We start from the raw sequence: 144,179 nt of genomic DNA, 5'->3' as shown, positions 1-144,179 counted from the left end.
CTCCCACATTGCAGTCGGATTCTTTACCATCATCATCTGAGCCACCAGGGAAGCCCAATATTACATGATGTCCTTAATTTTCCTACTATTCTCCAATGGATACAAGATGAATTCTTGTTTTTATTCCAGAAAAACCTGATATTTGTTTCTAGAGCAAAGGCACAGCAAAATCTATGTGCATGATTGACAAGTAGACCCTTTTACCCTGTGATTATAGTATAAAAATTTCATACAAAGATGGGTATTATAAAGGACAGAAACAGTATGAATCTAACAGAAGCAGACGATATTAAGAAAAGGTGGCAAGAATAAACAGAAGAAATATACAGAAAAGATCTTAATGACCCAGATAACCATGATGGTGTGATCACTCACCTAGAGCCAGACATCCTGGAGCACGAAGTCAATTGGGTCTTAGAAAGCACCACTATGAACAAAGCTAGTGGAGGTGATGAAATTTCAGCTGAGCTATAACAAATCCCAAAAGATGATGTTGTTAGTGTTGCATTCAATATGCCAGCAATTTGAAAAATTCAGCAGTGGCCACAAGACTGGAAAAGGTCAGTTTTCATTCCAACCCCAAAGAAAGGCAATGCCAAAAATGTTCAAACTACCACACAATTGCACTCATCTCACACACTAGCAAAGTAATTCTCAAAATTCTCCAAATAAGACTTCAACAGTACATAAACTGAGAAATTCCAGATGTTCAAGCCAGATTTAGAAACCACCAACATGCAATGGATCACAGAAAAAGCAAGAGAGTTCCAGAAAAACACCTACTTCTGCTTTATTGACTATGCCAAAGATTTTGACTGTGTGGGTCACAACAAACTGTGGAAAATTCTCACAGAGATGAGAATACCAGACACCTTATCTGCCTCCCGAGAAATCTGTAACAGGTCAAGAAGCAACAGTTAGAACCAGACATGAAACAATGGACCGGTTCCAAATCAAGAAAGGAGTACCTCAAGGCTGTATACTGTCACCCTGCTTATTTAACTTCTGTGCAGAGTACATCATGTGAAATGCCGGGCAGGATGAAGCACAAGCTGGAATCAAGATTGCTGGGAGAAATATCAATAACTTCATATACACAGATGACACCACTCTATGGAAGAAAGCAAAGAGGAATTGAGGAGCCTCTTGATGAAAGTGAAAGAGGAGAGTGAAAAAGCTGGCTTAAAACTCAACATTCAAAAAACTAAGATCATGGCATCTGGTCCCACCACTTCATGGCAAATAGACAGGGATACAACAAAAAGAGTGACAGATTTTATTTTCTTGGGCTCCAAAAGCACTGCAGATGTTGACTGTAGCCATGAAATTAAAAGAGACTTGCTCCTTGGAAGAAAAGCTATGACCAACCTAGACAGCATATTAAAAAGCAGAGATATTACTGTGCTGACAGAGTTCTGTCTAGTCAAAGCTATGGTTTTTTCAGTAGTCATGTATGGTTGTGAGAGTTGGACTATAAGGAAAGCCTGAGCACCAAAGAATTGATGCTTTAGAACTGTGGTGTTGGAGAAGACTCTTGAGAGTCCCCTGGACTCCAAGGAAATGCAACTAGTCAATTCTAAAAGAAATCAGTCCTGAATATTCATTGGAAGGACTGATGCTGAAGCTGAAGCTCCAATATTTTGGCCACCTGATACAAAGTACTGACTCATTTGAAATGACCCTGATATTGGGAAAGATTAAAGGCAAGAGGAGAAGGGAACTACAGAGGATGAGATGGTTGGATGGCATCACCAACTTGATGGACATGAGTTTGAGCAAGCTCCAGGAGTTGGTGATGGACAGGGAGGCCTGGCGTGCTGCAGTTCATGGGGTCACCAAGAGTCAGACACAACTGAGTGACTGAATTGACCTTGGAAGAAAAGCTATGACCAACCTAGACAGCATATTAAAAAGCAGAGACATTACTTTTCCAGCAAAGGTCCATCTAATCAAAGCTACGGTTTTTCCAGTAGTCAAGTATAGATGTGAGAGTTGAACCATAAAGAAAGCTGAGTGTTGAAGAATTGATACTTTTGAACTGTGGTGTTGGAGAAGACTTTCGAGAGTCCCTTGGACTGCAAGGAGATCAAATCAATAAAAAAAACAGTCAGGAAAGAAGTCCTGAACATTCATTGGAAGAACTGATGCTGAAGCTGAAGCTCCAATACTTTTGCTAACTTATGTGAAGAACTGACTCACTGGAAAAGACCCTGCTTCTGGGAAAGATTGAAGGCAGGAGGAGAAGGGGATGACAGAGGATGAGATGGTTGGATGGCATCACCAACTCTATGGACATGAATTTGAGCAAGTTTCGGAGTTGGTGATGGATAGGGAAACCTGGCGTGCTGCAGTCCATGGGGTCACCAAGAGTCAGACACAACTGAGTGACTGAACTGAATTGAACTACAGTATAAAAAGGTTTTTAAAAATACTTACATGTATTACAAGTATTTCATACATGCAGAGAAGTGGATATATTTGAGTACACAGTTCAGTAAATTGGCCTACATTTAACATATCCTTTATAACTCATGCACTGAACAGAAAATAGAATATTGTCAGTAACCTGCATGTTTCTTTTTCCAGGCATTGCCCTTCACCCAGGATTAAAGCTCCACCTTGATTGAGAAAAAAAATCATGATTTTGCATCAAGCTGAATCCTTCCTGCCCTCACTCAGAAACCATAGTTCCCAGAAAGATTTAGATGTCTTCAGGGTTTTAGCTCTTTTTTTTTTTTTTAAATATATATATATTTAATCATTTTGTTGTCCTTATCATCTCCAGTGTCTGCCCTCTTGTCAGCTCTCACATAATTTCCTCAGATTCTGGTTGGTCACATTGGCTCCCTCACTTCTCACTTGGAAGATATGAGCTAAATTTTGAGAATGATAAAACACTTTTGCAAAAGAAACTTAGTGACTCCAATCTTGGGCGTGGACCTCAAAGGTGCACCACGCACTTGAGTTCTCAACTGTTCAGTGGGAGAAACTTCTTTTCTAAACAGAATAAAATCTTTTCTTTTACCCGAGATAAGAATTTAAATCCTTTTGTCTTCTAATTGGCATTATTATTGGAACATTCTACATTTATTATTTCACTTAATCTTTCTAACTATTGAAATATAGGTACTATTTCCCCCATTTTTCAGATAAGGAAACTGCAGACGTAAAACCACTTGGTTCAAGTTAAAAATGTCAGTGGATTTAGAAGAAAAAAAATCAGACTTTGCTCTGCTCATGAGCAGAATTAGTACTGTTTTCCTCAACCTTAATTTATTTTTTCCTTGTTACTTGAGAACAATCCTGCTTAGTTTCTAAAGCCTCCAAAATTTATGCCAGCCTCCTTCCTTCCCAACCTAATTTATTTGATTGAATCTCTGTTTTTAAAAAAGCAATCTGTCTCTCAGCAAGTCTGACACCACACCTTTCTCTGAATAAATTATATTTACTTTCACCTTTGGACATATTTGCTTTATATCATCTTCCAGGAGTGCCCAGTTGGCCCTATAATTATCATAGACAGTTTTTCAAGACCCAGTTTAAGTCCTATCTCCTCCATGACTCTCTGTATTTTTGTACCTTGCTCTACCTTCATAGTTACAATTTTTTCTCTGCTCCTTTTGCCTGAAATATATACTATTAATAAAATACTGTCCAAATATCAAAGATCAAATCAAAGTCTGAGTGTTTGAGGACTGGGATCAATTTTTCCCTGGTGGAGTGATATCTAGAACCAATCTTCAAAGTGCTTATCAGCTGACTAATGAGTAGCAAGCTATTTAAGTTCTAAATTTGTGAATATATGACCAGTTATCAATCTTATAACAAAGTTAAAAATTAACCACCAATAGATTTCTATAAGGAGTTATAAGTGCCTACATAAGAAGAAAATAAGAAAGATCTCAAACAATCTAATTTTATACCTCAAGGAATTAAAACAAAAACAAAACAAAAACAAAAAACAACAACCCAGAAAAAGGAAAAAAAAAAAAACTGCTTTCTAAGTTGGCTAAAATATCAGAAGGGAAATATATCAAATATAGAAAAATGATGGGAAAAAAATCAACAACACTAAGAGTGTTTTTTAAGTAAAGATAAACAAAATCAGAAAAACCTTTGATGGACTACTGAGAAAAAAGGAAGATGACATAAATGAAATCAGAAATGAAAGAGAAGACATTATAATAAAAGCTTCAGAAATAAGAAGGATCCAGTGAATTATTATTAATGATTAAATGCCAAGAAATTGATAGCAAGAAGTAGATATATTTCTAGAAAAGTTTCAAGAAAAATATAGAATCATAAAGAGACCAATAAAATAAGTAATTGAAGCAGTAATCATAAACTTGGGCCAGATGGCTTCATGGGTGCATTCTACCAAACTTACACAAAGAATTCATACCAATTCTTCTTGAATTCTTTCCAAAAGCAGAAATAGCAAAACGTCTGAATTCATTTGATGAGGCCAAAATAAAGACATCATAAGAAAATAAAACAATAAGCCAATATCTCTAATAAACAGAGAATCAAATATCTTCAGTGAAATATTAGTAAATCAAATTTCCGCAGCACATTTAAAGGATAATAGACTATGCCGAGTACATAATGAGAAACGCTGGGCTGGATGAAGCACAAGCTGGAATCAAGATTGCTGGGAGAAATATCAATAACCTCAGATATGCAAATGACACCACCCTTATGGCAGAAAGTGAAGAGGAACTAAAAAGCCTCTTGATGAAAGTGAAAGAGGAGGGTGAAAAAGTTGGCTTAAAGCTCAACACTCAGAAAACTAAGATCATGGCATCTGGTCGCCATCACCTCATGAGAAATAGATGGGGAGACAGTGGAAACAGTGGCAGACTTTATTTTGGGGGGCTCCAAAATCACTGCAGGTGGTGATTGCAGGCATGAAATTAAAAGACGCTCACTCCTTGGAAGGAAAGTTATGACCAATCTAGATAGCATATTAAAAAGCAGAGACATTACCTTGCCAAAAAAGCTCCATCTGGTCAAGGCTATGGTCTTTCCAGTGGTCATGTATGGATGTGAGAGTTGGACTGTGAGGAAAGCTGAGTGCCAAAAAGTTGATGCTTTTGAACTGTGGTGTTGGGAAAGACTCTTGAGAGTCCCTTGGACTGCAAGGACAGCCAACAAGTCCATCCTAAAGGAGATCAGTCCTGGGTGTTCATTGTAAGTACTGATGAGGAGGCTGAAACTCCAATATTTTTGACACCTCATGCAAAGAGTTGACTCGTTGGAAAAGACCCTGATGCTGGGAGGGATTGGGGGTAGGAGGAGAAGGGGACGACAGAGAATGAGATGGCTGGATGGCATCACCGACTCGATGGGCATGAATTTGAATAACTCTGGGAGTTTGTGATGGACAGGGAGGCCTGGTGTGCTGCGATTCATGAGGTCACAAAGAGTTGGACACTGAGTGACTGAACTGAACTGAACTGAGACTATGACCAAGTGGGACTTATCCCCAGGTCACAAGAATGGTTCAACATAAACAAATCAATCAATGTGATTCATCTCATCAGTGGAATGAAGCATAAAGGCTACATGATCTTCTCAGTAAATGTATAAAAAGCATTTCACAAAATTAATAAACATCTAGTCATGATAAAAACTCTCAAAAAAATAGGTGTAGACGGAACTGACCTTAAAGACCTTATATTAAAAGCCTATAGGTAACAATCAGTGGGGGGAAACAGAAAGTTTTTCTTCTAAGAACTGGTACAAGACAAAGATGCCTATTCTTACCACTTCTATACAAAACAGTTGTGGAAATCCAAGCCAGAGCAATTAGAGAAATAAAAGAAATGAGGCATTCAGATTGGAAGAAAGAAGTAAAATTATATTGCTTTGCAGATTACATGGACATACATGTAGAAAACACCAAAGACTCAACCAAAAATTTTTGTTTAAAAATAGTTTGACCTAATAAACAAAGTCAGTAAAGTTGCAGGATAAAAATTGACATACAAAAATCAGAGAAGACCTAATACTTATCCTTTTGAAACTGTTTCCAACAAATGCAGAAGAAGGAAAACTACCAAATTCATTCTATGAGGCCACCATTACTTTGATTCCAAAGCCAGACCAAGATACTACAAAAAATTACAGGTAAGGATCACTGATGAACAAAGATGCAAGAGACCTCAACAAAACACTACCAGTCCAGATCTAACAATACATTAAAAGGATCATACACCATGATCAAGTGGGATTTAGCCCAGTTATACAAGTTTTTCAATATCTGCAAATCAATTGGTGTGATATACCATATTAACAAACTGAAGAATTAAAAATGATGTGATCATCTCAAAATATGCAGAAAAATCTTTCAACAAAATTCAACGTTCATTTATGGTAAAGACTCTCCCGAAAGTGGGCAGAGAGGGAACATATTTCAACAAAATAAAAGCCATGTACAACAAACCTAAAGCTGAAAGCATTTCATCTAAGGCCAGGAACAAGACAAGAATATCCACTCTCACCATTTTTATGCAACATTGTTTTGGAAATCCTAGCCACAGCAATCAGAGAAAAGCAAAGAAATAAAAGTAAATCAAATTGGAAAAGATGAAGTCAAACTGTCACTGTTTGCAGATAACATGATACTATACATAGAAAATCCTAAAGACACTACTAGAAAACCACTAGAGCTCATCAGTGAATTTAGTAAAGTTGCAGGCTACAAAATTAATGTTCAGAAATTTGTTGCATCTCTATACACTGACAATGAATGAAAGATCAGAAAGAGAAATTCAAGAAAAAATCCTATTTACCACTGCATCAGAAAGAATAAAATACTTAGGAATAAACCTGCTAAGGAGACCTCTAAGATGCTGATGAAAGAAATCAAAGACAACCCAAACAGATGGAAATATATACCATATTCAATCAATATTGAGAAAATGACTATACTGCCCAAGGCAATCTACAGATTGGGTATAATCCTTATCAAATTGTCAATGGTATTTTTCATAAAACTAGAACAAAATAACCTTAAAATTTGTATGGAGACACAAAAAACCCTGACTAGCCAAAGCAATCATTAAAAAGAAGAACAGAGCCAGAAAAATTGGGCTCTTTGCCTTCATACTATACTACAAAGCTATAGTCATCAAAACAGTATGTACTGGCACAAAAATAGAAATGTAGACCAATGCAACTGGATAGAAAGCCCAGAAATAAACCTATGCATCTATGGTCAATTAATCTATGACAAAGGAGGCAAGACTATACAATGGGGGAAAGACAATCTGTTTAATAATGCTGTTAGGAAATCTGGACAGCTATATATAAAAATCTAAATTAGAACATTATTTAGCATCATACATAAAAATAAGCTCAAAGTGGACTAAAGGCCTAAATGTGAAACTGGACAATATAAAACTCTTAGAGGAAAACATAGGCAGAAAAATCTCCAACATAAATCACAGCAATATAGTCTCTGATTTATCTCCCAGAACAATGGAACTGAAACAAAAATAAACAAATGGGACCTAATTAAACTCAAAAGCTTCAGCACAGCAAAGGAAACCATAAGCAAAATGAAAAGGTAATCCATTGATTGGAAGAAAATATTTGCAAATGATGTGCTCAATAAAGGATTAGTCTTCAAAATTTACAAACAGTTCATGTGGCGAACCACATCAAAAAATGGGTGAAATATCTAAATAAACATTTCTTCAGAGAAGTCATAGAGATGGCCAAGAGGTACATAAAAAGATGTTCAACACTGCTAAATATTAGAGTAAGGCAAATCAAAGCTACAATGAACTATCACTTCACACCACTCAAAATCTCTTTCATCAAAAAATCAACAATAAATGCTGTAGAAGGTGTGGAGAGAAGAGTCCTCCTATACTGTTGGTGAGAATGTAAATTGGTACTACCACTGTGGAGAACAGTACGGAGTTCCTTAAAAAACTAAAAACAGAGCTACCACATGTTCCTGTAGTCCCACTCCTGTGCATACACCTGGAGAAAAACATAGTCCAAAAGGATACATGCACCCCAATGTTCATTGCAGCACTGTTTACAATAGCCAAGACATGAAAGCAACCTAGATATCCATTGATAGAGGAATGGACAAAGAGAATATGGTAATCATATACAAGGGAATATTACTTGGTCATTAAAAAGAATGAAATAATGCCATTTGCAGCAATGCAGATGGACCTAGAAATTGTCAAACTGAGTGAAGTAAGTCAGACAGACAAAGAGAAATATTACAAGATTTCGCTTATATGTGGAATTTAATAAGAAATGATACAACTGAACTTATTTACAAAACAGAAACAGATTCGCAGACTCAGACAAAGAACTGTTGTTACTAGGGTAGAAGGGTCAGGGAAAGCGGTAATTAGGGAGTTTGGGATTGAGATGTACATGCTGCTATATTTAAAATTGATTATCCACAAGGACCTACTGTGGAGCATAGGGCAATCTGCTCGGTGTTGTGTGACAACCTAAATAGGAGGGAAATTTGATGGGGAATAGATCCATGTATGTGTGTGACTGGATTTCTTTGCTGTATGCCTGAAGCTATCACAGCATTATTGGTGAAACATATAACTTCAATATAAAATAAAATAAAATGTTTAGAAAAAAATCAGTGTTTATATACACTAACAATGGACTATCAACAAAGGAAAGTAAGAAAACAATCTCATTTAAAACAGCAACATAAAGACTGAAAATACTTATTAGTACAGTTAATCAAAGATGTAAAAGACTTGTACATTGAAATTTATAAAATATAGCAAATTAAAGAAGACCTGGATACATGGAAAGACTTCCCATTTTCATGGATTGAAAGAATTCATATTGTAAAAATACTACCTAAAGTTATCTATATTGAATTATCAAAATCCTAATGACATTCTTCTCAGAAATAGGAGAAACATATAAAATGTATATGCAAGCAGAAAAAAACCCTGAACAGCTAGAGTAATCTCGAACAAGAGGAATAAAGCTGTAAGCATCACAGTTTTTATTTCAAAATATGTTGCAAAGCTATAGTATTGCAAACAGACATATAGACCAATGGAACAGAATATTGAGCCCAGAAATAAACCCACACATTATGGTCAACTGCTCTTCAACCACAGATCTAAGAACACAAAATGGGAAAAGATAATATTTGGGAGAACTGGATGCTCACATGCAGAAGAATGAAACGGAAACCTTACCTCACATAATACACAAAAATCAACTTAAAATGGATTAAAGACCTAAAGGTAAGAGTCAAAATTCCAAAAACATAGGGGGAAAAGTTCTTGACATTGACTTTAATAACAATTTTTTGGTCACAATACTATATATATATATACACAACATATATAAATATATAAACAACATATATATATATATATACAACATATATCTATATATACAACATATATCTATATATACAACATATATCTATATCTATCTATCTATCTATCTATCTATCTATATATATATATATATATATATATTCAAGTCACTCAGTCGTGTCTGACTCCTTGTGACCCTATAGACTGTAGCCTGCTGGGCTCCTTTGCCCATGGGATTCTCTAGGCAAGAATACTGGAGTGGGTTGCCATTTCCTACTCCAGGGGATATATATATAAAATACACTATATTTGCAAATATATATATACACAGGCATTATACATATATTAGGTATTAACATACAGTATATATAAAGAACTCATAAAATTCAATAGCAAAAGAATCCAAATAACTCAAACAAAAACTTGAATAGACGTTTCTCAAAAGAAAGCATGCACATGGTCAGAAAAATAGTGCTCAACTTTACTTCAGTTCAGTTGCTCAGTCGTGTCCGACGCTTTGCAACCCCATGAATCACAGCACGTTAGGCTTCCCTGTCCATCACCAACTCGCGGAGCCTACTCAACTCAAGTCCATTGAGTCAGTGGTGCTATCCAACCATCTCATGCTCTATCATCCCCTTCTCTTCCTGCCCTCAATCTTTCCCAGCATCAGGGTCTTTTCTAATGAGTCAATTCTTCACATCAGGTGGCCAAAGTATTGGAGCTGCAGCTTCAGTATCAATACTTTCAATGACTGTTCAGGACTGATTTCCTTTAGGATGCACTGGTTGGATTTCCTTGCTGTCCAAGGGATGCTCTAGAGTCTTCTCCTACACCACAGTTCAAAAGCATCAATTCTTTGGTGCTCAGTTTTCTTTATAGTCCAACTCTCACATCCATACATGTCTACTGGAAAAACCATAGCTTTAACTAGACAGACCTTTGTTGGCAAAGTAATGTCTCTGATTTTTAATATGCTGTCTAGGTTGGTCATAACTTTTCTTCCAAGGAACAAGTGTCTTAATTTTATGGTTGCAGTCACCATCTGCAGTGATTTTGGAGCCCCCCAAAATAAAGTCAGCCACTGTTTCCCCATCTATTTGCCATGAAGTGATGGGACCAGATGCATGGTCTTAGTTTTCTGGATGTTGAGTTTTAAGCCAACTTTTTCACTCTCCTCTTTCTCTTTCATCAGGAGGCTATTTAGTTCTTCACTTTCTGCCATAAGGGTGGTGTCATCTGCGTATCGGAGGTTATTGATATTTCTCCCAGCTGTCTTGATTCCAGCTTGTGCTTCATACAGCCCAGTGTTTCTCATATATACTCTGCATGTAAGTTAAATAAGCAAGGTGACAATAACCAGCTTTGACGTACTCCTTTCCCTATTTGGAACCAGTCTGTTGTTCTGTGTCCAGTTCTAGTTGTTGCTTCCTGACCTGCATACAGATTTCTCAAGAGGCAGGTAAGGTGGTCAGATATTTCCATCTCTTTAAGAATTTTCCAGAGTTTGCTGTGATCCACACAATAAAAGACTTTGGCATATTCAACAAAGCAGAAGTAGATGTTTTTCTGGAACTCTCATCAGAACAAGACCCAGCTTCCCCCTCAGTCAGTCTCTCCCATCAGGAAGCTTCCATAAGTCTCTTATCCCTCGCCATCAGAGGACAGACAGACTTAAAATCACAATCACAGAAAACTAACCAATTTGATCACGTGGACCACAGTTTTCTAAGTCAACGAAGCTATGAACCATGCCATGCAGGGCCATCCAAGATGGACAGGTCATGGTGGAGAGTTCTGGCAAAACGTGGTCCACTGGAGAGGGGAATGGCAAACCACTTCATTATTCTTGACTTGAGAACCTCAAGAACAGTGTGAAAAGGCAGAAAGACAGGACACTGAGAGATGAACTTGAAAGGTTGTTGCTGAATCACGCAAAGATGCTGGGGTTCTTGGCCTCCGGAGAAGAAGAATTCAATCTGGGGCCAGAGGTGAGGCTGAATTGCTCAGAGCTTTTGTGCAATAAAATTTTATTAAAATGTAAGGGAGATAGTGAAAGCTTCTGACATAGACATCAGAAGGGGGTAGAAAGAGTACCCCCTTGCTAGCCTTAGCACTGGAATTATATACTCTCAAATTAGTTATTACAGTGAATCAAAAGAATGTCTAGAGGTTGTAAAGACCTCACCAGACCTACTCCCAGGATTTAACAGGATGAGCCAGAAGGTTTTTTCCAGAGACTGTCCTCAAGCAGGATACATTATTGTTGTATAATCCTAAGGGATGTAGAGGGGGAAAAATTTTGTCCTTTCTTCCTCCTTGAGAATTCCAGACCCTTCTCTCCATGGGGACCCCTAGACTTCTTATCAACTTGCCAAGGAATTGACTCTCTCAAACTCCCCAGGCTGGTAGGTGCCCAGTATGCTACTGGAGATTAGTAGAGCGATAACTCCAGAAAGAATGAAGAGATGAAGCTGAAGCAAAAACAACACCGAGTTGTGGATGTGACTGGTGATGGAAGTAAAGTCTGACACTGTAAAGAGCAATATTGCATAGAAGCCTGGAATGTTAGGTCCATGAATCAAGGCAAATTGGAAGTGGTCAAACAGGAGATGGCAAGAGTTAACATCAACATTTTGGGAATCAGCAAACTCAAAGGGACTGGAATGGGTGTATGCAACTCAGATGACCATTATATCTACTACTGTGGGCAAGAATCCCTTAAAAGAAATGAAGTAGCCATTATAGGCAACAAAAGAGTCTGAAATGCAGTACTTGGATGCAATCTCAAAAATGACAGAATGATCTCTGTTCACTTCCAAGGCAAGCCATTCAATATCACAGTAATCCAAGTCTATGCCCCGACCAGTAATGCTAAGAAGCTGAAGTTGAAAGGTTCTATGAAGTCCTACAAGACCTTCTAGAACTAACACACAAAAACACTTGTCTTTTTCATTATAGAGGACTGGAATGCAAAAGTAAGAATTCAAGTAACACCTAGAGTAACAGGCAAATTTGGCCTTGGAGTATAGAATGAAGCCAGGCAGAGGTTAATAGAGTTTTCCCAAGACAATATATTGGTCACAGTAAAGACCCTCTTCCAACAAAACAAGAGAAGTCTCTACACATGGACATCACCAGATGGTCAATATTGAAATCAGACTGATTATATTCTTTGCAGCCAAAGAGAGAGAAACTCTATACAGTCAGCAAAAACAAGGCTGGAACCTGACTGTGGCTCAGATCATGGACTCCTTATTGCAAAAGTCAGACTTAAATTGAAGAAAGTAGGGAAAACCACTAGACCATTCAGGTATGACCTAAATCAAATCCCTTACGATTATACAGTGGAAGTGACAAACAGATTCAAGATATTGGATCTGATAGTGTGCCTGAAGAACTATGGATGAGGTTCATGACATTGTATAAGAGGCAGTGATCAAGACCATTCTCAAGAAAAAGAAATGCAAAAAGGCAAAATGTATGTCTGAGGAGGCCTTACAAATAGCTGAGAAAACAAGAGGCTAAAGGCAAAGGAGAAAAGGAAAGATATACCCAATCTGAACGCAGAGTTCCAAAGAAGAGCCAGGAGAGATAAGAAAGCCTTCCTCAGTGATCAATGCAAAGAAATAGAGGAAAACAATAGAATGGGAAAGATTAGAGATCTGTTCAAGAAAATTAGAGATACCAAGGGAACATTTCATGCAAAGATGGGCACACAAAAAAAGACAGAAATTGTATGGACTTAACAGAAGCAGAAAATATTAAGAAGAGGTGGCAAGAATACACAGAAGAACTATACAAGAAAGATTTTCATGACCCAGATAATCATGATGGGGTGATCACTCACCTAGAGCTAGACATCCTGGAATGTGAATTCAAGCGGGTCTTAGGAAGCATCACTACGAACAAAGCTACTGGAGGTAATGGAATTCCAGTTGAGCTATTTCAAACCCTAAGAGATGATGCTGTGAAAGTGCTGCAACCAATATGCCAGCAAATTTGGAAAACTCAACAGTGGCCATAGGACTGGAAAAGGTCAGTTTTCATTCCAGTGCCAAAGAAAGGCAATGCTAAAGAATGCTCAAACTACCACACAATTGCACTCATCTCATGTGCTAGCAAATTAATGCTCAACATTCTCCAAGTCAGACTTTAACAGTACATGAACCATGAGGAACCAGAGGTCAAATTGCCAACATCTGTTGCATCACCAAAAAAGCCAGTGAGTTCCAGAAGAACATCTACTTCTACTTTATTAACTATGCCAAAGCCTTTGTTGTGTGGACCACAACAAACTCTGGAAAATTCTGAAAGAGATGGGAATCCCAGACCACCTGACCTGCCTCCTGAGAAATCTGTATGCAGATCAAGAAGCAACAGTTAGAACGGTACATTGAACAGCAGACTGGTTACAAATTGGGAAAGGAGTACATCAAGGCTGTATATTGTCACCTTACTTATTTAACTTATATGCAGAGTACATCATGAAAAATGCTGGGCTGGAGGAAGCACAGGCTGGAACCAATATTGCTAGGAGAAATATCAATAACCTCCAATATGCAGATGACACCACACTTATGGCAGAAAGCGAACTAAACAGTCTCTTGATAGAAGTGAAAGAGGAGAGTGACAAAGTTGGCTTAAAACTCAACATTCAGAAAACTAAGATCATGGCATCTGCTCCCATCACTTCATGGCAAATAGATGGGGAAACAGTGGAAACAGTGGCTGACTTTATTTTTGGGGGCTCCAAAGTCACTGCAGATGGTGACTGCAGTCATGAAATTAAAAGACACTTGCTCCTTGGATGAAAAGTTATGACCAACCTAGACAGCATGTTAAAAAGCAGAGACATTACTTTGCCAATGAAGTTCTGTCTAGTCAAACTATAGTTTTTCCAGTAGTCTTGTATGGATGTGAGATTTGGGTTATGAAGAAAGTTGAGCGCCAAAGAATTGATGTTTTAGAACTGTGGTGTTGGAGAAGACTCTTGAGCATCCCTTGGACAGCAAGGAGGTCCAACCAGTGCATCCTAAAGGAAATCAGTCCTGAATATTCATTGAAAGGCCTGATGTTGAAGCTGAAACTCCAATTCTTTGGCCACCTAACACAAAGAGCTGACTTATTCCTCAGTGTGTATGCCCAGAAGTGGTATTGCTGGGTCATATGGCAGTTCTATTTCCAGTTTTTTAAGAAATCTCCACACTGTTTTCCATAGTGGCTGTACTAGTTTGCATTCCCACCAACAGTATAAGAGGGTTCCCTTTTCTCCACACCCTCTCCAGCATTTATTGCTTGTAGACTTTTGGATAGCAGCCATCCTGACTGGCGTGTAATGGTACCTCATTGTGGTTTTGATTTGCATTTCTCTGATGATGAGTGATGTTGGGCATCTTTTCAGGTGTTTGTTAGCCATCTGTATGTCTTCTTTGGAGAAATGTCTGTTTAGTTCTTTGGCCCATTTTTTGATTGGGTCGTTTATTTTTCTGGAATTGAGCTTCAGGAGTTGCTTGTATATTTTTGAGATTAATCCTTTGTCTGTTTCCTCATTTGTTATTATTTTCTCCCAATCTGAGGGCTGTCTTTTCACCTTACTTATAGTTTCCTTTGTTGTGCAAAAGCTTTTAATTTTCATTAGGTCCCATTTGTTTATTTTTGCTTTTATTTCCAATATTCTGGGAGGTGGGTCATAGAAGATCTTGCTGTGATTTATGTCAGAGAGTGTTTTGCCTATGTTCTCCTCTAGGAGTTTTATAGTTTCTCGTCTTACATTTAGATCACGTGCACCCCAATGTTCATCGCAGCACTGTTTATAATAGCCAGGACATGGAAGCAACCCAGATGCCCATCAGCAGATGAATGGATAAGGAAGCTGTGGTACATATACACCATGGAATATTACTCAGCCGTTAAAAAGAATTCATTTGAATCAGTTCTAATGAGATGGATGAAACTGGAGCCCATTATACAGAGTGAAGTAAGCCAGAAAGATAAAGAACATTACAGTATACTAACACATATATATGGAATTTAGATAGATGGTAGCGATAACCCTATATGCAAAACAGAAAAAGAGACACAGAAGTACAGAACAGACTTTTGAACTCTGGGGGAGAACGTGACGGTGGGATGTTTTGAAAGAACAGCATGTATATTATCTATGGTGAAACAGATCACCAGCCCAGGTGGGATGCATGAATCAAGTGCTCGGGCCTGGTGCTCTGGGAGGACCCTGAGGAGTCGGGTGGAGAGGGAGGTGGGAGGGGGGATCGGGATGGGGAATACGTGTAACTATATGGCTGATTCATGTCAATGTATGAAAAAACCCACTGAAATGTTGTGAAGTGATTGGCCTCCAACTAATAAAATAATATTTAAAAAAAAAAGAGCTGACTTATTTGAAAAGACCCTGATGCCTGGAATGATTGAAGGCAGGAGAAAGGGATGACAGAGGATAAGACATTTGGATGGCATCTCTGACACAAGGGATATGAGTTTGGGTAAACTTCAGGTGTTGGTGATTGACAGGGAAGACTGCCATGTTGCAGTTCATTGGATTGCAAAGAGTAGGACATGACTGAGCAACTGAACTGAATTGAAGAAGTTTAACTTGATGTTTTTTATATGTTAAGTACATAAAATGAGAGATCACTGCAATCAAGCTACATTAACATAGGTCATCTCTGAAGCTACCCTTATTGGTGTGTTTGTGTAAAGTACTATGTATATACATATATGGGCTTCCCTGGTGGCTCAGATGGTAAAGAATCTTCCTGCAATGTGGAAGACCTGGGTTCAGTCCCTGGGTTGGGAAGATCCCCTGGAGAAGGGAATGGCCACCCACTCCAGTATTCAGGCCTGGAGAATCCCATGGAGTATGTGGTCCATGGGGTTGCAAAAAGTTGGACACAACTAAGTGACCTTCAGTTTACTTCATATACATATATATTTGTTTATATGTATTCTTTATATTTTTTATATTCACTGAATCCTTGAAAGAGACTTAGGATGTTTCCATGTCTTGGCCCCTGTGAATAATACTACAGTGGACATAGTAGTACGGATATCTCTTCTTTAAACTAATTCCTTTTCTTTAGATATTTAGCCAGAAGTAGGATTACTGGATCGTAAGGTTGATCTATTTTAAATTTTTGAGTAATGTCTATAATGTTTTCCATAATGGTTGTGCCAATTTACTTACTCACTGACAGAGTACAAGGGTTTGTTCATGTACTCGCCAAAGCTTGATATATTTTGTCTTTTGATAATAGCCATTCTGACAAGTATGAGGGGATAGCTTATTATCATTTTCATTTCCCTAATGATAAGTAATGTTGAGCACTCACTGGTAACCTATTTCATTACTATCACTGTTATAGTTAATTTTTTATAAGTCATATTTGAATATAGTTGACAAATGTCTTTGACTAAAAAAACCCAGGGTCTTATTTTGGCTGTGCCATTCATTCTGCCTTGGTGAGCTTTGGCAAAACACTTTACTCTTTTGGACTGTCTGTATAATGAGAATAATATTTTCACTTCATACAGAGAGCTGTAAGAATTAAATCAGATTAAGGCAAAAGTTCTGAGATATCTGATATCTACTAGGTTTTCAGTGAATTTGGGAATCTTATCCATTCTAATCAGTTTCCTCTGGATACAGTCCAGTAGAAATTCTCAACCACACTTATCTGAACAGCTACTATCTGAAAGAAATATGGCTAATTTTCAAAGTGCACTTTCAAATAAGTGTTAATTTTTTAAAAATTTTAATGAAGTCCAGCTTAATGTTTTGTTTCATAAAACATGTATTTGGTGTTGTATGGAAAATCACTGAGAAACTCTCAAGGTCATCTAGATAGCTTCCTTGTTATCTTCTAGGAGTTTAATAGTTTTGAGTTTTACATTTACATCTGTGATCCATTTTGAGTCAACTTTTGTGAGAAGTAAGATCTGTGTCCAGATTCATTTTTCTACAGGGATGTCCAGTTATTCCAGCAACACTTTCAGAAGATATTGCTTTTTTCTACATTGAATTGCATTTGCTCCTTTGTGAAAGGGCTGCATCTTTCTGAGTCTATCTCTGGGGTCTTTATTCTGTTCTACTGATCCATGTGTCTATTCTCCACCAATACCACACACCCTGATATGCAGCTTTATAGTACGTCTTGAAGTCTGCTGGTGTTAGTCCTCCAACTTTGCTCTTCTCCTTCAATTTTGTGTTTATTATTCTGGATCTTTTGCCTTTCCATAAAACCTTTAGGAACAGATCGTCAATTTTGTATTATGAATTTATATAAAAATGAGTGATAAGTAAAGAAAGTTCCCATATTTAGCTTGCATATGATACTGAGTTGTTAATTTCAAATTCCTATTGTTTTTTGCTGGTATTTAAGGAAATTAACTTTCCTGTGTTAATCTTTTTTTATTTAACACTTTTGTAGTATAATCCAATGTTTTATCCTAGAACCTTGCTATCATTGCTTACTAGTTCCAGAAGGCGTTTTGTTAATTTCTTGTGATTCTCTGTATAGACATTTTGTTTTTTCTTGGTAGTGTATATATATATATATATATATATATATATATATATATATATATATATATATATATATATCTTTTGTCTCATTTTCATATTTCATTAGCTAGGACTTCTGATACAATCTTGAATAAGATGGATACCCAAGTTTTTACTGATCTTCTGAAGAAAGCATCTAGCTTCTCTTCATTGACTGTGATGGTAGTTAGCCATGAGTTCTCTGTAGATATTTTTTTATCAAGTTGAGGAAGTCCTTCTCTATTCTTCATTTGCTAAGAGTTTTTATTACTACTGCATGTTGGAGTTTGTCAAATGCTCCTTCTGCATCTGTTGATGAAATCATATGAATATTCTTCTTTAGCCTGTTGATGTGATGGAGCCTCATTAACTAAATTTCAAATCCACTTTGCACCATAGAAAAAAATCCCACTTGATCATGCTGTATAACTCTTTGTGTAATCTCTGGATTTGATTTACTAATACTTGTTTGAAGATTTTTGCACTTATATTCAGAGAGCTTGATTTTTCCCTTTTTCTGATGTCTTTGTTTTTTTTTTTTTTTTTTTTTTTTTAATTAGTGCAGTGCTGGTCTCAAGGACTGAATTATTAAGTATTTTCTATGCTTTGATTTTCTGAAAGAGACTGTAGCAACTTGCTATAATTTTCTTCTTAAAGTTCAGTAGAATATATATTTGAAAGCTTCTGCATCTGGTGCTTTCACTTTTCAAAGTTTACTATTTATTTTATTTCTTCAATAGGTATAGGCTTATTGAGGTATCTGTTTCTCCTTGTGAGTTTTTCTAGACTGTGTTTCAATGAACTTGCCCATCTATCAAATTTGTGGGCACAGAGCTGTTCATAATATTCCTTTCATGTCCATGAAATGAGTAGTGATGTTGCATGTTCATCTATAATAGTAACTTATACCACCTCTCTCTTTGTCTTAGTTAACTTGGCTAGATGTTTGCCAATTTAAAAAAAGAAAATTAAAACTTTTCAGTTTGCTCATTTTCTCTATTTTGCTATCTTGTTCACTGATGCTTTCATTTTTATTATCTATTTTCTTATGCTTTCTTTGGATTTAATTGTTTCTTCCTTTTCTAGAACCATGAGGTAGAAGCATAGATAGTCTATTTTAAACCTTTCTTTATCCTATATAACTTGTCCTCAAAGCACTGATTTCACTGCATCTACACATTTTGATAGCTTATATTTTCTTTGTTTAAAGATATTTTTTTGAGATTTCTTCTTTGATCCATGTTTATTTATGTGTTGTTCAATATTCAAGTAGTTTTAAGTTTTTCATGTACTATTCTTTTATTGGTCTCTAGTTAATTCCATTTTGTTATGAAAGCATAATTTGTGTGATTTCCATATGATATTTGATAAAGTGTGTTTTATACTTAGAATGTGGCCTATTTGGTGAATGTTCAACACGAGTTTGAGAAGAATATGCATGCTGCTCTAGTTAGATTATGAATCTATTTAGAATTCTATATTTATTCTATATATATTCTACATTATGAATCTATTATGAACCTATTTAGATTCTATAAATGTCAATTGGATCCAAGTAATTGTAATATTGCATGGCTCAATTTTGCCTTTACTGGTTTTCTGACTCTTGGTTCTGTCCACTGATGGTAGAGGGATATTCAAGTGTCTAACTATAGTAAGAAATTCATCTATTTTCCCTTGCAGTTCCATCAGTTTGCAGGTGCATACACATTATAGAATTGCTATGTCTTTGTGGAGACCTGATCCTTTTGTTATGTACTTCCCTTTTAAAGTTTATGTTAATTTTCCTTGCTCTGATATCAGCACTTAGTACAGCTACTTCACTTTTCTTTCGATTGGTGTTAGGGTGGTATATGTGCAGAGGGCATGGCAATGCACTCCAGTATTCTTGCCTGGAGAATCCCATGCACAGAGAAATTTGGTGGGCTATAGTCCATGGGGTCACAAAGAGTCATACATGACTGAGACGTTAACACTTTCAACTTTCAATTTTCAGCATGGTATGTCTTCCTCCAACTCTTTAATTGCTTCTGTGTCTACATATCTAAAGTGGGCCTGTTTGAGACCCATGCAAGACAGGGGTGAAAGGAATATTCACAATCTAGGTGCTTTTCAGGAAAATCAGTGCTCATCCATGATGTCACAGAACATGTCATATGCTGGCATGCTATGTGTCAGACACAGACACAAAGGAATAAAGAGAGGGAAGCTTGAGCTTCCAATATAGATGAGGAATAAGAGAGTTATAAAAGACAGGAAAAAAAATTATTTTGTAATGCTTTTACAAATATAGAATTTATGTTTTACAGTCTCTCAATGAGCTTTGAGAAAAGAAGAGACGTTTTGCATGGGCAGAAAGTTCAACTATCCTCAGTCCTGTGTCCCCAGGTTTCTGGTTAATTGTGGTCACATGCTACTTGGGTCTGGGCCCCATTGCATCTATCAGGCCAGATGAGTGTCCAGGGGTTTTCCATTGATTTCATGGGAATAGGTAAATGCCTGCCCGTATAGTCATGGAAAATGCACAACAGAGTAGGAATGGACCTCAGAGATGACTATACAAAGCCCTATATTTTATAATTTAGGAGACTGAGCACAAAATGAAAAGTATTTTGGCCAATTCTTAGTTTCCAAAGAGGATGAACTGATTGGGGGAATAAAGAGTGGAAGGAAATGTCTCAGATGTTCGGGAAGTTCTAGGTCTGGTTTGATTCCTTTTATTCTGAAAATATAATTTACAGTGCTTTCCAGAGAGGCAGCTTTCCAAGAGGTTACAGGGAAAGTGCATTCGGGTGATGCAGCTGGGGCTCTCAGTTTACTGCTGTTGTTGCTCCGTCACTCAGTTGTGTCCAACTCTTTGTGACCCCATGGACTACAGCACGCTAGGCTTCCCTGTCCATCACCAACTCCCGGAGCTCACTCAAACTCAAGTCCATCACGTCGGTGATGCGATCCAACCATCTCATCCTCTGTTGCCCGCTTCTCCTCCTGCCCTCAACCTTTCCCAAAATCAGGATCTTTTCCAGTGAGTCAGCTCTTTGCATCATGTGGCCAAAGTATTGGAGCTTCAGCTTCAGCATCAGTCTTTCCAATGAATATTCAGGATTAATTTCCTTTAGGATTGACTAATTTGATTTCTTTGCTGTCCAAGGGACTCTCAAGAGTCTTCTCCAGCACCACAATTTGAAAGAATCAATTTTTCAGTGCTCAGCCTTCTTTATGGTTCAACTTTGACATCTGTACATGACCATTGGAAAGTCATAGCTTTGATTATACAGATCTTTATTGGCAAAGTGATGTCTTTGTTTTTTAATGCTGTTTAGTTTTGTCATAGCTTTTCTTTCAAGGAGCAAGCGTCTTAATTTCATGGCTGCAGTCACCATCTGTAGTGATCTTGGAGCCCAAGAAAATAAAGTCTGCTAATGTTTTCACTTTTTCCCTGTCTTTTTTCCATGAAGTGAGTTCTAGTTTAGCTCAAACCCTCCCCATGCACTTTAGGAAGCACAACCATTTCTGTTTGACTTCCAGTTGACTCTGACAGACTCAGGATAGATCCAGCCAGACTCCCTCCCTCACTCCCTCCCTCCCTATTTCTATTTTCCTTTCTAATGGTGCCCACTGATTTAGTTTTTCTCTGAATCCCAGCAACAGGATTGAAAAGCCCCATGTCTTCATGGCCCTTTTTGCTCTGAGCTGTTTAAATTCTAATAGCCTTAGGAAAAAAGATCTTCTATAAGGTTTAATGCAGTTTACCAGGTTTCATTGCTTGTCTGCATGCGGGTTGGCATCCCAACCCCATGGGCTCTCAGTGGGACCTGGCCTTCCAGTTGATGGCATTTTCTCTCCTTAGTATCCACACAGGAGGGCTGAGCAGGATTCCTGCATTTCTGTCTCCTTATATACTATACTCTATCAATGCTCATCAAGTGTGTTTAGGCTGGGGATACATGTCAATCACAGTCACAATCAATTTTTAAGAAAATACCACAACCACCATGTTTTTAAAAACAATAAAGGGGTTCAGAAATCATGCATGAGGGAGGTTTTAAGGTAAGAAGGCACCTTAAAGTCAGAAAATATTTCCACATTTACTTCCCCCCACTTGCTTTCCACGTGTGTTTAAATTTGGTGACATTCTATTTGGCTCTGGTGTCCAAGGTCAAGGTAGTGTTTTCTTAGGTAAACCAGAGAAACTGCTTTTCCATAGAACCGTGCTTATCAATCAGGAATCTACCTGTCCTGCTGACTTCCCAGGGGCTAGTCTGAGGGAGAAGCAGGATAAGCTTGCCCAGTGCTACCAAGTGTGAGGGCCTTTCTAGCCAACCTCCATGGCTGCTCCAGGGTCCAACGTCTAACTCTTATCCACCATTTGGCACAACTTTGACCCAGGCCATCTCAACAAGCCAGAAGCAAATTTCTAAGGAAGGACACAGAAGGTGGTAGATCACAACTATGAATTTTATGATGTGCTTTATGGTTTCCAAGCCATTTAAAGCCCTTTATTTCCTCTGATCTTTGCATTAGCTTTTCTTTTTAAGAAAAAATCATTGTCCACCTTATATTTCCCAGATGAAAATGAAATCACTCACAAGTGATTTGCCCGAGGCCCCACTGGAGACGGTAAAGCTGGGGTTTGGATCCAGTTTCCTCTGAGTCCAGTTCCTGGGACCTCTCCTAGAGGCACTGGATGCTGCTCCCTCACTCTGAGCAGGCGCCCTGCCTTGGGGTGGGGGACAGGCCTATTCGTCTTGCTTTCCTTCCCCTCCCCATCTTGACAACTTCAGGCCCGAGGAATAGCACAGAGGCGGTAGCTGACTGGGGAGTTGGTCAGACTTTCTCTGAACTTTAGGCTCAGCTTCTCATTCGCTGGAGGCCTGAAGGTAAATTTTTGCAGAAGCGAAGTAAAGAAAATAAACAACTCAGTCCTGGCCAGTTGTTCTCCAAGGCACATCCGCTTTCCTAAAATATAAAAATATGAGATGAGTTACCTGCTCAGATGGTGACTGTGTCTCACAAGGACTGAAATCTTCTACCACGTCTTAAAAAACCTGAGCAAAGTAAGAGCCTGATAGGCCCTGGGCCTTTATGTAGTTGACTTATTTCATGGCAACCACCTTGTAAACCTAAGCCCACTTAACCTAGTTAAGTGAATCTACAATCGTACAGCTCAGCACTTTAAGGGGTCAGGATGGTAAGGCACAGGGTGCAGATGCAGGCTGTGGGCAGAACAAGAGAGGGGCTCGGTTGACCTACAAATGGCGTCTAGCCTAAAGTCTTTCAAAAATCCGTTAGGAAATGATGATGACAAAAGCAGACAAAAAGCAAAATTCTGTTTTAATATTTTTCAATCATTATTAAAAAAAAAAACTGTTGAGAAGTATAAGAAAGTGAACATCAGATGAAGTCTTCTCAAGTATGAGGCATGTTCTCCCTACATCATGTTTCCCTCCATCGTGACTGGGAATCTCCCTGCCTGGGCTCCCCATGTGGGGCCCACCCTATCTCATCCCACCTCTGCACCATCTCTTCCAGGCTTCCCCCAGCCCCTCCCCTTCATGACGCCCTCCTCCCCACTTGGGTTACAACACCCTTCTCGGATCTCCATTATCTCTCTTGTGGGTGTTTTAATGACTCACTTTTTCACTAATTAATACATGTTCACTGCAAAAATGAAAAAAAAAAGTCTGAGAAGTATAAATATAAAAAAGATGTTTGTAATCCCATAATCCAGACAAAACCCTTGTTAACATTTGACATATTTCCTCACTGTCTTTGTAAAGATTCTCCTGCACACCCGTCACTGGGATTATTCTCTGTAGTTAATTCTGGGCATTGCTATTGTTACTTTGGTTTTCCCCCATGTCATGAAATATTCTTCAAAAATAGTTATTGTATGTATGCCTCAATTTTGTCCTCTGCCTGTAAGCAGTTGTTGAAAAATAAGATTAGAATGTCTGCAAATGTGTCTAATAAATCAAAATATGCTTCAGAATTATGTCCTTTTTACATAATTTTGTGCCTGTGTTTCCCACTAGCAGTTTCTAATCATCTCTGTTCCCCCATCTCTGCACTCTTTAGGTATCACTAATAGAACAGTACAGTGAGGACATCAGTTAAAAATGAAGCAAATAAAGAAATTTGTTCAAATGGTACCAAACCAGCTGTATTGTAAATACTGAAAATTCTCCTCGAGCAATCCAGATTTGTGACAACAATGGACCCACAGAGTCAGGGTCCAGGTTTACAGTGTTTGTTTCATCAGTAACCAGTTCTGGGCTATGAGTAAATATTCACACCAACTTACACTATTTTCAGTTGTCAAACTTGTAAAATAATCTCCTAACTACATTATGTGGCTGAACAAAGATATGAGTAATACAGGAGACATGAATTTGATTTTAAAATCATGAAAAGGAGAGCTACTTGATTCTACAACTTCATTCTGGACTATGGGAAATGTGGACTTTCTCCCTGGTGCTCCCACTAAATAACTAGATCAATCACCTCACTAGGAATGAGAGAATTGGTCTAGGGTTTCTGAAAAAAGGTCTTTCTCTTCTTGTCTCCTATGATCCAGTGATTATTTTGAAAAATGAGGATTCAGTCTCTTGTCTTTCATGAAGTTGTCTGTTGCTTTGCTGCATCAAGAGGGAGAAACTTAAATGAAGAAAAAAAAAATGTTTGCAATAGTACCTCTGCCATCTGCCTTGACTGTGTGTGTGTTCTAATTCCACACCATATCACCTCTCCAAGAGAAGGGAGGGAGCTCTCCACACCCCATTCTTCAAGGAAGCTCTCTTTACAAAGTGCTGGATCAAGAATGAGTCAAAGCAACTGTGCCCCAAATGGAGTTTGGTGGGAGAAAAACCTAATAATAGTGTTGACTTTTTGATTTAGAGCATTTTTCAGGTTTGTTTTTCCTACTCTATTTAAGTAGGCTGCATTCTGCCACAGCCGAGGAAAACCCCAAATTGCTTACCTTCTATGAATTTCATTCTTCTCAGGCAGAAAGAGTGATATTACCTGATTGCAACACTTGTTCCAATTCCCACCCCCACCCTGTACCCACATCATCTGCAATGGGATTTCATAGCCCTTCCCATTAAAAACTGTGCTGTTTTCCCTTTCCCTTGAACCGGGGCTCACAGTATGACCTGCTTGGACCCTGGAACGCAGTGGGAGTGATGGTTGCCAGTTCCCAGCCTGGCCCTCGGGAGGCACTGTGTGCTTTCCTCCCTCCTGGGTCTTGTCATCCGCATGTACCCGGTTGGGGTTAGCTTGCTGGAGGAGGAAACTTGGGAAAGAGCCCCACTGACCCAGCCGAGGTAGTCCTAGATCAGTCTTCAGGCATCTGACCTCCTACACAGGCAAGAGAGCCCAGCTAAGACCAGGCAAGCTCCCAGCTCAACTGTAGACTTCGTACAACAATGCGCACTTAGCGTTTTATGTCACTGAGTTTACCACCTTTGCAATACAGCAATATAACAATGGATATGTATGACGTGAACTTGGGGAATCTTAAAATGAAAGGACCTTTAAGTAAGTAAGTGTGTTACATTCTAATTGTGTTAGGGATCACGCTAGATTAGAACTTCACACATAACCAACGAGGACCTACTGTATAGCTCAGGGAAGTATACCAATATTTTGTAGTAACTTGTAAGGGAAAAAAAAAATTAAAAAAAAAAAAAAAAAGGTGTGTGTGTGTATACACACACACACACATATATTTATAAATATATATGTATAACTGAATCACTTTGCTCTGCTATTGAAAGTAACACAACATTGTAAATCAACTCTACTTTACAAAAAAAATTAAAAGAAACAACAAACGAGTCTTAGGCTATTTTCTGCCAATTCCTTGGGCACATGACCTTGGACAAGAAACAACTTTCTCTAAATCCTAATTTCTTTACATTGGGAAAGGAAATACTGACTTCTTTCCTGTCAAACTGTTAATAACTGGATTGCTGTACATATTAAATAAAATAATTTCCTTGCAAATAAAATCTGTAATTGGAAGAGTGTGTTACAACTCTCACAACAACAGCAACAACAAAAACTTAAGGAAGAATAATTATAACACTTAAAACAGCTAAAACTTTGTACTGTAATAGGAAATCTGAAGCTCTTGTAGACAGGAAGACTAGAAGGTTTTCTTACATCTCATTTCTGCTTTCACATTAGAATGTGACTTGCCCAGTGTGAGCAAAAGTGGCACAGAATTGGAGAAGAAAGACACAGAAGATCTAATTGAATGAGTTCAAATACACTCAGGACAGTGTCCTATAGCAGGAAAGCCTGGGCTCTGGATCATGCCTACATGGGGTCAAATTCCAGACCCTTCCTCTCTGTGCCTTTGTGGTATGATCAGCAAAATGATACTGTCACATAAAATTAATCTGTATTTAATTTAACTTAATGATAAGAAAGCTACTATGGATTTCAGAATGTCAACTCAGTGTAGCATTTAGTTATTGTTTTAGGAGACACTGTTAGAAAGAGACCCGGGCATTAGTATTGGATAAACCAGAATAACACTCAGTTCTAGGACTGCCCCCCATGACTTTTATGACTGTATATTCCATAGCTAACCCTGCTGAACTTCAGTTACCTTCCTTATACCCAAAGTGGTGATTCAAATTTTAACCTTGTAAGGTTACAGGGGAACAAATGGTTCATGAGAGTTGCATGGTCTGTTTGTCTACTGAATCATTTTTCATATCTTTAGGAATGAATACTTTACACATAACAGGTGCTCAGGAAACATTTATAGAATTAAGGATTTGGGAAATTATTTGAAATGATTTCTACAAAATACATAACTCATTATCTGGTACATATGAAGAATTTTGTTACTCATTTCACAGTTATGAGTTAAAACATTTGGAGATTTTGGAACTTTTGGAACTGGCTGCCTTGGAAATATGAGAGAGAGTTTCCCTGCATTCTCTTTCATACATTTCAGGTTGTGCACTGTGTGAATGATGTAACTATATTTGTAAAGGGTTATTAGAATTTAAAAAGGCAAAATTTAAAAAGATCTCTTCAGGAAGATCTTAAAGAGTAGAATCTCATCTATGTAAGTCCATGGCACTGAGTCCCTTGTGATGCCCATAATGACAATTAGCCCCTTTACTGGCAGCTCCCCCATCCCTTTCTTAGTTATTCATTTTACATTTTTGTGAGTGGGAGGTCCTAAAACGATCTTGGAACACGTAAAACTCTACTCAGATGGTAAGGTTTAAACCTTTTTTGAGGGTAACAGGAGGAGGCTAATCTTTTGTCCCCATGTTGGCAGGGACATAACAATGTGAAGCTGAAATCTCCATCAGAGTCAAGCCAGGGCTTGAGTCCTGGGGATGCTCAGCCCAGGGACTCTTGAGGTGCAACCACAACAAGAGTGAGTCATGCTGGGCAGGGCTATCTGGAGATGTTCCAACTAAAGCAAAGCATCACAAGGAGAAGATTATGCAATGGCAGACAGACAGAAGAGTCCTGGATTCCCATAGTCCTCTTTCTTACTACTCACCTATTGAGAAAGGCAGAAAGGATTCCCTTTTCTTAAACTGTCCATTCTCCAGAAAATGCTCTGGATTGAACGTGTCGGGCGTGGCCCACTCTGCGGGGTCTCTGTGCAGTGCAGTCAGGTTGGTCAGGACCATGGATCCCTGGAGAAAGCAGAAGAGACCCAGGCAAGACTTGACCCACACAACATACATGTACAGAGGGGCGGCAGTCCTCCGGCACTTCCACACCTGGGTTGACAGCACCCTAAACTCCCTCAACCTCACCAACCCACCACCTTCTGAACCCAATCCCTAGCATGTTTTTTTTTTTTTTGCCATAGGACAGCTGACAGTGATGGACTGGAATTGTCTGCTGGGAATTTATCAGGGAAGTGTGACTGCTCTTAGTGCAGAATGGATCTCTGCAGGGACTTGCCAGTGTAGAACTTGGGAGGGAACACATATGCATCAATGAACATGTATGAAACACATATGAATAATGTGACAGTGGGCAGGCAGTTCTAGACTATAATTGACCCAGTTGCTTACTAAAGTGGTAACTATGGCAGTTTGCCCAGCATGAAAAATGTCTCATTCGTCTAAGTTTCTCCCATTCTCTTCCCTCCATTACCTAGTAAATTCCACAGAAAGTTTAATAATAGAACAAGATCACTGAGTGGAAGAAGCCACTGTCCTTCCTGGTATGCAGCAAGAAACTCAGGAGTCCTCCTTAATGCCTCCCTTTCCCTCATTCTCCCTTCATCCAGTCCTTCACCGGGCTGGAAATTTTACTTGAAATTTCTCTTGATTCTATCACCTCCATTTTAGGTCCATCACTGCCTGGTCCAAGTTACTACCTTGGTTGCCCACACTCCTACATTAGTCCTAACTACATCCATATCCTTTCTTTCCCCTTCAATGTGCTGGACACATTGAAAGCTGAGTTAGCTTTGGACATGATTTAATTATGTCCCTCCTATCCCCCCACCATATTTGGATCTTGATAGATACCCCTCAATGGCTTCCATCTCTGATTATGGGCACATCACCTGCCCACTCTGAGTCACCAGCCTTCTGCCTGCATGCTTACTGCATCACGTCTCTTTCAGTTTCTCAATTTGTCATTTGTTCCCAATATTTTCCAGACCTCTTTGTATGGCAGACTCTGGGCATCCTCATGCCAATGAGTACCTGCTGGAGCTGCCACTCTAAGAGTCTTTGTCCCTGCTGTGAGCTGTACTGCCCCCTGCCTCTGCAGAAGACCCTCCAATACTAGCAGTTGGTTTGGTCCAGCCTCTTATGAGATCACTGCTTTATTTGCCTGTGTGCTGGTGTGCACACAATCTTGTGTGTGCCCTCCAAGACTGTCCTCTTTCCTTCCAGCCCTGTGGAATTCCTGAGATCAGAATCTGCTCATCTTCATAGCTACATTCTCTGGGGGCTCTTCCTCCTGTTACCAGACCCCTAGGCTGGAATGCCTGCCTTGGGGCTCAGGATTTTCACTACTGTGGCAGAACTTCTGTAGTATAATTGCTTTCCAGTTGGCAGGTTGCCCACCTGGCGGATAGGTTTCCATGGTGGCTCAGACTGTAAAGGATCTGCTTGCAGTGTGGGAGACCTGTGTTTGGTCCTTGGATTGGAACGATCCCCTGGAGGTGGGCATGGCAACCCACTCCAGTTTTCTTGCCTGGAGAATCCCCATGGACAGAGGAGCCTGGTGGGCTACAGTCCATGGGGTCACAGAAAGGACATGACTGAGTGATTAAGCACAGCACCTGGTGGGTATGGCAGTTGATTTTGTTGCAATTTCACCCCTCCTGATATCTTTTTGTGGCTTCCTCTTGTCTTTAGATTTAGGGTATCCTTTTAAAAATTTATTTATTTTTAATTTAAGGATAGTTGCTTTACAATATTGTGATGGGTTTCTGCCATACAGCAACATGTATCCACTATAGGTATACACGTGTGATATCCTGCCCTCCTGATCCTCCCTCCCACCCCATCCTACCTCTCTCTGTTGTTATAAAGCACCAATTTGAGCTCCCTGAGTCATACGGCAAATTCCCACTGGCTATCTATTTAGGGTGTCTTTTTTGGTACATTTCAGCAGTTTTGTTAATGGTTATTCAGCAGATCCCTGGAGAAGGAAATGGCTACCCACTCCAGTAATCTTGCCTAGAAAATCCCATAGACAGAAAAGCCTAGTGGGGAACAGTCCATGGGGTCTTAAAGAGTCAGACATGACTGAGCAACTGAGTACCCAGTAGATAATTGTGGTTTTTGTGTTTACATAAGAAGAGTTAAGTTGATGTCCTGCTGTTTCATCATCGTGAGCTAATCAACCAGGCCAGCTTTGTGGGACCTAAATCTTACACAACTTGAGGATCTCTTTCATTGTGTATCCTTGGTCATGTACCTGGTTTTCCTCAGCATCCATTACCTCAACTTCTTTTCTCTTGTTTTTAGTCAGTTTCACTTGCTAATAGAGGGGTGCATCCTGAAGCCTGGCAACCAGTGCTTCAGAGCTCCCATATCAGGGCTTTGTGGAGCAGCACTGCACATGACATCCTCAAGGGTGACTTTTCAGTTGCTATTAAAAATCAGCCTAAGGAATCTCCACACTTCTCCACAGTGGCTGTAGCAGTTGGCATTCCCACCAACAGTGTAAGAGGGTTCCCTTTTCTCCACAGTCTCTCCAGCATTTATTGTTTATAGGCTTTTTAATGGTGGCCATTCTGACTGGTGTGAGATGCTGTCTCACTGTGGTTTTGATTTGCATCTCTCTAATGAGTAATGTTGAGCATCTTTTCATGTGTTTATTAGCCATCTCTATGTCTTTTTTGGAGAAATGTCCATTTAGTTCTTTGGCCCACTTTTTGATTGAGTTGTTTGTTTCTCTGGTATTGAGCTACATGAACTGCTTGTATATTTTGGAGATTAATTCTTTGTCAGTTGTTTCATTTGCTATTATTTTCCCCCATTCTGAAGGCTGCTTTATTAACCTTGCTTATAGCTTCCTTCATTGTGCAAAAGCTTTTAAGTTTACTTAGGTCCCATTTGTTTATTTTTGTTTTTTTCCCCATTACTCTGGGAGGTGGGTCCTAGAGGATCTTGCTGTGATTTATGTCAGAGAGTGTTCTGCTTATGTTTTCCTCTAAGAGTTTTATAGTTTCTGGTCTTATATTTAGATCTTTAATTCATTTTGAGCTTATTTTTCTGTATGGTGTTAGAAAGTGTTCTAGTTTCATTTGTTTACAGGTAGTTGACCAGTTTTTCCAGCACCACCTGTTAAAGAGATTGTCTTTTCTCCATTGTATATTTTTGCCACCTTTGTCAAAAATAAGGTATCCATGGACTTATCTCTGGGCTCTTTATTTTGTTCCATTAATCTATACTTCTGTCTTTGTGCCAGTACCATACTGTCTTGATGACTAGCTTTGTAGTATAGGCCGAAGTCAGGAAAGTTGACTTCTCCAGTTCCATTCTGCCATATGACCCAGCAATCCCACTGTTGGGTATACACACAGAGGAAATCAGAATTGAAAGACACACATTTACTCCAATGTTTACTGCAGCACTGTTTACAATAGCTAGAACATGGAAGCAACCTAGATGTCCATTGGTAGACAAATGGATAAGGAAGTTGTAGTACTACACAATGGACTATTACTCAGCTATAAAGAACACATTTGAGTCAGTTCTAATGAGGTGGATGGAACTGGAACCTGTTATACAAAGTGAAGTAAGTCAGAAAGAGAAACATCAATACAGTATATTAATGCATATATATGGAATTTAGAAAGACGGTAATGACAATCCTATATGCAAGGCAGCAAAAGAGACACAGATATAAAGAACAGATTTTTGGACTCAGTGGGAAAAGGCAAAGGTGGGATGATTTGAGAGAATAGCATTGAAACGTGTACATAACCATATATAAAATAGATGCCCAGTGCAAGTTCGATGCATGAAGCAGGACACAGAAAGCTGGTGCCCTGGGACAGCCCTGAGATGTGGGGGGGGGGGGGGGGGGGAGGGAGGTGGGACAGGGACTCAAGATAGGGTGAAACATGTCCACCTGTGGCTGACTCATGTTGATTTAAGGCAAAAACCACCAAAATATTGTAAAGCAATTATCTTCAAATTGAAATAAATCAAATAAATAAATAAAATAAAAATCAGGTTTAGTTAATTCCCTGGGTCTCACAGAACATTACATCAGGAAAAAACTGTTGGAATGAATCTTTTGAACTAGGATAGTTCTCTGCAGTTAAATATATTGCTGTGAATATGCAAAGATCACCTGCAAAACTCTTTAGACCTCATATTTCACACACAAGATAGTCAACTAGGAAGAAAATCGGAAATGCAGTTGCTGCAGGAATAGCTGCATTTACAGGCTCTGTAGGGACAGAGCCCAAGGGGAGCCCACGGGAGAAGCTCCTGTGTTTTTCCCTTGAGGTCAACCCCAGGTCCCACACACACAGGGACTCAGACCAACTGCAGTGCATCCCCAGAGATGGACCAGGGCAGTGAGAAAGCAGACTGTGAATGTGCGCTGTGCAGAGAGGACACTGGGGCACAGCAGAGCTGTCTGCTGAGACCCTGATAGAGCAGGGCAGAGGGCGAGCAGAATTTCCTCTGTGAACACGGAATTTAACAGAGAACCACTGAGAACAATTGCAGGGAGACTCTTCTAAAGTCAAAATAAAGCACCCTGGTGTAGACAAGGGTGAGCCTGGGACTCAGAACAAGTCTGTTTCTGGAACCCAACTCTTGTCACTTTGTAACTGAGAATTCTTAAACAAGATTAATCACTCTCTGAGCCTGGATATAAAATTTGTAAAATGAGGATAGCAGAATTATTCTGAGAACTGAATCAGATGTTTTGAAAGAATACATATAGTCCCGACTGCTTCAGGAACCAAGGAAGCTTTGGTTTCCTTCTCCTCTTTTGTGTTATTTTAATACGGCCAGGAAGAAATAGAAGATCTTAACAGACCCATCACAACCAAGGAAATCGAAACTGTAATAAAACATCTTCCAGCAATCAAAAGCCCAGGACCAAATGGCTTCACAGCTGAATTCTACCAAAAATTTAGAGAAGAGCTAAGACCTATCTTACTCAAACTCTTCCAGAAAATTGCAGAAGGTAAACTTCCAAACTCATTCTATGAGGCCACCATCACCCTAATTCCAAAACCAGACAAAGATGCCACAAAAAAAGAGAACTACAGGCCAATATCACTGATGAACATAGATGCAAAAATCCTTAACAAAATTCTAGCAAACAGAATCCAACAACATATTAAAAAAATCATACACCATGACCATGTGGACTTTATCCCAGGAATGCAAGGATTCTTTAATATCCACAAATCAATCAATGTAATACACCACATTAACAAATTGAAAGATAAAAACCATATGATTATCTCAATAGATGCAGAGAAAGCCTTTGACAAAATTCAACACTCATTTATGATTAAAACTCTCCAGAAAGCAGGAATAGAAGGAACATACCTCAACATAATAAAAGCTATATATGACAAACCCACAGCAAGCATCACTCTCAATGGTGAAAAATTGAAAGCATTTCCCCTGAAATCAGGAACAAGACAAGGGTGCCCACTCTCACCACTACTATTCAACATAGTGTTGGAAGTTTTGGCCACAGCAATCAGAGCAGAAAAAGAAGTAAAAGGAATCCAGATAGGAAAAGAAGAAGTGAAACTCTCGCTGTTTGCAGAAGACATGATCCTCTTCATAGAAAACCCTAAAGACTCTTCCAGAAAATTACTAGAGCTAATCAATGAATATAGTAAAGTTGCAGGATATAAAATTAACACACAGAAATCCCTTGCATTCCTATATACTAACAGTGAAAAAACAGAAAGAGAAATTAAGGAAACAATACCATTCACCATTGCAACAAAAAGAATAAAATACTTAGGAGTATATCTACCTAAAGAAACAAAAGACCTATACATAGAAAACTATAAAACACTGATGAATGAAATCAAAGAGGACACAAACAGATGGAGAAATATACTGTGTTCATGGATTGGAAGAATCAATATTGTCAAAATGGCTCTTCTACCCAAGGCAATCTATAGATTCAATGCAATCCCTATCAAGCTACAAACGGTATTTTTCACAGAACTAGAACAAATAATCTCACAATTTGTATGGAAATACAAAAAACCTCAAATAGCCAAAGTAATCTTGAGAAAGAAGAATGGAACTGGAGGAATCAACCTGCCTGGCTTCAGACTCTACTACAAAGCCACAGTCATCAAGACAGTATGGTACTGGCACAAAGAGAGAAATATAGATCAATGGAACAGAATAGAAAGCCCAGAGATAAATCCACGAACCTATGGACACCTTACCTTTGACAAAGGAGGCAAGGATATACAATGGAAAAAAGACAAACTCTTTAACAAGTGGTGCTGGGAAAACTGGTCAACCACTTGTAAAAGAATGAAGCTAGAACACTTTCTAACACCATACACAAAAATAAACTCAAAATGGATTAAAGATCTAAATGTAAGACCAGAAACTATAAAACTCCTAGAGGAGAACATAGGCAAAACACTCTCCGACATAAATCTCAGCAGGATCCTCTATGACCCACCTCCCAGAATATTGGAAATAAAAGCAAAAATAAACAAATGGGACCTAATGAAAATTAAAAGCTCCTGCACTAAAAAGGAAACTATAAGTAAGGTGAAAAGACAGCCCTCAGATTGGGAGAAAATAATAGCAAATGAAGAAACAGACAAAGGATTAATCTCAAAAATATACAAGCAACTCCTGAAGCTCAATTCCAGAAAAATAAATGACCTAATCAAAAAATGGGCCAAAGAGCTAAACAGACATTTCTCCAAAGAAGACATACAGATGGCTAACAAACACATGAAAAGTTGCTCAACATCACTTATTATCAGATAAATGCAAATCAAAACCACAGTGAAGTACCATTACATGCCAGTCAGGCTGGCTGCTATCCAAAAGTCTACAAGCAATAAATGCTGGAGAGGGTGTGGAGAAAAGGGAACCCTCTTACACTGTTGGTGGGAATGCAAACTAGTACAGCCACTATGGAAAACAGTGTAGAGATTTCTTAAAAAACTGGAAATAGAACTGCCATATGACCCAGCAATACCACTTCTGGGCATACACACCAAGGAATCCAGATCTGAAAGAGACATGTGCACTCCAATGTTCATCGCAGCACTGTTTATAATAGCCAGGACATGGAAGCAACCTAGATGCCCATCAGCAGATGAATGGATAAGGAAGCTGTGGTACATATACACCATGGAATATTACTCAGCTGTTAAAAAGAATTCATTTGAATCAGTTCTAATGAGATGGATGAAACTGGAGCCCATTATACAGAGTGAAGTAAACCAGAAAGATAAAGAACATTACAGCATACTAACACATATATATGGAATTTAGAAAGATGATAACGATAACCCTCTATGCAAAACAGAAAAAGAGACACAGAAGTACAGAACAGACTTTTGAACTCTGTGGGAGGTGAGGGTGGGATGTTTCGAAAGAACAGCATGTATATTATCTAGTGTGAAACAGATCACCAGCCCAGGTGGGATGCATGAATCAAGTGCTCGGGCCTAGTGGGCTGGGAAGACCCAGAGGAATCGGGTGGAGAGGGAGGAGGGAGGGGGTATCGGGATGGGGAATACGTGTAACTCTATGGCTGATTCATGTCAATGTATGACAAAACCCACTTAAATGTTGTGAGTAATTAGCCTCCAACTAATAAAATAAAATTTAAAAAAAAAAAAGAGAGAGAAAGAGGTTTACAACATTTGTAAAAAAAAAAAATACGGTGCAGGCTTGGACTCTTTTCCCTTTTGAGGTAGTCCCATCAAGGGGCTGTGAGTTAACGCTTGAAACAATATTATGTTAGAAACACCAGTACTGATGTGATTTTGGTTCAAGTGGTCCCACATGTCCCTCATAATTCAACACTTTCTGCCCCCAGGATTAAGAAGCAGAATTTTCCAACATAAGCCTGGCAGGTCTCTATCCTGTGAGAAGCTCTCCCAAGGCAAACGAAAGGACCTCCTAGCAAAGTCCGTCTGAGAATTGCTGCAGCTGTGTCCCCAGAAATACTCACAAGGCACATCACGGAGTAAGAACACTGAGCAATCTCGAAGCAGAGAAAAGCCAGTCTTTGAATAAACATATTTACCTAGGAATCCCCCTTCTCCTCCAAAACACCTATTAACTTATATTTGAACTAATCTTCTAAAGATCCCAAATGAAAGAAAAAATCTAGTATTCCACCAGCAAAAATACCTCTCCCCATAAGTAAGGAAAACATGTCACTTTTCCAGTTGAGATTCACACCATTTAAAATAGAAACTTGGAGATCTGAGGCTGTGAGTGAGCCTCTAATTACCTTGACCAGGTGGTATCCATTCAGGGTGGTGTCCACCGTCACCTCCCTGGGCACGTTCATGGGGATGATGTTCCCAATTCTCTGCACCTCGTGGATGACAGCGTTGGTGTAGGGCATGGACTCTCGAGCTGCTATGCTCACCTTCTGTGATTGGCCGAGCACCCTGTCGATCTCAGCTTGGACTTTTTCTGGGAAAGAAGAGGAGGCTGTATTATTCTAATATTCCATAAATTTCCTTAAACCTGGTTAAGCTAAGGAATGGAATAACCACGATCAAAATAGCTAAAGCTATAGTGGGCTCTCCAGACTACTCCTCAGGGAGGTATGTGAGTGGGAAGTGGGCCCTGGTGTGAGACAAATCTGGCACCGAACTCTTGCTCAACAGCATTCCTACTGCGAGTTCCTAAAACTTCTTGAGCCTCAATTTCATCTTATTAGTGAGGATCAATCAACTTTCCTTTTAGGAACATTGAGATTTATAAGAACTGACGTATGGAAGCACTCTGACCTGATCCAGGCACACACATGGATGTGCTCACCTTGGACTTCAGGGTACAGGGCCATGAGAAGCAACCCCCAGCGCAGGGTGGTTGAAGTTGTCTCTGTTCCAGCAAGGAAGAGGTCCAGGGTGCTGTAGATGAGGTTTTCGTCATGGAAACTCGAAGTAGCATTGCCTTTATGCTAGAAAGCATAGTGATTATTGACTTTTCAGATGATTCTAAGTTGCCTCAGCACAGGGGGCTTCACTCAAGAGAGAATATGGAAGAAGACACCTCCTCCCTCTAGGAGAAATGACTTTCCCTTTAGTCATCCCAGGATGCAGAAACTTATTACTGCAGTATCATTATCATCCTCCTGTTCAAGTGCTGGAAGCTTTTGTTACTTTTGATGGATGAAAAGGGGTCAGTTAATTTATTTTACTACCATAATTTGAGAGAATCTATTATTTTCCTGGGTCTTGTGGTAAAAAATCTGCCTCCCAATGCAGGAGACAGCCGAGACACCGGTTTGATCCCTAGGTTGGGAAGATCCCCTGGAGTAGGACATGGCAACCTGCTTCAGTATTCTTGTCTGCAAAATACCATGGACTGTAGCCCATCATACTCTGGAAAAATTCCTTAGACTGTAGCCCACCAGACTCCTCTGTCCATTGTAGCCTGGTGGGCTATATCCATGGGACCACAAGAGTTGGACAGAACTAAGAGACTGCATACACACACGTGTTATTACACTGGAAAAACAGCCTTCAGTTCCAACGTTAGCCACAGCATTCACTATGTGTACAACTAGATCAATTCCTAAACCATTAATAGTGTCTATAACTGGGGTGTAGCTCAGTGGTAGAGCTTGTGCTTAGCATGCATGAGGCCCTGGGTTCAACTCCCACACCTCCAGGGCTTTAGTCTCAGCCCTGAACTAAGGCCCACAACTTATTTGGGCTTCCCTGGTGGCTCAGATAGTAAAGAATCTGACTGAAATGCAGGAACCTGGGGTTTGACCCCTGGGTCAGGAAGATCCCCTGGAGAAGGAAACGGCAACCCACTCCAGTATTCTTGCCTGGAGAATTTCATGGACAGAAGAGCCTGGCAGGCTACAGTCCAGGGGATTGCGGAGTCAGACACAAGTGAGTGACTAGCACACACACAACCCTGTTTCTATTTCAATTGCTTTTTCCATAAAAAGGAAATAACAATATTCACCCATCAAGTGGCATTATGGATTATGAGAGTAGGAAATGGCATATAACAAATCCTCAACAAATGCTTTTACTGACACCAGAATGAATAAAATGTATTTTACTAAAGTACAATTCTCAGGTCTCCCCAGTTAAGCATCTCTGATTCCAACAGCCATTCTGAAAGGCACTCCAGCATCTTTACCACCTTCCTCCGGGAGCTTCAATGTGTCAGCGGTGCCCTGTGTGCTGTCCACAACTGCACACCTCATAGCAAGTGAAGTCTCCTTTCAGGAGGAATCAACGCTTCTATGAATGCTATAAAAATTAGGTGAAATAGAGGAGACAGAAAAAATGCATCGTTCTTTCAACTCCAGGGAAGGAACAAACAATCTAATGAGTCCAAAATGATGGCACCGATGCAATGATGAACATTAACCAGGGGGTTCACTGTGTTAAAGGATATACATCCAATTTAGCCTTTTTCCTGCTTTTTGCAAATAATACTGAAAAGTGGATGACATGGGGATGAGGGTGTAAGGCAAAAGTCCCTCCCACTTGAGGCTAAACTCTGGGCATCAGACTCAGTTTCACTTTTGCATTCTGTACTGGGAAGCTTGAGAAAATTGTAGGAGACTAGGTATTGACAAGTAATAATAAAACAATGCCTCTTTTTCCTTTGTGTACAGATCTTTCATGGATGCGTAGAGGATAGAATAGATTAAAAGGAAGTTTTGGCCTTTCCAAAGATTTCAAGCCAAATGGGCTACTCCTGCGATGTAGGAGATGTGGGAAGATCCCCTGGAGAATGAAATGGCTACCCTCGCCAGGATTCTTATTTGGGAAATTCCATGGACAGAGGAGCCTGGTGGACTACAGACCATGAGGTCACAAAGAGTTGGACATGACTTAGTGACTGAGCATGCACACAAACCAAATACTCTTTAACCAACATCTTTATTTCTAATTGCATCATCAATTCTGAGTTAATGATATTCATACACACTGTGAAATATTGCCTCTGTTTTTCTCCCCTGTGATAGACTGAATAATGACTCACAAACATATGAATGTCCTAATCTCTGGAATGGGCGAATACTTTTTGACAGATGGAGCTTTGCAGATATGATGAAGTTAAGGATCTTGATACGGGAGGATTATCCTAGATTATCCCAGTGTACCATTATAGTCACAAGAGTCTATAAGGGGAAGTAAGTAGAACATAAAGAGAAGATGTGAGGATGGGGGCAGAGAATAAGCTACATCAATAGCTTTGAAGATGGAGGAAGGGGCCCTGGTTGTTTTCAGCCCCCAAACTTGTGGTGATTTGTCACAGCAGCATGAGAAACCAGAATCCTTTCACTTGTTCTTTAAGAACACTACTCAGGAAAACACGCAGGTTCCCTCACCTTTTCTATTTCCTGGAGATAAGCATCAATGAAGTCTCTCATTTCAGCAGGATTCCAGTCTCTCCTGTGGTTTTCAATCACATCGGCAACAAACATTTTCAGTTTCTCCCAGTTACTAAAGAGTTGTTGGTGGGGACCAGGAAGGAAATCCATTATCCTTGGAAAGATATTGTAGAGCTGATGGAGAAAACAAAACAGTCAAGTGGACAAGGGGCTGAGACAGTGTTCCACTTTCTATGTCTTTTCTTAACTTACACTTGACCCTTGGCATCATCCTTGACTCATCTTCTTTGCCTCAATCCACTTCTTTCCCCTCTGGCAAAGTGCTTCACCCCTTCATTCAAAATATAACCAATTTTGAACCACTTTTCACTGCTCCATGCATTTGGCATTTTAGTAAAAACCACCACCATTTTTTACCTGGATTCTGTAAAGCCTCCAACAGATTTCCTGATTCTCTCCTTAACTCCCTTCCCAGTCTTTCTTCTACTGAGCAGCCTGAGGGATCCTTTAACAGTTTAATAGATTGTTTCACTGTTTATTCCTCAATATTCTTGTGACTTTTGAAGATGTTTAGACAAATTCTACATCCTTCTCCTGGCCTGGAGCTCTCTGTGTCCTGGCCCCTCACCCTCCTGTCCCTTCCTCTGCTGTAACTCACTGCCATCTTAAGTCTCTTTTAGTCTTTCTAGTTCATCCCCATGATGGAAGGAAGACAGTATTTAGTCCTTTGCATTTGCTATTCTTTCAATTGCAATTGGTCTTCCTCTGGAATCTGTATAACACTAGCCTTTTATTTCATTCATCCTGATAATCCCCTAGGTAGCAGCACCTCTGGAACCCTTTCCCCACTCCCTTAATTTTGCTTTTTTTTTTTTTCATGGCAATTGTCTCTAGCATAAGAAAGTGAAGTTGCACAGTCATGTCCGACTCTTGGCAACCCCATGGACTGTAGCCTGCCAGGCTCCTCAGTCCATGGAATTTTCCAGGCAAGAGTACTGGAGTGGGTTGCCATCTCCCTCTCCAGGGGATCTTCCTGACCCAGGGATTGAACCCAGGTGTCCCACATTGCAGGCAGACGCTTTACCGTCTGAGCCACCAGGGAAGCCCTGTCTCTAGCATATGTGTGTATATTATTGTTTTTGTGTGTGTAAAATACCACTGTTTGGCTAGCTAGCCACCTACGTTAAAAGTAGATATATATTTGATCATCTGCCCACTATGATGTATTCTCCATTTGGGTAAGATATTTTTAATAAAATTAAGTGACTTTTGGATATATTTTTTCTAATATTTTCTGATATAAAATAGATAGCACAACATAATGGAAAATTTCCTAGACTTACAATGAAACAGACATGGGTTTAACTATTAGCCTTGTTGCTTTCTCAGAAATTTGGGGAACAATAATATTGATGATAATGATGGTGATGTAATTTGTCATGACATTGGGGTGTCAGGATTACTTTCATGACTAAATCACATGAGATCATTAATGTACCTAATGTAGAGTCAGTGGACCACTATGTGGATTTGCTTACACATTCCAATATCTGCTTGGACACATCAGGATACTTCATTTCATCCTTAAAGAATTGTTTAAATAATTAACTGAAATAAAGTATGTGCAGTTGTCCATCACATTTGCTGAACTACTTTGTGTTTCTAAAAATGCATCGTCAGTCAGTTCAGTTCAGTTGCTCAGTCATGTCCGACTCTTTGTGACCCCATGAATAGCAGCATGCCAGGCCTCCGTGTCCATCACCAACTCCCGGACTTTACTCAAACTCATGCCCATCCAGTTGGTGATGTCATCCAGCCATCTCATCCTCTGTCATCCCCTTCTCCTCCTGCCCCCAATCCCTCCCAGTATCAGGGTCTTTTCCAAAGAGTCAGCTCTTTGCATGAGGTGTTTAAAGTACTGGAGTTTCAGCTTCAGCACCAGTCCTTCCAATGAACAACAAGGGCTGATCACCTTTAGGATGGACTGGTTGGATCTCCTTGCGGTCCAAGGGACTCTCAAGAGTCTTCTCCAACACACCATAGTTCAAAAGCATCAATTCTTCGGCGCTCAGCTTTCTTCACAGTCCAACTCTCACATCCATACATGACCACTGGAAAAACCATAGCCTTGACCAGACGGACCTTTGTTGGCAAAGTAATGTCTCTGTTTTTTAATATGCTATCTAGCTTGGTCATAACTTTCCTTTCAAGGAGTAAGCGTCTTTTAATTTCATGACTGCAATCACCATCTGCAGTGATTTTGGAGCACAGAAAAAATAAAGTCAGCCACTGTTTCCACTGTCTCCCCATCTATTTCCCACGAAGTGATGGGACCAGACGCCATGATCTTAGTTTTCTGAATGTTAAGCTTTAAGCCAACTTTTTCACTCTCCTCTTTGACTTTCTTCAAGAGGCTCTTTAGTTCCTCTTCAGTCTCTGCCATAAGGGTGGTGTCATCTGCATATCTGAGGTTATTGATATTTCCCCCAGCAATCTTAATTCCAGCTTGTGCTTCTTCCAGCCGACCGTTTCTCATGATGTACTCTGTTTATGAGTTAAATAAGCAGGGTTACAAATTACAGCCTTGATGTACTCCTTTTCCTATTAGGAACCAGTCTGTTTTTCCATGTCCAGTTCTAACTGTTGCTTCCTGACCTGCATACAGATTTCTCAAGAGGCAGGTCAGGTGGTCTGGGATTCCCATCTCTCAGAATTTTCCACAGTTTATTGTGATCCACACAGTCGAAGGCTTTGGCATAGTCAATAAAGCAGAAATAGATGTTTTTCTGGAACTCTCTTGCTTTTTTGATGATCTAGCGGATATTGGCAATTTGATCTCTGGTTCCTCTGCCTTTTCTAAAACCAGCTTGAACATCTGCATGGTCCCCCTTCCCTTACCCCTGACCTACTACCCCATCCAACCATCCCAGGAATTTCTTTTCAGTGGGAATACTCAGCCAGGTACTCAGTGAGGTCCCAGACTTCCTAAGAGAGTAGAAAATGGAATTATTGAATGAGGGCTTATCATGATTAGAGGTGACAATACAGAATGTTTTTCAAAAATAACATTAACAATAATAATTATAATAGCTCACATTCATTATACCCCTTTACTGTACTAGGATTCATTTTTTTAAGTCACTCAGTCATATCTGACTCTTGTGACCCCATGGACTATAGTCCACCAGGCTTCCCTGTCCACGGGATTTCTCAGGCAAGAATACTGGAGTGGGTTGCCATTTCCTTCTCCAGGGAACCTTCTCACCCAGGAGTTGAACCCAGGTCTCCAGCATCTCTTGCATTGCAGGCAGATTCTATATTCCTTTGCTCTGCTAGGATTCATGCTAACTTCTTATTCAGTTTTGGTGAGATGGGTCCATAAACTTTCAGGCAATGTTGCTTGTTAAAAACGAAGGAAAGTAAATCCTCCTCTAGATACTCAAGCATTTACTTCAACACTTGGGTCTGATTTTCCCCTAGAAGCGTCTTCCAAATCCAGTAAAGGGGCTGAGAGGCCAATGGGTTGAGCAGAGGTTTTGACATGCTCAAAACCCTAGCAGGACAAAAGGGGAGGACGGGGACTACTAAGGAAGGAGCGAGGTTTGAGTCCCTTAAATCCATATCTTACAAGTTTAGGAAATGGATAATATCATGTGTAGATAAGAATGTAAATTGGACAACCACTTCGACAGTTTTAATTATTTTTATATCCAGGTGTATATGCAAGAGAAATGAGTGTGTGTGCCCACAGGAATGACTGAACAAGAATGTTCATGGCAGATTTATTTATAACATCCCCAAATTGGAAATCCCCAAGTGTCCATCAATCCCAAAGTGTTTTTCAAGAGAATAAAAATCGGTTTCATGTTCATGCAGTGGAAAACTATGCAGAGTAAAAGAAGAGCAACTAAGAAATGAATCTCAAAGCAATGGACCAAGGAAGAGCCAGGCATAGAAGCACACATGTGAGGATCATGCAGGTGTGGAACTAGGGAGGATATGGATAGGAGGAACTCAAAAGTGATGGCAATGTTATGTTTTTTAAGGAAAAAAACACAAGTACATACATAGTTTGTCATGTAAAGTTTTGCACTTTATATGAATGCTGGAAATTTTCTTTGTCTATAGTAAATATTAAAGAATAATACCCAAAACAGTAAAATCAACAGATTGATTTCAAATAAGCTTGTGTTGACAAAGATTAGATTTCAGCTAAAAAGGAAAGGGTGACTCCATCTCATCTGATTCTGATATCAGCCCTAAATTTTTTTCAAGACATGGAATATGAACTGTTTTACCTGGCAGCACACTGATGTCTGCAGACACAAGACCTTATCCAGCAGCCTTAGCAGCTCCTGGAACTCATCATCCTGGTAGTCAAATCTCTTCCCGAAGGTGATGGAGCAAATAATATTGGAAACAGCATTGTTGATTATGAAGTGAGGGTCAAAAGGCTGTGCTGGTGACAGAAGAAGAGATGGAGCCTTCAGATAGGTTTCTTTCTCATTCCACTAAAAGCCTACTCTACATGATGTGTCACATAAACACTACAGAACCACCACCAAGACAACGACCCCAGGACCCTACAAAGTGCTGGTACTAGGACAGGCATGTAGGTATTGATAAGCTTCTGGTTAGTGAAAGCATGAACCACAGTCCCTGCATCTGTCCTATGACCCACTCACCGTTCTCCTCTCCTATTGCCTGGATGAGGTAGGTGATCTCTTCCTGAATGCGTTCCTCTAAGCTCTTCCTTCCTAAACCGAAGTTCTTCAGAGTCATCAGGGCGAACCTTCTTTGCTCTTTCCATACCTGGCCATTGGACCTGATCAAGCCTGGGGAAATGAATGCAATGTTATGAAAAGCAAGGCAACAAGGTCCATGGGTGATAACATATCAGATGAAAAGGAGAAGCACTTTAAGGCACTTGAAAATTATTCAGAGAAGTAATCCCTAAGCAATGGATATAATGGCTTGAATTTACTGATTGCTTGCAATGCTGGGCACATTAGCATTTTTAATGCATTATGTAATTTAGTACTCATAGAATCTCTCTAATGTAAGTATAACCATTACTGCCAAATCAGCCTTCCAATTTTGATGATGAGAAAAATGAGGCTCAAGGGCAAAAACTACACTCTACAAGGTCATAGAGTTAGTAAACATCTGAACAACATTCAAATTCAAGTCTTCCTGACTCGAAACCCCACACTTTGATTACTTGTCACATAAACACATTTAAGAATTTGCTATGCTACATACGAAGTATGAATTTATGGATTAGACAAAGTCAATACTCATAAGGAGAAAAGATCTTATAAATAATAAAACATATAATAAATAAATATTTATTTATAAATTATATAAATTTATAATTATAAATTATAAAGAATTATAAATATAAATAAATATAAATATTATGAATATAATAAATAAAATAAATAATAAAAGATCTTATAAATCACCCAAGAAAACAAAAAAATGTGAACACTGTGCTGAAAGAATACCACAGAAAAAGGAAAAAAGAACACATCTTAATGTGTGCCATATAACTGGATGGTGAGGCCACCGTCCTCTTATTTCTTTATTTCACTGGACTCTTCAACTCCTTCTAATATCTCCCATTGGCCTCCATCACCTTAGTGAAATAGCTCTTCCTACTGTTCAATCCAGGATCCTTTTCAGCCTCATATTGATGTCTCAGCAGCATGAGATGCTTTCTTCTTGAAACACTCTCTGCCAATGGAGCCCAGAACATCACACTCTCCAGATTTTTCTGCTAATTCTCTGACTTCAGAGAAATTATCACACCTTTGGTTAACTTACCTTCTTTGATTCAATTTTGAAATGATGGAGCTCTTCAAGATTAGGTCTGAAGCCTCTTCTCTTCTTTCCCTATCCTCCATTTCTAGGAAATCTCCTCCACGCCAAAATTTCAAATGACATCTACTGATAGTCAACATGTGCTATTGTCTCTCAGCTTCAGGGGCATACACAACTGCCTGTTGCTCGACTCTCCTGGCTTCACATTCAGCATATCAATGACCGACTTCATGGTTTGCTCCATACAACTTCCCACACAGGCTAGCCAACACCTGTCCTCCTTCACAAGTCCCTTCTTTCCTATACCTACCCATTTGGGTGTCCATCTCAACACTTCATTCTCCCTCTGTCTAGGTCATCATGTCCTATTGGACTTGCCTCCTGAGTAGCTTAAATCCATGTATCTTCACAGTCACTTTCCTCTTCTAACCTACTGTGCTATCATTTCTTGCTACCTCCCTCATCCAGGACACCACCTCCTCTAACCTCCAAGGCTCCATAGTCTCTTGCTCCTTTTATTCCATTCTTGATATTGCAGCTTAGATTAGTCTCTAAAACGTACAATGTAAATATGGTGATTCCTTCCTCTACCTGAAACCATTCAGGAGTCTCCATTGTTATTTGGATAAAAAGCAACATCCTTAACAAGAACGTGCATGAACTGTTTCTGGCCACACTCACCAGCTTCATCTCCACTTAATTATCTCCATTTAATCTCTGCATTTACTACACTGACCCCCTTTCAATTCCTCAGTTCACTGTCCTTCTTCCCACCTCAGAAACTTTTCATATTCTATTCTGGATTGCTTCTTCACCGGATTTCTGGATTGCTTCTTTACTTTAATACTTGTCATTTACTTCATTAGCTTGTCCTGAGCCTCAAGACTAGATTAGATATCTGTCATAAGTGAATCCTACTCTTCATAACAATGAGGCCTTAAATTATTTGTGTAATTGATATTGTCTTTCCTGATCACTTGTAAGTTATAGAAAAACAAGGATTTTGTCCGTTTTACTCACTGTTATATAACTAGAGCCAAGCACTAGTTTCATATTATAGACATAGAGTAAACGGATGTAAAGTTAATAGATGTAATATTTCAAAGAGGAATTGACAAACCATTGCGGGAAAAAAAAAGAGTGCTTTGGCAGAAAAATAGATCTTAGTTTTTCATTCAGATTTTTGTAAAATGTAAGTTCATTTGCCAGGTTTATTTTATGATCATTTTAAGTATTCATGCCAAACTCTTCCATTGACAGAAAACTTGAGATATTTTGTAGGCACAGCTTTAACAATAGAGCATAAGGAATTAGAAACAAGAAGGGATCACAGAGTCAGTAGGAGGAAGATGATCTACATATTTTTCTAGGGGGAAAGATTTGAAGATTTGAATGAGAAAATAGAAGAGAGCCTGAGAACGCAGCATTGCCTTTCCTCTCCTTAAAAAAACACATCACATCACTGAGTGATGAAGATACTTATTTAACAAAGCATCCAGAGTGAGTTCATGCAGGTGATGCCACTTCTCCCAAATCCTTTGACATTAGAGCTGACTGGATCAGGTTCCCTGAGGAGGTGACTTGAACAGGAAATGGGGTCACTCAACTTCTTTGAGAGGCAGAGATTTTATGAGGGGCCTGGTTCCTGGGAGTGTTGGAAGCACTTTCAGAGACCACAGGAATATCAAACACATGCTTCTTATTTTGGTCATGGAACTTACCTCTATTGTTAAAGATACGTTTCTGAAGAGGTACCCTGGGGCGGTTTACAAAGTTTTGTTCCTGGTAGACAAGGGCTTCTTTGATATAGGGCAATCCAGTTATAACAATGGAATGAACTGCACCAAAATCCAGGCTAATAATGTTCCCATATTTCTTCACAATCTGAAAAAATGTAGAAGAGTCACAGTTGGATATGTACATGTCTTCGTGTCCTGGATGGAGGATGTGCGGAGCTGCGGCGGGGGGTGGGAGGGGAGACTTGTAATGAGTGGAATCTGTGTGTGTGTGTGTGTGTGTGTGTGTGTGTGTGTGTGTGTGCATCTTGGGCTATTGGGAATATATCTACCTGTTTCCATTTCTCCTGTGCTCAACTAGACTTCCATTCAATTCACTAGAGAACATAGACATTCATTATAAAACTCATGCATATATTCAGCTTGCTTGAATTGAGTGAGCTTATGTGTCCTGAGAATAAGGCATAAAAATATAATAAAGTAAACAAAGGTCTCTTATCTTACGCATCTTAGAATTTAGCGAATGGAGACAATTCAGCACATGTGACTCACCAGAGAAGTCAGAGATGTTTAGTGAAAGACTAACATATCAAGCATGGAGTTCTTAGTGCATGCTATCTGTTTCATCACAAGAGGATGTCTCCTTCCTCAACAGGTTCTAGATGACAAAAATGTCACTCTGAGGCAGGGACTAGATATGGAGAAGCAAATACTAGTTCGGGAGTCATGTTAACTCTGTGATTGACTGAGATCTCGGGAGAGATTCTTCACTTTTCTTGGAGCCTCAGCTCCCCAGCTGTGAAAGGCAGAAAACTCTTCCTCAGGGGACAGAGAAAGTCAAGATTTCGGCCAGCAGAAGTAGTAACCATAATACTAAAATTAATAATAAATTATTTATTGTTATTGATCTACTTGGAAGTGTATTTTAGTGAAAGGATTTGAAGGAAGTGGCCAGAGACTGGATGGATGGAGCCCACGCAGAGATCAGGCCAGACAAGTGATGCCTGGTATGCAACCAACAACTGGTTTTTCCTTGAATTTGTTACTATAAAGTTTTGAAGAATGGGAGAGGGTGGTAGATCTAGAAATAAGCATTGACTATGTGCTTGGCATCCTGGCAGTTAACTGATATTCATGACTTGTTTAATTCTTATAACAACCCTAGGATTTATTCCCAGGTTTCAGAAAAAGAGGCACAGAGATATAGAGCCTAGCTAATGAGCATAAAGTAGGGCTCTTTCTAGCTCCCTCTGTATGACTCATCCTTAAATGAAAGCATGAAGATACTCTCTTTTCTTCTGAGTGATGAATTCTCTAGGGTTAATGGGTCATTTTACTTTATCAAATTCACGAGTCCAATGGGATGTGGGTAGTGGTGATATGTGCATCTTCTGGGTCGTGTCCTTAAAGGAAAGTTGCTTCTCATCACCTCCCACTTTCTCCTTGTCATGGTACAGTACTCACACATGACACTGTTACAGGACCAGAGCAGAAAGACAGAAGCATTGCAGTTTTCGGATGACCTTGAGGTACAAAGCAGCCTTGTTATCCTGGTCTTCCTGCCTACATCTATTTCTACTTGTGAGACATAAATACATTTCAACTGTTTCCCACTACTGTATTTTGAAAACTTTTGTTACAAGTAGCCTGATGTATATCCTCATAATACCATTATCCACCTTATCTATCATTTCCCAACCATAGCCAATAAGAGTTCTTCATATTTCCTGAATGTTCTCTTAATAAGTCATATAGCTATGGCAGAAGAAGTTTAGAAAAGGGAGAGAAAATAAGGAAGGTTCCCATCATGCTATACAAATAGGCCTATTTCTTCACTGCTCTGTCACTTTGTTTTGGCTCATGTCACTTTCTCCTATTTAAAAATCTTCTGTCTACTTTATTCCACATAACCACTTGCCTAACAAGCCTTTCAAGTTCAGCCAAATTTATTTCAACACTCTACAGAGGTTATCACATGGCTTCTTAATCACAGTGAACCCACATAATGTTATTTCATTTGGTTACCCAAAAGTGGGTTATAACACACATTACATCATACACTCTCTTGTACTATACCTGCCATATGATAAGCAATCCATAAACATCTCTTGGATAAAGGAATCTTTGAATAAGTCAATTATTCATTAACTATACCAAGAAGCAGAAGATATTAAGAAGCTCAGTTGAGTATAGTCTGTCAGTCGTGTCTGACTCTTTGCAACCCCATGAACTGCAGCACGCCAGGCCTCCCTGTCCATCACAAACTCCCAGAGTCTACCCAAACCCATGTCCATCGAGTCGGTGATGCCATCCAGCCATCTGATCCTCTGTCGCCCCCCTTCTACTACTGCCCCCAATCCCTTCCAGCATCAGGGTCTTTTCAAATGAGTCAACTCTTCGCATGAGGTGGCCAAAGCATTGGAGTTTCAGCTTCAGCATCAGTCCTTCCAATGAGTACCCAGGACTGATCTTCTTTAGGATGGACTGGATGGATGTCCTTGCAGTCCAAGAGACTCTCAAGAGTCTTCTCCAACACCACAGTTCAAAAGCATCAATTCTTCCATGCTCAGCATTCTCTATAGTCCAACTCTCACATCCATACATGACTACTGGAAAAACCATAGCCTTGACTAGACAGACTTTTGTTGGCAAGGTAAATATGCTGTCCAGGTTGGTCATAACTTTCCTTCCAAGGAGTAAGCATCTTTTAATTTCATGGCTGCAATCACCATCAGTAGTGATTTTGGAGGCCAAAAAATAAAGTCTGACACTGTCTCCACTGTTTCCCCATCTATTTGCCATGAAGTGGTGGGACCAGATGCCATGATCTTAGTTTTCTGAATGTTGAGCTTTAAGCCAACTTTTTCACTCTCCTCTTTCACTTTCATCAAGAGGTTCTTTAGTTCCTCTTCACTTTCTGCCATAAGGGTGGTATCTGCATATCTGAGGTTATTGATATTTCCCCGAGCAATCTTGAATCCAGCTTGTGCTTCTTCCAGCCCAGTGTTTCTCATGATGTACTCTGCTTATGAGTTAAATAAGCAGGGTGACAAATTACAGCCTTGATGTATTCCTTTTCCTATTTGGAACCAGTCTGTTGTTCGATGTCTGATTCTAACTGTTGCTTCGTGACCTGCAAACAGTTTTCTCAAGAGGCAGGTCAGGTGGTCTGGGATTCCCATCTCCTTCAGAATTTTCCATAGTTTATTGTGATCCACACAGTCAAAGGCTTTGGCATAGTCAATAAAACAGGAATAGATGTTTTTCTGGAACTCTCTTGCTTTTTCGCTGATCCAGCAGATGTTGGCAATTTGATCTCTGGTTCCTCTGCCTTTTCTAAAACCAGCCTGAACATCTGAAAGTTCACAGTTCACTTACTGCTGAAGCCTGGCTTGGAGAATTTTGACTCCAATTACGCGGTAGCTTGAACATTCTTTGGCAGTGGAATGAAAACTGACATTTTCCAGTCCTGTGACCACCTCTGGTGGCAAGAATATACAGAAGAACTGTAAAAAAAAGATCTTCACGACCCAGATAATCACGATGGTGTGATCACTCACCTAGACCCAGACATCCTGGAATGGGAAGTCAAGTGGGCCTTAGGAAACATCACTATGAACAAAGCTAGTGGATGTGATGGAATTCCAGTTGAACTATTTAAAATTGTAAAAGATGATGCTGTCAAAGTGCTGCACTCAATATGTCAGCAAATTTGGAAAACTCAGCAGTGCCCACAGGCCTGGAAAAGGTCAGTTTTCATTCCAATCCCTAAGAAAGGCAATGCGAAAGAATGCTAAAACGACTGCACAATTGCGCTCATCTCACATGCTAGTGAAGTAATGCTCAAAATTCTCCAAGCCAGGCTTCAGCAATAAGTGAACTGTGAACTTCCAGATGTTCAGGCTGGTTTTAGAAAAGGCAGAGGAACCAGAGATCAAATTGCCAACATCCGCTGGATCATCAAAAAAGCAAGAGAGTTCCAGAAAAACATCTATTTCTGCTTTATTGACTACGCCAAAGCCTTTGACTATGTGGATCATAATAAACTGTGGAAAATTCTGAAGGAGATGGGAATTGTAGACTACCTGACCTGCCTCTTGAGAAACCTGTTTGCAGGTCAGGAAGCAACAATTAGAACTGGACATGGAAAAACAGATTGGTTCCAAATGGGAAAAGGAGTACATCAAGGCTGTAATTTATCACCCTGCTTATTTAACTTCTATGCAGAGTACATCATGAGAAACGCTGGGCTAGGGGAAGCACAAGGTGGAATCAAGATTGCTGGGAGAAATATCAATAATCTCAGATATGCAGATGACACCACCATTATGACAGGAAGTGAAGAAGAACTAAGTGAAGAAGAGCCTCTTGACAAAAGTGAAAGAGGAGAGTGAAAAGGTTGGCTTAAAGCTCAACATTCAGAAAACTAAGATCATGGCATCCAGTCCCATCACTTCATGGCAAATAGATGGGGGAAACAGTGGAAACTACCTGACTTTATTTTTGGGGCTCCAAAATCACTGCAGATGGTGACTGCAGACATGGAATTAAAAGACGCTTATCCTTGGAAGGAAAGTTATAACCAAGCTAGATAGCATATTAAAAAGCAGAGACATTACTTTGCCAACAAAGGTCTGTATAGTCAAGGCTATGGTTTTTCCAGTAGTCATGTGTGGATGTGAGAGTTGGACTATAAAGAAAACTGAGCATAGAAGAATTGATGCTTTTGAACTGTGGTGTTGGAGAAGACTCTTGAGAGTCCCTTGGACTGCAGGGACATCCATCCAGTCCATCCTAAAGGATATCAGTCCTGGGTGTTCATTGGAAGGATTGATGTTGTACCTGAAACTCTGATACTCTGGCCACCTCATGCAAAGAGTTGACTCATTTGAAAAGACCCTGATGCTGGGAAAGATTGAGGGCAAGAGGAGAAGGGGACGACAGAGGATGAGATTGTTGGATGGCATCACCGAGTCAATGGACATGAGTTTGGGTAGGCTCCGGGAGCTGGTGATGGACAGGGAGTCCTGGCGTGCTGCGGTTCATGTGGTCTCAAAGAGTCAGAAAGGACTGAGTGATTGAACTGAACTGATATCAAGAGAAGTCAGATAGCCTAAGTAGAGATTGGGTGTAGGATTCAAATAGTCTTAGGTTCAAGTCCTTTATTGACCATTATCAGTTTTGAATAACTTAGACAAATCATTTGACAGATTTTAGTCAGTTTCCTTAGCCTTATAATGGAAACAATATCAGATGAGGCAGTAAGATACATATGCATAGCCTGTAAGCTTTACAGCAAGCACTTAAAGTGGAATATAAAGAGATATACTAAAAAAAACTTCAGATCCATTAAAATGGATCCTTTGAAAAGTGTTTAAGTGACTCACAGTAAGAGTAGAAAGGGGAAACAGAGGAATAGAAAACAAAGTGAAAAACAGAAATAGTAAAACAATAGACTTTAGCATTCACACAGCAAAAAATACACTAAATATAAATGATCTAAATTCACCAATTAAAAGAGTTTGGTAGAATGAAATAATAACTGACCTATAAGTTACATAGAAAAACTCATTTTAAATATAATCATAGAAGTATGCTAAAAGTGAAAGAATGGAAAATCATATGCTATGCAAACATTAACCAGAGGAGAGTTGTTGTGGTTATATCAGATAAAGTTCAGGCAAAAACAGTCATCAGAGATAAAGAGAGACATTATGTAATAATTAAGTTCACCAAGATGCCAATTCACCAAGTGCCAATTCACCAAGATGACATAGCAATTTTAGTGTCTGTGTGTATGCCATAACAGAGCTGCCAAATTTATTAGTGGCTCAGATGGTAAAGAATTCCATCACATCCACTAGCTTTATTCATAATGATGCTTTCTAAGGCCCACTTGACTTCACACTCCAGGATGTCTGGCTCTAGTCCATGGGGTCGCAAAGAGTTGAACATGACTGAGTGACCAGTACATATAACATAACAATACATACACCAGAACTGAATAAACACATAGACAAACCTCTATTTTCCAGTTGCAGATATCAGGACTCTTAAAGTAATTGATAGAATTAATAGATAAGAAATCAACAAGGGTACAGTTCAGTTCAGTTCAGTTCAGTCACTCAGTCCTGTCCAACTCTTTGCAACCCCATGAATCGCAGCACGCCAGGCCTCCCTGTCCATCATTAACTCCCGGAGTTTACTCAAATTCACGTCCATCGAGTCAGTGATGCCACCCAGTCATCTCATCCTCTGTTGTCCCCTTCTCCTCTTGCCCTAAATCCCTCCCAGCATCAGGGTCTTTTTCAATAAGTCAACTCTTCGCATGAGGTGGCCAAAGTACTGGAGTTTCAGCTTCAGCAACAGTCCTTCCAATGAACACCCAGGACTGATCTCCTTTAGGATGGACTGGTTGGATCTCCTTGCAGCCCAAGGAACTCTTAAGTGTCTTCTCCAACACCACAGTTCAAAAGCATCAATTTTTCGGTGCTCAGCTTTCTTCAAGTCCAACTCTCACATCCATACATGACCACTGGAGAAACCATAGCATTGACTAGACAAGGGTACAGACGCACTTAAACAACACAAACATCTAATAAGGTCTACCTGACACAGAGTACAGAACACACTTCTCAACAATAGCAGAAGACATATTGTTTCAAGTATCTATCATGGGTCATAAAATCAACCGTTACATATTTGTTCAAGGTGAACATCACACAGTGTATGCCCTCTGCCCTAATGGACTCCAGTTGGAAATTATTAACAGAAAGAAAACAAGAATATTTCACAATACGTGAAAAACAACGCATTTCTTAAAAAGGGTATAGTTTAAGGACTTTAATATTCTAAATACTAATCCTATCACTTAGCAATAGCAATGGGGTGCTTCTTCCAGAAACCAGTAAAGTGATGTGCGTCTGAACTTTGTAATATAGGCTTGTGTTTAACCTTTTCCAGGCCTTCCTAGGGAACTAGACCTATTATTTGTTGAGCGCCGACTATAAGCTATGTTAACACTGAACATTCCTTTTATTTCATCATCACAAGCACCTACCACAGAGCTGCCTGTCATGAAGGTACCTGTCCTGAGAGGCAGGGAAACAGGGATAGTATTGGGATAGATTCTTGAGATAGTATTGGGTTGAAGAGAATTTTAAGGAATTCTGGGTGACCACAGTTAGGGAACCCTGAAGGGAGAAGACTATAAAGTGGAAAGAGGCTACAAGAAGGGATCCTGGAGTGAGCTCTAGGAATATGAGCTCTGGGAAGGAGCAGGAAGCACTAAGAAAACCTAGGCAGAGGATGACATTTTTAAGTGAATACTTGACAGTGATTGCAGATGGAGGAGCTTGAAGGTGGGGGCTCTGTCTTGGTAGGGATGGGAGCAATGTAGTTGAAAAGTGGCAAGGAGTATCACCATTTTACACATGGGAAACAGAACCTCTAAGAGCGAAAGCTTAGCATTCCCCCTCCCCTAACCAGGGATAATAATATTAAAAAGACAAAGTGATCATGCTCTAAATAGAATGTCCCAGTAATATGTAAAAAGACATAATTAAATGATTTAAAATATGTATTGTGTCTGTTACACTTGAGGCTCCAGTAAAAAAGAAAGAGAGAGAGAGACAAAGGGTCACTTGGTCAATCAAAAAGATTTACGGAGGATGCAGAGTGGGTTCTGAACCATACTCTATTCAAGGATCCCTGACATAAGAGAAAATATGCATATGACTAAACTCCAGTAGTCACGTACAGATGTGAGAGATCGATGACAAAACAGGCTGAATGTGAAAGAACTGATGTCTTTGAACTGTGGTGGTGGAGAAGACTAAACAACAACAAAGCTCCTGGCAGTATGTGAGGCTTCATTTGAGTGCTACAGCTCAATATTTACACCTTTTCCATCATTTAGATGGACCAAGAAGCTCTTTATATTTTGCACAATAAACCTGTACCACCACCATACCCCAAAAGCACATCTTGTCTAGTACACTTAAATAGTAAACAGTTAACAATATTTCATCCCTACAAATCACAGGTTGAATCATGCCAGTTGCATAGGAGAAGAGAGAGGCTTGTAGCTGGATGTACCTGGGTGACCACTTTAGGCTCTGAATCCCCAGGTTCCTACCCTTGGTACCCAGAATGGCCCTGGTCCTGCAGGTCAGGGTCAGGATGCACTTGGACACTTTCACCTGCTCCTACCTGCTGAGGAATCGGGTTCCCCTTCCCCACGTCCAACTGGAAGAAGTTGCCTATGAAGGGCAGGCGCAGGGGCCCTGGAGGGTAGTTCTTTGGGCGCTGCCTTTTGAGGAAATCAGCAAAGAGGAGAAAGACAAGGGCTCCCAGGAGGACAGTGCCAGGACGGAGCGTGGTCCAGAGGGAAGGCACCAGGGAGCCCAGTGCCTCCAGCATGGCTGCTCTGTCTGGTTCCTCTTTAGCAATCAGAGGTAAGGAAGGGCCCCGCACCTATGAATTTATAATCCCTGCACAAAGCCTTTCCTGCCCTGTGTCCAGGCCCTGCCCCTCCCTTCCTGTCAGGCCCTACCTTCCCTCCCTTCCTCTTCTGTCCTTCCCTGCCCCCACCTCTCCTCCTCCCTCCCCACCTCCACTCAAGTGAGCCTTGCCCCTTGTTCCTCTTGGCACCTGGTCCACTTTACCCTTCCATGACTCACCTTTTCCTCTCCTCTTTCCAATTTGTTGTTCAGTCCCTAAGTCCTGAATCTTCTCCACCCCATGGAGGCAGCACATCAGGCTTCTCTGGGCCATGAGTCAGCAGCGGCCTGCTGCAGGGGCAGAGGCTCTGGCAATAGCAGTCCTGGGAGCCACAGCGTGTGGCGTAAGTCCCCTTGAAGATCACCACTAGCCCCACTAGAGAGCCACCAGGCGGACAACTCACCAACTGGAGAACAGTTATACCAAAGAAGTTCTCGCACTGCTGGGAAAGTTCTAGGTCCCACAACAGACTTCCCAAACTGGGGATCGGGCAAAGACACTGAGGAGCCCCAGGGAATCTGACTTTGAAGGTCAGTGGGATTTGATTACAGAATTTCCAAAGGACTGGGAAAACAGACTCTTGGAGGGCAGAAACAAAACCTTGTGTGCACCACGACCCAGGAGAAAGGAGAGGTGACCCCACAAGAGACTGAATCACACTTGCCTTTGTGTGTTTGGGAGTCTCTGACGGAGGCATGGGTTGACAGTGGCCTGCTGTGGAGTCAAGAGCACTGACTAAAATAGTCCTGGGAGCCACGGCATGCTTGCATAAGTACTTTTGAAGGAGGTAGCCATTATCGCTGTTACCCCTACCACCTGAGGCCAAACTACAGGGAGGGAACACTGCCCCACCATCAGCAGTGATTGGATTAAACACTTACTGAGCATGGCCTTGCCCACCAGAACAAGACCCAGTTTCCCCCACAGCCAGTCCCTCCCAAAGAAGGTTCAAACAACTACTACATAATTGCATTCATCTCACATACTAGCAAAGTAATGCTCCAAATCCTCCAAGCTAGGCTTCAACAGTTATGTGAACCGAGAACTTCCATATGTACAAGCTGGCTTTAGAAAAGGCAGAGGAACCAGACATCAAATTGCCAACATCTATTGGATCATGGAAAAAGCAAGAGAATTCCAGAAAAACATCTACTTCTGCTTCATTGACTATGCTAAAGACTTTGACTGTGTGGATCACCAAAAACTGCAGGAAATTCTTAGAAGAGATGAGCATACCAGACTACCTTACCTGCCTCCTAAGATATCTGTATGCAGATCAGAAAGCAACAATTAAAACTGGACATGGAACAACAGACTAGTTCCAAATCGGGAAAGGAGTACATCAAGGCTGTGTACTGTCACCCTATTTATTTAACTTGCAGAGTACACCATGCAAAATGCTGGGCTGGATGAAGCACAAGCTGGAATCAAGATTGCCAGAAGAAATATCAACAACCTAAGATATACAGATGACACCAGCCTTGAGGCAGAAAGTGAAGAGGAACTAAAGAGCCTCTTGATGAAAGTGAAAGAGAAGAGTGAAAATGCTGGATTAAAACTCAACAGTTAAAAAACTAAGATCATGGCATCTGGTCCCATCACTTCATGGGAAATAGATGGGGAAACAAAGGAAACAGTGACAGACTTTATTTTCTTGGACTCCAAATTCACCGTGGATGATGACTGCAGCCATGAGATTAAGAGATGTTTGCTCCTTAGAAGAAAGGCTATGACAAACCTAGATGACATAGTAGAAAGCAGAGACATTACTTTGCCAAAAAAGGACTGTATGGTATTTCCAGCAGTCATGTATGGATGTGAGAGTTGGACCATAAGGAAGGCTGAGTGCTGAAGAATTGACACTTTTGAACTGTGGTATGGAGAAGACCCTTGAGAGTCCCTTGGACAGCAAGGAGATCATACCAGTCAATCCTAAAGGAAATCAACCCTGAATATTCACTGGAAGGACTCATGCTGAAGCTCCAATACTGTGGCCACCTGATGGGAAGAGTTGACTCATTGGAAAAGACCTTGCTGCTGGGAAAGATTGAGGGCAGGAGGAGAAGGGGACGACAGAAGACAAGGTGGCTGGATGGCATCACCAACTCAATGGACATGAACTTAAGCAAGCTCCAAGAGATGGTGAAGGACAGGAAGGTCTGGCATGTTGCAGTCTATGGGGTCAAAAAGAGTTGGACACAACTGAGTGACTGAACTAACAAATGAGTCTCTCCAATCAGGGAGCTTGCACAAGATTCTTATCCATCAGGGGACAGTACGTGAACTGAGAAATATCAGCTGCACAAGCTGGATTTAGAACAGGCAGAGGAACCAGAGATCAAATTGCCAACATCCTGCCAACTGGCCCCCACCTGATCCTCTCCTCTTGCTTTTTTTGTTTTGTTCCATCTCCAAGTGTGTTATTCTCTGAGACCAATGGTGCTCTAAGGTTTATGGTCATGCATCTCAGAGTGCACCAGACACTTGAGCTGTGCTTTTCAATCAACTTCTCACTAAAGGATTAAAACCCAGCCTCATGAACAATCAGAAAAACAGCAGCAGCACATTTCTTGTGAGCTCTTATATGTGAAGCCCTGAACTCACGTGTTTACATGGATTTCTTCAATGATAAAACTGTGCAGATACAGTTCTTTGTTCCATCTAGCATTTAAGGAAAAGGAAACATCTTTTCAAGCAATATTTGAGGAAATTTGTTGCTAGAAGAACTTCTTCATAAGAAATGTTAAAATAAGTTCTTCAGAAAAAAGGGAAGATATGTAGGTCAGACACTCAGATCTAAATAAAGTAAGAATATTAGAGAAAAAAATTAAGGTGCATTAAACCTCTTACTTTCTTTTTCTTAACTGATCGGATGCATAAGATTTTGTTCAAAATAAAAGTATTAACATTGTATTCAGTGATTCTAATTTAGAGATAGTGGTGTGCATGATGTAGTTGGAAAGGACAGAGGAAGGAATTAGGAAAGTTCTATTATAAGGTACTTGCACTAATGATCAAGCATTGTAGTGGAGTTCAAAGTGGATCTGAATCAGCTGGAAATGTATACTGTGAACTATAGAGCAACCACTGATATTTTAAAAAAGAAATATGACTCACATGCTAAGACAGAAAAGAAAATGGAACTATACAAAATGCTCAGTTAAAACCAGACAAGAGAGGAGAAAAAGTGAAAGGCAAACCCCCCAAAAGCAATGAATACAATATAGTAATGACTACAGTAGTTAACAGTCTGTATCAATAACCACACTAAATGTTAATATTCTAAACACACCAATTAAAAGACTGTTTCCCAGAGTCCATTGAAAAAGACCAAGACTTGTTTCAGATGATTGTTTTCAATGTTCAGAAAGACAACTGATTTTTGTAGTTTGATTTTTATCCTGCAACTTTGCTGAATTCATTTATGACTGTGTGTGTACATGTGTAATCTTTAGGATTTTTTACATATTAAGATAATGTCATTTGCACACAGAGAGAGTTTTAGATCAGCATCAAAAAGAACAGGATACTTAGGAATAAATATAACCAAGAAGGCAAAGGATTCATTCATTGAAAACTATAAAATATTGCTGAGGAAAATAAAAGAAGGCACAGATAAATGGAAATATATCTCATGTTCACAAACTGGAAGGATTAATTTTATTAAATTGTTCATGTTAGTCAAAACAATTCCTACCAAAATCCTAAAAGCATGCTTTATACAGAAATAGAAAACATAACCCTAAAATCCATGTGAAACCTCAAAACTGTAAACAGCCAAACAGCCTTGGAGACCTTACACTTTCATGTAAGAGTTGTCTATTCTAGATAATTGAGAGAAGCAGGATCATATAATCATGTCCTTCTGTGGCTGGCTTATTTCACTTAGCATAAAGTCCTCACAGCTTATCTATTTCTAGAATTTGATAGGATTCCCTCCTTTTTTACTTCTGAGGAATATTTCATTGTATGTACAGTCCACATTTTCATTATCTCTTTATTCATTAATGAACATTTATTTCCATCTCTTTGCTATTAAGTATAATGCTGCAGTGAAATGAAAATCTCTCTTTAAGATTTTTATTTCTATTCTTTCTGATAAATGCCACATAATGGGATCAGTGGATCAAATGGGAGAACCTCCAAACTCTTTTCTGGGCTAACTGCACCATTTTATATTCTCACCAACAGTGCCCAATGTCCCAATTTCCCCTACATTTAGTAGTTTCCAGGAACTGGTTTGAGTGCGTGAAATTCGCTTCAGTCATATCTGACTCTCTGAGATTTTATGGACTGTATCCCTCCAGGCTTCTCTGCCCATGGGGTTTTCTAGGCAAGGATACTGGGGTGAGTTGCCATGCCCTCCTCCAGGGGGTCTTCCTGACCCAAGGACTGAACCAACATATCTTATATCTCCTGCATTGGCAGGTGGGTTCTTTACCACTAGTGCCACCTGGAAGCCCCTGGGGAAGCAGGAAATGAAAAATTTCTGTTCCATCAGTAGAGTTCCAGCCATGTGAGATGGAAAATTTCTAGAAATCTTGTGCACAATACTGTCTTTAGAGTTAAGAGTATTGTACTGCATACATAAATTTCATACAGCAAATAGCTGTTGTTCAGTTGCATGTCTTTTTTGGGACCCTATGAATTACAGCCCAACAGGCTCCAGTACCCATAGAATTTCCCAGACAAGAAAACTGGAGTGGGTTGTCATTTCCCCCTCCAGGGTATCTTCCCTACCAGGATCAAACCCACATCTGCTTGGCAGGCAGATTCTTTACCACTGAGCCACCAGGGAAGCTCTAAAACAAGAGTGTGCATGCTAAGCTGCTTCAGTTGTGACCAACTCTTTGTGACCCTATGGACTGTAGCCCCCAGGCTTCTCTGTCCATGGGATTCTCCATGGACAGAGACAAGGATACTGGAGTGGGTGGCGGTGCCCTTTTCCAGGGGATCTTCCCAACCCAGGGATCAAACTGGTGTCTCTTGTGTCTCCTGCATTGGCAGGCGGGTTCTTTACCACTAGTCCCACCTGGGAAACTCCTAAGTAGATCTCTTATTAATTGGCTTTGATCATACATACACACACACACACACAAAGACCTAACTATATGCTGTCTAGAACAGACCTACTTTAATTATGGAGACATAGATAGTTTGAAATTAAAGGGTTAAAGGAAGATATATCATGCTAACACCAATCAAAGAAAGCTGAAGTAACTGTATTAATTGCTGATATCAGAACAAGGAGAAGTATCAAAAACTTTAAAAGGGCATTATGTAATGAAACCAGGTCAGCTTTCCAAGACGACATAGTAATTGTATGTGTGTGCACCTAACAAGGGAGCTTGAAAATACATGCAGGCAAGCTGATGGAACGCCAAAGAAAGACAGATGAATGTACTATTATAGTTAGAGACTTGAATTCCCCTCTACCATCAATGGCAGAAAGAAAAGCAGCAGAAAACCAGTAAAAGCAAAGTTGAACTCTATGGCATTATCGATTACCTTGATCCAATTAATCTGTATAGAAATCATCATCCAACAAGAGGAGCATGCATATTCTTCTGAAGCTCATGTAGAACATTCACCAAATAGGCTACATTCTAATATAAAACACACGTTATCAAATATCAATATAGAAATCACACAAATTATGCTTTCATAACAAAACTGAGTTAACTAGAAATCAATTAAAGAATAGTAGGTGGAAAACTTCAAACCACTTGAGTATTGAACAACATACTGATACATATAAACATGGCTCAAAGAAGAAATCCCCCCAAAATAAAAATATATAGCTTATCAATATGTGTGGCTGAAGTGAAGTCAGTGCTTTGAGGAAAATTTAAAGCACTGAATTCATATGCTAGAAAAGAAGAAAGGTCTGTAATAAACAATCTAAATGCCAAACTCATGATTGTATAAAAAGAAAAAAATTTAAATCTAAAGAAAGCACAAGAAAATAAATAACAAAACAAGAGCAGCAATGAATGAAATTGAAAATAGAAACAAAATGGAGAAATTGAAGAAAATAAAAAAAATTTTTTTTAATGTTTTTTAAATTGGCAAACATCTAACCAAGTAGCTGAGAAAAAGAAAGAGAGGGTATAAATTATTATCATAACTAAACAAGTGCCATAACTACTCATCTTATGGACATTGTAAGAAAGGAATATTATGAATAACAATAAGACCACAGATTTGATAACCTAGAAGAAATGGACCAATTCACTGAAACACAAGAAAGTTGGGGGGTGGGGTAGATTTAGAATTGAGTAGTCTCATCTTTCTAAGAAGAGAAAATATAGATTGGAGTTTGGGATGATTGACATGGACGAATGACCGTGGACTCTCATTCTTAGTGCCCTTCAGCTTCTGTCATGGTATCTTAGCAACAAGCAGGCTTGAGTCAGATCACAGGGAGAAGAGCCTGACATGCAGGTAGACTGTGGAGTTCCCAGGTCTAACAAAGAAACATCCAGGTAGCTGCCCTTATTTCTTAGTCATCTGCCAGCCTTCACCTCCTGTCAGGCCCCTATATATTTATATATAGGGGTCTGATAGACCCCCCTCTCTGGCGCACAACCTCTAAGGCAGGACAAGGGTGAAGGGGATATTCAAGTCTGGGGTGCTTTTTAGTATATCTGCATCTCACCCACGATGTCACAGAACATGTCATATGCTGTCCACACTATGTGTCACATGCAGATACAAAGGAAGAGGGAAAGGGGACTGGGAGCTTTCAAAACAGATGAGGAATAAGAGAGTTACAAAAGGACAGAAAACAAAATCCTTGTGTAATGCTTTTACACTAGAGAATTAATATTTTAGAATCTCTAAAATATGAGCTTGAGGAAAATTCAGCTACTCCCACTCTTGTGTCCCCAAGCTTCTGGTTAACTGTGGTGACATGCTACTTGAGCCTGGGTCCTGCTGCATCTATTAGGCAGGATGAGTATTCAGGGGTTTTCCACTAATTCCATTGGAGAAGGTAAATGCTTCTTCTTCTGGAATCATGGAAAATGTACAGCAGAGCAGGAATAGACCCCAGATATGACTCCAACACTATCCTTCATTAAACAGTTAAGACTGAGCACATAATGGATAGAAATTTGGCCGATTTCTCAGTTTACTATATGGATGATCCGATTGGGGAAAAAAGAAGTGGAAGACAAGGTCTCAGATATTCAGGAAGTTCAAGGCCTGGTTATATTGGTTATATTCTAGAAATATCATTTATGGTGCTTTGCAGACATGCAACTTTCCAGGAAGTTACACAGAAAGTGCATTCCAGTTGGGGGGTGGCTGGGGATTCAGACCAAATTCTATGACCAAATTCAGATTCTGTGACAAGTTCTATGACATTTTGTATGAGACAAAGCTTTTACTGAAAAGCACCCCAGACTGGGGATCCAGGCCATGCCTGTCTAGTCTACACCAAGCTCTCCCTCTGTTTCCTGTTTAAGAAACAAAATCTTCCTGTTTAGGAAACAAAATCATTTCACTGAGACTTACTCTTGGCTCCAACAGGCTCAGGTTAGCTCCAATCATATTCTCTTTCTCTCCCCCTAACTTGGTCTATTTCCCTTTCCAATGGTATTCATTGAATTGGATTTTACTGAATCCTAAGCAATAAGAATGAATATCCCCATGTTCTCATGGTCCTTTTTGTTTTGAGCTATTTAAATTCCTTAATTCTAACAGCCTTAGGAAAAAAGACCTTCTATAAGGTTTAGGGCAGTTTACTGGGTTTCATTTTATGTCTAAATGGGGGTCGGTATCCAAACCCCAAGGATGCTCAGTGGGACCTGGCCCTTTGGTTGATGCCATTTTCTCCCCTCAGTGATCCCACACAGGAGGGCTGAGCAGGATTCCCACATTTCTGTTTCCTGCTATAAAATACTCTGTTGTTCTTATTCAGTCATTAAGTCATGTTTGACTCTTTGCGAGCCCATGGACTGCTGCAAACCAGGCCTCCTCCCTGTTCTTCACTATCTCCTGGAGTTTACTCAAACTCATGTCCATTGAGTCAGTGATGCCATCCAACCATCCCATCCATCCTCTGTTGCCTTCATCTTCTTCTGCCCTCAATCTTTCCCAGCATCAGGGTCTTTTCCAATAAGTTGGCTTTTCACATAGGCGGCCAAAGTATCAGCTTCAGCATAAGACATTCTACCAGTGCTCATCAGTTGTGTTTAGGCTGGAAATGCTTGTCAAACACAGCTGACAATCAATTTTCAAGAAAAGATCACAACCACCACATTGTTAACAGCAATAATGGGGTTGAGAATAAATGCATGAGAGAGGATTGAAGGTAAGGAGGCACCTTACAGACAGGAAATATTTCCATATTTTTCCCCCTAACCTGATTTCCACATTTGTATATATGTAGTGACATTCTTAGCTCTAGTGTCCAAGGTCAAGGTAGTGTTTCTTAGGTAAACCAGATAAACTGTTTATCTATAGAATTCTGCCTATCAATCAGGAATTTACCTGCCCACTGACTTCCCGGGGGCCAGTCTGAGGCAGAAGCAGGATAAGCTTGCCCAATGCTACCAAGTGTGAGGGCCTTTCTGAGAGACCTCCATGGCTGTCCCAGGCCAAACTTCTAACTCTTATCTGCCACTTGGAATCACTTTGACCCAGGTCATCTCAACAGGCCAGAAGCAAGTTCTCATCTAAGGAAGGAAACAGAGGGAGGCAGATCAGAGTTATGACTTTTGTGATACACTTTATGGTTTCCAAGCCACTTGAAGTCCATTATTTCCTCTGGTTTTTAGAGCAATTCATTCTTTAGAGAAGGATCATTTTCTACTTTATATTTCCTAGATGAAAACCAAAGTTCTATGAAGTTCTGCAAAATCTGAGCAAAGTCGGGGGGCTTTACGTACTTGACTAGGCCCTGGGGCTTTATGTACTCGACTTACTTAATCACAGCCACCTGGGTAAACTGAAACCCAAGGACCTAAGTCCACAAGTGCACACTCAGTACCTTCAGGGGTCAGGCAGGTGAGGCACAGGGTGAAGATGCAGGCTGTGGACAGAACAAGTGAGGGGCTGGGTTGACCTACAAATGACATCTAGCCTAAAGTCTTTCAAAATCCATGAACAAACAATGGCTATAAAAACACACAAAAAGCAAAATTCTGTTTTAATTTTTTTCAATCTTCAAAAGAAAATTGTTGAGAAGTATAAGAAAGTGAATATCAGATCAAGACTTCTCAATTATGAGGCACCTTCCCTCTATACTACGTTTCCCTCCATTGTGACCTGGAATCTCCCTCCCAGGGCTCCCTACGCAGGGCTGACCCCATCTCATCCCACCTCTGCATGATGTACTCTGCATATAATTTGAATAAGCAGGGTGACAATATACAGCCTTGACATACTCCTTTTCCTATTTGGAACCAGCCTGTTGTTCCATGTCCAGTTTGAACTGTTGCTTCTTGACCTGCATACAGGTTTCTCAGAAGGCAGGTAAGGTGGTCTGGTATTCCCATCTCTTAATGAATTTTCCACAGTTTATTGTGATCCACACAGTCACAATCAAAGGCTTTAGCATAGTCAATGAAGCAGAAGTAGATGATTTTCTGGAATTCTCTTGCTTTTTTTATGATCCAACAGATGTTGGCAATTGGATCTCTGGTTTCTCTGCTTTTTCTAAATCCAGCTTGAACATTTAGAAGTTCTCGGTTCATCTATTGTTGAAGACTGGCTTAGAGAATTTTGAGCATTACTCTGCTAGCATGTGAAATGAGTGCTTCTATGCAGTAGTTTGAACATTCTTTGGTATTGTCCTTCTTTGGGATTGAAATGAAAACTGACCTTTTCCAGTCCTGAGGCCACTGCTGAGTTTTCCATATTTGCTGGCACATTGAGTGCAGCACTTTAACAGAATCATCTTTTAGGATTTGAAACAGCTCAACTGGAATTCTATCACCTCCAATAGCTTTGTCCATAGTTATGTTTCTTAAGGACTACTTGACTTCACAGTCCAAGATTTATGGCTCTAGGTGTGTGATCACATCTTCGTGGTTACCTGGGTGATTAAGATCTTTTTGTATAGTTCTTCTCTGTATTCTTGCCACTTCTTCTTAATATATTCTGCTTCTCTTAGGTTCATATCCATTTCTGTCCTTCACTGTACTCAAATTTTTAGGTTAATTTAAACATGTCTGCTTCCATCAGCCATTCCTCATGGCACTCCAGCATCTTTCCCACCTTCCTCCAGGAGCTTCAAAGTGTCAACACTCATCCCTGTGTGTGGTTCCACATCTGCACACCTTACAGCAAGTGAAGTATACTCCTCTGAGGACATATCAATGCTTCTATTAATGGTATACCAATAAGGGGAAATAAAAAAGGAGCTGCAAAGAAGTGTACAGTTCTGCCAACTCTAGGAGAAGGAAGAAATAATCTATGTCAAAGATGATACCACTGTACAGTGATGTGTGTTAACCAGAGGGGTTATTGTGTTAAAGAATATACATACAATTTCAGTTTTTTTCCTGCTTCTGGCCTATAATGTTGGAAAAGTGTATGACATGGGGATGAGGGAGGAAAGCAAAGCTTCCTCACACTTAAATCTGGCATCTGACTCAGCTTCACTTGTGTTCTGCACTGGGGAGCTGGGGAAAGGGATAGGAGACTGAGTATTGATCCAACGAACCATGAAACAATACTTAGTTCTCCTTTTGTGTGTATCTCCTTCAGATAATGGGGAAGAATAGAGAGCAGACCTCAAAAAGGCAGTATTTTGGCTTTCCAAAGACTTCAAGTCAAATACCATTAAATCTCTATCTTTATTTTTACTTGTATCAACAATTCTGAGTTATGTTATTCCTACACTCTATGAAATATTGCCTATATTTTTACTCCCCTGTGGTAGGCTGAATAATGACCCCCAAAGATATCCATGTCTTAATCTCGGGAACCCATGAATGCTAAATGCAGACAGAGCTTTGTAAATACAATCAACTTAAAGATCTTGATATGGTAAGATTATCCTGAATTATCATAGGGAGCCGAATACAATCACAAGAGTCTCATAAAAGGGTTACAAGCAAGGCATAAAGGGAACATGTGAGGATGGGAACAGAGAAGACACTAATTTGTTGGCTTTGAAGATGGAGGAAGGGGCCCTGAGTTAAGGAGTACAGGCAGCCTCTACAGGCTGGAAAAGTCCATCGATGGATTCTACCCAAGCGCCTCCAGAAGTAGCAGTCCCGCCCCCACCTTGACTTCAGTCCAGAGAAACTGGCTTCAGACTTCTGACCTCTGGAATTATAAGGGAATAAATGTGTTTTTTTAAGATTCCACATTTTTGGTGATTTGGTACAGCAGCAGTAAGAAGCCTGAATCTCTTATTTCTTTTTAAGAACAAAACTCAGGAGAAAACTCTGGTTTCTCATCTTTTCTATTTCCCGGAAGGAAGCATCAGTGAAGTCTCTTGCTTCTGCAGGATTCCAGTCTCTCTTGTGGTTTTCAATCACACTGGTAATAAACATGTTCAGTTTCTCCCATTTACTAAAGAGAGGTTGGTGGGGTCCTAGAAGGAAATTCATTATCCTTGGAAAGAAATTGTAGAGCTGATGGAGAAAACAAAACAGTCATGGAGACAAGTTGTTGTTGTTTAGTCACTAAGTTGTGTCTGACTCCTTTGCAACCTCATAGACTGCAGCCCGCCAGGCTCCTCTTTCCATGGGATTTCCCAGGCAAGTATACTGGAGTGGGTTGCCATTTTCTTTTCCAGGGGATCTTCCCAATCCAGGGATCAAAGCCACATCTTCTGCATTGACAAGTGGGTTCTTTACCAGGGAGCCAGTGGGGATGACAGTTTTCCACTTTTGAAGACAAAGAAACCACGTTCTCTTTCCATCTCTTCTATTCATTCATACTTAACCAGAAATGGAATGACCTAACAGAAGCAGAAGATATTAAGAAGAGGGGGCAATAATACACAGAAGAACTATATGAAAAAGACCTTCACAACCCAGATAATCATGATGGTGTGATCACTCACCTAGAACCAGACATTCTGGAATGGGAAGTCAAGTGGGCCTTAGGAAACATCACTATGAACAAAGCTAGTGGAGGTGATGGAATTCCAGTTGAGCTATTTCAAATCCTTAAAGATGATTCTGTGAAACTGCTGCACTCAATATGTCAGCAAATTTGGAAAACTTAGCAGTGGCCACAGAACTGAAAAAGGTCAGTTTTCATTCCAATCCCTAAGAAAGGCAATGCCAAAGAATGCTAAAACAGCTGCACAATTGCACTCATCTCACACACTAGTAAAGTAATGCTTAGAATTCTCCAGGCCAGGCTTCAACAATACATGATCTGTGAACTTCCAGATGTTCAGACTGGTTTTAGAAAAGGCAGAGGAACCAGAGATCAAATTGCCAACATCCGCTGGATCATCGAAAAAGCAAGAGAGTTCCAGAAAATCATCTATTTCTTCTTTATTGACTATGCCAAAGCCTTTGACTTTGTGGATCACAATAAACTGTGGAAAATTCTGAAAGAGATGGGAATACCAGACCACCTGACCTGCCTCTTGAGAAACCTGTATGCAGGTCAGGAAGCAACAGTTCAAACTGGACAAGGAACAACAGACTGGTTCCAAATAGGAAAAGGAGTATGTCAAGGCTGTATATTGTCACCCTGCTTATTTAGCTTATATGCATAGTACATCATGAGAAACGTTGGGCTGGATGAAGCACAAGCTGGAATGAAGATTGCCAAGAGAAATATCAATAGCTTCAGATATGCAGATGACACCACCCTTAAGGCAGAAAGTGAAAGTGAGTGAAGTCGCTCAGTCGTGTCCGACTCTGCGATCCCAGGGATTGTAGTCCACCAGGCTCCTCCATCCATGGGATTCTCCAGGCAAGAATACTGGGGTGCGTTGCCATTTTCTTCTCCAGGGGGTCTTCCTGATCCAGGGATCGAACCCAGGTCTCTCGCATTGTGGGCAGATGCTTTAACCTCTGAGTCACCAGGGAAGCCCAAAGGCAGGAAGTGAAGAGGAACTAAAAAGCCTCTTGATGAAAGTGAAAGAGGGGAGTGAAAAAGTTGGCTTAAAGCTTAACATTCAGAAAACTAAGATATGGCATCTGGCCCCATCACTTCATGGTAAATAGATGGGGAAACAGTGAAAACAGTGTCAGACTTCATTTTGGGGGGGCTCCAAAATCACTGCAGATGGTGACTGCAGCCATGAAATTAAAAGATGCTTACTCCTTTGCAGGAAAGTTATGACCAACCTAGACAACATTTTAAAAAACAGAGACATTACTTTGTCAACAGAGGTCTGTCTAGACAAGGCTATGGTTTTTCCAGTAGTCATGTATGGATGTGAGAGTTGGACTATAAAGACAGCTAAGTGCTGAAGAATTGATGCTTCTGAATTGTGGTGTCAGAGAAGACTCTTGAGAGTCCCTTGGGCTGCAAGGAGATTCAACCAGTCCATCCTAAAGGAGATCAGTCCTGGGTGTTCATTGGAAGGACTGATGCTGAAGCTGAAACTCCAGTACTTTGGCCACCTCATGCGAAGAGTTGACTCTTTGGAAAAGACCCTGATGCTGGGAGGGATTGGGGGCAGGAGGAGAAGGGGACGACAGAGGATGAGAGAGCAAGATGGCATCACTGACTCGATGGGCATGAGTTTGAGTAAACTCCGGGAGTTTGTGATGGACAGGGAGGCCTGGTGTGCTGCAATTCATGGGGTTGCAGAGAGTCAGACATGACTGAGGGATTGAACTGAACTGATAATGTTGAATGTATCAATTAAGTCTAACTGTTCTATTGTATCATTAGGATCTCTGTTGCCTTGTTGATTTTCTAACTAGAAGATCTGTGAGTAGGGTGGTTAAGTCTTGAACTATTATTGTATATGTGTCAATCTCTCCTTTTATGTCTATTAGTATTTATTTTATATATTTAGATGCTCCTATGTGTGTTAAGTTGCTTCAGTCATGTCTGACTCTTTGTGACCCTATGGACTGTAGCCCACCAGTCTCCTCTGTCCTTGGGATTCTCCAGGCAAGAATACTGGAGTGGATTGCCATGCCCTCCTCCAGGGAATCTTCCTGACCCAGGGATCCAACCCACATCTCCTGCAGCTCCTACATTGGCAGGAGTGTTCTTTACTACTCTGCCACCTGAGAAGCTAGGTGCTCTATACTGGGTGTATAATATTGACAAGGATATTGATCCTTTTGTTAGGGGAAGCACACTGATTGAAACCGCCCACCTTGGCCAGGCACCATAGTAACCATTTGCATGAGTTGCTTTATGACAGGAGATCCTGATAAGGAATACGGAACTAATAAGCCACCGCCAACCAGAAGAGTTTGGGAAAGGTCAAAAGGAAACACCACGTGTCTATCCACTTCCCAGAATCCCTCTTGCTAGCATACATCTTGGCTGAGCGATGCGTGCACCACCAGAAAATACTCTGAATTAGAATGATTGGCCAAAGACTATCCGGAAACGAATCCCATCACCATAAAACCCAAGACTGCAAGCCACGCGGCAGAGCAGTTCTCCTGGGTTCCCTTACCTACTGCTCTCCACCCGGGTGCCCTTTCCCAATAAAATCTCTTGCTTTGTCAGCACATGTGTCTCCTCGGACAATTCATTTCCGAGTGTTAGACAAGAGCCCAGTTTCAGGTCCTAGAAGGGGTCCCCCTTCCTGCAACACTTTCATCAGTATATAATGTCTTTTATCTCTCTTTATAAACTTTGTTTTAAACTCTAGTTTGTTTGATATGAGTATAGCTACCCCTGCTTTTTTTTCATTTCTGTTTGCATCAAATATATTTTTCCATTCTTTCAATCTATGTGTGTTTTTTGCCATAAATAGGGTCTCTGGTAGGTGGCATATTGTAGGTTCTTGGGTTGCTGTTTTTTTTTTTAACGCAATCTGTTACTCTGTCTTTTGATTGGAGAATTTAGTCTATTAACATTATTAATATTAAATGTCTTCTATTAACATAATGGCGTCTATTAACATTTAATGGCTTCCATGGTGGTTCAGATGGTAAAGATTCTGCCTGCCAATGCAGAAGTAGTAGTTCCATCTCTAGGCTGGGAAGGTCCCTGAAGAAGTGAATGTCTATTGACTCCAATATTCTTACCTGGAGAATTACATGGACAGAGGAGCCTGGCAGGTTACAGTCTCTGGGGTCGCAAAGAGTTGGATACAACTGAGCAACTAACATTTTCACCACTTTTCACTTTTCAAACCTTGTTTTCCAGGTGATATTTGTATTTCTTATTTGATCCTTTCATTTTTTTGTTTTTCCTTTTGGGGTTTGACAATTTTCATTCATGTTATGCTTGTGTTTCCCCTTTTTGGTTTTTTTAAGTCTATTGCATATTTTGATTTGTGGTTAGCTTGTTTTTCAAATATATTAACCCCCTCCTATATATACTTGCTTTAGACTAAAAATCATGGAGGCTCAAACATATTCTTAAAATTAACCCTACATTTTCTTACCCTCCTTCCCTCATTTTATGATTTTGATGTCTTCTTTTACATCTTCATGTTTATCCTTTTGCTGTTCATTGTGGTTATTATTGTCTTCACACACACACAAAATTAACTGTATACTGGGTTATTTAAGTGATTTACTTTCCAATTGTGATTTTCTCTTTTCTTTAGATTCTTACTTCTTTTATATTTAAAGACTTCTCCATATTTCCTTTAGGATTGATTTAGTATTTCTACTATTTTAGTATTTCTATTCTTTTATCTTTTGCTTTCCTGAGAGTTTCTCTCTCCTATTCTAAATGATAATCTTCTAAATGATAATCTTCTTGGGCAGAGTATGCTAGGTATTTTTTCCCTTTCACGACTTTGAATATTTTATCACTTCCTTCTGGACTGCAACATTTCTTTGGTTTCCTTGCAATTAACTCTTTGTTTTCCTCTTGCTGCCTTTAGAGTCATCTCTTTATCTTTAGCTTTTGCCATTTTAATTATAGTACATCTTGGTGTAGGTTTGTTTGGTTTCACCTTGTTTGCAACCATCTGTGGTTCCTGTACCTGGATATCACTTTCCATTTTAGGTTTGGGAAGTTTTCAGCCATAACTACTTCATATACATTTTTAATCCCCTTTTCTCTTTCCTCTTCTTCTGGAAGCCCTATTATGCATTGATTGGTACACTTTATACTATCTCATATGTCTCTCAGATTCTTTCTTTCTTTGTTTGTCTGTTGTTGTTTGTTTTTAATTTGACTTTCTGTCTGCTGTTCTGATTAGGGGATTTCTATTATTCTGTCTTTGAGATCATTTGCTTTTCTGCATTATTCAATCTGTTATTCATTGCCTGTAGCTCAGTTTTCACTTTGGCAAATGTGTTCTCATTTTTCTTGCTCCTCCCTTTAGTTTCTAGCTCTTTTTAATCTGCATTTTTATCAATAATCTTTCTTAAATCCTGTAATATTTTCATCATCTACTTTTTGAATTTGTTATCTAATAGACCAAAGTGATCTGTTTCATTGTTTGTTCTTTTCGGGGATTTCTCTTGAAAATTAAAATGTTGGACGTGGGTCCTGTGTTTCTCATTTTGCTTTTAGTTTTCTTACTCTATGAGTTTAGGAGAAACAACTATCTACCGTGTTCTTGGTGAGATATCTTTATGTGAGAACATCTCTGTATAGCCTGCATGGGTTAATATGTTTGGTGTGAGGATTATTTTTAGTATGGATGCATGCAGCCTCTTTCCTTAGTGTATGCTGGCCATTATCCCCTTGACAGGATGTGTGACTGATGTTCAGTTACCAGAGCGTACATGGATGTTGAGTGGGGCTTTCTCTTTTTCTGTGGTTGTCATACACCTGTAGGGGCAGGGTCTGCTCCCTAGTTGTTGGAGTGGAAAGCCCCAGATCCATTTCTGATCTGCAGTGTGAGGTGGATGGGATTGGAGCACTCCCACTGGGAGAGGAACCACTGAGCATTCCTCCACTGGAGCAGTCTACTGGGGCATGTGCTCTGTTGTATTGCCTGGCACCCACTATGCGTTTCACAAAATATACTGCTGTTGGCACTGCCCCTTGGCCCTGCTTCAACCATTGGTATGCTGGCAGTCAGCCCTGGTGATCTCAGGTGGTGTTTCCACAAAGCCACCAGTGCAGATCCACCAATGTCAGGTACCAGAACCACCGGAGTTGCACTCTGGGATCTACCATGGGAGCTATGGAGGCAGCCTAGACCCTGGCCCAGCCCAGCCTGCATGGGCATATGCCCACAAAGCCAGACTCAACCCAGCTGTGGGGGCACCCAATGTCCACGTGGTTGTCCTGCAGGTGCTGAGTTTACAAAGCAGGCTGCCGTGGTGTAAATCCATGGATTTCACAGCCATGGGGCTTCGCTCTGATTTCAACCCTACCTGTGTGTAGGCAACTATGCCTCCAGGACTTACAGAGGCAGTGCTGTGAGGCTGAGACAGCACAGGCTGCTCCGGCAGGCCCCGCCCCTTCTTTGAATGCCCTTTAACCATGGTGTTTTACTTCTATGCTGTACCACACTCAAGACTCTTCAGGCTGTTTCCATGCAGCTGCCAATCCGAGTCCTTTCCCTGGTCTTGTCCTTTAAAGCCTGAGTTTCAGCACCCAGCATGTGCCTGCACAAGTGGGTGTGTGTCTTAGGCTGAGGAGTTGAGGGCAGTTGGACAAACCATCTGTGCAGTCTCTCTCCATTCTGCCTGCCACAAACCTGTTATAGAACTCTCCCTCCTGAGGTTCTGAAGCTCCCTTTCTGTCCTGGCTGATTTCCCAGCCAATGAGGGGGTTTCCCAGGGTGTGATAACCATTCCTCTTTCACAGCTTCCTCCCTGAGGCACAGGTGTTGTCCATTTTTTTTCCCTTTCATCCCACCCAATTACATGGAGATCTTCCTTTCATTTCCAAATTTCAGATTTCAATTTCAGCTCAGAATTGTTTCACATGTAAATGTATTTTTGATGTATTTGTGGGAAGAGGTGAGCTCCAGGGTCTTTTGACTCTGCCATCTTAACGGGAGCTAATATATTGTTGTTTTCCTTTCTTTGCAAATAACAAGTAGCTATACTTTCATTAAAGATCCAGTCATCCAACATTACATGTGCTTGGTCACTCAGCAGTGGCCAACTTTCTGCAACCCCATGGACTGTAGCCTGCCAGTCTCCTCTGTCCATGGGGATTCTCCAGGCAAGAATACTGGAGTGGGTTGCCATGCCCTCCTCCAGAGGATTTTCACAACCCAGGGACTGAACCCAGATCTCCCACATTGCAGACAGATTCTTTACCATCATCATCTGAGCCACCAGGGAAGCCCAATATTACATGATGTCCTTAATTTTCCTACTATTCTCCAATGGATTCAAGATGAATTCTTTTTTTTATTCCAGAAAAACCTGATATTTGTTTCTGCAGCAAAGGCACAGCAAAATCTATGTGCATGATTGACAAGTAGACCCTTTTACCCTGTGATTATAGTATAAAAATTTCATACAAAGATGGGTACTATAAAGGACAGAAACAGTATGAATCTAACAGAAGCAGAAGATATTAAGAAAAGGTGGCAAGAATAAACAGAAGAAATATACAGAAAAGATCTTAATGACCCAGATAACCATGATGGTGTGATCACTAACCTAGAGCCAGACATCCTGGAGTGCGAAGTCAATTGGGTCTTAGGAAGCATCACTATGAACAAAGCTAGTGGAGGTGATGAAATTTCAGCTGAGCTATAACAAATCCCAAAAGATGATGTTGTTAGTGTTGCATTCAATATGCCAGCAATTTGAAAAATTCAGCAGTGGCCACAAGACTGGAAAAGGTCAGTTTTCATTCCAACCCCAAAGAAAGGCAATGCCAAAAATGTTCAAACTACCACACAATTGCACTCATCTCACACACTAGCAAAGTAATTCTCAAAATTCTCCAAATAAGACTTCAACAGTACATAAACTGAGAAATTCCAGATGTTCAAGCCAGATTTAGAAACCACCAACATGCAATGGATCACAGAAAAAGCAAGAGAGTTCCAGTAAAGCATCTACTTCTGTTTTATTGACTATGCCAAAGATTTTGACTGTGTGGGTCACAATAAACTGTGGAAAATTCTCACAGAGATGAGAATACCAGACACCTTACCGGCCTCCTGAGAAATCTGTAACAGGTCAAGAAGAAACAGTTAGAACCAGACATGAAACAATGGACCGGTTCCAAATCAAGAAAGAAGTACCTCAAGGCTGTATATTGTCACCCTGCTTATTTAACTTCTGTGCAGAGTACATCATGTGAAATGCCGGGCAGGATGAAGCACAAGCTTGAATAAAGATTGCTGGGAGAAATATCAATAACCTCATATACACAGATGACACCACTTTTATGGAAGAAAGCAAAGAGGAACTGAGGAGCTTCTTGATGAAAGTGAAAGAGGAGAGTGAAAAAGCTGGCTTAAAACTCAACATTCAAAAAACTAAGATCATGGCTTCTGGTCCCACCACTTCATGGCAAATAGATGGGGAAACAGTGGAAACAGTGTCAAACTTTATTTTTTGGCCTCCAAAATCACTACCGATGGTGATTGCAGCCATGAAATTAAAAGACGCTTACTCCTTGGAAGGAAAGTTATGACCAACCTAGACAGCATATTTACGTTGCCAACAAAGGTCTGTCTAGTCAAGGCAATGGTTTTTCCAGTAGTCATGTATGGATGTGAGAGTTGGACTATAAAGAAAGCTGAGCACCAAAGAATTGATGCTTTTGAACTGTGGTATTGGAGAAGACTCTTGAGAGTCCCTTGGACTCTAAGGAGATGCAACTAGTCAATCCTAAAAGAAATCAGTCCTGAATATTCATTGGAAGGACTGATGCTGAAGCTAAAGTTCCAATATTTTGGCCACCTGATACAAAGCACTGACTCATTTGAAATGACCCTGATACTGGGAAAGATTGAAGGCAAGAAGAGAAGGGAACTACAGAGGATGAGATGGTTGGATGGCATCACCAACTAGATGGATATGAGTTTGAGCAAGCTCCAGGAGTTGGTGATGGACAGGGCGGTCTGGCGTGCTGCAGTTCATGGGGTCACCAAGAGTCGGACACAACTGAGTGACTGAATTGACCTTGGAAGAAAAGCTATGACCAACCTAGACAGCATATTAAAAAGCAGAGACATTACTTTTCCAGCAAAGGTCCATCTAATCAAAGCTATGGTTTTTTCCAGTAGTTATGTATAGATGTGAGAGTTGAACCATAAAGAAAGCTGAGTGTTGAAGAATTGATGCTTTTGAACTGTGGTGTTGGAGAAGACTTTCGAGAGTCCCTTGGACTGCAAGGCGATCAAACCAATCAAAAAAAACAGTCAGGAAAGAAGTCCTGAACATTCATTGGAAGGACTGATGCTGAAGCTGAAGCTCCAATACTTTTGCTAACTTATGTGAAGAATTGACTCACTGGAAAAGACCCTGATGCTGGGAGAGATTAGGAGCAGGAGGAGAAGGGGATGCCAGAGGATGAGATGGTTGGATGGCATCACCGGCTCGATGGACATGGGTTTTGGGTGAACTCCGGGAGTTGGTGATGGACAGGGAGGTCTGGAGTGCTGCAGTCCATGGGGGTCACAAAGAGTCAGACACAACTGAGTGAATGAACTGAATTGCACTACAGTATAAAAAGGTTTTTAAAAATACTTACATGTATTACAAGTATTTCATACATGCAGAGAAGTGGATATATTGTGAGTACACAGCTCAGTAAATTTGCCTACATTTAACATATCCTTTATAACTCATGCACTGAACAGAAAATAGAATATTGTCAGTAATCTGCATGTTTCTTTTTCCAGGCATTGATCTTCACCCAGGATTAAAGCTCTACCCTGATTTATAAAAAAAATCATGATTTTGAATCAAGCTGAATCCTTCCTGCCCTCACTCAGGAACCATAGTTCCCAGAAAGATTTAGATGTTTTTAGGGTTTCAGATCTTGTTTTTTTTTTTTTTTTTTTTTTTAATATACATTTAATCATTTTGTTGTCCTTATCATCTCCAGTGTCTGCCCTCTTGTCAGCTCTCACATAATTTCTTCAGATTCTGGTTGGTCACACTGGCTCCTTTACTTCTCACTTGGAAGGTATGAGCTAAAGTTTGAGAATGATAAAACACTTTTGCAAAAGAAACTTGGTGACTCCAATCTTGGGAGTGGACCTCAAAGGTGCACCACACACTTGAGTTCTCAACTGTTCAGTGGGAGAAATTTCTTTTTAAACAGAATAAAATCTTTTACCTGAGATAAGAATTTAAATCCTTTTGTTTTCTAATTGGCATTATTATTGGAACATTCTACATTTATTATTTCACTTAATCCTTCTAACTATTGAAATATAGGTACTATTTTCCCCATTTTTCAGATAAGGAAACTGCAGACGTGAAACCACTTGGTTCAAGCTAAAAATGTCAGTGAATTTAGAAGAAAAAAAAAATCAGATTTTGCTCCTTTACTCTGTTCATGAGCAGAATTAGTACTGTTTTCCTCAATCTTAATTTATTTTTTCCTTGTCACTTGTGAACAATCCTGCTTAGTTTCTAAAGCCTCCAAAATTTATGCCAGCCTCCTTCCTTCCCAACCTAATTTATCTGATTGAATCTCTATTTTTAAAAAAGGAATCTGTCTCTCAGCAAGTCTGACACCACACCTTTCTCTGAATAAATTATATTTACTTTCACCTTTGGACATATTTGCTTTATATCATCTTCCAGGAGTGCCCAGTTGGCCCTATAATTATCATAGACAGTTTTTCAAGACCCAGTTTAAGTTCTACCTCCTCCATGACTTTCTGTATTTTTGTACCTTGCTCTACCTTCTTAGTTACAATTTTTTCTCTGCTCCTTCTGACTGGAATATATACTATTAATAAAATACTGTCCAAATATCAAAGGTCAATTCAAAGTCTGAGTGTTTGAGGACTGGGATCAATTTTTCCCTGGTGGAGTGATATCTAGAACCAATCTTCAATGTGCTTATCAGCTGACTAATGAGTAGTAAGCTAATTAAGGTCTAAATTTGTGAATATATGATCAGTTATCAATCTTATAACAAAGTTAAAAATTAACCACCAATAGATTTCTATAAGGAGTTATAAATGGCTACATAAGAAGAAAATAAGAAAGATCTAAAACAATCTAATTTTATACCTCAAGGAACTAAAACAAAACAAAAACAAAAAACAACAACCCAGAAAAAGAAAAACAAAAATAACTGCTTTCTAAGTTGGCTAAAATATTAGAGGGGAAATATATCAAATATAGAAAAATGACGGGAAAAAATCAACACCACTAAGAGTATTTTTTAAGTAAAGGTAAACAAAATCAGAAAAACCTTTGATGGACTACTGAGAAAAAAGGAAGATGACATAAATGAAATTAGAAATGAAAGAGAAGACATTATAATAAAAGCTTCAGAAATAAAAAAGATCCAGTGAATTATTATTAATGATTAAATGATAAGAAATTGACAGCAAGAAGTAGATATATTTCTAGAAAAGTTTCAAGAAAAATATAGAATCATAAAGAGACCTAATAAAATAAGTAATTGAAGCAGTAATCATAAACTTGCCCACAAAGAAAATACCAGGGCCAGATGGCTTCATGGGTGCATTCTACCAAACTTACACAAAGAATTAATACCAATTCTTCTTGAATTCTTTCCAGAAGCAGAAATGGCAAAACGTCTGAATTCATTTGATGAGGCCAAAATAAAGGCATCATAAGAAAATAAAACAATAGGCCAATATCTCTAATAAACAGAGAATCAAATATCTTCAGTGAAATATTAGTAAATCAAATTTCCGCAGCACATTTAAAGGATAATAGACTATGCAGAGTACCATGAGAAACGCTGGGCTGGAAGAAGCACAAGCTGGAATCAAGATTGCCGGGAGAAATATCGATAACTTCAGATATGCAGATGACACCACCTTTATGGCAGAAAGTGAAGAGGAACTAAAAAACCTCTTGATGAAAGTGAAAGAGGAGAGTGAAAAAGTTGGCTTAAAGCTCAACATTCAGAAAACTAAGATCATGGCATCTGGTCCCATCACCTCATGAGAAATAGATGGGGAGACAGTGGAAACAGTGTCAGACTTTATTTTTTGGGGCTCCAAAATTACTGCAGATGGTGACTGCAGCCATGAAATTAAGACGCTCACTCCTTGGAAGGAAAGTTATGACCAATCTAGATAGTATATTAAAAAGCAGAGACATTACTTTGCCAACAAAGGTCCGTCTGGTCAAGGCTATATTTCTTCCAGTGGTCATGTATGGATGTGAGAGTTGGACCTAGAGGAAAGCTGAGTGCCGAAAAATTGATGCTTTTGAACTGTGGTGTTGGGGAAGACTCTTGAGAGTCCCTTGGACTGCAAGGTGATCCAACCAGTCCATCCTAAAGGAGATCAGTCCTGGGTGTTCATTGGAAGGACTGATGCTAAGGCTGAAACTCCAATACTTTGGACACCTCATGTGAAGAGTTGACTCGTTGGAAAAGACCCTGATGCTGGGAGGGATTGGGGGCAGGAGGAGAAGGGGATGACATAGGATGAGATGGCTGGATGGCATCACCGACTCGATGGGCATGAGTTTGAGTAAACTCTGGGAGTTTGTGATGGACAGGGAGGCCTGGAGTGCTGCGATTCACGGAGTCACAAAGAGTTGGACACTGAGCGACTGAACTGAACTGAACTGAGACTATGACCAAGTGGGGCTTATCCCCAGGTCACAAGGATGGTTCAACGTAAACAAATCAATCAATGTGATTCACCTCATCAGTGGAATGAAGCATAAAGGCTACATGATTTTCTCAGTAGATGTAGAAAAAGCATTTGACAGAATTAAATAAACATCTAATCATGATAAAAACTCTCAAAAAAAAATAGGTGTAGACAAAACTGACCTTAAAGACCTTATATTAAAAGCCTATAGGTAACAATCAGTAGGGGGAAACAGAAAGTTTTTCTTCTAAGAACTGGTACAAGACAAAGATGCCTATTCTTACCACTTCTATTCAACACAGTTGTGGAAATCCAAGCCAGAGCAATTAGAGAAATAAAAGAAATGAGGCATTCAGATTGGAAGAAAGAAGTAAAATTATATTGTTTTGCAGATTACATGGACATATATGTAGAAAACACCAAAGACTCAACCAAAAATTTTTGTTTAAAAATTGTTTGACCTAATAAACAAAGTCAGTAAAGTTGCAGAATAAAAATTGACATACGAAAATCAGAGAAGACCTAATACTTATCCTTTTGAAACTGTTTCCAAAAAGTGCAGAGGAAGGAAAACTACCAAATTCATTCTATGAGGCCACTATTACTTTGATTCCAAAGCCAGACCAAGATACTACAAAAAATTACAGGTAAGGATCACTGATGAACAAAGATGCAAGAGACCTCAACAAAACACTACCGGTCCAAATCTAACAATACAGTAAAAGGATCATACACCATGATCAAGTGGGATTTAGCCCAGTTATACAAGTTTTTCAATATCTGCAAATCAATTGGTGTGATATACCATATTAACAAACTGAAGAATTAAAAGTCATATGATCGTCTCAAAATATGCAGAAAAATCTTTCAACAAAATTCAGCGTTCATTTATGGTAAAGACTCTCCCGAAAGTGGGCAGAGAGGGAACATATTTCAACATAATAAAAGCCGTGTACAACAAACCTAAAACTGAAAGCATTTCATCTAAGGCCAGGAACAAGACAAGAATATCCACTCTCACCATTTTTATGCAACATTTTTTTGGAAATCCTAGCCACAGCAATCAGAGTAAAACAAAGAAATAAAAGTAAAACAAATTGGAAAAGAGGAAGTCAAACTGTCACTGTTTGCAGATAACATGATACTATACATAGAAAATCCTAAAGACACTACTAGAAAACCACTAGAGTTCATCAGTGAATTTAGTAAAGTTGCAGGCTACAAAATTAATGTTCAGAAATTTGTTGCATCTCTATACATTGACAATGAATGAAAGATCAGAAAGAGAAATTCAAGAAAAAATCCCATTTACCACTGCATCAGAAAGAATAAAATACTTAGGAATAAACCTGCTAAGGAGACCTCTAAGATGCTGATGAAAGAAATCAAAGACAACACAAACAGATGGAAATATATACCATATTCTTAGATTGGAAGAATCAATATTGAGAAAATGACTATACTGCCCAAGGCAATCTACAGATTGGATATAATCCTTATCAAATTGTCAATGGTATTTTTCATAAAACTAGAACAAAATAATCTTAAAATTTTATGGAGACACAAAAAACCCTGACTAGCCAAAGCAATCATTAAAAAGAAGAACAGAGCCAGAAAAATTAGGCTCTTTGCCTTAATACTGTACTACAAAGCTAGAGTCATCAAAACAGTATGTACTGGTACAAAAATAGAAATGTAGACCAATGCAACTGGATAGAAAGCCCAGAAATAAACCTATGCATCTATGGTCAATTAATCTATGACAAAGGAGGCAAGACTATACAATGGGGGAAAGAAAATCTGTTCAATAATGGTGTTAGGAAATTTGGACAGTTGTATATAAAAAACTAAATTAGAACATTATTTAGCATCATACGTAAAAATAAGTTCAAAGTGGACTAAAGGCCTAAATGTGAAACTGGACAATATAAAACTCTTAGAGGAAAACATAGGCAGAAAAATCTCCAACATAAATCACAGCAATATAGTCTCTGATTTATCTCCCAGAACAAAGGAAACAAAAATAAACAAATGGGACCTAATTAAACTCAAAAGCTTCAGCACAGCAAAGGAAACCATAAGCAAAATGAAAAGATAATCCATTGATTGGGAGCAAATATTTGCAAATGATGTGATCAATAAAGGATTAGTCTTCAAAATTTACAAACAGTTCATGTGGTGAACCGCATCAAAAAATGGGTGAAATATCTAAATAAACATTTCTTCAGAGAAGTCATAGAGATGGCCAAGAGGTACATAAAAAGATGTTCAACACTGCTAAATATTAGAGTAAGGCAAATCAAAGCTACAATGAACTATCACTTCACACCACTCAAAATCTCTATCATCAAAAAATCAACAATAAATGCTGTAGAAGGTGTGGAGAGAAGAGTCCTCCTATACTGTTGGTGAGAATGTAAATTGGTACTACCACTGTGGAGAACAGTACGGGGTTCCTTAAAAAACTAAAAACAGAGCTACCACATGTTCCTGTAGTCCCACTCCTGTGCATACACCTGGAGAAAAACATAGTCCAAAAGGATACATGCACCCTAATGTTCATTGCAGTACTGTTTACAATAGCCAAGACATGAAAGCAACCTAGATATCCATTGACAGAGGAATGGACAAAGAGAATATGGTAATCATATACAAGGGAATATTACTTGGTCATTAAAAACAATGAAATAATGCCGTTTGCAGCAATGCAGATGGACCTAGAAATTGTCAAACCGAGTGAAGTAAGTCAGACAGAGAAAGAGAAATATCCTAAGATTTCGTTTATATGTGGAATTTAATAAGAAATGATACAACTGAACTTATTTATAAAACAGAAACAGATTCACAGACTCAGACAAAGAACAATCATTACTAGGGTAGAAGGGTCAGGGAAAGCGGTAATTAGGGAGTTTGGGATTGAGATGTACATGCTGCTATATTTAAAATTGATTATCAACAAGGACCTACTGTGGAGCATAGGATAATCTTCTCGGTGTTGTGTGACAACCTAAATAGGAGGGAAATTTGAGGGGGAATAGATCCATGTATGTGTGTGACTGGGTTTCTTTGCTGTATGCCTGAAGCTATCACAGCATTATTGGTGAACCATATAACTTCAATATAAAATAAAATGTTTAGAAAAAAATCAGTGTTTCTATACACTAACAATGGACTATCAACAAAGGAAAGTAAGAAAACAATCTCATTTACAACAGCAACATAAAGACTGAAAATACTTATGAGAACAGTTAATCAAAGATGTGAAAGGCTTGTACACTGAAAATTATAAAATATAGCAAATTAAAGAAGACCTGGATACATGGGAAGACTTCCCATTTTCATGGATTGAAAGAATTCATATTGTAAAAATACTACCTAAAGTTATCTATATTGAATGTAAACCTTATCAAAATCCTAATGGCATTCTTCTCAGAAACAGGAGAAACATATAAAATGTATATGCAAGCAGAAAAAGACCCTGAACAGCTAGAGTAATCTCAAGCAAGAGGAATAAAGCTATAAGCATCACAGTTTTTATTTCAAAATATGTTGCAAATCTATAGTATTGCAAACAGACATATAGACCAATGGAACAGAATATTGAGCCCAGAAATAAACCCACACATTATGGTCGACTGCTCTTCAACCACAGATCTGAGAACACAAAATGGGAAAAGATAATATTTGGGAGAACTGGATGCCCACATGCAGAAGAGTGAAACGGAAACCTTACCTCACATAATGCACAAAAATCAACTTAAAATGGATTAAAGACTTAAAGGTAAGAGTCAAAATTCCAAAAACATAGGGGGAGAAGTTCTTGACATTGGCTTTAATAACAATTTTTTGGTCACAATACAACATATATATATATATATATAGTCAAGTCACTCAGTCCTGTCTGACTCCTTGTGACCCTATAGACTGTACCCTGCTGGGCTCCTTTGCCCATGGGATTCTCTAGGCAAGAATACTGGAGTGGGTTGCCATTTCCTACTCCAGGGGAGATATATATATACATATATATATATATATATATATATATATATATATAATATACACTATATTTGCAAATATATATATACACAGGCGTTATACATATATTAGGTATTAACATACAGTATATATAAAGAACTCATAAAATTCAATAGCAAAAGAATCCAAATAACTCAAACAAAAACTTGAATAGATATTTCTCAAAAGAAGACATGCACATGGCCAAAAAATTAGTGCTCAACATTACTTCAGTTCAGTTCAGTTGCTCAGTCATGTCCGACTCTTTGCAACCCCATGAATCACAGCACACTAGGCTTCCCTGTCCATCACCAACTCCTGGAGTCTACCCAAACCCATGCCCATCGAGTCGGGGATGCCATCCAGCCATCTCACCCTCTGTCATCCCCTTCTCCTCCTGCCCCCAATCCCTCACAGAATCAGGGTCTTTTCCAGTGAGTCAAATCTTCGCATGAGGTGGCCAAAGCACTGGAGTTTCAGCTTCAGCATCAGTCCTTCCAATGTACACCCAGGACTGAGCTCCTTTAGGATGGACTGGTTGGATCCCCTTGCAGTGCAAGGAGCTCTCAAGAGTCTTCTCCAACACCATAGTTCAAAAACATCAATTCTTCGGTGCTCAGCTTTCTTCATAGTCCAACTCTCACATCCATACATGACCACTGGAAAAACCATAGCCTTGACCAGATGGACCTTTGTTGGCAAAGTAATGTCTTTGCTTTTTAATATGCTATCTAGATTGGTCATAACTTTCCTTCCAAGGAGTAAGCCTCTTTTAATTTCATGGCTTCAATAACCGTCTGCAGTGATTCTGGAGCCCAAAAAAATTAAGTCTGACACTGTTTCCACTGTTTCCCCATCTATTTGCCATGAAGTGGTGAGACAAGATGCCATGATCTTAGTTTTTTGAATGTTGAGCTTTAAGCCAACTTTTTCACTCTGCTCTTTTACTTTCATCAAGAGGCTTTTTAGTTCCTTTTCACTTTCTGCCATATGGGTGGTGTCATTTGCATATCTGAGGTTATTGATATTTCTCCCAGCAATCTTGATTCCAGTTTGTGGTTCTTCCAGCCCAGCATTTCTCATGATGTACTCTGCATATAAGTTAAATAAGTAGCATGACAACTAGTAGTGAAATGCAAATGAAGACCATAATGAGATGTGGGATGTGACAAAAAAAAAAAAAACAAGTCTTGGAGAGTATGTGGACAGAAGGGAATCCTTATACACTGCTGATGAGGAAGTAAATTGGTACAGCCATTATGGAAAACAGTAGAAAGTATCCTAAAAAATTTTAAAAATATGTACTGTATGATCCAGTAATCCCACCTCTGGGAAAATACCTAAAGAAAGGAAATTAGTATATTGAAGAGATAGCTGCACTCACAAATCCACTGCAACATTATTCATAAAAGCCAAGATACAGAAACAACCTAAGTGTCTGTCACTGGTGAATGAACAAAGAAAATGCAAAGTGCACGTATGGGCTTCCCAGGTGTCTCAGTAGTAAAGAATCTGCCTACCAATGCAAAAGCCACAGGAGTTGCAGGTTCCATCCCTGGGTCAGGATGATCCCCTGGAGGAGAAAATGGCAACCCAATCCAGTATTCTTGCCTGGGAAATCCCATGGACAGAGAGGAGCCTGGCAGCCTATAGTCCATGGAGTTGCAGAGTTGGATAGAACTGAGTGACCGAGTTGTGACATACACAAAGTGTGTGTATGTATATGTACACATAATACACACACACACACACACACACACACACACACACACACAAAATAACCAGAAGTTTTTAAGCCTTAAAAGAAAGGAAATTCTGCTATCTGCAAACAAAGTGAAACTGGAGTACATTATGAAAAAAAAAAAAAAGTCACGTGAGAAAAAGAAACACTATATTATCTCACTTAAATGCTGAATCTCAAAAAGTCAAGCTCATAAAAGCAGAGGGTTGAACCATGGCTGCCAGTGACTGAAGGATGAGGGATGTGGGGAGATATTCATCAATGGATACTAGGGTTCAATTTGTGGGTTAAATTCTGGAGATTTAATGTAGAGCATGATGATAATATACTTGAAATTTTCTAAAAGTGTAGATCTTAGATGAAATATCACCACACACAATACACACACATGGGTAACTAGAGATGATAAATTATTTAACTTGATTGTGGTGAATTTTCACATTGTGTACTTAATATATACAAATATCAAGTACACCCCTTAAACATAAAGAAATATATCTTAAAGTCTTTTGGTGGTGATAGTGGTTTAGTCGCTAAGTTGTGTCTGACTCTTGCTATCCCATGGACTGTAGTCTGCTAGGTTCCTCTGTCCATGGGATTCTCCAGGCAAGAATACTGGAGTGGGTTGTCACTTCCTTCACCAGGGGATCTTCCCGACCCAGGAATCAAACCCAGGTCTCCTGCATTGCAGGCAAATGGTTTACCAACTGAGCTACGAGTGAAGGAATTTAAATCTTAATTAAAATATATTAATAATTAAAGTTGTTAAAATTGCTCATTTGAAGTGTTTGTTTAGTATTTCTAATGTCTGGGTTTCTCAGGGATAGTTTCTAATTGCTTTTTACCTGGTATGCGGGCCACAGTTTCTTATTTCTTGACATAGTTATAATTTTTGTCGAGAATTTGACCTTTTAAATGATACAGTAAGGAAACTCTGGACCACCACGAGTCTGTTATTGTGACTGTCACTGTTTTTGTTGCTTTCTGTTTAGTGACTTTCTTGGACCAATTCTGTAAAATTTCTGTTCTTCATCACATGGGGCACCTGAATGCTGTGCTGTTAGCCTCATGTTCCAGCAAATGCGTGCACAGAGGTCTCCTCAAATGCCTTGAACCTAATGGTCTCTCAGGGCTCTGCATGTAATTTGGGTTAAGCCTTCAACACTTCAGCAGGCAGTTCACACCCTATAATAGCATAAACTTCCTGTTTGGGCAGCTGGAGATGAAATTAGTGCTTCCTAGGTTCCTACTGAGCATGCAGAAAACCCTTGCAAGTACATAGCTTTCTAAATTCCTAGGAAAATGGCAGAGTTTGTTGAAGCCCCAGTGGACATCTCCTTCCCCAGTTTTCCCTCTTAATCCTCTGGGCAGCATGTCTGATATTTCTCCCTCATGTTACAACAATGTCCAACTGTCCCTGATGTGTTTGAATACATGCCTTGTAGTGTGGTTCACACAGGCTGGGCTTGGAGGCAGGTTAAGTAAAGACAGGCCCTGACGGACTTCCCTGGTGATCCAGTGGCTAAAATTTCACCTTCCAATGCAGGACGTGTGAATTCTCGATCCCTGGTTGGGGAGCTAAGATGGTACATGCCTTGTGGCCAAAAAAACCAAAACATAAAAAACAGAAGCAATATTGTAACAAATTCAATAAAGACTTTAAAAAATAGTCCACATTAAAAAAGATTTAAAAAAAAAATACAGGCCTTGAGAGTGGGTCTTTCAAGGGATCTCCCAGACAGTCCAGTACTGACAGCTGTCTGGGCTCAGGGACTTTGGGGAACACGCTCCAGTGGCTGTTTGGCACCTGGTTTTCTTGACTGCCAGAGCTGCCAGGCTGTTGCTTTTCAAGGTGACTGCAGAGATGCGGAGAGAAAAGCTGGAGCAGGTCACCAGAGCTCCGTGCTCCTACTGAGATTCAGCCCTCCTTTTGTTTTAGTTTTTCCTTAAACAGAAGCTCAAGTTGTTCCAAGACTTGGCTTGCAATACTGTAGTTGTTGCATAAAATCTGCTTAATGTGCAGAATTCTGGAAATGTGGATTATGAGAACTTTTGCTGGTTTTCTCTGTGCTTTTACGGAGAAGTAGATTTCAGAATGTCCTTACTTTGCCATTTCAGAAGTTCTCCCCATAAGTCAGAGTTTTGGAAGTAGAAGGGACCTGAGCAAGCAACCTTTGAGATCAACATTTTCCAGAGAGTGACATGAAGACTTTTAAAAGGCCTGCTGCACATAGCAGACATCTCTGACATGTGGCAGCATTGATCAGTCTGCCCTGTCCCAATCACTGAGCTACTACCCCACCCCATCCCAACCCCAATTGGTTTGGTTCAACAAACATTTGGTGAATGCCTACTATGCAACCACTTAGATACTGAGCCTAAGGGAGCCACAAACAGTCACCTCTGAAGAGCTCAGTACACTTAGGAGATTATATGGAAATAAGGAATTTAAACCTCTGAATAGACTTCTCAGAGAATGAAGAAGGTATCAACTAACTGGCTGAGAGAGCCCAGAAAATTGAAGATTTGGCATTAAAGCAGAGTCTACCAGACATAACTAGATATTTCTTATAGAAAAATACAGATAGACAAGAATATGATAAAGGATCTAGCCTGGAGGGAATTGATAGGAGGTAAGCAGTTTGGCTTATATGCAGAGTACATCATGAGAAACGCTGGGCTGGATGAAGCACAAGCTGGAATCAAGATTGCCAGGAGAAATATCAATAACCTCAGATATGCAGATGACACAACCCTTATGGCAGAAAGTGAAGAGAAACTAAAAGGCCTCTTGATGAAAGTGAAAGAGGAGATTGAAAAAGTTGGCTTAAAGCTTAACATTTAGAAAACTAAGATCATGGCATCTGGTCCCATCACCTCATGGGAAATAGATGGGGAGACAGTGGAAACAGTGTCAAACTTTATTTTTGGGGCTCCAAAATCACTGCGAGCAGAGTATGCAGCCATGAAATTAAAAGACGCTCACTCCTTGGAAGGAAAGTTATGACCAATCTAGATAGCATATTAAAAAGCAGAGACATTACTTTGCCAACAAAGGTCTATCTGGTCAAGGCTATGGTTCTTCCAGTGGTCATGTATGGATGTGAGAGTTGGACTGTGAAGAAAGCTGAGCGCCGAAAAATTGATGCTTTTGAACTATAGTGTTGGGGAAGACTCTTGAGAGTCCCTTGGACTGCAAGGACATCCAACAAGTCCATCCTAAAGGAGATCAGTCCTGTGTGTTCACTGGAAGGATTGATGCTGAAGCTGAAACTCCAGTACTTTGGCCACCTCATGCAAAGAGTTGACTCGTTGGAAAAGACCCTGATGCTGGGAGGGATTGGGGGCAGGAGGAGAAGGGGATGACATAGGATGAGATGGCTGGATGGCATCACCGACTCAATGGGCATGAGTTTGAGTAAACTCTGGGAGTTTGTGATGAACAGGGAGGCCTGGCGTGCTGTGATTCACGGGGTTGCAAAGAGTCGAACACAACTGAGGGAGTGAACTGAACTGAACTGAACTGAAGCAGTTTGGCAGAAGTACTAAGAGATGTGTCTGAAGAGGTGAGCTGGTGTCAGAGCACAAAGACTACCACGTGCCCAGTTAGTGAGCAAACCCCCCGGACCTGCTCACTGACCCGGAATGTGTGGCTGTACCCGGTCCACCTCCAGAGGATGCTGTTCGCCTAGCCCATCATGAGGGCATCCTGGGGTTTTACCATGTGGCAGCCCTGCAAAAGGATTCAGAATGCTACTGTGGTCAGTAGGGAGGAGAGTAACCTACAGTGAACCCACCTGATGACCTAATAAGAAGGCAGGGAAATTTAGAATACAGCAGCGGGAAAGGGGAGCTGGAGCTCCACACATGAACCAGGAATAAGAGAGTTACAAAAATACAGATGACAAAATACTTGTATAATGCTTGGACAGGAAGAGAGTTCATAATTTAGAGTCTCTCCAGTCAGCTTTGAGGAAAGGAAGAGACATTTTGCATGGTCAGAAAGTTCAGCTACTCCCAATCCTGTGTCCCCAAGTTTTCTGGTTAATTGTTGTCACATTCTACTTGAGTCTGGGTCCCACTGCATCTATTAGGATGAGTGTGCAGGGTTTTCCATTGATTCCACAAGAAGTAAGTAAAGTCCTGTCCTTCTAGGATCATGGAAAATGCACAGGAGAGCAGGAATGGACCTCAGAGATGGGTCAACAAAATCCACTGCGCACATAATGAAAAGCATTTTGGTCAATTCTCAGTCTATTCTATGTGGATGATCTGACTGGGAGAAAAATAAGTGGAAGAGAAGGACTCATGTTCAGAAGTTCATGGTCTGCTTTGAATGGCTTTATTCTAGAAATGTCCTTTAGGTTGCTTTCCGGAGATGCCACTTTCCAGGATGTTACAAAGAAAGTGCACTCTGGTGGGTGGCTAGGGTTCTCACTTTCTATTCTAGACCAAATTCTCCATCTAAACTCTAGGAACACAACCAAGTCTCCCAGACAGTCTCTCGGCTCTGACAGGCTCAGGCTAGCTCCAGTCAGACACTTTCTCTCTCACTTGCCTTCTGTCCCTCCTCTCACCTTCTCTTGCCCCGGTCTCTTTCTCTTTCTAATGGTGTTTATTGAATTAGCTTTTCTCTGAATCCCAAGCAACAGGAATGAAAAGCTCAATGACCTCATGGCCCTTTTTGTTCTGAGCTATTTAATTAAGTGTAGCAATGTTAGAAAAAAGACCTTGAATGGTTTAGTCCCATTCACTAGGTTTGTTGGTGTCTGTCTGCATGGGGGTTGGCATCCAAACCCAGGGACTGTCAGTGGGACCTGGCCTCCAGTTGGTGCCATTTTCTCCCCTCAGTGACCACACACAAGGAGGGCTGAGCAGGATTCTGGCATTTCAGTTTCCTGCTATGAAATATTCTACCACGCCTCAGCTGTTCTGTTTAGGCTGGGAATACTTGCCAACCAAAAGCCAACATCAGTTTGTGAGAAAAGATCACACCCACCTCACTGTCAAGTCCAATATGAAATGGCTTGGGAATAAATAATACCAGAGAGGGGACTGAAGTGTAAGGAGGAGCTTAAAAGATAGAAAATATTTCCCCATTTGTTTCCCCCTAATCCGCTTACCATATTTAGTTAAATGTGGTGACATTCTTCTTGGCACTGGAGTCCAAGGCTTTGTTAGGTAAATCAGAGAGCATTCTTCTTCACAGAAACCAGCCTGTAACTTAGGAATTCCACCAGCCCTGCTGACTTCCCAGGGGCCAGTCTGGGGCAGAAGCAGGATAAGCCTGCCCAGTGCTACCAAGTGTGAGGGCCTATCTGGACGCGGTCAGAGGCTGCCCCAGGGCCCAACTTCTAACTCCTATCCACCATTGGGCACCACTTTGACCCAGGCCATCTCAACAAGCCAGAGAAAACCCCTACCTAAGGAAGGAAGGAGGAGGCAGATCAGAGCTGTGACTTTTATGACGCACTTTATTTCCAAGACACTTAACGCCCATTATGTCCTCTGGTTTTTACAGCAATTCTTCCTTTTAGAGAAGGAATCATCGTCCACTTTAAATCCTCTGGATGAAAATGAAACCACTCTCAACATAACTAATTTCCTCAGTGCCCCACTAGAGATGGCAAGGCTGGGGTCTGGATCCAGTTTCCTCTGAGTCCAGTTCCTATGACCTGTCCCAGTCACTGGATGCTGTCCTCTCACTTCTGAGCAGGCCCGTGCCTTGAGGGGTGACAAGCCCGTTCTTCCGGCTTTCCTTCCCCTTCTCTCCTCAGCATCTTCAGGCCCGAGGAACAGCACAGAGGCGGTGGCTGACGGGGGAGAGGGTCAGGCCCATTCTGAACTTCAGGCTTAACTCTTCACTGTCTGGAGGCCTGAAGGTAAATTTTTGCAGAAGTGAGGTAAAAAAAATAAACACCTCAGTTCTCGCCAATTGTTCTCCAAGGCACATCCTCTTTCCTGAAAGACAATAAAAAGTTATCTGTTCAGGTGGTGTCTGTACCAGCAAGGACTGAAATATTTTATGACTTCTTGTAAAACCTGAGCAAAGGTGGGGCCTGTCAGCCTCTGGGTCTTTATGTATTCAGTTTGTTTGAGCACAACCACCTGGGTTAACCAATGGAGAAGGAAATGGCAATCCACTCCAGTATTCTTGCCTGGAAAATCCCATGGATGGAAGAACCTGGCAGGCTACACTCCATGGGGCTGCAAAAAGTCAGACACGACTGAGCAACTAACGCACACACATACACACCTGGGTTAACCAAAGCTCAGCGAGCTAATTACACAATCGCACACTCCCAGCCTGCAGGGCTCAGACAGGTGAGGCACAGGCTGAAGGTGCAGGGTGTGCATGAGAGAAGTGAGGCCTGAGTTGGCCCAGCCACTAGCCTAACGTTGTTTAAAAATCCATTAGCAAACAATCATGACTAAAGCAGACAAAAAAACAAAATTCTAGGTAGTTTTTCTCAATTGTTAAAAGAAACTTTTGAAAAGTATAAGCAAGTAAATGTCAGATCAAGGTTTCTCAAGTACAAGGCATCTTCTCTCTACATCACAATTCCCTCTATTATGACTGGGAATCTCCCTGCCATGCAGGGCCGGCCCCATCTCATCCCACCTGTGTTCACCTGCTCCAGGCTTCCCTCCTCCCGCACTTGGGCTACAACACCCCACACTGGGCTCTACTCATCATCTCTCTTATGGGTGTTTTAATAACTTACTTTCTCCCAAAGAAAGAAAAAAAATTGTGAAACATGTAAAGGCAAATTCAGACAAAACCCTTGTTAATATTAGACATATTTCCTCACTCTCTTTGTAAGGATTCTCCTGCACACCATCACTGGGATTACTTTCTGTAATTAATTCTGGGCGTTGCTTCTGTTACTTGGTATTTTCCCCTTGTAATGAAACTATCTTAGAAATAGTTAATGTAGCATGTCTCTATTTTGTCCTTGCCTGTAATGAGCTGTTGAGGAAATGAAACTAGAGAATTTCTGCAAAAGTGTTGAATAAATTAAAATATGCTTTAGAATCATATTGTTCTTAAATTGTTTTGTGCCTGTTTCCCACCAGTGGGTATCTAATTATCTCTGTTCCCCTCATCCTTATCTCTTTGTGTGTGTGTATGTGTGTGCTCAGTCGTGTCCAATTTTCCAGGCAAGAATACTGCAAAGGGTTGCCATTTCCTATTCCGGGGATCTTCCTGGCCCAGGCATGGAACCCGCATCTCTTGCATCTCCTGCTTTGGCAGGTGGATTCTTTACCACTGCACCACTTGGGAAGCCCCCTTATCTCTTTACCCATCACAAATAGTGCAATGAGGAATTTTGTTAAAATAGTACCAGATCAGCTATATTGTAAATACCCAGGATTCTCCTAGAAGAATCCAGATATGACAAAACTAGACCCATGGAATCAGGAACCAGGGTTACAGTACTCGTTTCATCAGTACCCAGCTCTGGGCTATGAGTAAACCCTTTATTCTTACAGACCTGAACATGTCTCACTTGTCAAACATGTTAGATAATCGCTCTCCTAACTATATTACGTGGCTGGGTAAGGATACCAGGAAGACAGGAGATATGAATTATATGAATTTGCTTTTAAAATCATGAAAAGGAGGGCAACTTGATCTCACAGCTTCATCCTGGACTACAGGAAATGTGGACCTTCTCCTTGGTGCTTCCACTAACTGGCCATCATTAACTAACCAGGTCAATTACTTCATTAATAAAACGACAGAAATGACCTAGGGTTTTGGGGGAAAGTTCTTCATGATTTTATCTCCCATGAGTCAGTGAATTAAAAAATTTTTTTTGAAAAACGAGGACTCAGCCTCTTGCCTTTCATGAAGCTGTCTGCTGCTTTGTTGGATTGAAAGGGAAAAACTTAAATGAGGAAAAGAAAACACTAATTTGCAGTAACAGCTTTGCCATCTGCCTTGATAATATGCATGTGTCCTAATTCCACACCTGATCATCCTTTCCAGAGAAGGGAAGGAGCTCTCCACATTCCATCCCTTCAGGGAGGCTGTTTTTACAAAGTGCCAGATCAAGAATGAGGCAAAGCCACCATGCTCCAGAGATGGCAGTGTGGTGAGAACACAAGACAGTGGTGTTGACTTTATAAGTCAGTGCATTCTTCTATCTCTTGAAACCTTTTAAGCTGGCCTCACTCTGCCACAGCTGAGGAAATCCCCAAATTGCTTGCCTTCTCTCAATTGCATTCTCCTCAGCAAAAGGACAGATAGTGAGACCAACTATTTGCAAAAATGGCTCCAATTTCCCCCCATCTCCCTGTACCCACATCACTGGCAACATGATATCATAGCCTTTCCCATGAAAACTGTGCTACTTTCCCTTTCTCTTGAACTGGGGCCCATAGGTGACCGATGGTGGCCACCAGAAGGCAGTGGGAGTGATGGTCGCCAGCTCCCAGGCTGGCCCATAGGAGGCACTGTGCACTTTCCTCCCTCCTGGGGTCTTGGCTTCTACATGTACACCCGCTGGGCTAGATTGCTGGAGGAGGAAATTTGGAAAAGACCCTCATTGTCTCAGCTGAGGTCATCTTCCCTCAGTCTTCAGTCAGCTCAGCTCCCAAATAGGCAAGAGGACAAACCTAAGATAAGTCGAGCTCCCAGCTCAACTGCAGACTTGGGAGCAGTAATACACAGTAAAGCTATCGTTTTTCCAATAGTCATGTATGGGTGTAAGCGTAGGAACATAAAGAAGGTTGAGTGCTGAAGAACTGATGCTTTGAAACTGTGGTGCTGGAAAATACCCTTGCGAGTCCCTTGGGCTGCAAGGGGATCAAACCAGTCAATCCTAAAGGAAATCAACTCCGAATATTTATTGGAAAGACTGTTACTGAAGCTGAAACTCCAATACTTTGAACATCTAATGCAAAGAGATGACTCATTGGAAAAACCCTGATGCTGGGGAAGATTGAAGGTAAAAGGAGAAGGGGGATGGTAGACAATAAGATGGTTAGATAGTATCGCTGACTCAATTGATATGAATTCAAGCAAACCCCAGGAGATGCTGGGAAAGACTGAGAACAGGAGAAGTGGGTAACAGGATGAGATGGTTGGATGGCATCATCGACTCAATGGACATGGGTGTGAGCAAACTCTAGGAGACAGTGGAGGACAGAGGAGCCTATTGTGCTACAGTCCACGGGGTCACAAAGAGCCAGACATAACTTAGCTACCGAACAACAACAACAATGATTGTTTTAAGTCATCTTTGTTATGAAGCAATATAGTACTTGATACATATGATATGAATTTGGTGAATATTAAAATGGAAAGGCTTTAAGTGGGCAAGTAAATTACATTTTAACTATGCAAGAAGGAGCACTAGATGAGACACTTGAGAATAGGCCCCATTCTGACAATTCTTTGGGCACAAGATCTTGAATAAGAAACAGTCCTCTCTTATTCTTAGTTTCCTTACATTAAGAAATGAGATACTGATCCGTTGCCTAACTATTAATAACTAGGCTGCTGTGAGGATTAAATGAGATAATTTCTTTGTAAATGAAGTCTATAATTAAAAAGGTATGTTATAACTCTCAATAGCAAAAAAAAAAAAAAAGCCACAAAAAAAAAACAACTGTGAGTCTAGAATGATTAAAATGCATAAAATACACGTGAAACTTTGTCCTATAATAGGAAATCTGAAGCTCTTATAGACAGGAAGATTGAAAGGTATTTCTACATCTCATGTCTGCTTTCATGTTAGGAAGTGACTTGTCCAATGTAAAAGTGGTACAGAACCAGAGGAAGAAAGACAAAGAAGGTCTATCAGAATCAGTTCAGATACACGCAGGACAGTGTCCTACAGCCTGGGCTCTGCATCACTTCTACACGGACAAATTCCAGTCCCTCCCTCTCTGTGCCTTTGTGGTAAGATCAGCAAAATAATACTGTTGTAGAAAATCAATCTATATTTAATTTAAATCAGTGATAAGAAAACTACTATAAATGCCACAGTGCCAACTCATTGTAATATTTAGTTACTGTTTTGGAGGGAGACGCTGCTAGAAAGAACACAGGCTTCAGTATTTGATAAACTTGGTCAACACTGAGTTCTAGCTCTGTCTTGTGAGTTTTATGACTGCAGACACAGTAGTTGACCCTGCTAAGCTCCAGTTTTGTTCCATATCCCTAAACATGGTGAATAGAATTTGAACTTTGTAAGGTTACAGTAGAACACAAGCTTTTTTACTTTTTACAACAATTAAATTTATTTTTTTAATTGAAGGACACTTGCTTTACAGAACTGGAACACACACTTTTTAAGATATTTTTTTTTCTACTTCATTATCATATCCTCAGGGCAGAATGTCTGATACATAATATATGCCCAGGAAACACTTAACAGAATTAAGAAATTGGAAATTCATTTGAAATGATCTCTGCAACCTACGTAACTTAGTATGTGAAATATACTAAAATTTTTGTCATTCATTTTACAATGTTATAAATTAAAATACTCTTTTGGAACTGGCTGGTTTGGAAACCCAGGAGTCTTCATTCACTGCACCTTCTTTCATACCTTTCAAATTGTATACTCTGTAAATGTATTGAATAGTCATTTAAAGAGTCATTAGAATTTAAAACAGTAAAAGGACTTCTTAGGGACCAGTGATAGAGTAGAATCCCATTTAGTTAAGCCTGCGGCACTTAGAGTTACTTGTGATGCCCATAATGAGAAGCAAGTAGCCCCTTTCCTTGCCCCTTCCTCATCCTCTCCTAGCAATTGACTCTAGTTGTGTGTGAATGGGTTGCCCTAAAAAGATCTTTGAACATTTAAAACTCTGTGAGGAAGGCAAGTGTTCAACCTTCTCTCTGGGCGACAGGAAGGGTCTGAGCTCTTGTTTCAGCATTCTGGGGCCAGCATAACGTGAAGCTGAAATCTTCATCAGAGTCAAGCCAGGGCTTAGGAAGTAAAGGCATGAGTCCTGGTGATGCTCCACCCAGGGAATCCTGAGGTGCAACCAACAGCAAGAGAGTCACTCTGGAGGGGACCCTACGGTGTGGACTGAACACTGTTGCCTGCCACTCTGGTAAAGAAAGAGTGCTGCTCCCCACAGAGCCCTCAGCCACTACAGCTGCCCCCAGTGCTGTGCTCTGAGTGGAATTCAGGATGGAAAAAAAAGAGGATACTGGCTCTACAGTGTTAGGATGCACATAAAGGAATAATTTCAGTGAGCCCAGACTTTTGCATCTTCCCATAAAAAGAAAGGCACTAAAATCATTAACTTGAAATGTCTGGTCTTTTTGTGTGTGTGTGACGAGCAAAATCTTATGATGTTTGATTACATGTTTTTTTTTTATTTTTTCCCCCCAGCAAGAACTCCTAAGTATCCTGGTTCTTTCCTTACCTTTTGGAAACAGTCCCCAAGAGCTCTCTGAGAGGCCACCTTCCTGGGATATAGTCTTCTGTAACACCCTGAATAAAAATTCTCAACTTTTAGGCTGAGCTTTTATTTTTCTGTTGAACCTGGAGACATGCCAACTAAAGCAAAACACCAGGGAGAAGAGGAGGGAAGGGCTGAGAGAGGGCCTCTGGGTTCCCACACTCATATTTCTTGATACTCACCTAATGAAAAAGGCAGAAAGGCTTCCCTTTTCTTAAACTGTCCATTCTCCAGAAAATGCTCCGGATTGAATGTGTCAGGCGTGGCCCACTCTGCGGGGTCCCTGTGCAGTGCAGTCAGGTTGGTCAGCACCATGGTGCCCTGGAGAAATCAGAAGAGACTCAGGCAGGGATTGACCCACACAACCTATGTGTGCAGAGGGGCGGCAGTCCCCCGGGACTCCACACCACAGCTGACAGCACCCTGAACTCCCTCAGCCTCCCTGACCTACCACCTTCTGAGGCCAGCCCCTAGGACCCAGCTCTTCGCCATGGGACAGCTGACAACGATGGACTGGAATTGTCTGCTGGGAATTTATCAGGGAAGCGTGACTGCTCTTAGTGCAGAATGGATCTCTGCAGGGACATGTCAGTGTAGAACTTGGGAGGGAACACATTTGCATCAATAAGAGAATAGAGAGACATCTCCCATTTGCTTCCTTCCAATGTCTGGTCTGTTCTACAGAGGGTTTAATAATAGAATGAGGTCACTCAGCAAAAGGAACTGCTGTTCTTCCAGATACTGAGCAAAAAACCTAGGCATCTTCCATAATGCGTCCCTTTTCCCCATTCTTCCTTCAACCAATGCTTCAGCCAGGCTGGTCAATTTTTAGAAATTTCTCTTGATCCTGTTACTCCATTTTGTGTCCACCACTGCCACCTGATTCAGGCTACCACCTCGCTTGGCTATCCTCCTGTAATATCCCTGCCTATGGCCATATTCTCTCTTCCCCTTCAATGTGCTCTACATGATGAAAGCTGAGTTAGCTTTGAATAAGATTTAACCATTTCACTCCTATCTACCCACCACACCTGGAACGTGATAGATACCCTTCAGTAACTCCCATCACTCTTGGATGAAGGCCACATCACCTGCTCCCTATCTGAGTCACCCTCCTGTCTGCACTCCTACTACATCAAGCTTCTTTCAGTTTCTCAAACATGCTACATTTCCCCATTCACTTCTGTGCCTTTTTACATGCTGTTCACCTTTGCCTGGAACGTCCTTCCTTCCCATTTTGTCACTGAGTTAACTCTTAACCATCCTTTAATCCTCTGTGCAAACATCACTTCCTTTGGGAAGTCCTCTCTGCCTGCTCCTGCTCCCACTCCTCACTGCAGCCAGCCTGCATCTTCCTAGAAACCAGTGATTTTTTTCCTTTGGATAGTTATCAGAGTTGTACTTATAAACTTGCATGATTATTTTCTTCTGAGTTGTTCTCTGAGGTTTAAACATTTTAGGTGTTTAATGAACATCTGATGAATTAATAAAGAATAATATGTGCTATTTTGAGAACTTTCTATAGTAAGCACAAGGTTAAATATTCTATTTAACCTTATATATATATTCTAATATTCATGCATGACCTCATTGCATGTTCATCTGTGAGATGTATTTAAATGCATTCTCACAGATAAAGATTTTAAAGCTCTGAGAGGTGGAATAAGACGCCCAGAGTCACAGGGTGGAAGGAAGTAGAAAAATGATTTGAATTAGGACATTTGACATCAAAGTTATGACCCCTCTACAACATAGCCAACGGGATCTTTTAATTTTCAGGATGATTTTTTAAGTCAACATTAATAATCAATGTCAGGACAAGTCTACTGATCTGGGATGGTTTCCTGGAGTTAACTGAATTGCCATAAAAATACAAAGATCACCTGAGAAATAATTTAGACCTCAGCAAGAGTCACACATGACTTAGCAACTAAACCACCACCACCAGCCTTCAACCACAAATGATCAATTAGCAAGAAAATATTAGGTTGGTGCAAAAGTAATTGTAGTTTTGCACTGCTGAATTTTGCCCTTTGACCTTGGAATACATTCTTAAATGTGGTTATGTTATACATCATTTTCATGCACATTTCTTGCTTTATGTTTTTTTTTTTGCTAATGACTTATTACTTGCTGTGTATTTTCTATTTATTTTAGACTATGGAAATAATGTTAGACAAAAAGCAAATGTGAGCAATTTTCTTATGGGTCAGAGTGGGTCATAAAGCAGCAGAGACAACTTGCAGCATCAGCAATGCATTTGGTCCAGGAACTGCTAATGAATATACAGTGCAATGGTGGTTCAAGAAGTTTTGCAAAGGAGACAAGTGAGAGTCTTGAAGATGAGGAGTGGCTGGCCATTGGAAGTAGATGACTGTTGGAGAGCAATCATCTAAGCTGATCCTCTTACAACTATAAGAGAAGTTGCAGAAGAACTCAGTGTCAACCATTCTATGGTCACTTGGCATTTGAAGCAAATTGGAAACGTGAAAAAGCTCGATAAGTAGGTACCTCACGAGTTGACTGCAAATAAAAAAAAATCATCATTTTGAAGTGTCATCTTTGCTTCATCTACACAACAACAAACCATTTCTCGATTGAATGGTGATATGCGACAAAAAGTGGGTTTTATATGACAGGTGATGACCAGCTCAGTGGCTGGATCTAGAAGAAGCTCCAAAGCATTTCCCAAACCCAAACTTGCACCGAAAAAATGTCAGTCACTGTTTGGTGGTCTGCTGCTTGTCTGATCCACTACAGCCTTCTGAATTCCAGCAAAAACATTACATTTGAGAAGCATGCTCAGCAAATCAGTGAGATACACTGAAAACTGCAATGTCTGCAGCTGGGATTAGTCAACAGATTGGGCCCAATTCTTCTCCATGACAACAACTGACTGCATGTTGCATACTTCAAAAGCTGAATGAATTGGGCTACAAAGTTTTGCCTCATACACCATATTCACCGGACCTCGGTAGCCAACCAACTACCACTTCCTCAAGTATGCTGGTAACTTTTTGCAGGGAAAATGCTTCCATAACTAGTAAGAGGCAGAAAATGCTTGCTAAGAGTCCCAAAGGACAGATTTTTACACTACAGGAAAAAGTAAACTTATTTCTCATTAGCAAAAATGTGTTGACTGTAATGGTTCCTACTTTGATTAATAAAGATGTGTTTGAGCCTAGTTCACTTCAGTTCAGTTCATTTACTCAATCGTGTCCAACTCTTTGCAACCCGATGGACTGCAGCACGCCAGACCTCCTTGTCCATCACCAACTCCTGGAGTTTTACCCAAACTCATGTCCACTGAGTCAGTGATGCCATCCAACCATCTCATCCTCTGTTGTCCACTTCTCCCACCTTCAATCTTTCCCAGCATCAGGGTCTTTTCGAATGAGTCAGTTCTTCGCATCAGGTGGCCAAAGTATTAGAGTTTCAGCTTCAACATCAGTTCTTTCAATGAATATTCAGGACTGATTTCTTTTAGGATAGACTAGTTGGGTCTCCTTGCAGTCCAAGGGACTCTCAAGAGTCTTCTCCAACACCACAGTTCAAAAGCATCAATTCTTTGGTGCTCAGCTTTCTTTATAGTCCAACTCTCACATCCATACATGACCACTGGAAAAACCATAGCCTTGACCACATGGACCTTTGTTGGCAAAGTAATGTCTCTGCTTTTTAATATGCTGTCTAGGTTGGTTATAACTTTTCTTCCAAGGAATAAGTGTCTTTTAACTTCATGGTTGCAATCACCATCTGCATTGATTTTGGAGCCCCCCAAAATAAAGTCTGACACCATTTCCACTGTTTCCCCATCTATTTGCCATGAAGTGATGGGACCAGATGCCATGATGTTAGTTTTCTGAATGTTGAGCTTTAAGCCAACTTTTTCACTCTCCTCTTTCACTTTCATCAAGAGGCTTTTTAGTTCCTCTTCACTTTCTGCCATAAGGGTGGTGTCATCTGTATGTCTGAGGTTATTGATATTTCCCACAGCAATCTTGATTCCAGCTTGTGCTTCTTCCAGCCCAGCGTTTCTCATGATGTACTCTGCATAGAAGTTAAATAAGCAGGGTGACAATACACAGCCTTGACATACTCCTTTTCCTATTTGGAACCAGTCTGTTGTTCCATGTCCAGTTCTAACTGTTACTTCCTGACCTGCATACAGATTTCTCAAGAGGCAGATCAGGTGGTCTGGGATTCCCATCTCTTTCAGAATTTTCCACAGTTTATTGTGATACACACAGTCAAAGGCTTTGTCATAGTCAATAAAGCAGAAATAGATGCTTTTCTGGAACTCTCTTGCTTTTTTGATGATCCAGTGGATGTTGGCAATTTGACCTCTGGTTCCTCTGCCTTTTCTTAAAGCCTAGTTACAATGATTTCAGCCTAGTTACCATGATTTAAAATTCATGGTCAAAATAGCAATTACATTTGCACCAAACTAATACAGTAAAGCAATCATGGCAGGAATAGCTGCTATTCCTGGTTCTGCTGGGCTAGTGACTAAGGGATGGACAATGCAGAATTTCCTTTGGCTTTGCCTTGAGATTGTCCCCAGGTACAACACGCACAGAGCAATTTAGACAGACTAGAATGGATCCACAGAGGCTCACCAAGGTTGTGAGAAAGGGAACTGTATATGTGCAGTGCACAGAGCGGACACTAGGCGGCACAGGAGAGCTGTCACCTGCGATCCTCGCGGGGCGGGGGGTGGCGAGTGAGAGCAGAATGTCCTTTGGGAGGGCAGGAAATTTAATGGGGACCCACTGAGAAATGGGTCCCCATTAAATTCAATCGGAGAAGGCAATGGCACCCCACTCCAGTACTCTTGCCTGGAAAATCCCATGGACGGAGGAGTCTGGTAGGCTGCAGTCCATGTGGTCGCGAAGTCAGACATGACTGAGCAACTTCACTTTCACATTTCACTTTTCACTTTTCACTTTTATGCATTGGAGAAGGAAATGGCAACCCACTCCAGTGTTCTTGCCTGGAGAATCCCAGGGATGGGGTAGCACAGAGTTGGACACGACTGAAGTGACTTAGCAGCACTGAGAAATGTTTCACGGAGACTCTTTTAAAATCAAAGGAAAGCAACTCCTGTGGAGAGATCATGGTGTAGTACAAAAAAAGATGAGCCTGGGAAACAGAAAAGTTCCGTTTCTGGAACCCAACTCTTGTGCCTGTAGCTGAGAGGTTAATTAATTACTCTCCAAGCCCCGGCTTTCAGATTTATAAAATTAGATAACGGAATTATTCTAAGGACTGATTCAGACATTTTGAAATAACATATATAGTCCGCAGTACATAATCACTACTTAAAAAGCATTGGTTCCTCCTTCCTCTCCTATTCTGATATTTAATACTGAACGTACTTGGATTGCTTTCCTTTGTGAGGCAGTGTCATCAAGGGTCTGTAAGTCAAAGATAAAACAAAACAAAACAAAACAAAACAAAAAAACACCTGTGGGGATAGTATGTTAGAAACACCAGAATGAATGTGATGTTGGTTCAGGTGGTCTCAAAAGTCCCTCATTTTTCAACATTCCAGCACTGCAAAGCACAATTGTCTAAAATAAACCTAGCAGGTCTCTATCTTGTCAGAAGCACTCCCAAGGCAAAGGAAAGGACCTCATGACAAAGTCTGAGCCTGAGAACTGCTGCCTTCTGTATCCCCACACAGATTTACAGCTCACATCAGAGTAGAACAATGAGAAACCCCATGCAAAAAAGCCTGGTTCTGCCTAATCACAGCTGACTTAGGAATCTCCCCCCTCCTTTAAAATACCTGTTAACATCCAGTTGAACTAACTTTCTAAGCTCACACTTAGGGAACAAAACTAGTATTTCATCAGGCATAATATATTTCTCTTCCCATGTAAGTAACTCTCTAGAATAAGAATGCTTTTCCAATTGAGATATTCCCACCATTTACAAATATGAGTTTGGAGATCTGAGGCTGTTGATGTGAGCCCCTAATTACCTTGGGCAGGTGGTATCCAGCCAGGATGGTGTCCACTGTCACCTCCCTGGGCACGTTCAGAGGGAGGATGTTCCCCATTCTCTGCACCTCGTGGATGACAGCGTTGGTGTAGGGCATGGACTCTCGTGCAGCCATGCTCGGTTGTCGTGACTCGCCAAGCACCTTATCGATTTCAGCTTGGACTTTTTCTGGAAAAGCACAGGAGGTTTCATTATTCTATTTTTCTATAAGTTTCCTAGAGGCCAGTTAAGCTAAGGAAGGAATAATCAGGATAAAAAAATGCTAAAGGAGTACATTAAGGCTTTATAGCATCACCCCTGCTTATTTAACTTAAATTCAGAATACATTATGCGAAATGCTGGGCTGGATGAAATCAACCCTGAATATTCATTGGAAGGAATGATACTTAAGCTCTAGTGTTTTGGCCACTTGATGCAAAGAGCTGACTCACAGAAAAGACCCTGTTGCTGGGAAAGATTGAGGGCAGGAAGAGAAGTGAGCGACAGAGGATGAGATGGTTAGATGGCATCACTGACTCAATGGAAATGAGTTTGAGCAAACTCCAGTAATAGTGAGGGACAGGGAAGCCTGGTGTGCTATAATCTATGGGTGGCAAAGACTTGGACATGGCTCAGCGATTGAAAAACAAAATGACTAAAGCTATAGTAGGGTCTCTGGACAACCTCCTCAGGGAGGTATGTGAGTGGGAAGTGGGCCCTGGTGTGAGACAAATCTGGTGGCAAATTCTTGCTCAATCCTAGTCCCGCGGCAAGTTCCTGGAGCTCTTTGAGCCTCTGGTTTCTCTTCTTATTAGTGAGGATGAATCAAGTTTCACCTTTAGGAAATTTTCGATTTACATGAACTGATTTAGGGAAGCATCCAACAACAACAAAACCCTGTTAACTATGCCCCAATATTTGTTTTCCTCTTTTTCTACAATAATAAATATTTGATTTGGATACCTGGTTCCTCAGCTAAAGACTACATTTCCCAGATCCCCTTGTGACTAAGTTCCGGCCAAGAGAGTGTAAGTAGAGGGAATGTTTAATGCTCGGAACATGCCCTAAAAGGAAAGGCATGTGCTTCCTCCTCCTCCCCTTCCTGCTGGTGGAAAGGCAGCCATAGGGGTGAGCCATCTGTGAGTCCCAACAAGGGTGCCATTCTAGACATAACAGAGCAACACACGGGAAGCAGTTTGGACCCAAAAGGTTCTGCAGAGTCTAGTTTAAGAGTTTTTGAATTGAGAGAAAAATAAACTTTTTTTACTGAACATTTAGAAACTTTTAAAATTGTGGTAAAATACACATAATATATAACTTACTTATCTTAGCCACTTTAAAGTGTGTGGTTTAATAATGTTAAGTATATTCACATCATTGTACAACCAATCTCCGGAAATTTTTGTCTTGCAAAACCAAAACTATACTCACTGAACCAGAACTCCCATTTGCACTAACTCCAGGCTCTAACCCTGGAGTCTAACAACCACCATTTTACTTTCGCTTTCTATGAGTTCAACTGTTCCAGATACCTCAGATGAACAGAATCATATAGTTTGTTCTTTTTGATTGGATTATTGAGTTTAGCATAATGTCCTTAAAGTTCACCATGTTGTATGTAGCATGTGTCAAAATGTTTCATTTTTAAGGATGAATATTTCATTGCATTCCACATTTTGCTTATCCATTCATCCACTGATAGACATTTGGGTTGTATCCACTTTCATGCCATCTTGCTGCTGCTGCTGCTGCTAAGTCACTTCAGTTGTGTCCGACTCTGTGCGACCCCATAGACAGCAGCCCACCAGGCTCCCCCGTCCCTGGGCTTCTCCAGGTAAGAACACTGGAGTGGGATGCCATTTCCTTCTCCTTATGCCATCTTAAGCCATTATTATTTTGGAGGCTTTTATAGGGAAGCTATAACTATATCCTAACTAGGTGGCTTTTACTGTAATTCACAGTTCTTTAGTTGCTAAATCCTGTCTGACCCTTGTGACTCTATGGACTGTAGCCCACCAGGCTCTTTGGTCCATGGAATTCCCCAGGCAAAAATACTGGAGTGGGTTGCCATTTCCTTCTCCAGGGGATCTTCCCAACCCAGGGATAGAATTTGCATCTCCTGCATTTGCAGGTGGATTCTTTACCACTGAGCCATCAGGGAAGCCCATAATTCACAAATAAGTGCATTTTACAAGTGCATGACTCAGGGCACATAAACAAAAATAAACACACACATATAAAACAAACATTTATTCATCTGTTTAAGGAAAGAAAGTTTCATGAAAAAGCATTATCCTTAGTACACAGAAAGCACTCTGATTTTACTAATCTATTTTTTTCTTTTTAATTTAGGGCAAAAAGTTGGTCTTGATTCACTAAATTGACTCTATGTCCTATTAATGAACTTTTACCCACAGTTTGCAAAAATTTATCACAATAGTTTCTATCCTACATGTGCTTAAACTGTTGGGGGAGTAGCTAGAAAATGAAAAATGATTCTAACACAGTCACTGTCCTTGAAAGGACTACAGTCTCTGGGGAAGATATATAAATAACACGCTATAAGCAAACTAATGGAGGTTAATTAGGTCATCTTTAAAGAAAGGTAATGCTAGTATTTTCCCAGAAGTGTGGAGAAACACTTGGAAGCTATGTTGAGTAGACTCTTCAAGCATAGCTAAGGGTTTACTGTATACAGAAATTAGGGAAATACATTCTTGATTATTCTTCTAGGGAACAGCAGGTGTGACGGTCCAGAGGCACAAATAAGGACAGTGAAATTAAATGACCTGTGACTTCCTGAAGCCCCTATGCAGGCTGGACAGGTAGAAAAGAGGCACAGCAGAGCTCATGATATACCAGATGAAGGACTGTGAGCACTGTCCACAGGGTGCTGGAAAACACTACTTGTAAAGGATGGAAGACTGCTACCAGATTTCATATGTGAGTGGGATGGAGCTCCTTCCTGGAACTCACCACAATGGCAGTGGACTTCACTGTTTTCCCCACTGGACAGTGAGTTTCCTGAGGGCAGGGGCTCTCTGTTATATCTGTGTTATGTGAACCCATCCCAATTCTGGCAGAAAACTGAAGCAGGCGCCCATTCTCAAGTCCACCTGTCTTACCTATCTCTCCATCCTACCATGCTATCTATCCTCTGGCCTTACTTTTGGACAGTGTTCCAGGAGGCCCCAATCTTTTTTTCTTTTTTCCTTTAAAAAAATTATTTATTTTTAATTGAAGGATAATTGCTTTTGTATTGTGTTGGTATCTACCAAACATCAACATGAATTAGCCATACGTTTACCCATGTCCCCCACACCTGAACATCCCTCCCACCACCCTCCCATCTCAACTATCTAGGTGGTTACAGAGCCCCAGTTTGAGTTTCCTGTGTCATGCAGCAAATTCCTATTCCACTGGGTATCTATTTTCATATGATATTGCATATTTCCATGTTACTCTCTCCACATATCCCACCCTCTCCTTTCTCCCCTCCCAGCCATGTCCATAATCTGTTCTCAATGTCTGTGTCTCCACTGCTGCTCTCCAAATAGGTTCATCAGAACCATCTTTCTAGATTCCATATATATGCATTAGTATATGACATTTTTCTCTTTCTGACTTACTTCACTCTGTATAATAGGCTCTAGGTTCATCCACCTCATTAGGACTGACTCAAATTCCTTTTTATGGCTGAGTAATATTTCATTGTATATATGTACCACAGCTTCTTTATCCATCCATCTGTTCATGGACATCTAGGTTGCTTCCATGTCCTAGCTGTTGAAAATAGAACTGCAATGAACACTGGGGTACATGTGTCTTTTCCAATTTTGGTTTCCCCAGGGTATATGCCTAGCGATGGGACTATTGGGTCATATGGTGGCTTTATTCCTAGTTTTTTAAGGAATCTCCGTACTGTTCTCCATAGTGGTTGTATCAATTTACATTCCCATCAACAGCACAAGAGGGTTCCCTTTTCTCTATAACCTCTCCAGCTTTTATAGTTTGTAGATTTCTCAATGATGGCCATTCTGACCAGTGTGAGGTGATATCTCGTAGTTTTGATTTGCATTTCTCTAATAATGAGCAATCTTGACCATTTTTTCAGGGGTTTGTTAGCCATCTCTAAGTCTTCTTTGGAAAAATGTCTGTTAAGGTCTTTTGCCACTTTTTAATTGGATTTTTGCTTTTCTGTTATTGGTTTGTATGAGCTGCTTATATATTTGAAATTAATCTTTTGTCAGTTGTTTCATTTGCTATTATTTTTTTCCCATCCTGAGGGTTGTCTTTTCACCTTGTTTATAGTTTCCTTTGCTGTGAAAAAGCTTTTAAGTCTAATTAGGCCCCCACTTTTTAATTTTTGTTTTGATTTCCATTACTCTAGGAGGTGGGTCATAGAGGACCTTGCTGTGATTTGTGTCACAGAGTGTTCTGCCTATGTTTTCCTCTAAGAATTTTATAGTTTCTGGTCTTACATTTAGGTCTTTACTACATTTTGAGTTTATCTTTGTGTATGGTGTTAGGAAGGGTTGTAATGTCATTCTTTTACACGTAGCTGTCCAGTTTTCCCAGCAGCACTTATTGAAGAGACCTTCTTTGCCCCATTTGTATATTCTTGAGGAAGCCCCATTATGACCCAGCCTAGGCCCACCCACTCAACTGCTCACCTTGGATTTTAGGGTACAGAGCCATGTACAGCAGACCCCAGCGCAAGGTGGTTGAAGTTGTCTCTGTTCCAGCAAAGAAGAGGTCCAGGGTGCTGTAGATAAGGTTTTCTTCATGGAAACTTGAAGCAGAATTGCCCTTATGCTAGAAAGCACAGTGATTATTGGTTTATTGAGACGGTTCTTAGTTGCCACAACACACGGGGCTTCATCCTAAAGAGAACATGAAGGAGAAACTGCTCCAGGAGAAATAACTTTCCCTTTGGCTGTCTCATGAGGCAGAGATTTATTACTGGAATATCATTGCCCCTAGGGCTGGAAGCTTTTGCTAGTTTTGGTGGACAAAAAAGACAACTAATTTTTACACCCATAATTAGGCAGAATCTATTATTACACTGGCAAACAGCCTTGGGTTCCAATATTAGTGACACCATTCACCATTTGTATGACTTGAGCAAGTTTTTTTTTCTTTTTTTTTTATTAGTTGGAGGCTAATTACTTCACAACATTTCAGTGGGTTTTGTCATACATTGACATGAATCAGCCATAGAGTTACACATATTCCCCATGCCGATCCCTCCTCCCACCTCCCTCTCCACCCGACTCCTCTGGGTCCTCCCAGTGCACCAGGCCCGAGCACTTGTCTTATGCATCCAACCTGGGCTGGTGATCTGTTTCACCATAGATAATATACATGCTGTTCTTTCGAAACATCCCACCCTCACCTTCTCCCACAGAGTTCAAAAGTCTGTTTTTACTTCTGTGTCTCTTTTTCTGTTTTGCATATAGGGTTATCGTTACCATCTTTCTAAATTTCATATATATGTGTTAGTATACTGTAATGTTCTTTATCTTTCTGGCTTACTTCACTCTGTATAATGGGCTTCAGTTTCATCCATCTCATTAGAACTGATTCAAATGAATTCTTTTTAACAGCTGAGTAATATTCCATGGTGTATATGTACCACAGCTTCCTTATCCATTCATCTGCTGATGGGCATCTAGGTTGCTTCCATGTCCTGGCTATTATAAACAGTGCTGCAATGAACATTGGGGTGCACGTGTCTCTTTCAGATCTGGTTTCCTGACTTGAGCAAGCTAATAAAACTTTCTGTGTTTCAGATTCCTGTTCCACAAAACAGACATAACAATACTCACCTCTTAAGCTGGAATTATGAATTATGTGAGTAGGAAAGGGCACATATCAATTCTCAACAAATGTTTGTACCAATAACAGAAATAATAACTGAATTTCCCTAAAGTACAATAATTTTCACATCTCCCCATTAATCTTTTCCTTTCAGGTTAAACTTTTCTGATTCCAACAGTCATTCCTCATGGCACTCCAGCATCTTTACCACCTTCCTTCAATGTGTCAATGTTCCTCCCTGTGTGGTCCCATATCTGCATATCTTATAGCAAGTGAAGTCTCCTCCTCGTAAGAGAAATCAATGTTTCTATTAATGTTATCACAATAAGGTGAAACAAGAGAGGAGTTGGAAAGAAATCCATTCTGCCAACTCTGGGAATGAATGATCTGATGGGTCAAAATAATCTGATGGGTCAAACATATCACCAATGCAGTGATACGTTTACCAGAGGGATGACTATGGCAAAGGTTTTACATTCCATTTGACTTTTTTCTTGCTTTTTTCCTATAGTAATATTGAAACGTGGATGACATAGAGATGAGGGAGGAAGGCAAATATCTCTCCCATCTGAGGCTAAACTCTGGCATCTGACTCAGATTTACCTGTGTTCTGCAATGGGGAGCTGGGGGAAGGGGTAGGAAGGAGACTGGGCATTGTCCAACTAATAATGAAATAATACTTTTATCCCTTGTACATACAGGTCCTTCAGATATGGGTAGAGAATGTATTATGAAAAGGCAGTATTTGGTCTTTCCAAAGTCCTTAAGCCAAATACTGTTAAACCTCTGTATTTCTAATTGTCCCATCAATTTTGAGTTAATGATATTCCTACATTCTTTGAAGTACTGTGTACTTCAAAGTATTTTTTCTCCCCTGTGGTAGGCTGAATAATGACCCACAAAGAAATCTATGTCCTTAACTCTAGAATCTGTGAATTTTATATGGCAGACAGAACTCTGTAGATATATTGAAATAAGGCTCTTGATGGGAAAATTATTCTGGATTATCCCAGTGGGCCCAATATAATCACAAGAGTCTTTAGAAGAGGGAGGCTAGAAAGTCTTAAAGAGTAGATGTGAAGATAGTGGCAGAAAAAAATGCTATATTGATGGCTTTTGAAGATGGAGGAAGGGGTCATGAGTCATTCAAGGAGTAAAGGCAACCTGTAGACTCTGGAAAAGTCCATCACTAGTTCCTTCCCCTAGAATCTTGAAAGAGCCAGTACTGCCCCCACCTTGACTTGATAAATGTTGGTTGTTTTAAGCCACCAAGTTTGTGGTGACTTCTTACACCAGCAATAAGATATTAGAATCCCTTCATTTGGTCTTTAAGGACAATATTTAAGGAAAATTTTAAGAAAAAACTCAGGTTTCCTCACTTTTTCTGTCTCCTGGAAGTAAGCATCAATGAAGTCTCTTGCTTCAGTAGGATTCCAATCTCTCTTGTGGTTTTCAATCATACGGGCAACAAACATTTTCAGTTTCCCCCAGTTACTGAAGAGCATTTGGTGTGGACCCGGAAGGAAATTCATCATCCTTGGAAAGACATTGTAGAGCTGATGGAACAAATAAAACCGTCATGGAGAAAAGGGGGTGACATTTTTCTACTTCTTAAGATAAGTCCATGGGGTTGCAAATTGTTGAACATGAGAGCAACTGAACAACACGCCAATGAAACCATATTCTTTTTCTATCTCTTTTATTTACTTACATTTAGTCAACCTTGACTCTTCTCTCTCTCAACCCTCTTCTTTCGTCTCTGCCAAAGCATTTCAACCCTCCATCCAAAACATGACACTTCAGACCAATTTTCACCGCTCCATCTGCTTTGTCATCCTAGTACAAAGTACTAACATTTTTTATCTGGATGCTGTAAAGGCTACAACAGGTTTCCTGATTCTCTCCTTAACCCCCTTCTCAGCCTATCTTCCACTGAGCTGCCACAGAGATCATTAAACAGTTTAATGAGATCATTTCACTTTTTGACTCTCAATTCTCCAACGACTTCCCAGGACATTTAGACAGATTCTACATCATTCTCCTGGCCTGGAGCTCTACATGATCTGGCCTTCACCCTCCTGTCGTCTCCTCTCCTATCACTCCCTGCCGTCTTGCTCTCTCTTACTCTTTCCAGTCCGGCCCCATTGGTCTCTTTGTGAACATAAAAAAAAATGTTCTTGTTTAGGACTTTGTATTTGCTATTTCTTTCATCTAGAATGGTTTTCCTCTGAAATCTGTGTAACTCCAGTTCCTTAGTGCTGCTCAAAAGTCACTTATTTGGATCCGTCTTAGCTGATGATCCTACAATTAGCAGCACTTCTGGAACTCTCTTTCCATTCCTTTTATTTTGTTTTATATTTTTCCGTGATAACTGTCATTAGTATGTGTGTGTATATATATTTGTGTACATTTGTAAAATATGTATGTTTATCTATGTATATGTATCTAACTATGTATCTACATTCCTATGTATCTAAATATCTATGGTAAACACATATGTGTATTTATTTGTCTGTCCTCACTATGAGGTAAGCTCCATGTGGGTAAAATATTTTTTACTGAAATATAGTAGTTTTTGTATATATTTTTTCTAATAATATATGGTAGAAAATAGATAGCATAAGGTAATGGAAAGTTGCCTAGATTTCAAATGTGATAGGTATGGGTTTGACAATTAGCTCTGTTTCTTTCTAGCTATAGTACTTTGCTAGTGGTAGTAATAGTGGTGTGGTCTGTATCTACCTAAACTAGCTGCTAATGGGGGCAAAGGTCATTTTCACGATCAAATGACATGAGATCCATACCACACTTAACACAGAGCCAGTGGAACACTATGTGGATTTGTTTACACATTCCCATATCTGCTTGCATATATCAGGATAATCCATTTCATCTTTAAAGAACTGTTGTAAAAAAAAAAATTAACTGAGATAAAGTATGTATAGCTGTCCACCGAAGTGCCTGGTCTACTTTGGATCTCTAAGAAATGCTTTCTACCCCTGCCCTATTGCCTCCTCCTCAACTCCCAGGATTTCTGTTCCTTGGGAACAGTCAGCCTGGTATTCACTGAAGTCCCATTACTGAACTCAATTTTCCAGTAATTAGTGCATATGTGAGCAGTAGCGTCTAACTCTTTGTGAACCCATGGACTGTAGCCCGCCAGGCTCCTCTGTCCACGGGATTTTCCAGGCAATAATACTGGAGTGGGTTGCCATTTCCTCCTCTAGGGGATCTTCCCAATTCATCTTCAGCGTCACCTGCATTGGCAGGTAGATTTTTTTTTTTTTTTCACCACTGAGCCACCTGGGAAGCCCTCTTTGTCTACAGTCAATGTTCAACAATGTTACATAAAACATTAAATTCAACAGACTGACTTCAGACAAGTTTGTCAATTTCAAACGGCTGTGTTAGCTTAAGAAGAAATAAAAGGAAGAACCCCTCTCTGTCTGACATGAGCTCAGTGTTCTTCTCCATGGCAGGAAGTAAGAACTGCCTCACCTGGCACCACATTGTTGTCTCTAGGTAGGTGACCTCGTCCAGCAGCCTCAGCAGCTCCTGGAACTGATCATCCTGGTAGTCAAACCGCTGCCCGAAGGTGATGGAGCAAATAATGTTGGAAACGGCATTGTTGATCTTGAAGTGAGGGTCGAAAGGCTGTCCTGGAAGCAGAAGAAGAGATGGAGACTTCAGATTGGTTTGTTCCTATTTTCCAGAGTATATTCTACGTGGCATAGAGCACACTGACTATAGAACTGTATCTGAAACTGTGGGCCCAGCACCCGACACAGGTCTGACACACAGCAAGTACTCAGTCAATGCCTGGAGGTCCAACTGATGACCGGGATTTAAAACCAATAATGAGTTTTATACCCATTTTCTTCTTAACACTCAAGTTCTATAACGGCAGTTCACGGTTAGTTGTTCACTGTTAGTCCCTAAGCACCCAACACAGTCCTGGGCTTAGGACAGACATGTAGGTATTGATAAGCATCTGGTTAGTGAAAGCATGAACCACGGTCCCTGCACCTGTCCTAGGACCTGCTTACCGTTCTCCTCTCCTATTGTCTGGATGAGGTAGGCAGCTTCTTCCTGTATCTGTTCCTCTAAGCCTTTCCCTCCTAAACCAAAGTTCCTCAGAGCTGTCAGGGAGAATCTTCTTTGCTCTTTCCATATGTGGCCATTGGACATGATCAAGCCTGGGAAAAACAAAGGCAACATTATGAAAAGAAAGTCAACAAGACCCATGAGGAACAATGTATCAGATGGAAGGAAGGGGAAGGGCTTTTAGGTGTTTGAAACTATTCAGAGAAATAATCCCAAAGCAATGGATACAATGGCTAGCATTTAATGATTACTCATAATGGCAGAACTTTTAGCATTTTTAATGCATTATATAGTACTCACAGAACCTCTTTTGAGGTACATCCTATCATAACTGCCAACCTGCCCAACAGTTTTGTTGAAAAGGAAACTGAGGTGTAAGAGATAAAATAAACTCTGCAATGTCAGAGTTCGCAAGCAACTGAATAGGATTGAACTTCAAGTCTGTCTGACTCCAAAGTCCATTTTTGATGACTTGTCACATAGTATATGTAAATATTTATATCATGCAACATACTAAGAATGCACTTATAGATTAGACAAAATCCATAATCACAAGGTAAGTCCTTAAGGAGAGATCTTATCTAAACCAGGCCTTAAAAATAAATGAATCACTCAAGAAAGCATGGAAGAGTAAAACATCTATGCAGAGTGGACAACACAGGCAAAGGAAGAAAAAATCCATCTTTGTGTGTTTAATAAACAATCATTTACTTTGTAACACAGGGGAGGTCACCATCCTTTCTTCACTTCCAGAGCACTGTTCAACTCACTTTCACATCTGACTTTGGCCTCCACCACCACAAGGACATGACCTTGCCTGCTGTCCAGTCCAGGATGCTTTTCAACCTCACCATCATGTGTCAGCAGCATGAGACACTTCTTTCTTGAAACACTCTCTTCCAATGGTGTCCAGGACATCACACTCTCTAGATTTCCCTCCTTTATTCTCTGACCATAGAGAAATTCCTGTATCTTTTGTTAATTCATCTTCTATTGCATTTTGAAATGATGGAGCTCTTCAAGACTAGGTCTGAAGTCTTTTCTCTTTATCTATATTCCATTTTGGGGGCAATCTCATTAGTTCCTAAAATTTTAAGTGAAATCTACTGATAGTTAGTATCTATTTCTGTCTCTCAGCACTAGATACATATACAAGTATCTGCTTGGCTCTGCAGATTTAAATGCATTTCACACTCAGCATATCTATAACTGAATTCATTATTTGCTCTTTACAACTCCCCAGGCCAGCCAACACCCTGTCCTCTTCCACATGTCTCTTTCCTTTACCTACCCATTTGGGTGTCCACCTCATTCTCCCTCTGTCTGGGTCATCATGTCCTGTTGGATTTTCCTCCTGAGAAACTTAAATACATGTATCTTCACAGTCACTCTCCTGGTCTAACCTGTTGGACTGCCATTTCTCGCCACGTCCCTAGTCCAGGCCACCACCTCTTCTCACCTAAAATGCTGCGATGGTCTCTTGCTCCCTTTATTCCATTCTCCACATTATAGCTTACAGAAGTCTTTAAAATGTACCATGTAAGTATGATGATCCCTTTCTCTACTGAAACATGCAGGAGCTTCCATTGTTATTAGGATAAAAAGCAACATCCTTAACTTGTATGAACTATTCCTGTTCGAACTCAGCAGCTTCATCTCCATTTAATCGCTGCGCTGCAACACTGGCCACCTCTCAGTTCCTCCAGTTCAGTGTCCTTCCCACCTCAGGGACTTTTCATACTCCATTCCCTCCACCTGATAGCTTTTCCACTTTATTATATTAATTGTCACTGTGTTAGCTTTTCCTGAGTCTCAGGATATTAGACACTCCTAAGAAGTACATCATGCTCCTATCTTCATAACACTAAGGTCTTAAAATATTAGAGTAACTGATACTGTTTTCTTGAATGAAATGTAAGTTACAGAAAAATAAGGACTTTGTCATTCTCTTCACTGTTCTGTCACTGGTGCCTACCAGGCTTCATATGGCAAATAAACACAGTGAATGGATGTTGAGTTAACGGGTAAAATATTTCAAAGAGAAATTGAGAAGCACCTGAAAAATATGGCGCTTTGGTAGAATATATTTGAGTTTTTCATTTAGCTTTTTAAATGTGTAAATTTAATAATCATTTTATGTATTTATGCTAAACACTTCTTCTTTTCAATAATTTTATTTATTGCTCTGCTGGGTCTTCACTGTTGTGGGCTTTTGTCTAGTTGGGAAAAGCAGGGGCTACTCTCTAGTTGCAGTGCACCAGCTTCTCATTGTAGTAGATTCTCTTTTTGCGGTGCACAGCTTCAGTATTTGTGGCGCACAGGATTAGTTGCTCCACGGTATGTGGGATCTTCCCAGAAAAATCCATGTCTCCTACACTGGCAGGCAGATTCTTACCACTGAGCCACCAGGGAAACCCCAAACCCTTCTAACAAAAATGGAAGGCTCGCGATATCTTGTGAGGGACAGCCTTAACAACAGATCACAAGAAGCTAGACATAAGAAACGATCACATAATCAAGAGGAGGAGGAAGCTGATCCACACCCATTTTCCTCAGGGAAGAGATCTGAGTGGAGAAAGAGAGCCTGAGAATTCATTGCCTTTCCTCAGCTTAAAAACACATCACTGAGTGAATGAGCATACTTCTTCATCAGAGCATCCAGAGTGAGTTCATGCAGGTGATGTCGCTTTTCCCAAATGCCTGACATTAGGGTTAACCCTGCCTGGTGCCCTGAGGAGGTACCTTCACCAGGGAAATGCAGGCACTCAGCTTCCTTAAGGAGAGGAACTTATGAGGGGCCTAGTACCTGGGAGCACTGGAGAATTACAGAAACAAAAGTACCTTTCACAGACTATAAGAATATCAAATGTACACATCTTATATTAGTGAAGAAACTTACCATTTTTCTTAAAAACACGTTCTCGAATAGGGGTTATGGGGCGGTTCACAAAGTTTTGGTCCTGGTGGACAAGGACTTCTTTGATTAAGGGCAATCCAGTTATAACAACTGAAGGCAAGTCACCGAATTCCAGGCTAAAAAGGTTCCCGTATTTCTTCACAAACTAAAAAATAGTAAAAATAGTCATAGAATATGCACATGTCTGTGTGTCGTGGAACGTAGAGTATGTGTGACTGTGGGAGCTTGGATGGGGACAGGGAGGGTGTGCATGTATGTGTGTGCATCCATGCTATGCACCCAGGTTTGATGGGGATGTTTCTACCTGTTTCCAATTCTCCTCAACTAGCCTCAGGTCGAATCTACTGTAGGACGTGGACATTCCTTATAAACATTCATTCATATGTTCGACTTCCTTGAATTGAGTATCCACCATTTGTCCTGAGAACAAGGCATAAAGATTTAGCAAGACAGACAAGGTATCCAACCTCAGGTATCTTCATGTCTAGTAGAGGGCAGAATTTAGTCCATGTGCCTTACCAGAGAAGGCAGAGAAGTGGTTAGTGAACATGGACTTCTTAGTAAATCACATCTGCTTAACCAGGAGAGAATGTCCTTTTCCTCAACATGTTCTAGGTGACAGAAAATTCATCAGAAGGCTGGGAGAAGAGCACACAGATTCTGGAGCCGAGTGTAAGTCTTAACTCTGTGGCTGACCAGCTGTGAGCTCTAGGGAAAATTGCTTAGTTTTTTTTTTCTTTTTTTTGAGTCTCAGTTCCCCAGTCGTAAAGTGAGAAAATAATTCTTTCCCTCAAAGGATTTTATAGAGAAAAATGAGAACAGAAATGTGAAAGGCACTTTGTTCCCTGGTCCCTGGCAGATAGCCACTCGAGTCTCTGGGGAATGAATGGGTTCTCTGTGCAAAGGGATGTGGGTGTGCTTGTTCATGGTGAAAGATAGAACAAGAGTACAGGGATGATGTGGGGAGAAAGGCCCTGGTGGTCACAGACAACCACATCGACTGGGTGCCATGACAACTACCTTTCATGTTTTATCTCATTTAACCTACAACTGCCCTATGGCAGTAATGATTTTCCTTATCTTTCAGCAAGAAGTAACTTAGCTAAGGTTGCAAAGCTATTGCACGTTGAAATTTTCCAGGCATTATGTAAGATTTAAGGACAGGACCATGGACCTGAGATGGTGATAGGGATTTAGAGTTTAGTGGATGTGAGAGAATGAATGTGAGACTGAGGGTGAGGGATCTGGGGGGAGGGGAGACAGAGAATGGAAGAGTGGGTGGGTGGGTCAGGAGTGTACACAAATGTGCAGGTATGTACAAATATGATTTGGACTACAGTCAACAGTCATTAATCACCATCTTCCCTGACATGTTTACTCAAGACAGCAATCTAGATAGGCCCTGCCCCTGCACCCAGTCCACAGGGCTGTGTTCTGCTGCAGGCTGTGGTATCAAACAGAAGCACGTATTTCCTCCAGGTGTCTATGGCCCCATCTCCCCACCTGCCATGACTGATGCTCCCCCATGTCACTCCAAATGCCCCGGACCCCATTGCCCCATCAAAGCAAATACCATGGATTTATTCTCATTCTACCACCCTGCTCTCATGTTAAAGGCCAAGCCTGAACTCAATCCATCCATTGTTCTTTTGGTCCAGAGTCTTCTATCCGTGTTTGCTCATCACTAGCACAGTAAGTCTGTCTTGTTATAAAAAGAAGAGCCAGGATTCCATCTCAGTCTGGTCTGCCTTTACAGTACATGTCTTTGTTCTAAGAAATGGCAGGAATGGGTCTCTTAAATCAAGACATTTTATTTCATTGTGCTGAATGCCTGGATGAACTTCTTAGGTTTTACTTTAGAAAGGATTTCTTGACTATTTTAGAATATACAGTAAAAATATTTTTGGAACAGCTGAAAATCTCAGTTTAAACTAGAGAATTCCTCACTGACAATGGATACAATCTGGAACCTCAGCTTGTTCTTGGAAGGGACTAGGCATTCCATTAGTGTTTACTGAAATGAACTTCTACAGAGTCCTATCACTTAGAACTTTCTGCCCAAGTATATTCCTAGTCCAACAGAACTAGATCAAAAATTTTTATGGTGTTATCAACAATGTAAATGTGGATACATCAAATGACCTCCTGCAGCCCTGGTACCAATGATGGTGATGTCTACCAATTCTTAAGTAAACATGCCAGTTACCATGCCAATGGCTTTACTTGGAGGTAAATGTAAGTCCCAGTGTCATCTGAGATTTTGTAAGATAGAGAATATACTTCAATGTACAACAATAAACAAGTTGTTGAGAAAGGGAGAGTATAAGGGAAAAAAGAGATTAAAAATAAGGTGGTTGGTCTCCTACACTGTTGGTGGGGATGTAAGAAGGTTCACTCACTATGGAAAACAGTACAGAGGTTCCTTAAAAAACTAAAAATAATGGGCTCCAGTTTCATCCATCTCATTAGAACTGATTCAAATGAATTCTTTTTAACGGCTGAGTAATATTCCATGGTGTATATGTACCACAGCTTCCTTATGGATGGATGAAACTGGAGTCCATTATACAGAGTGAAGTAAGCCAGAAAGATAAAGAACATTACAGCATACTAACACATATATATGGAATTTAGAAAGATGGTAACGATAACCCTATATGCAAAACAGAAAAAGAGACACAGAAGTACAGAACAGACTTTTGAACTCTGTGGGAGAAGGTGAGGGTGAGATGTTTCGAAAGAACAGCATGTATATTATCTATGGTGAAACAGATCACCAGCCCAGGTGGGATGCATGAGTCAAGTGCTCGGGCCTGGTGGGCTGGGAAGACCCAGAGGAATCGGATGGAGAGGGAGGTGGGAGGGGGGATCGGGATGGGGAAGACATGTGACTCTATGGCTGATTCATATCAACGTATGACAAAACCCACTGAAAAATAAAAAAAAATAAAAATTAAAAAAAAACGAAAAATAGTGTTGCCATATGACCCAGCAACCCTACTCCTGCCATATTTTCAGACAAAACTATAATTCAAAACGATACATGCACCTTTATGTTCACAGAAGTTCTATTCACAATTGCTGAGACATGGAAATAACCTAGATGTCTATCGGCAGATGAATGGCTAAAGAAAAGGTGGTACATATATTCGATGAAATACTACTCAAGTCATAAAAAAAAAATGACATAATGCCATTTGTGGCAACATGGATGCCACCTAGAGAATATCAAACTAAGTGAAGTAAGTTAGAAAGACAAATATCTGATAAGAGTCCACATATGGTATCACTTATATGTGGAATCTAAAATATAACAAATGAAGCTATCTACAAAACAGAAACAGGGACACAGAGAACAGATGTGTGGCTGCTGAGGTGAGGCATGGCAGACGGATGGAGTGGGAATTTAGGATTAGCAGATGCAAACTGTTATACATAGGACGGAAAAACAAGGTCCTGCAGTACAGCACAGGGAACTATATTCAATATCCTGTGATAAACCATGGTGAAAGAGAATATCAAAAGGAATATATATACAAATAACTGTGTATATATATAAACTGAATGACTTTGCTGTACAGTAGAAATTAACACAGCAGTGTAAAAAAGTGTAAAAAAAGTGTAAGAAGTATAAAAACGGTGCTTCGGGAGGCTAAAACAAGCTTAAGAAATGAAAACAGAAAAACAGAAAAGGAATAGCACAGTAGCTATAAGAGGCAAATAAAAGTAATAGGTTACAGGAAATTCCAAATGAAGGATAAAATTCCCACATGTACAATTAAGCACTTAAATAATAAAAGAGAGCAAAATAAATGTTTAGGACAAAAAATTAGAAGTGTTGAGTTATGAGACAAGAGACTGAACCATGAAATATAAAGTTGAGGAAGATATTACTTTATCTAAGTTCTTAAACCCAAAAACCAACAGAAAAAGAGAAAAGAGAAAAAAAAAAGAGAAAAAGAGAAAAGGAAAAAAAGGAAGAGTGCACCAATTCTTACTCCCACTAGCAGTGACAGGGTCTGTTGCTCTAACGCTCAAGTGTGAGTATGGGTGTGTGTGTGTGTGTGTGTGTTTGGGGGGGGGGGGGGCTGGACACAAGGAGAACTAAGATTCTCTTACTTATTACATTATATTTTAAAATGTGTCACTCAATGTATTTATATTGCTTTTATACTTAAAAAGTGCTGCTATCCAATAAAGCACAAAAGAGAAACCTAAGGACATAGGAAATAAAACTTCATGGCATTTTATACAATTTTTTAAGAAAGAAAATCATTTGAAAATAGAGTATGTCATGGATCTGGTAAAGGAAAATCCTGCATGTGTGAACACATTTATGCATAAATGCAGTTCACCAGTCCCCTGGGGTACACAAACTCCTGCTAAGAATACTGGTCTAACTGGTAGTTCTTGGGATTATATTAGGTTTCTGAAAACAGCCTGTGGAAATCAAATTCAAGTTCAATCCAACAGGTTTTTATGAAAGGGTCTGGAGTTGTCAGGCACCTTCTGACATTGCTATGTTATATGTGGGAGCAATACACAGATCACTATGCTATGGTGTTTTCCTGAAGTGTCAAAGCCTCCAGGGGAAGGCTGACTGCAGGAAAAAAACTAATGCATAGAAGAAGATGATATATGTTACCATTCTGGGGCAAGGGGCATGAAGCTATTGAAAGAGAACAATTTCCACTCAAGATATGGGAGAAAGTGTCCAAGAGTACATGATATTTGGGCCAGACTGTAAATGAAGGTCAGGGTACCGGCAAAAGGACATGTATTGTGAAGGCAAAGATTTTAGGCAGTGGGAACGGCATACACAAATGCAAAGACAGGGAAACGTGGGCGTTCAGGAACTAGTGAGTTCTCCTTTCTGACTACAGTATAGGTTCATTAAAGAGCACTAACCCTATGGTAGGTCGAGGCCCGTTGCTGGCGGTATAGGCCCTGAAGTTTAAAATGCCCCCAATCTAATGGAGCATACAGATAAGTAAACAGTTCTTATTAGTATTACCATTCTATACAATAAATTATCAAATGGGGGAAAGTAGGGAACACATAAGGGGACCGAAGTCTAACATATGTTCCTGGAAACAAATAAATACACACCTTTTTGTTTATGTAGGAAGAGGGGAAACAAGCCTGACAAGGTATACTGTGAACTAGACCAAGGATATCTTAATGTCAAGTAAAATAATTTGGATCTTATTTTGTTTCTAGCTAGAGAACTGAATGAGCGGTAAGGGCAGTGAATGCTTAAGAACCTGTATTTTGAAGTTATACAAATCTGTATCCAGCTTCTGCTTGTTACTTTCTATGTGATTTTTGCTTTAGTTATTTACCTTCTCTCTGTCCCAGTTTTCAAATCTATAAAATGGGGGCTATTACTAGTTCCCATCTTTGGGATGGTGGTGATAAATAACCACAATACTAAAATAAATAATAAAGTTATTATTGTTATTGATATATTTGAGAGTGTATTTTAGCAAAACAACTCTGGTTAGATCCGGACAAAGGAATGGAGGGGAAGTGGCTAGAGAGTAGATTGATGGAGCCCATACAGCAATCAGGCCAGACAAGTGATGCCTGGTATGCAACCAATGACTGGCTTTTCCTTGAGTTTGTTACTATAAGTTTTTGAAGAAGGTGGGAGTGGGTGGTAGACATATGAAGAAGCATCAACTATGCACGAAGCACCTTGCCAATAAACTGATATTCATGAACTTATTAGGTTCTTATAATAATCCTATAATGCATTGTTTGTTTTCAGAAAAAGAGGCAAAAAGATAGAGAGCACAGCTGATGGGTATAAAATTGGGCTCTTTATAACTCACTCTGTTTGTCTCATTTTTAAGTGAAAGCATGAAGATATTATCTCTCTTCTTCTGAGGGACAGACTCCCTGAAGATTAGTTGGCCACATGACATCCCAATTAAAGCCCACATTTCCAAGCTTCTCCAGGTGTGGCCAGTGAGACACCTGACAATGGGAGTAGTGGTGATATGTGCATCTTCTGGGTCATGTTCTTAAAGGAAAGTGGCTTCTCAACACCTCCCTCTTCCCCTTTCCATCGATTGGACCTTATGCATGATGATATTGTAGGATGAGAGCAATAAGACAGAAGGAACTGCAGTTTCTAGATGACCTTGTGGTACAAAGCAGTCTTCCAATCCTGGTCTTCGGGCCTATATCTGAACTTACTTGTGACAGAGAGATAAATTTCACTCTTTTTTTTTTTTTTAATATATGACTGTATTTTGGGGCCTTTTTTAAATTACAAGCAGCTCCACTCATATCCTCACTAATACATTTATTCACCTTATCTACGGTTCTCCCACTTCAGTCCAATAAGATTTTCTCTTACCTAAAAATATGCTCCTACAATAAGCCATGTAGTTGTGGTACAGAAAGTTTAGAAAAAAGGAGAAAAAATAAGAGTGGTTCATGGTTCCCATCATGCCACATACATTGGCCAGTTTCTTCACTGCCCTCTCACTTCATTTTACCTGATGTCACTTCCCCCATTTAAAAATCTCCTGTCTACTTTACTCCATATGACCTCTTGTCTAAGATTCCTTTCCAGTTCAGCCAAATTTAACATTCTATAGGAGCTATCCCCATTGCTTCCCATTCATAGTGATCCCACATAATGATATCTCACTTGGTTTACTACAGAGTTTATACCATACATTTCATCATACACTGTCTTGTACTGTGTCTGTCATATGATAAGCACTTTATAAATGTCTGTTGCATAAATGAGCCCATGAACACGTCAATTATCCTCTAACTATATCATGAAAAGTCAGATAGCATCAGTAGAGAATAAGTGTATGAGTCAAGTAATCATGTGTCCAAGGCCTTGTTTGGTCATTACCTATGCTGAATAACTTAGGCTAACTGCTTTACTATTTTCAGCCTGTTTCCTCAGTGGTAAGATGGAAACATCAAAAGATTCCTAACTTGTATGCCTTTTGTGAAGATTAAATGAAAATGAATCCACATGTAAGACCTAGCAGCTAGTTAATATTAAGTGCCTGTTAAGTAACTCAGTCATGTCCAACTCTTTGCAACCCCTGGACTATAGCCCACCAGGCTCTTCTGTCCATGAGATTTTCCAGGCAAGCATACTGGAGTGGGTTGCCATTTCCTCCTCCAAAGGATCTTCCCAACCCAGGGATCAAACCCACATCTCCTGTGGCTCCTGAATTGGCAGGCAGATTCTTTACCACTCCGCCATCTGCGAAGCTGTTAATATCATAGCAGATAGTTAATGATAGGTACTGGTAGATAGGTAAGTAAAGATATATAGGTAATGATAGATAATGATAGGTGCTTAAAATTTCCAAATTGCTTGAATGCAAATTTAATTATAGCCAAATCACATCATTTAAACTCTACTTTTTAGAAACATAAATATTTAATTGAAAACTTACGTAAAATACAACAACACTTTTGATGAAAAATCTTTGGCCAGAGATAAGACCCTAGCCTCAGTATCATCTTTAGCCAGTTTTATGACATGAGGCAAATCATTTAACCTCTCCAGTTAACAGTAAAACAAGGGCACAGATCAAGTTTCTGACTTCAGACATCAGTGAAAGCATACCATTTTACTCTTCCTCAGCATCATGATACTAACTGGCACATACAAAATTAACACCAATAAAGTTCTAATCTTTGTAGCTAAAGGACCAGATAAAGAGTGGTCCACCAGGACAGAACATTCAACCTTTCTACCTTCCTGTTCCAGAGACAATACCATAAGAGATGTGACCCTCCCCCATCCTAATGGGAGCCTACAGTACTAAAGATGCATGAAAATTCACCTTCATCCTCTCTCTGCATCCTATCTTCATCCTGTCTCTACAGCAAGGTAGTACTTCTCCCCTACTGAGTTTGTAAGCTGAATTATAACTATCTCACCCCTGAACTGCAGAAGAGACTCCTTGAAGGAGTCACTGGGCAAAATCCTGATTTCTACAACTCTACAAAACTAAGGAGGTACCTATATTCCATGGAGATGATATGATTAGATTACTGATTTCTCCCCACTCCCTGCAGTAAGGAAGAGGCTACCCTACTCAGAGGGGCCCCAGTCTTTTGTCCCCATCCTCATTCTCTCCAGCCTGCACTGATAAGAATGTGGGTTGGAGTCCTACTGAGATGAATAATATATAAGTGGGGTAGATCAGTATAGCACTGCAAAGGCTTTATAACCTAAATTGACATTTGAACCACAATTCACAAATGTGAACATTCTAAACATAAGCAGGTTTTGACTATCTGCAAAAATAAAAGGTTTACATAGAGTCCAGAGTCATGTAGCAAAATACACAAAACGTCCAGAGTATAGACCAAAATTACTCATGTTATCAAGAACCAGAGAAGTCTCAAATTGAATGAGTTGAAACCAATACTGAGATGATAAAGATGCTGTAATTACAGGTTAAAGATTTTAAACCAGCTATTGAAAATATGTTTCAATAAACAATTACACTCTTGAAAAAATTTTAAATAGAAAATCTTCACTAAGAACCAGAAAATACACATATGAACAAAAAAGAAATTTTAAAATTGAAAAACAATAACTAAACAAAAACTCATTAGAGCAATTCAATGGCGAAGTGGTAATGACAGGATAATGAGTGAAACTGAGGACATCAACAGAAAGTGTCCAATCTGAACAACACAGAGAAAACAAATTGAGAAGAGATAAAAAGCTGCGCCTCAGGGACTGATATTAGAATAGGAAAAGATCTATCACTTGTGTCATCAGTGCCAAAGAGTACCAGAGGAAAAAACATGGACTTGACAAGATATTTGAAGAAATAAAGGCTGAAAAAATTCTCAAATTTGGTACTAGTAAAGCCTACTGAGGCAAGAAGTTGTGAGTGAACCCAATAAATCCAAAGAATTGAACACTAAGGCATATAATCAAATTTCTGAAATCTAAAAACTAAGAAAACCTAGCTTTGAAAGCATGTAGAGGAAAACAATTCATTACTTATGGGGAACAACAGTTCAAATTATAGCAGATTGCTCATGAGGAACCCTAGTTCCTAAGCCAGAAAGAAGTAGCACTACATTTTCAGGGGCTTAATAAAAGAAACTGTCAACCTAGAATTCTATGTCCAGTGATAATATACTTCAGAAATGAAGGTGAAATAAAAACATTCTTAGATGAAGGAAAGCTAATTTTTTTTTTCAGCAGACAAGTTCTAAAAGAATGGTTAAAGAAAGTTCTTCAGTTAGGAAAGAGCAACAGAAAGGGTAAAGAAATGGGTAAATACAGTAGACTAATCTTCTTGAATTTAACACGTTGTGTTTGACAGTTAAAAGAAAAATTATAATACTGTCTGAGGTGGTTCTCAGTGTATATAGAGATAATATTTAAGAAAATTTATATATTATAAAGTGGGGGAAGGTAAAGGGACCTAAAGAGTTTTAAGGTGTGTGTATTCCACCTTTGACACTTACTGCAATAAGTTACGTATGCATAGCATGTAATCTTTAAGTAAGCACTTAAAAAACAATACAAAGAGACATACTCAAAAACACAAATGAAAATGGATTCTAAAAAAATATTCAAGTGACCTACAAAGAGAGGAAAGGAGAAAAAACGAAGAGTAAAAAACAAGACGAGTAAAAAAACAAAGTGAAAAATAGGAAACAAATAATAAATTGGCAGACTTAAGTTTTAACAAATCAATAATTACATTAAATATAAATGATCTAAACTCACCAATTAAATGTTTGATATTAGAAGAATGAACAAAAATTTACCCACCTATATGTTATCAACAAGAAACTCATTTCAAATATAATGATATAAATAGGTTAAAAGTAAACAAATGGAGAAGCATATTCTATGTAAACACTAATCAAAAGAGAGCTGAGAGCTGGTATGGCTATAGTATATCAGATAAAGTAAAATTCAGGCAAAGAAAATTACCAGAGAAAAAGAAGGACATTAACTAATAATAAGAGAACAAATTCACAAAGATGACATAACAATTTTAGTGCGTATGTACCAAATAAAAAAGCTGTGAAACACATACATGAAAACTGCTGCTAAGTCGCTTCAGTCATGTCCAACTCTGTGCGATCCCATAGACAGCAGCCCACCAGGCTCCCCCGTCCCTGGGATTCTCCAGGCAAGAACACTGGAGTGGGTTGCCATTTGCTTCTCCAATGCATGAAAGTGAAAAATGAAAGTGAAGTCGCTCACTCGTGTCTGACTCTTAGCGACCCCATGGACTGTAGCCTACCAGGCTCCTCCGTCCATGGGATTTTCTAGGCAAGAGTACTGGAGTGGGGTGCCATTGCCTTCTCTGATACATGAAAACTACCAGAACTGAATAGATACACAGAGAAACCTGTAATTATAAGTTGCAGACTTCAACAAGCCTCTCCTAGTAATTGATAGAATTAGTAGGTAAGAAGTCAACAAGGGTTCAGGAGCACTAAACAACTGATTAATCTAATAAGGTCTAACTGACATATAGTACGGAACATTCAACTCAACAAGAGCAGAATACACTTTTTTTTCAAGTATGTATGGACTGTATCTTGGGTCAACTTTAACACAGTTTTTTCAAAGTTGAAATCATGTATGTTCTCTGACCATAATGGACTCCAACTGTAAATCACTAACAGAAAGAAAACAAGAAAATCTCCCAATACTTGGAAGTTAAACAGCATATTTATTAAACAAAGGTACAGGCTTAGACTCCTTAGAAAAGACCCTGATGCTGGGAAAGATTGAAGGCAGGAGGAGAGGGGGTGACAGAGGATGAGATGGGTGGACATCAACCACTCAATGGACATGAGTTTGAGCAAGCTCCGGGAGTTTGGTGATGGACAGGGAAGCCTGGCATGCTGCAGTCCACGGGGTCGCAAAGAGTTGGACATGACTGAGCGACTGAATTGAACTGACAGGTTTAGGAGACTAGCTTTAAAATTCTGGAGATGAATCCAGTCACTTAAATGATACCAATTGTGTGTTTCTCCCAGAAAAATGATAAAAACCTTCTCCATCTTAACTTGAGTTTATATTACAGACTTGTGTTTAAAGTGCTCCAGGCATTCAAGGGGAACTGTTATTTGTTGGGAACCTCCAATAAGCTGCATTAGTATGGACCATTCACCATTTTATTTAACGTTCACAACCATCTATCACAGTGCTGTCTGTCAGCAAGATACCTATGATGAGACGCAGGGAAGCAGCTGAAGGTGCTTGAGAAAGTGCTGGATGTTGGAGGAAATATTAAGGAATTCAGAATGGCCACAGTTAGGGAAGACACAAGCAAGGCAGAAATACACACCCACTGAGGAGTGGAGTGTGTATTGGGTCCTGAATGGGGAGGAACATAACCAAAGAGGAGTGTGGGTGTCCTCAATGAGGAAGGCACTAAAAAGTTGATTTAAACCACTTACATTTGGACAGTGCTTCTGGGTCTTGTTCACATATTGCCAATTATCTTGTTTTTTTCTTCACATCTCACTAGTCCTAGGACCCTCCCCAAGGTGCCTGCACAACTTTTTTCTAAGATGGATTTCAATGTAGAGACCTGTGGGTACATGTCCACACTTATAGGGTGGGGCCCCCTCCCTTTTTGACCCCCAAGAAGCCTTCCTGCACATCTGCAGACAGGGAAGTCTTCCTGGATCTCAGGAGTGGGGACCTTATCTCTTTACTTTAGCAGAACTCAACTTTTGCCACTAGCTTTGTCCTTGAAGTGCCTGGGTGAGAATAAAGGCTTGGTTTTACTCCACTCAACAAACACCAGGTGCCCATCTCAGGCACACATCTATCTCCTACCTCAGAATGACGAGGTCACATTTTACAGCTACTTACGGAGCTCACTGATGCTTTTGAACTGTGGTGCTGGAGAAGACTCTTGAGAGTCCCTTAGACTGCAAGGAGATCCAGCTAGTCCATCCTAAGGAGATCAGTCCTGAGTGTTCATTGGAAGGACTGATGCTGAAGCTGAAACTCCAGTACTTTGACCCCCTGATGCAAAGAGCTGACTCATTTGAAAAGACCCTGATGCTGGGAAAGACTGAAGGTGGGAGGAGAAGGGGATGAGAGAGGATGAGATGGTTGAATGGCATCCCTGACTCAATGGACATGAGTTTGAGTAAACTTTGGGAGTTGGTGATGGACAAGGAGGCCTGGGGTGCTGCGGTTCATGGGGTCGCAAAGAGTCGGACACGACTGAGCGACTGAACTGAACTAATGGGAGATGACTATAAAGAAATGGAAAGAAGTTACAAGAAGAGTTCCAAGTAGCTCCCAGCATCCTGCTTGCCAAGTTGTTTCAGTCCTATCCGACTCTGTGCGACCCCATGGTCTGTAGCCTGCCAGGCTCCTCTGCCCATAGCATTCTCCAGGCAAGAGTCCTACAGTGGATTGCCATGCTCTCCTCAAGTAGTTCCCTAAGGAAAAAGAACTCTGGGAAGCAGCACGGATCACTAACAAAATCTAAGCAAAGGAGTGACATTTAAAAATGATTAGTGAGTGTGGACTGCTGGGTGAGGAGGCTAAATGCGAGGGGCTCAGTCCTTGTGGAGTTAGGAGCAATTCAGTCGAAAAACGCTGAGGATTTAGATAGTATTTATCACCATTTTACCAAGTGGCAAAATACGGGATTTTTTTCCCCCAAGGATAATGATATTAAAAAGATAAACTGATCATTTATAAATAGTCCCAATAGTATGCAACAAGGCCCTCAGTTAAATGACTTAGAGAACGCATCGTGTCTAACACACTAAATAGTGGACAGTTAATAATATTTCACCCCTAGAAACCACGGGTGGCGTAATCATGCCAGTCACTGGGGAAAAGAGATTCAAAGCAAGGTGTAGTCGGGTGCCCGGTTTAGCCTCAGAACCCCCATCCTCCCGCCCTCAGTACCCGGAATGGCCCCTGTTCCGCAGGTCAGGGTCAGGACGCGCCCGGGCACCTTCGCCCGCTCCTACCCGCTGAAGCGACAGGTGCCCCTTCTCAAAGTCCAACTGGAAGAAGTTGCCTACGAAAGGCAGGCGCGGGGGCCCCGGCGGGTAGTTCTTTGGACGCCGCCTTTTGAGGAGATCAGCCAAGAGGAGAAAGACGACGGCCCCCAGCAGGACAGTGCCGGGACGGAGCGCGGCCCAGAGGGCAGCCGCCAGGGAGCCCAACGCCTCCAACATGGCTGCGCTGGTCCCCCTTCCGCGGTCCGAGACGGCCGAGGTCCTCCCGGTACTCTGCCTCCACGCTGCCAGCACCGCCCTCTTTCCCCGTCTGCCCCGCCCCCGCCGCGCCCCGCCCCGCCGGGTCGGTCCTTCTGCAACTCCACTCCGCCTCGCCCCCGCCCCGCCGGGTCGGTTCTTCTGCAACTCCACTCCGCCTCGCCCCCGCCCCGCCGGGTCGGTCCTTCTGCAACTCCACTCCGCCTCGCCCCCGCCCCGCCGGGTCGGTCCTTCTGCAACTCCACTCTGCCCCGCCCCCGCCCCGCCGGGTCGGTCCTTCTGCAACTCCACTCCGCCTCGCCCCCGCCCCGCCGGGTCGGTCCTTCTGCAACTCCACTCCGCCTCGCCCCCGCCCCGCCGGGTCGGTCCTTCTGCAACTCCACTCCGCCTCGCCCCCGCCCCGCCCCGCCGGGTAGGTCCTTCTGCAACTCCACTCCGCCTCGCCCCCGCCCCGCCGAGTCGGTCCTTCTGCAACTCCACTCTGCCCCGCCCCCGCCCCGCCCCGCCGGGTCGGTCCTTCTGCAACTCCACTCCGCCTCGCCCCCGCCCCGCCCCGCCCCGCCCCGCCCCGCCCCGCCGGGTAGGTCCTTCTGCAACTCCACTCCGCCTCGCCCCCGCCCCGCCGGGTCGGTCCTTCTGCAACTCCACTCCGCCCCGCCCCCGCCCCGCCCCGCCCCGCCGGGTCGGTCCTTCTGCAACTCCACTCCGCCTCGCCCCCGCCCCGCCCCGCCGGGTCGGTTCTTCTGCAACTCCACTCTGCCCCGCCCCCGCCCCGCCGAGTCGGTCCTTCTGCAACTCCACTCCGCCTCGCCCCCGCCCCGCCCCGCCGGGTCGGTCCTTCTGCAACTCCACTCCGCCTCGCCCCCGCCCCGCCCCGCCGGGTCGGTTCTTCTGCAACTCCACTCTGCCCCGCCCCCGCCCCGCCCCGCCCCGCCCCGCCGGGTCGGTTCTTCTGCAACTCCACTCTGCCCCGCCCCCGCCCCGCCGAGTCGGTCCTTCTGCAACTCCACTCCGCCGCGCCCCCGCCGCGCCCCGCCCCGCCCCGCCGGGTAGGTCCTTCTGCAACTCCACTCCGCCTCGCCCCCGCCGCGCCCCGCCCCGCCGGGTAGGTCCTTCTGCAACTCCACTCCGCCTCGCCCCCGCCCCGCCCCGCCGGGTCGGTCCTTCTGCAACTCCACTCCGCCGCGCCCCCGCCGCGCCCCGCCCCGCCCCGCCGGGTAGGTCATTCTGCAACTCCACTCCGCCTCGCCCCCGCCCCGCCCCGCCCCGCCGGGTAGGTCCTTCTGCAACTCCACTCCGTCCCGCCCCCTCCCCGCCCCGCCGGGTCGGTCCTTCTGCAACTCCACTCGGCCTCGCCGCCGCCTCGTCGCCCCTCTCCCCCTCTAGGTTGCGGCGCAGCCTGATCTGCTTGGCGCTCCCGGTTCTTTCTCAGGCCCCGCCTTCTGCCTTCCACTCAGCTCGCCCCAGCCGGTCCCCTACTTCCCTGTGTGTCCACCTAGCCCTCCTACCGCCCACCAGGTGCCTGTAGCCAGGTTCCTAGGAGAACAGCAACAGTGTTGGAAAAGGCCCGACTGGAAGCGTTTAGAGAGCCCGTCTCTTTGTGAGAGCGTCTGGGCTCTTGGGTTTATGATTTCACTGCATCTCAGAGAGCGCCGCGGACTTTAGAGCTCTGTTTTTCAGTCTCGGTCTCACCAAAGCATTGGAACCGCGCCCGATAATCAGGAAAACAACAGCGCGTGGTATTTCTTGGGCGCATGCTACATGCCAGGTATTGCGTCCCTTTCTTTAGATGAATTGCTTAATTCTGACACGTTTTTGCAGATATCTTCGTTCCATCTTGTAGTTGCTTACAGAGGTTGAGTTATGTGGTGAATAAGTTAATCCACTTTACTTGAAGCACATGTAAAGGAGGCTCTGTCTTTGTAACTTTTTTGAAGGTTAAGACGCCCTACATCACAGCACTAACAGTGAGGCTAGTCCTTAATAGATGTTTAATGAGCATTGGAGGGAGATGTCTTAGTCCTTGTCTTTTTTGGTTTGCTTAGTGAGATTCCTCTTCTGAAGCCTCAAGATGATGTAGAAACTGAGATTCCAAACTTCCGTGCTATCCCGTGTGCCTACCTGTGTCTTAGCATTTGTGTGATACACAAAATATGAATCATAGTTCCAGAGGTGTATAGCACACACTCAGATTTTCGACATATGATTAAAATATTTCTCTAAAAAGAAAAGAGCATTCAAGTCACTTTTCTATCTTCCAAAGTCTATGCTGCTGCTAAGTCACTTCAGTCGTGTCCGACTCTGTGCGACCCCATATACTGCAGCCCACGAGGTTCCCCTGTCCCTGGGATTCTCCAGGCAAGAATACTGGAATGGGTTGCCATTTCCTTCTCCAATGCATGAAAGTGAAAAATGAAAGTGAAGTCGCTCAGTCGGGTCCGACTCTTAGCGACCCCGTGGGCTGCAGCCCACCAGGCTCCTCTGTCCATGGGATTCTCCAGGCAAGAGTACTGGAGTGGGGTGCCATTGGGAGATATTAATCACAACCTAGTTTTTATCCTTCCAGTTCATAGCTTCCTGTTTCACTATAGTTGTTATGCGTCCATACATTGTTTCTTTAAAATTTTTTTTCTTTTTAGTTGTGCTAGTTCTCTGTTGCCTGGCACAGGCTATTTCATTGCAGCTCGGGGGGCTTTCTCTAGTTGCAGTGCACAGCCTTACTTGTCCCATGGCATCTGGGCTTAGTTCCCTGAGCATTCCTGGCCTTGGAAGGCAGATTCTTCACCACTGGACCACCAGGGAAGTCCCATGCAATGCTTCTAATATTTATGTGAGTGCTGTTTTTATTTTTATTTTTTAATTTTTTCCCCTTTATCACTTTTCAAAGTCAGCAGCAGATTTCCACAGTATCACCAAGAGGAACCGACAAATATTTCTTTGTTGTTCAGTCTCTCAGTCATGTCCAACTCTTTGCGACCCCGTGTACAGCAGCAGGTCAGGCTTCCTTGTCCTTCAGTTTTCTGGAGCTTGCTCAGACTTAAGTCTGTTGAGTCGGTGAGGCCATCCAACCATTTCATCCTCTGTCGTCTGTTTTTAAAGTAACTCTTCTACAATCAATGTTTTTATCAGTATTTTGTGTTTGAGATCTATCTGGGTTGAAATATGTGGCTTTGGTTTATTCACTTTAATAGTTCTGTTACTGGCGCACTGCAGTCCACGGGATCATGAAAAGTCAGACATGACCTGGCCACTGAACAACGACAAAAGTTCTGTCACTCCCCCACAATTTTCATAGGGGTATAATGGACATATAACACTGCAGATAAGATTTCCTTAAAGACATATATATATGTGTGTGTGTGTGTGTGTGTGTGTGTGTGTATCTCACATTTTAAAAATTCATTCATTCATTGATGGGTGTTAGGTTGTTTCCATATTTTGGCTGTTGTAAAGAGTTGGACATGACTGAGTAACTTAACAGGCATTTAACATTAACTAGCTGCTAGGTCTTACATGTGGATTCATTTTCATTTAATCTTCACAAAAGGCATACAAGTTAGGAATCTTTTGATGTTTCCATCTTACCACTGAGGAAACAGGCTGAAAATAGTAAAGCAGTTAGCCTAAGTTATTCAGCATAGGTAATGGCCAAACAAGGCCTTGGACACATGATTACTTGACTCATACACTTATTCTCTACTGATGCTATCTGACTTTTCATGATATAGTTAGAGAATAATTGACATGTTCATGGGCTCATTTATGCAACAGACATTTATAAAGTGCTTATCATATGACAGACACAGTACAAGACAGTGTATGATGAAATGTATGGTATAAACTCTGTAGTAAACCAAGTGAGATATCATTATGTGGGATCACTATGAATGGGAAGCAATGGGGATAGCTCCTATAGAATGTTAAATTTGGCTGAACTGGAAAGGAATCTTAGGCAAGAGGTCATATGGAGTAAAGTAGACAGGAGATTTTTAAATGGGGGAAGTGACATCAGGTAAAATGAAGGGAGAGGGCAGTGAAGAAACTGGCCAATGTATGTGGCATGATGGGAACCATGAACCACTCTTATTTTTTCTGCAAACAGTATGGGAGCACCATCCTCTTTTGTATTTTCATTTTATTCAGATAAATACCCAGAAGTGGAATTGCTGGATCATGTGCTAGTTCTGTTTTTACAAAACAGTTTATTTACCCATTTCCTTATCAGTGGACATTTAGGTTTGTTATCTCCTTTCTGGATTTTCTTTGTTTTTGTCTTTTGTGAGTTTTTTTTTTTTTGGGGGGGGGGGTAGGGTGGGTAGTTTCTTTGTTTTGTTTTGTTTGCATTTATACAGTGCTGCAAGTGAGGTTGTGCATGGGCTGGAATGAATGATGTAACATTTAGTATTAGATGATCTCTACTAGCTTCTTTTCATAGACTTTGTATAAATCAAGTGCTGAAGTTTACCTCAAATGTAATGGTTTATATATATTTATAATATATGATTTATACTGATTTAAACTTCTATATGAAAAAATAAGAATACATCTTTAAAAACAAAGATGCAGCTTCAACTTCTAATTTGATTTATCATTGGTTTCTGTGAAACAAGGACTCTAAACTGTGATTAATATTTTTTCATATAATGAATACTCTGAGGATACTGTGTAGCCAGTGCTAAGTACAAAGGGGAAAAAAGACATTTTCAGCCTTAAGACTTTATTATGATCAGTGTGACCGACCTTTCCTGGTTGAATATTGTTCTGTTTTGGTTCTGTTAGGTTAAAATAAAAATCAGCACAGGTATTTTGTTCTTAATATATTAAAATATAATATGACTTAAAAAGCTTTTTGGTGTAATGTCTATTTAGATCTGCTCGTTTTTTAAACTGAGTGTTTGTTTTGATGATAAAGCCTCATTTGTAGTTGTTCAGTCACTAAGTCCTGTCAGACTATTTGTGACCCCATGGACTGCAACATTCCAGGCTCTTCTGTCCTTCACTAGCTCCTGAAGTTTACTCAGATTCATCTTAATTGCATCGGTGATTCTATCTAACCATCTCATCCTCTGCTACCTCCATCCCTGTTTGCCTTTAGTCTTTCCCAGCATTAGGGTCTTTTCCAGTGAATCAGTTCTTCTCATTGGGTGGCCAAAGTATTGGAGCTTCAGCATCAGCATCAGTCTTTCCAATGCATATTCAGGGTTGATTTCCTCTAGGATTGACTGGTTTGATCTTGCTGTCCAAGGGATTCTCAAGAGTCTTCTCCAACACCACAATTTGAAAGTATCAATTCTTCAATGCTCAGACATCTTTATGGTCCAACTCTCATATCCGTACATGTCTACTGGAAAAAGCATAGCTTTGACTAGACTGGCCTTTGTTGGCAATGTGATATCTCTGATTTTAAATACTTTGTCTAGGTTTGTCATAGCTTTTCTTCCAAGGAGCAAGTATCTTTTAATTTCATGGCTTCAGTCACTGTCTGCCATGATTTTGGAGCCCAAGAAAAGAAAACTGTCACTGTTTGCAATGTTTCCCTTTCTACTTCCCATGAAGTAATGGTACTGAATGCCATGATACTAGTTTTTTGAATGTGGAGTTTAAACCAGCTTTTTCACTCTCCTCTTTCACCATCATCAAGAGGCTCTTTAGTTTCTCTTCACTTTCTGCCATTAGATTGATATCATTTGCATAGCTGAGGTTGTTGATATTTCTCCTGGCAATCTTGGATCTAGCTTGTGATCATCCAGCCTGGCATTTCTCATGATGTACTCTGCATATAAGTTAAATAAGCAATGTGGCAATATGCAGCCTTGTCATCTCCGTTTCCAGTTTTGAGCCAGTCTGTTGTTCCATGTTCAGTTCTAACTCTTGCTTCTTGACCCATATACAAGTTTCTCAGGAGATAAATAAGGTGGTCTGATAATCTCATCTTATAACAGTTTTCCCCAGTCTGTTAAGATTCACACAGTCAAAGACTTTAGCATAGTCAATGAGGCAGAAATAAATGTTTTTTCTGGAATTCCCTTGCTTTCTTTGTAACCTGATGAATGTCGAGCTCTGGTTTCTCTGCCTTTTCTAAACCCAGCTTGTACATCTGGAAGTTCTCAGTTCTTATACTGCTGAAGCCTAGTGTGAAGATTTTGAGCATTACCTTGCTAGCATGTGAAATGAACACAAATGTACAATAGTTCAAAAATTCTTTGGCATTGACCTTCCTTGGGATTAGGATAAAAACGGACCTTTTCCAGTCCTATGGCCACTGCTGAGTTTTCCAAGTGTGCTGACATATGGTAAAGTGTAACACTTTACCAGCATCATCTTTTAGGATTTGAAATAGCTCAGCTGGAATTCCATCACCTCCACTAGCATTGTTTGTAGTGATGCTTCCTAAGGCCCACTTGACTTCCCACTCCAAAATGTCTGGCTGTAGATGAGTGACCACACCATCGTGGTTATCCAGGTCATTGAGACCTTTTTTGTATGTTTCTGTGTATTCTTGCTACCTCTTCTTAATATCTTCTGCTTCTGTTAGGTCTTTAAGGTTTCTGTCCTTTGTCATGCCAACCCTTGCATGAAATGTTCCCTTGATAGCTCCACTTTTCTTGAAGAGATGTCTAGTCTTTCCCATTCTTTTATTTTCCTCTTTTTCTTTGCATTGTTCATTTAAGAAGGCCTTCTTATCTCTCCTTGCTATTCTCTGGAACTCTACATTCAGTTGGGTATATCTTTTCCTTTCTCCCTTACCTTTTGCATTTCTTCTTTTCTCAGCTATTTGTAAAGACAACCACTTTGCCTTCTTGTGTTTCTTTTCCTTTGGGATGATTTTGGTCACTGTCTCCCTTATAATGTTAGAAATCTCTGTCCAGAGTTCTTCAGGCACTTTGTCTACCAGATCTAATCTCTTAAATCTATTCATCACTTCCACTACATAATCATAAGGGATTTGATTTAGGTCATACCTGAATGGCCAGTGGTTTCCCCTACTTTCTTCATTTTAAGCCCAAATTTGGCAATCAGGAGGTCATAATCTGCTCTACAATCAGCTCCCAGTCTTGTTTTTGCTGACTGTATAGAGCGTCTCCATCTTCAGTTTCAACAAATATAATCAATCTGATTTCAGTATTGACCATCTGGTGATGTTCCTGTGTAGAGTCGTCACTTGGGTTGTTGAAAGAATGTTTTCTATGACTAGTGTGTTCTCTTGACAAAAGTCTGTCTTTGCCCTGCTTCATTTTGTTACTTCAAGTATCTCTTGCCCACCTACTTTTGCATTCCAGTCCCCTATGATAAAAAGGACATCTTCTTCTGGTGTTAGTTCTAGAAAGTCTTGTAGGTCTTCACAGAACTAGTCAACTTCAGCTTCTTCAGCATTAGTGGTTGGGACATAGACTTGCATTACTGTAATGTTGGAAAGGAACTGAGATCATCCTGTCATTTTTGAGATCATTCTGTCATTTGGAATGGAAATGAAATCATTCTGTCATTTTTGAGATTGCACCTAAGTACTGCATTTTGGCCTCTTTTGTTGACTATGAGGGCTACTCCTTTTTTCCTAAGGGATTCCTTTGTCAGTAACTGCTCTCTGTTATTCTGTTCCTCCTCTGTATTTTTCGCCTTCTGGGCAAGGGATTCCAAATGTAAGTGATGGATCTCCAGCACTGCTCACTGAACCACCCTGGGACTCTAATTCTAAGGCCCCCAACCCCCTCTCTTTAAAAGCCGGTGAGTACTGTGTCTAACTGTATCTATTTGGGAAGTCACAGAGGAAGCAGTGGAACTTTGTAGTTATCTTGCAGTGAGGTTTATGAGTGATGTAGACAGGTATATATAGTTCACTCTAGCTGGCTGCTACAGTGGAGGTTCCTTCAACAGATTTTGTATGCCTCCAGAGTGGCAGGCATCATGCTAGTAAAGGAGATACCATGGTATACAAAAATGTATCAGTTCCTCTTCTCGTGGAGCTTACAGTCTAGATGCTGTGCCCCAAGGAACATGAGTTCCCAGATCTATGATTAGTCTTCATGTATTTCAGACATTTCCTCTTTATGCACTGCAGGCAGTGTTTATTTCACTGTTACTCATACCCTGAGACAGTCCCTGCTGCCTCTTAGCCTCTCATAGCTGGAAGTTCAGTATGGATCGGGCATTTTGCTCACTAGTCCCATTTATGCTGTAATGTTCATTATTCTGTCATTATTTCCTGGAGGGGATTTATTTCCATGATGCTGCAGAAGTATATCTATGTCATCACCAAAATATTCCACTTCATTTTAAAGCTGTCTAGGGTCAGTGGTCAGCCATGAACTAAAAGCACCCTCAAATTCTTACATTCTATTCTTAGTTTTGTGTCTTTTTCTGTCTTGTAAAAAATATTTATTTGACTGCACCAGGTCTTAGTTGCAGCATGCAGGATCTTCATACTTCCTTTTAGGGCATGCAGGATGTTTAGTTTCAGCTGTGAACTCTTAGTTGCGGCATGTGGGATCTAGTTCCCTGACCAGGGATTGAACCCAGACCCCCTGTACTGGGAGTGTGGAGTCTCAGGCACTGCACCGACAGGCAAGTCCCTGGGGTTTGTTTCTAATAGCTATAGGACTTTCAGGACATCATTTAGCCTATGAACTTCACTTTTTAGTATTAAAATGGAGACCGACAATTTGTATTTATCTTCCTCAAAACTGTAGGGCAATTCCAGTGAGATGAGTGTCAGAATGATTTGTGAAAGGTTTTTATTTTATATCTAATATTCTTTAAGAAGCTTCTCTCTGTTTCTTTAGCACTTGCTCCCTGTGTCAGTTAATTGACATTCTATACATGCTAAAATCACCCTGTTTGAAAACTTTTAGCTTAATGACTTTTACAAATTCAGATAATACTAGTCTTCAAAACAACTGTATCAACTCACTCCATCACACACACATGTACACACATGTTACACATACACAAACATAATGGCTATTGATCATATATACTTTTAAGTTCTTAACTACCTTTGTTTTATTATTTCACTGTTGTTTTACTTTGGGCATATCAAAGCAGTACAGAAAAAAATAGTGGGAGTGGTAGTATTGCTGGTAAGATAAATAAAAGTATTATTTCAGTGGCTATTAAAGATAAAAATTGAAAGTGATAAGAAAATGTTGTGTATCGCACATATAAATAGAATGAAATAATTGATTCTTGAGAATAAAGATAAAATCAAGTAAACAACAACAACAAAACGACTCTACATAACTTAGGAAGAGATGTGATCGCAGGGCTAACTGGAGACTAAGAGAGAGGCTTAGAAATGGGAAAAGACCCAGGACTAGACTAAAGACATCTTCAGTCATCCAGGCTGTAGGAACCATTCCACTCTCCCAACTGGTGCTGCTGCTGGAAAGAAGAACTTGTTTATAACTGGGCTTCCCTGGTGGCTCAGTGATAAAGAGTCTGCCGGCCAATGCAGGAGATGTGGGTTTGATCACTGGGTTGAGAAGATCACCTGGAGAAGGAAATGGCAAACCTCTCCGGTATTCTTGCCTGAGAAATCTCATGGACATAAAAGCCTGGTGGGCTACAGTCCATGGGGTCACAAAAGAATTGGACACAGCCTAGTGACTAAACAACAGCAATGCATATGTATATATATAAATACATACATATACAAATATAACTATATATGTAATACATATAAAAATATGTACATGGCCACAGATATACATACATATCTATACTCATATTACTATGCAAACATAATACATCATACAACATGTGACAAATGTTGATGGGTGACTGGAATCAATGAGGGATGGGGAAAAGGGATGAATAAAATAGAAAAACAAGGAAACAGGTGGATGTGGTTAGAGGTTTGGCATCAATATTTAATGCCAATTTTACCTGAACTTTGGTCTTGAAGATATTAGAATGCTAAAAACTTGTTAAAGTAAGATACAAAAATGAAGACCAAATTTGAAAATTTCCTAAACAGGCAATACCATTGCAGCCATATACACCCTAAATCTAGCTTCTTTCATGAATATAAGTGACATTTAATTTAGGTTGTTTCTTGTAACTGCCTCTGATAATCATAAAAGAATTTAAGTCAACTACCTAAAATGCTGTAAGATAATCACTTTTATCAATCCTCTGTATTCTAGAAACTTCCATTATAATAACCAGTCATTGGAAAAGTTGACCAGCTTCCTAATTTTCACTTTATATGTCACCCTGCAGAATCATGCCTCTGAGCTTCCTAATAGTTTTGGGTTTCAAAGGTCCCACTCTGTGAACTGTCCTTATGTGCACAACAAACCCTTAATGAATGCTCCTTCGCTGGTCTGGCTTTAATTTTTCTCTTTCTGGATTTTTGGCAAGGTTAAGTCCGATTGAATGGTTTTTGATGAACCTTGTTACTGTTGCAGGAAGGGGGACCCCTTCCAGGGCCCGAAACTGGGCTCTTGTCTAACACTCAGAAATGAATTGTCTGAGGAGACACATGCTGACAAAGCAAGAGATTTTGTTGGGAAGGGCACCCGGGTGGAGAGCACGAGGGTGAGGGAACCCAGGAGAACTGCTCTGCCGGTGGTTCGCAGTCTTGGGTTTTATAGTGAAGGGATTAGTTTCCGGGTGGTCTTTGGCCAATCATTCTAATTCAGAGTCTTTCCTGGTGGCGCACGCATCGCTCAGCCAAGATGGATGCTAGCGAGAGGGATTCTGGGAAGTGGACAGGCACGTGGTGTCTCCTTTTGATCTTTCCTCAACTCTTCTGGTTGGTGGTGGCTTATTAGTTCCGTATTCCTTATCAGGATCGCCTGTCATAAAACAACGCATGCAAACGGTTACTATGGTGCCTGACCAGGGTGGCGGTTTCAGTCCACACACAAAGGTGTGCTTCCCCTAAGAGTTACAAGTCACAGATGTTGACCAGATGCTGAAGCCCTTTTGACCTTCTCTGATTTTTGAAAATGTTGAGGTAAGAAGTGTATACACTGCAGCAGATGAGTAATTTTATTCATTGTTGTTCAATAACCATTTATTGAGCACTTACTGTGGGTCAGGCTCTATTCTAGACACTGGAGATACAATGGGGAGAAGACAGACAGTGCCCCAGCTCTTGTAGAATTTATGTTCTGGTTAGAGGCAGCTGATAATAAACCAATTAAAAAAATAATCCGATGAACCTCAGCACTATTCAGAAAAGTAAAATGGAATAATATGATGGAAAGTGACAAGTTGTTTCTTAAAGGTTGGTGGTCTAGGAAGGTCTCCTTGAGTAAAGAACTGTTAACTCATATATAAATACTAAAAAGGCACACAAAATAAGTTCTGGTAATAGTTGAGAGGGGAGGGCAGAACTATGCAGAAGGACTAACAGTGACCATGTATGAGAAGAATCTTAGTGTATTGATGTGGCCAGGGAGGGCATGGGAATATTTCAAAAGTAGGAGACTAGAGATCATATCAGGCAAGGAATTTGTAAGCCATCATAAGGAGTTCAGAGCCTATTTTAATTGTTCTAGAAGCCACTGGAGTTTTCTAATCACAGAGTGGCATGATCTGATTTTTTCTGTTAAGTGACCCTGCCTTCCTTGAAGAAAATGATTTGCGGGTATAAGAGTAGAGGAAGGGAGACTGATAAGAAACTATTGTAGTGAATAGGCTGGTGGATAATGACTCAGAGAGGTGACAGTAGAGGTAGAGAGGGGTACCTGGAATTCAGGTTGTGTCTGCCAGCTCTCAGAAGTGGGAAGTTCTTCCTTTTAGCTTCTTAGGCAAAGAATTTTGAATCATAATCATTTCCTCTGTCTCTTACATTTCAAATATAAATCCACAAATCAAGTGTCTATCTTCAAAATATATCTAGCATTCTATCATTTCTCACTGCCTCCACTGCTGACTCCCTCTCACAAGTATCCTCATTTCTTATCTGGATTATTGCAAAAGCCTGATTTTCCTACTTCTGCGCTTACCTTTGGAACTTTCACGCAGATTCATGCATGCACATGCCTGCCAGAGTGGTTCGTTACAAAACAAAATCAGATCATGTTACTCAATTGCTCAAATAGCTCTCCAACAGCTTTCATCCTCGTGATGTCCTGAGGCCCTACCATCTGCCTCTTGTGGTTTCTCTGACCCTACCTGATACTCCTGCAGTGGCTCTTCCAGTCCTGCAGTTCGCATGCTGCCATCTTTGCAAGTCCCAGGCACACTCCTGACTCAGAGCCTTTATCCTGACTCTCTTCTGCCTACAAAACTCCTCCCCAGAATATCTATGTGGCTCTCTTCCTAACCTCCTTCTGGTCTTTGCTCAGAAACTGTGGTCTCAAGAAGGATTTTTCTGACCACACTGTGTAAAACTTCATCTCCCCCTTTCCTGTTTTATTTTTCTTTATATCACGAATTCTCACTTCAGCATACCGCATGCTGATATTTGTTTATTCTTTCTCCCTCTGCTCCCCACTGGAATGTAAAATCCATGAGCATAGAGTTTACAAACCTCAGTTTTGTTCACTGTGATATCACTAACAACTAGCGCATGAATAGGTGCTCAGTAAATATTTGTTAACTGTTGCAGCAGATTAAAAAAAGTAAGGGAAAGAAGAATAAAATTCACATTCTAGGAAGTACAGAGACAAAGCAGTATGAAAGACACGTTACATTTGTGGGTCAAATATTGAAAAAGGTAATGAGATTAGACTTCAGAAGGTAAAAATGGGTTATTTTACACAAAACAAAGTAACATGTTTATGTTAGCATCAATAGAATTTCTACATATAAAAGCTTAATCTTTGAAATTATAATGATAACACTTAATGTATGTTGTTGTTCAGTCACTAAATCAGGCCCAACTCTTTGTGACCCATGGGCTGCAGCACTGTCCCCAGGAGTTTGCTCAAATGCACATCCATTGAGTCGGTGATGTTATCTAACCATCTCATCCTCTGCCACCCCCTTCTCCTTTTGCCTTCAGTATTTCCCAACAAGCAGCAGAGCCTTTTCCAGTGAGTCAGCTGTTTGCCTCAGGTGGCCAAAGTACTTGTTAAGTACTAGTAACATTTACGGCAATTAAAGAACAGTTTTAGAGACGGATTTAATCTGAGGAGTGTGAGAGGGGAAAGCTGAGGCACAGAAGAGGAGGCACTTGCCTGCGGTTTTTCATCCATTAAGTGATGAAGACGGGACTCAGACTCCGGCTGTCTGTGCCCCTAACCACTCCGCTTGCCTTTTACTTTGTCTAGGTACTTTAACTTCCCAACTGTACTATTTCTCTGGCCACGACCTCTCTTGCGACTTATTTTTCAAGGAGGGTGCACGTGAAGCGGGAGATACGAGGTTAGGCTGCATGGTGTGCTGAACGTTGCACTGCCGAGCCCTGTGGAATGGCACTTCTGCAGTTTGAAAGCTCAAAGAACAGATAGAATTTGACCTGGGAAATTCCAAGAACGGTTTAGCAAAAACCCATAAAACACCGTTAATTTCTGGAAAGCTCGTTCTCCCAGGGAGAGGCAACACAGAACAGTACTTGAGAATGGGATAATTTGGAAAGCTCAGGTGAAATCTAGATCCGCTCCTCAGATGTGATGGGTTGAGACCGCCCCCATGTGGTCACAAAGTGAAATTGTAGAAGCAAGGCCACTCGGTTCCCGGGAGAACTCCGCTATATCCTTGTTTCCTTCCGTCCTTCTTGTCACTTGATGTAAGGTCACTGAGGAGATTCTAGCCATGCCGGGATTTTTTTCTAGAGAACATTCATAGGTTGAACTTATCACAGGATAAAATTCCTTTGGGAGCATGGCACTCCTGTGCTTAATTACTCAGTCCTGTCCGACTCTGTGACACCGTGGACTATAGCCCTCCAGGCTCCTCCTCTGTCCATGGGGATGCTCCAAGCAAGAACACTGGAGTGGATTGTCATGCCCTCCTCCAGGGGATCTTCCCAACCCAGGTCTCCCACATTGCAGGAGGATTCTTTACCGTCTGAGGCACCAGGGAAGCCCAAGAATACTGGAGTGGGTAGCCTATTCCTTCTCCAGGGGATCTTCCTGATCCAGGAATCGAACCTGAGTCTCCTGCATTGCAGACAGATTCTTTACTAGCTGAGCTACCAGTGATTCCTAGCCCCCATGTTAATCTGGGGCCAGATGACCTACCAATCCTTGGTTTCATCTAAGGTTTTCTATTTTCTGCACATGATAGGCATCCTTCACCTTCTGGGCTTCTGCATACACAATCCCTGGCCTGGAATGCGCTTTGCCTCCATGTCTACTGCAAGAAACACCCATAAAACCCAGCTGAAAAGCTCTGTTTGACCCTTGTACCCTGTCACCAAAAGCCTTAGTTATTTTGGGAGGAATGTAGGGCTTCCTTCGACTTAACATTCCCTAGACCCTAGGACTGTGCAACCCACTAGCAAGCTGGTACCACTTGCTTTCAAGTATTCTTAATTGCATTTTATCTCATGAGTTTTAAACAACACAAAACAATTAGTTCAGGCATTCTTATTTCCCACCTGACTATTGAAACATCCTCTTCAATGGTTTCCCTGCCTGCCTCCATTCTTTTTCTCTTTCACTTAACATTTTCCAAACATTTGCCAGAGCAAAATATTCAAAAATCTACATTAATAGAACACTGTTTTACAAAAAAATCCTCTAACTTTCCATTGCTTGCCAGAGTGGCCTTCAAATATTTTGATTATGCACACTTATTAGCAAAATACCTGTCAACATGCACCCACAACATAGATTTATTTAGGTATTTATAAATCACATATATGTTTATTATAGTCATGAATCGTATTTGTTATAAAATGTCTAAAAATAAAAATTAAAAGAATAAAAATAAGAACAATTCTTACAATATTTTTGTCAACAGTATAAAAATCTTATTGCCCTAATAATCTTTATGGTGTGAGCCATGTCATTGGATGTACTTGATTATTTTTGAAAGTCTTTGTTCAACACTATGTTACTCTGTTTCAGTTTACTTGAGTGTTTCATATTAATGGGTGTTATAGCAATAGTAATAGAAGTTCAGAATTTTTTAAAGCACCTCAGCAGAGTCCTGTGCAACCTCCAGTGCAGATGTAAATCTCTTTGGAAAACACTGACTTGAAGCACAGGATTCTAACTCCAAAATGGCATTCAGTTCAGTCAGTTCAGTGACTCAGTCGTGTCTGACTCTTTGTGACCCCGTGGACTGCAGCATGCCAAGCCACCCTGTCTATCACCAGCTCCCTGAGTTTACTCAAGTCATGTTCATTGAGTCGGTGATGCCATCCAAACATCTCGTCCTCTGTCATCCCCTTCTCCTCCCACCTTCAATCTTTCCCAGCTTCAGGATCTTTTCCAATGAGTCAATTCTTCGCATCAGGTGGCCAAAGTATTGGAGTTTCAGCATCAGCATCAGTCCTTCCAATGAATATTCAGAACTGATTTCCTTTAGGATGGACAGGTTGGATCTCCTTGCAGTCCAAGGGACTCTCAAGAGTCTTCTCCAACACCACAGTTCAAAAGCATCAATTCTGTGCTCAGCTTTCTTTATAGTCCAACTCTCACATCCATACATGATTACTATAAAAACCATAGGACTAGAAAACCATAACTAGGAAAAACCATAGCCTTGAGTAGATGGCAGTTTGTTGGCAAAGTAATGTCTCTGCTTTTTAATATGCTGTCTAGGTTGGTCATAACTTTTCTTCCAAGGAGTAAGCATCTTTTAATTTCATGGTTGCAGTCACCATCTGCAGTGATTTTGGAGCCCCCCCAAAATAATGTCTGTCATTATTTCCTCTGTTTCCCCATCTACTTGCCCAGAAGTGATGGGACCAGATGCCGTGATCTTAGTTTTAAGCCAACTTTTTCACTCTCCTCTTTCACTTTCATCAAGAGGCTCTTTATTTCCTCTTCACTTTCTGCCATAAGGGTGGTGTCATCTGCATATCTGAGGTTATTGATATTTCTCCTGGCAATCTTGATTCCAGATTGTGCTTCATCCAGCCCAGCATTTCTCATGATGTACTCTGCATATAAGTTAAATAAACAGGCATTCAGGAGTCTGTAAAACCTGTCCTAACCTACGCTTCCACCCTGGCTCTGAGCATTGTCTCCTGTACCCTGACGTACTTGACCTCAGATAAACTTGATGACTTTTGAGTCCAAGGCTGCACTGTACACTTTCTCATTTCTGTGCTTT

At 40.6% G+C, this 144,179-nt stretch overlaps 3 protein-coding genes across 4 annotated transcripts; 1 reads left to right on the top strand and 2 right to left on the bottom strand.

The window, feature by feature from the left end:
- Positions 1-22,672: 22,672 nt before the first annotated feature.
- LOC136163975 (cytochrome P450 2J2-like) lies at positions 22,673-54,908 on the bottom strand. Its single transcript, XM_065928799.1, has 9 exons — positions 54,699-54,908; positions 46,473-46,635; positions 43,614-43,763; positions 43,227-43,387; positions 38,926-39,102; positions 36,381-36,522; positions 35,842-36,029; positions 27,428-27,566; positions 22,673-22,851 (listed from the first exon to the last, which is right to left on the bottom strand). The coding sequence occupies exons 1-9, from the start codon at positions 54,906-54,908 to the stop codon at positions 22,673-22,675; spliced, it is 1,509 nt and encodes a 502-aa protein (XP_065784871.1).
- Positions 54,909-89,975: 35,067 nt separating this feature from the next.
- LOC136151077 (cytochrome P450 2J2-like) lies at positions 89,976-128,038 on the bottom strand. Of its 2 annotated transcripts, XR_010660004.1 has the most exons (10): positions 127,752-128,038; positions 114,750-114,912; positions 111,793-111,942; positions 111,245-111,405; positions 109,126-109,302; positions 106,600-106,741; positions 101,928-102,115; positions 96,120-96,262; positions 91,137-91,242; positions 90,369-90,475 (listed from the first exon to the last, which is right to left on the bottom strand). XR_010660004.1 is itself a non-coding variant. In XM_065911976.1 (9 exons), exons 1-9 carry the CDS (start codon positions 127,959-127,961, stop codon positions 90,297-90,299), a joined length of 1,509 nt encoding a protein of 502 aa, XP_065768048.1. In that variant the 5' UTR covers positions 127,962-128,038; the 3' UTR covers positions 89,976-90,296. The 2 variants fall into 2 exon arrangements, 1 of the variants encoding a protein (XP_065768048.1); XM_065911976.1 differs by lacking the exon at positions 91,137-91,242 and having other exon boundaries at positions 89,976-90,475; positions 96,124-96,262.
- Positions 127,960-129,528, top strand: LOC136149094 (uncharacterized). Its single transcript, XM_065909063.1, has one exon. The coding sequence runs from the start codon at positions 127,960-127,962 to the stop codon at positions 129,526-129,528; it is 1,569 nt and encodes a 522-aa protein (XP_065765135.1).
- Positions 129,529-144,179: the final 14,651 nt, after the last annotated feature.

Source organism: Muntiacus reevesi, chromosome 1, assembly GCF_963930625.1.
Source record: "Muntiacus reevesi chromosome 1, mMunRee1.1, whole genome shotgun sequence".
Classification (NCBI taxonomy): Eukaryota; Metazoa; Chordata; class Mammalia; order Artiodactyla; family Cervidae; genus Muntiacus; species Muntiacus reevesi.
The sequence above is the reverse complement of the archived record's forward strand: the minus strand, read 5'-3'. Positions and strand labels throughout refer to the sequence as shown.

Excerpts from the sequence above, each read along its gene's own strand:
- LOC136163975 (XM_065928799.1), bottom strand. The coding sequence starts at position 54,908 with ATGCTGGAGGCACTGGGCTCCCTGGTGCCTTCCCTCTGGACCACGCTC. Across the intron at positions 43,388-43,613 it reads GGCAATAGGAGAGGAGAACG|CACAGCCTTTTGACCCTCAC; the intron begins GTGAGTGGGTCA and ends TTCTGTCACCAG. Across the intron at positions 36,030-36,380 it reads CCTGTACCCTGAAGTCCAAG|AAAAAGTCCAAGCTGAGATC; the intron begins GTGAGCACATCC and ends CTTCTTTCCCAG.
- LOC136151077 (XM_065911976.1), bottom strand. The coding sequence starts at position 127,961 with ATGTTGGAGGCGTTGGGCTCCCTGGCGGCTGCCCTCTGGGCCGCGCTC. Across the intron at positions 111,406-111,792 it reads GACAATAGGAGAGGAGAACG|GACAGCCTTTCGACCCTCAC; the intron begins GTAAGCAGGTCC and ends TTCTGCTTCCAG. Across the intron at positions 102,116-106,599 it reads TCTGTACCCTAAAATCCAAG|AAAAAGTCCAAGCTGAAATC; the intron begins GTGAGCAGTTGA and ends GTGCTTTTCCAG.
- LOC136149094 (XM_065909063.1), top strand. The coding sequence starts at position 127,960 with ATGGCTGCGCTGGTCCCCCTTCCGCGGTCCGAGACGGCCGAGGTCCTC.